The following is a 121,896-nucleotide window of genomic DNA, read 5'->3' on the forward strand; positions in this document are numbered from 1 at the left end:
ACTGGTTTCACCGCGTATCAAGTAAAACAAATCAAAGACAACTTCACATTTATGTATTTAATTATTCTCACAGGTTTTAGAATCTCGTCGACAAAAACAACAGTCCCTTGCTATCATGTACTTTCTTACACGTGTATCGATATACAACAAAATTGCGTAATGCAAGCTTTCGGTTCTTCTGAAAATGGTCTAAGGGAGATAAATCGTTCAGTGTTCCGTTAAAGAAGAGTGTTGATCAACACAAAAAAGTAATGCATAAATTCGGTTGTATGGTCTATATTCCATTTACTTATTTTTCATATAAAAGAAGAAATATTCTCAAAACTCACTTATTTCGACTGCAAGAACAAACTTGAAGACCTAATAATGTTTCCTACCTGAAATATTCTCAGCATGTTTTTTTATATTTTAATGTTTTTCTAATTTCATGGTGTTTGTTTTTGTAATAATATTATTATATGTTTTTTTTTTATCTTATAGGTGTTGTCTAATGCTGTAAAGCGCTTAGAGCTTCTAAAGATTAGACGCTATACAAAGGCCTCATTATTATTATTATTATTATTATATCGAATGCTTGATAATTCAACAAAATTATTTACGTCTTGAACAACACAATACACATGGTTAGAAAGATTATCCGCCCCTCCGAAGATTATCAGTCCCATTTTATATACAACGAGAACACCTAGAAAATGAATGCAAAGGAACCGCGGAGATTTTAGTGATTTTCACGGCAAGGTATGCTTCTTTATGGTACATAGTTTGAAATTCACATTACTTTCTTATTTCATCACTGATACTTTGATGCTGAAGATAAAATTATCATTTTATTAGCAAGAGATCCTAAACAGCATAAGTGTAATTTACGTTGTTGTTGTTGTTGTTTATATTTTGTTTTGCTTTTCTTAAATGAAATAAAACATTGATTTTTTATATTTAACTAAATTTGCTATTGATAAACGCTATGACTATTTAGAGACCAGCTATTCAGTCTTCAGGCAGGCGCACTGCAGTTTCTTTCCAACCAAGAAAGCATTGTGATGGGTAGCTCTTTCTGTCTAAAGCAAAATGAAAGCAAGAGTATACTTTTGAGGCATTTTGGAAGCTGGGGGTATTTTTTATTTTATTTCTTCTACAAAACTCCAGCTCACTTAAAAAATTAAACCACCCCTGACTACTTTTGTTTGAGTGATACAGTACAAAAGGTTAATATATTAAATTTCACAAACATTGAAAAATACACTGCTGCTATCTTTTCTCCAAATATTTGGTAGGGGCGGTGAATCTGAGTCAACATTTTACATGCAGGGATAAATAATACATATTTTCATGAAGATATCCTAAATTGATCATTTAAAAAAAAATAAACTTAATGCACAATAGAAACTGGATTAAATTTCATTAAATAGTTTAAGATTTTAATTTATAATTGGAGCTGCACAAGGTATGTATTATTATTTACATTATATCAGTATTGCAGCCATCTACAACCTTTGACCTGCGATTTATAGCCCGAGGGCACGGTAATCCCCCCCCCCATTTCATTGATCTAAGGGTTAAACAGACCACTGACAATTTCTACAAAACTTTAGTATAAAAACAGAGAGTATAAGCGAGGTACGGATGGGGAGCAGATATGTCATCCTTAAGAACGATACTTGGCATGGAATATCCAGGAAAACTCATCAGAGTGACAGTACCTGGCGTACCAAGGAACTCTACTTGGCATGGAATATCCAGGAATACTCATCAGAGTGACAGTACCTGGCGTACCCTGGAACTCTTCTTGGCATGGAATATCCAGGAAAACTCATCAGAGTGACAGTACCTGGCGTACCCTGGAACTCTCCTCCATAAAGTAAATGTTGTCCGCATATCCTGGAAAACTCCTCCTCAGAACTACAGTAACTAAAATACATAGTTTATTCATATATAATTTATTGCATAATTGAAATTTTTATGTCGTATTTGCCAATGTAATCCATTTCAGACATTATCAATCAGCAGGGCCCGAATCAGGTCAAGTGTGTGAGGGTTTTTCCATAATTTCAAAAAGGGCATGTCTTTCCTCGAAAGGGGACCAAAGAAAACGTATGTGTGTCTATTTGCTCAAAGTGTATATAACACCCAATGAACGTGCACATGAATAAAACGATGGTAACATTTCAAGTGTGTGTGTGTGTGTGTGTGTGTGAACGTTTTTTTTCTGATCAAGCCTGGGCTTCCAGATCTCCACCCCCACCACCACCACAAACCTCCCGGTCTGGTCCTGAATCTCTCTCCCCCCCCCCCAAGATCTGTCCCTGAATCTGTCTGCTGATAATTTATCGATATGCTATAGCTTAGGAACGATATCCACAAGAAAAAGTAAATACAAGAATATCTGTGTCATTCTTATATGTACAAATCTGTCCAAGGCAGTTGTAAATGCGTTGTTCACGCGTTTTCGCAACTCAGACGTAGATTCTGAATGTACACGTCTAAATTGCAATTACATGTATATCAGCTGACCATTTGAACAATTTGAAACTAATCACCTTCTGATATCAATCGTATAACAATGGTTAGAATATCGATCCAAATATTCGTTTGTAAACAAAAAATTAATTTTGTAAAAGTTAAAAATGTCCGTATCACTTTTCATAAAATGTGTATTGCGGGCAAAAGTCTATTATTTCCAAAGGATAAACTAGATATATTGGTAACTCTGCTAATGCTCGACGCTTAGAGGGGTTGGTGGTGGATAAAAAAATGAAGCCAACGGATATGCGAAAATAAAAATTTATGTACATAAGTAATATATGGGAATTCTGGAATTTAAATTATAGGAATTTAACATTGTCACGTTTGCTCAGCCTCAGTTAGTATGTCGTGTATAAACTAAAGTATTATTACAAGCCATGATTTGATATCTAAACTTTGCAGCAGTCTAGAGTTAATCTCTTACGCAAGGTTACCTTGACCAGAGAGACGACCCGGCATCTTGAATACGCACAGCCGTTAGATCGTTTGACTTCCCACCTATGTGTTACAGCTTAGTCCTAAGATCAGAGGAACCCGCGAGGGAAACGGGGGCGTGTTCTAAATCTGTCCACAGGGAGAAAGACATTGTCCGCTAAGTTAGATTGGATCGGATCAAAACGACACCAAATCGGAATTGAGATAGAGTGCGTGATAACAAGTTCGATCCAAATTATGACTTGCAAGCGAAAATTTAGTCTCGCCAAGGAAGATTGCTGAGCAATATAGGGTTACTCCGAGGAAGACATTCGTAAATTGGCGGTAAAACTTAGATATGAGATTGTAAGGAAAGACAAAGCTTCGTAAAGGTCGATGTTTGCAGAATATTACGGCATTGCAATTTTAATTATATGTAGTATGTAGTACGTAGAATTACCTTTGCAGTGATATATTTACATGTTTATTTGAGAAGTAAGCTTGAGTATTATGAAGAGAATTATGTAGATTGTTAGTTTGTGCTCAGAATTAATTTTGTAATTTGCTATCTGGTTACTTCGTAGTAAACTGGTGCATTTATTCATGTGATATGTTAGAATTTACCCATTCTTGAATTGTGAATTTGGAAAATGGTTGAAGCGTGTAAGATTAGTTAATATGGATGTATGGATATATCAGAGTATTGATCTTTGAATCTTTGTGTACTTTGTATGAGTTGTAATGTAAAGAAATCCGTCTGATTGGTTTGATATTGTTTAGTTTAATGTGATTAGGAATATGTACTGAGGTGACGCATTTTATTGATGTATGTATGAGAAGTAATTGATATCGTGCTTTTATTACTACGTTTTTTTTTACCATATAAGAACATATGAGTATTTCGATGCGAGTGAATGCGTGAACGAGGAAATTTAATAGCCGTTATCTGATAATAGGCTGGGCGTAGTGTGAGATGACAGGGCTAAGGAAAAGGAGTCGAGGAAGAGAAAGTGGAGAGGGAGGAGGAATATAGAGAAGTCGACGAGGAGAAGGAATTTGGAAAAAGTCGAGAGGAAGAGAAGAAATTGGAGCAATAGAAGAGAAGAATATAATACAAAGACAGATGGAAATCTATCTCACATTACTTTTCAAGTGATGCAATAGGTTATCACAGGGTCGAGCGGAAGGAGAGTATTTGGAAAATTTGAAGCACTCGAATATTGAATTGTTATTCGTTGAATTTCACTTTTTTGTATATTCTGTCATTTAACCGTCGTCATTGCTGACTGGGGGCTCGGAGCTTTACATCTATTTTTCACTAATTTAACTTCCAACCAAAATCGAGCCTGGGTGGGACTTCTATAATAATTTAAAAAGAATATAGGGAGCACCCCACCCCAACCATAACACACCTACCACGTTGGTTGCATAACAACCCGTCACACCACAAACATTAAAGATATATTTTGGTGTTTGGAACATCACTGACATCTAAAATGAAGCCACAGATATGCGAAAATCACAGTTTCTTTACATAAGTAATATATGTGAATTCTGGAATTTAAAATATAGGAATTTAACATTAAAGCTATATTTTTGGGGTTTGATCCTCACTGACCTCTAACGTTAAATGTAATTTGAAGAAAAAAAAAACGTCATTAGGTTTAACATTAGGGATCTCTATGTCCTCTAACGTGAAGTGTAATACTAAAAATGACCTTATCTTTCACATCAGGGATCTCGATGTCCTCTGACAGAAAATTTGATATTGAAACGACGTTTACTACCCAATGTACCAAAACCCAGCCGACACACATACTATTCCATCAACAGTTCTAGGACAATTCGGAGCTAGTGACCAATGAATTCAGAGGTGGAAAAGATGAATAAAAATACCATGTGAATTGACAAGACTCACATATAAAATATTTTAATGAATTTATTTATTTGTAGAAAATGAGTAAAGAACAAATTTTGAGCTAAGTTACACAACACATGGCTCGCTCAATGCATACACTATTCAAATAATGAAACATAATGTAATAATTCGTTGTTTAACCTAATGTTTGTGAACAAAATTCTTTTTTAAAATATCGCAAACAATCTCGATAATTCAACTAGATTTAAAATTTACATTATCGTTTAAAAAAGTGATATTTGTAAACTGTGCGAAGTCAGATAATGACGCAGGTAAGTTAAGCCAAGCAAGTAATGAATGGAATTATAACTACCATACTTCGATACAATGCAATAAAGACGGCGATCAAAATCTCAATATTTCTTCTTTCACCGTGAAGGAACTTCGCCCACAAGTTCCGGTTCAACGTCCATCCTGTTCTTAACCAGCAATGGAAGAGTCGGATGGGCTATTTTCACGGATGGACTATTTTCACGGATTTTGCAATTGCCATCCTTTAATGTTCTAGTTCGTGCAGGGTTATTTTTGACCGCTTCAAAGCATTCCGATATCTCCGCTGAAAATAATGCACCGCCTCTTCCACGTTGCATGTGTCAAATGAAGTGTCGAAGTAACAAAGCAAAAAGAGTAAACTTCGGAAATTGTTGCAGATCGATCAGTTTATTATATATATACGTACCATGTCTTCGTTAGGTACATAAGCCAGTGCTATAAGCATACGGATGTGCAAAATCCATGTAATTCTTGTAGTTGCCCACAAACACAAGCTCCTGGACGTTTCGCAAAATGCATTGACCAATTTGCCAAATAGCAGCCATGACTCTCTACATTGAAAGCGTTCTTAAAATCATTAATTGCTTTTCTTTCAAAGTCTATAAAATTACGTCAGGATTAAATCTTATTTGGAGTTCCATTACGTTAAGTAGCGGTGTTGTATGCGTAGCTTATGTTAGACAGTAGAACATGTTATGTTGACTCCATTATGCAGTTCACGTATTGTGTATAGCCGTGTCGGCGGGTGGGGGGTCTAACTCAGATGTACAGTCAGCAAACCAAATTCTACTTCCCGCTTAGAAATTAAGATCCTCATCATCAGCGAATTGATGTAATATTTTCCGCGGAACGTAGGAAATTGAACCGGTCAATGTTTTTCGAACTTCAGGGGGAAAGTTATTGTTCTCAGTTGAAGGAAGCTGAAGGTATCTCCCGATGTTGTATTTAAAAGATTATGGTAATATCGCCTGTGCGATTTAAGACAAATTCACACGTACTCGCTGAACGTTAACCCGAGAATCTTTACCTAATTCTTCCGCTCGTCGTTTGATTGATGTGATGTGCAAAGATACTTCTGGCCAATCTCCCCTGAAGATGCAGCATGCATGTGATCAGAAGGCACCTTGAACATTTCTCCATGGTCAGTGTGGCAACGGCCTTTGCAGAAACGATTGTTACACCGCCATATTTCTTTCTTCTCTGTAATTTCGTCATATGGCAAGGATAACCTTCAAAACTTAACAGTCTTTCCCTTTTCTGAATCAAGAAATTCAAGAGAAATTATGTCGAATATTTTGTTCTTGATTTACAGATTTTAATGATGCAAAGCTTATATGTTGTCCCTTTGAGAAACCAGTGTAGCGAATAATAAGTAACCATTTAAAAACATATATAAAGGTGAATTGTTTCATTGGGCACGTGTTAAATGTTGTTACGACGTAGTGACGGCCGATGGAAAAGGTTTAACCTGGGAATATAGCTATCGCGCGTACATAAAAGAAGTCTTTTTTATAATAAAAAAAAATATATATTTTTTTCAGAAGGTACGTAATTTTATCAGCATGTACAATCCTGGTTTTGACTGTTGCGGCATTGCACATGGTATTTCATATGCTTGCTGAAAGAATGCAGCTGAGCATCAAAGGGATTATTTTTGTACTGAGTAGACGTTAAGACATACCCTAATTGTATGAGTTATGCCGGTATTACATAGCAATTACTATTATTTAGTGATATTTTCTGGAGTAGGGAAATGTTTTAAAAAATGTAATATCACTGGCAACACACACACACACACACACACACACACACACACAGAGTCATATGTTGTCGCGTAACTCAACACACAGACGTTTCTAAAAATGTTTTTAAAATGTAATATAACTGGTAACAGTCACACACACACACACAGTCATATGTTATCGTGTAATTCAACCCTTGAACGTTTCTAAAAATATTAATTCATTTCATTGAGTTTTGCATGCAAATTGTCCCCTCTCTGAATTGTCCATTCTCCGAAATGTTCCTCTCACGAAATGTCCGTCTCCGAATTGAATTGTCCATTCTCCTACATGTCCGGCTCCGAATTGCCTCTTCTCTAAATTCTGCGCTCCTGTTTGTTTGCATCCCAATTGTCTGGACACCACCATCAACACATTTGCAGTGTCATGACCCAATTATTAGGAAAAAATATAAAGTGGAAGATATGAACAGAAAAGTGTTAAAAGGAATCTTTAATTTACATTAGTTGCAATGAGTGATGCAGAAAGAAGAGAGAAGAACACGTAAAATGGAAAAGCATCCACTCCAAGAAGTTAAAGTTCCTTGGAGAGGATATCCGCACAGTTTTATACTTGGATGCCTGCTTCATAAAATCATCTATTATAAAAAGAAGTAGAAGTCACCAATAGTCCTTAAAAACAGCTACATCTCCTTCTCATAGTTCACTGTTGGTGTAGTGTGGAGAACGTGTTTAAAAAATCGTCCCCAATTGAATATCTATTCCATGAGAATTCACGCAGAACTTTATTTTAGTACTGAAAACCTCGTCGAAACGATTTCAGCTGTTTTCAACTATCATTGTGGCAAAGCGATTCTACGAGAATTTTCGATACCAGAACGAATTCAACTAAAAACTGACTTTGATGTTTGTGTATTCTGCTATCATTGAGCATAACGTCGTAGGAAACAAATCTGCACAGTTGCAGAGTCATTCCCTTCAAAGTAGATTATGCAATAACTACTTGATGATGTTTTTCAATCGATGAGGACCATATAAATGGAGAACTTGGACTAAATATTGTATTCTCGTAATGAAAAGTCACAGTGAAGCTATATTTTTGGGAACAAAATTCCCTAGCGAACTGTAAAATATGGATCCCGTATACCAAAGAGTCACTCAACGAGGACATAGATTAGGAGAATGTTAAAATCAGTTTTTCGTGCGGCAGTACCCACATTGAAACCCATGGTCACTCACATATTGCTTACTTTACAAGATGCAGCTTTGACGCATGAAAAAGGATTTATCCAAATGTGTTCGTCGACAAAGTCCTAAAGAATCTTTCATAAAAACAGGAAAAATATGTTGCATCAGACTAAAAAGCTCTCCTAGAGCACCGAGAAATCTCTATGACTTCGTTTATATTTCTGGACATGGCAGAACTTCAACTTCCACGCCACAGCAAGGACTAGGGAAAAATGGACGTCGAAAACCCTTCAGACTTCATAGATACGTTCAGAAAAAAAGACAAGACAAGAAGAAAATCATACAGAGAGTTTGATGTTTTATATTACTAACTCAAAATGATGCACATGGACTCTAGCGAATGTTCCCTTACCGAGATTACGTAGAAAATGTCTTTAACGTACGGAAAAGAAGCCAAGAACACATTTTGGATTCAAAAGTTCAACGGCACATAGTTGACTGCGGATATCAATATCGATGATAAAACAATGTTAGATTTAACGACCGCCGAAAGAACATCAAACAAGAACCTAGTTTAGAATGATGGATCGTTTACATTTTGGACAATACAAGTATTTGTTGAATGAATTCACGCCTGAGACTGAAATGAAGATGTACCGTGTACTCTTTTATGACTATTGCTAACAAGTACGAAATGAATATCAAAGAAGCCGGTTTTTATGAGCGCCATGAAGATGTCATACCACAGTCTTCACTCTAGCAGCAGAGAGGGCGAACAGACCATAGAATTCCGACAAACAAATAAAACAAACAAAATAAAGTCATCTGTAGAAAGGTCCAGATTTTTACAAATAAACGTTTAATTGAGATGATTTTATTTTTGTTGAAACCAACCCCATCAATAAAACCCTAGTTCGAAAAGGTAGCTGAAAAATGAAGTACTCTACGTGTTTATTTATTTTTTTGTTTAATTACTTGACGACCAACATTGGTAGGCGCCCTCTCTGCTGATATTAATTAAAACATTGTTATATTAAAAATAATGGTACATCCAGAATCTCATACTGCAAGAATAGCACGAGAACGATTAGAAGCAATTAAAAAATTTCTTCCTGTGCGAGATTCATTTAGAAAAAATCTACAAGCGCAGCGAGAAGCACGAGTTGAATACGAAGAGGACACTAAAAAAACTGTTTAAGCCCGTCACTGCAGCTACTGAGAAAGTTACAACAGTCATCAAAGAGGATCTTCTTCCAGTATCAAAACAAACAGCAGAACAAACCGAAAAAATAGCAAGAAGAACTAAACAGACAAAAAAGATTTTACGAGATCTTCCACCTGGCATAGCTAGGGAAATAGCTGCGGCTCAACCTCCACCTGTCGGCGAAGAAATACTTGAAGAAATTGGAAAACTTCGTGCTGAAGTCGCCGACGTGCACAAAGAACATACACCTGAACCCGAACTAGTAGAAGTAAACGCAGAATTGATTGCAAAATTCAAAGAAGGAGTTGTTGAAGAAATTAGAAATACTAAAAAAAGAACAATTACCCGAGGTAATATTAAATAGTATATTTAATAAATCTAGTATTTTTAAACCTCGTCATAAAAAGGTAAGTGATGATAATACTATTAGATATATATATCGCGTATATCACAACAAAAAACAAGCTAGAGGTCAAAAATATGAAATTATTGATGAAGAAGTAAAAAGACTTTATAAAGAGAGACTGAAACAACTAGAACAAGAACAACTCACCCAGTATCAACTTCCTCCACCTCTGCAACAAACAGAACAACAACAATCTTCTCCACCTCTGCGACAAATAGAACAAAAACAGTCTTCTTCGTCGAAACTTAAAGAAAAGTATCTTAAAAAAGCGAAAAGATCCTTATCTACTAAAGACACAGAAACAACAGAAGAAGGAGCTACTGGCAGTGGTTTCGGAGGTAATTTTGTTTGTCCTGATAACATCATTAATGATGTGTCACAGTTAGAAGTTCTCATAGGAGGAAAACGTGCCGGAAATAATTCACCAGAAATAATTAATGAAGCATCTGATATTTGTCGGCGATTATTTCAAGGTGGTATCATGGATATCGGCGTTTACCGAGAACTTATCGATGAACTTGTTGATGACTAGTTGTTAGATAAATAGCAAATTAAATAAGATGATCATACATGATAATCATCGTAAACCCGTGCAGGTCAGAGCGGTAAACTCACGATTACCAATCTACAGGGCTACTTACGGAGATGGACTTGGTGATGTTATTCAGGGATTATTTACAAGGATAGCTCCAAAAGCAGTACCTGTTGCAAAACAATTATCGATGAAAGCTATCGATATTGTTCGTGATAAAGCTCCTAGTGCAATTGTCAATGTTGCTGGTAAGGCGTTCTCGGCGATCAAAGAAAGACTAGCACCATTATTGCGACGAAAACAACAACCACCAGTGAAACTGGCAAGTACTGAGGTGATGCCAGCAGACGTAAGTAAAATAATAAATCAGGCTGCAAATCAAAAACTAGCGGCAATATATGAAGAAGCAGAAAAAAATATAACAGCAAATTTAATAGCAGGAAGCAGTCTTCGTCGACGATGATTTAGATCATCATTTGGAAAAATGGTAATTATAATAAAAATGTTCAAGCGCGAATCAGACCCAGCATTTGATATGGAGGCACCTGTCCTTAAGTATGAATCTGTACGTGATTATCAGTTTTATTCTTTTGACGCAAGACAACCAAATCAGCGGGGGAGAATCGAATTACAGGATCATGATACAAGTAGATATTTCTTGCCCGCTGAGGCGTTTATTGAAGTAGAAGGTAGACTTGTAACGAATGTTGTAGCTAATACGCCATATGCTGCTAATTTGCGTGTTGGTTTTGTCAACAACGGGATTATGGCGTTGTTTGATAGCGCCACATACATGATTGATGGAACAAATATTGAATCAGTTCAGAAGGATGTTGATGTTGCTACAACAATAATTGGTCTAGCGAGATATTCTGACGACTTTACAAGATCAGCCGGTCCAACAATGATGTTTGCTAAGGATATTACCAACAACGCTGATCATATTCAGTATACTAAATTACTGACACCACGAAATACTGCAGTTGATCCACAAACAGCTGATTTTGAACACGCAGACAGACCAGGTGCTGATTTTGATATTATAAAAAGTGTTAATGTGACATATAACTTAGGGTTTGCAACACGCCGAGCAGCGTTGTCAGGAAATGATAGAAATTTTTCATGTGCAATTCCACTGTCTCACATCTTTGGATTTTGCAGAAATGTTAGAAAGGTCATCTTTGGAGCTAAACACACAATTGTGCTCGTAAGAAAAGGCGATGATAATGATGCAATCTGGCGAGGTGCTGGTGTTGCTGATGGTAAAGTAAATATAGCAAAACTTTCATTGTGGATGCCAGTAATGACTCCATCTATTACTGAAGAACAAAAATTAATTTCTTTTATGGATCAAGGCGGTAAATCATTGCTATCATGGTTAACAGTAACCACACATGCTATTCAAAGTAATGTTAATGGTTTATTTACGTGGCATATAGCGTCACAACAAGGTGTTTCTGCACCACGACATATTTTTATTGCGCTGCAAGATAATGCTCGGACGAATGATCAAGAACATTCACATATGATATTTGACAATCTTGGAGTTAATGAAGTTTCCTTACGGATAAATGGACATCAAGAGCCAGCTGAAGATATCTTGTTAAATTTTGATCAAAATCACGTAGCGCGTGCATATCATCGTTTAATGTCATTCATGGGACGTGATCAAAATATAGATACTGGTTTGCAAATATCACAATTAGATTTTACAGGTCTATATCCTATTTATTATTTTTCACTAGAACATCTTGATTTATCCAAACAATCTGTCGTTGATATACACTTTCGAGCTCGTGTTACTAACCCTCCTCCTGATATAGCTGGTCCACCTCTTATTCGCGGCACCTACAGAGCAATCGCGGTCATACTTAGCGATAAAGCTATGTTACTTGAAGACGGTAGTGGTCGAATGAGAGTCGTTGATGCACCAGTGGAAAATATTTAATCGTGTTATTTAGAAAAATATATTTTATATAAAAATGTCGTATGGTCATGTTAATGTTACTCTGACTCCTGGTCAGGTAAAAAAGCTTCAATCAAAAACCGCCAACAAATGTCGAACTAAAATATCACTAAAACGAGGTCAGATTAGTGGTGGTCCAAACAAATTATCGTTGACAAATAATCAGATTAAACATTTCAATAAAGCCCTGGAATCAAAAACTGGAGTTCAATTTCATCTTTCTCCGAGCGCCATCAAAGACATGGTTAAAACCGGTGGTATATTTCCACTTCTTGCGGCTATTCCAGCGTTAATAGCTGCTGCTGCTCCAGCCGTAGCAAAAGCAGCCGCATTAGGAGCTGTTGGAACAGCTGCTGGAATGGCTCTAAAGAAAGCAACTGGAAATGGATACAAAAAAAGGGACGCGGTCTAAGATTACCAGGATCTCGTTGGGGAAGAGGTCTGAGGCTTCCACGTTAGATGTTTCAGCATCAAATTTTGATTTACTGGATGCTGCTAAAAATTTAAAAATAAAAAACTTTAGAGGTGTTTTTATGCGAGATCAATTGCCGGACCGACCAAACAAACTTGAAACAGGTATTATTAATCTAGACTCGAATTCAGGACCCGGTACTCATTGGGTATCATACGCGGTTGATCCACGTGGAATTGTTTATTTTGATTCATACGGGTTAGCTCCACCCGTTGAATTTATCAAGTATGTAGCACCACTCCACCCAAGAACCTCTGGTTCAAAAGTTTGGTATTCAACACTACCCACACAAACAATGACAGATCCGCCAATATGTGGCCGTGAAGTAATTAATGTACTTAACGCTATATCAAAATCATCCAAACCACCACATAAAGTCGTGCATGATTATACAAGCAACCGATTCGTTTCGCGTAAAGCGTTTTAAACAACAGGTCTTATTATAATGGTTGATATTTATGGAAGAAGATCCTCACGCGTTAAGAGAACATCCGGCGATGTTGATCTGTCGAAGTATGCAACTAAAGATGAACTCGCTGATATCATGAACCTGGCTGGAGTTGATCCAGATGAGGTTGTTATTTTTCAAGATCGATATGGTAAACTAAAAACGAGCAATATCAGATGGAATGATATAGTTCGACGAGTACTCGGTGCAGTTACAGATAATATTCCTGTGTTTACTGACGGCGGTAGAATCAAAGATTCAAGTATATCGTTTAAAACTATCAGAGATGAAATTGCAAGAAGCGTTGCTAATCGTGTGAGAAACACCGGCGACACAATGACAGGTGAACTCAGCATGAACGGAAATAAAACAGTAGTTTTAAGAGATCCAACATCCGACGAAGATGCAGCAACAAAAAAATACGTCGACATCGTAGATGGTAAACTATCCACGCTGCGGGACGAGTATGATGTTCATGTAAACGCTTTTACAAGACTTCGAAGAAACTTTCAAAAAACCGATGAATCTGTCATCGGCATGAAACTTTCTGATATCAAGACCAACATTTACATGATCGAACAAACACAGCAAAACATCGTAGCGGGGATTCCTGAGATCGTTAACAAAACCAGTTTGATTAAAATTCCAGCTGGAATTACTCCCGGACATATCACAAACATCGTATATACTGTATCATCTGGATTTGCAACATGGTCGCAGCAAAATAAAACTATCAAATATACCGCAACAGTCACTGGCGTGTACAGGTTGTCTGTGTTCAGTGCTGCGTGATTTGAGATATTTACAACGTTTCCATGGCGTCATTCAACGGATAGGTTTTCCGGGGTTGTATCTGTTATATTAAATAGCGGAACTGAAGAAATATTTATTCTGGAAGCAGCTGATAAGAAATTAACCGCAACATCTTACTGGTGGTGTTTGGAATTTGTAGCTGAAACACCTCAATTGGTTACTGCATAAAAATATATGGACGGTGCACAATACAGATACAATCAAGCGCGTGAATCACAGGCGGCGCTAAAAGATCAAGTCGAACAATATACAGTAAAAGTAAAAAAATATCGACGACGATTAGTTATCGTTGATGTGCTTGTTTATTCAGTATCTGCTGTTGTTGCTGGAACTGGCGTTATATTATCAGCGGTGACAATGAAGGCACCAGTAGCCGTAACTATTTGTATTTCAGCAGCAACAACTATTGCAGGTGTGCTTAATATCATCGCAAAAAAATATGTACTTGCACGAACGAAAAATTATCCGATTACATAATAAAATTACACACAGCGACGGTAGCATACTCGAAATTATCCTCGTTGTTATCAGCGAGTCTCAGTGATGGAATTATATCTGATTTCGAGTTTTCAATGATGACTAAAATATATCATGAAGGTATCGGTATTAAAGATACAAGTATTAATAATGACAGAATTACTCCAGCAGATCGTGACTAACACAACTCCGCCAAAGATAACGATGATCTCGGTAAGTTCATCTGATCCTGAATTCAGTATTAATTCTCCTACTGCAATTCCAGTAAAAGAAATAGCGTTAGCTCAATTACGGGTATATTACAGCTGGCAAAATATCAGATCAAAATCATTTAATGGTACACCAGCAAATAATTTGCTTGTATTTGCTAACAAGAACAAACCAGATGGTACTCCTGACTGGATAGATGTTGGAATACCCACTGGTAGTGATGAGATTGAAGATATCAATAAGGAATTTCAGCGTAGAATAAAATCAATAACCGGAAAAGAAGCAAAAATATCAATTAACGTTCATGAACCGACGCTGTCCTCAACGGTTGAAATACATTCTCCTGATTATGTCGTTGATATTTATCAATCCACGATAAGATCCGTACTAGGTTGGCCGGATGTTCCCACGGTGTATGAAGGACCACCAGAACCAACTCGGGATGATTTTACATCGTCGAAAAGTTTTCATCATAATATTAAAATGAATTATACAAGTTTCTGGTGGAACATAGAAAAACGTGTATGGGATAAACGGGATCAATTTCGTGTCAATAATATTAGTGAGTACTATTGGCTCTTACACAACGTTGATGGTGGTAATTCATTTTATGTCATTAGTATCATAAATTTAGACCATAAAGAACAACTAGACAATTTACGTGATAGTTTTCGAGAATATTTGTCCGATTTGACATCTACGCGTGAAGAAATTATTAAACGAGTAGAAATTTTAAATAATATAGCTGATACTATTGAATATTTTCATAATAGAATCATAAACCTGGTTTTTGAATCATCAGGCAATCATAGAAGATTTTTCGCAACCATGTACAAAATATCCGAAGCTGACATTGTAACGTTTAAGTTTCCTGATTATAATCCGGATAAATTAAGAAAATCCGTCAATGATGTCATTGATGAGTTTTATCCTAAAATACTCGACGCATGGAGAAAACTAGCACCACTAGCAACTGTTCTCAGACATAATAATGATCCACATGGCGGCGGTAGACACGTTTCTCCGGGAATCGTTAATATAACAAGCACGATCGTGGTCAATCTGGTTTGTGATGTAGTCGATGGCAGCTATCAAATAGATCTCGGAAAATCAAATCAGGCTCAACAAGGATATATTTTATATACATTTACACCACAAGTTTCCCCTAGAAGTTTAATCGTGCAAGAACCAACTAATCCTGTGTATCTGCGGTGTCACAATAATATGTTAACACGAATAAATTTTAAGCTCACAGACCACCTTAATCGCTTAACTGACATACGTGGAGAAGAGCTTGTGATAAATCTATATGTGAAATCATAAATCTTCGATTTTAAAGATACAGTAAATATTATATAATGTACCAACACGTGAATGTTTTTATACACGACAAAGAAGTACTTGAAAACGCCATCAGAACAGCGTTTTCACAAAATACAGAACAATTTAACGTTAATTTAGTTATTGATAAATACGGAAACGAGGATTTCTTATTAACACAAGAACAGTTAGATGAGCTCCGTCAAAAACATATTATCGAGATCATTTGTAGCAGAGATCAGATTCTAAATTATGCACACTCCTGTATTAAAGTCAATCAACTTAAAAAAAATAATATTCCAGAATAAATAAAATAAGGAGTGGATTAAAGAATATTTTATTTTATTTTATTTTATTTTATCAGAAATATTTTATTTTATTTTATTTTATTCTATTTTATGAGAAATATTTTATTTTATTTTATTTTATTTTATCAGAAATATTTTATTGTTTCTGAATTTCAGTGAAAAATCAACAAATTTCGTGTTTTTTGAGGGGTATTTTACCCATTTTGGGTGATTTTGTCTATTAGATCGTCGGGTAAAGTTGCCTGATTCTCTAATTGATTTTAATTGAATAAAATATCAAAACCAGTAAAAACCAGTAAATCAGTAAAAAATTACATATTTTTTGAGATAATTTTACTGATATTTGAGCTAATTTTACTGATTTTTTGTAATTTTTACTGGTTTTGATATTTTATTCAATTAAAATCAATTAGAGAATCAAGCAACTTTACCCGACGATCTAATAGATAATTCAGAAAATAAAATAAATAATAAATCTGAGTACCAACTAACTCATCAAAATTGCAAATTTGATCATTTCACATAATTCTGAGTACCAACTAACCCATCAATTTCAGAAATAAATAATAATTCAGAATAAATATGATAATTCAGAATAAATCTGAGTACCAACTAACCCATCAAATTCAGAAAAAAATAATAATAATTCAGAAAAAATAAATAATAATTCAGAAAAAATAATAATAATTCAGAAAAAATAAATAATAATTCAGAATAAATCTGTGTATCAACTAACCCATCAAAATTATAAATTTGATCATTATATATAAATCTGAGTACCAACTAACCCATCAGAATTATAAATTTGATCATTTTATATAAATCTGAGTACCAACTAACCCATCAGAATTATAAATTTGATCATTTTATATAAATCTGAGTACCAACTAACCCATCAAAATTATGAATTTGATCATTTCACATAATTCTGAGTACCAACTAACCCATCAATTTCAGAAATAAATAATAATTCAGAATAAATATGATAATTCAGAAATAAATAATAATTCAGAATAATTCTGACTACAACTAACCCATCAAAATTATGAATGTGATCATTTCACATAATTCTGACTACCAACTAACCCATCAAAATTATGAATTTGATCATTTCACATAATTCTGAGTATCAACTAACCTATCAGAATTATAAATTTGATCAGTTTATATAAATATTAGTACCAACTAACCCATCAAAATTATGAATGTGATCATTTCACATAATTCTGAGTACCAACTAACCCATCAAATTCAGAATAAATAAATAATAATTCAGAATAAATAAAATAATTCAGAAAAAATAAAATAAATAATAATTTTGAGTACCAACTAACCCATCAAAATTACAAAATTGATCGGTTTGTATGATTCTGAGTACCAACTAACCCATCAAAATTACAAAATTGATTGATTTGCATGATTCTGAGTACCAACTAACCCATCAAATTCAGAATAAATAAATAATAATTCAGAATAAATAAAATAATTCAGAAAAAATAAATAAATAATAATTCTGAGTGTTAACTAGCCTATCAAAATTAGGAAATTGATCATTTTACATAAATTTGAGTACCAACTAACCCATCAAAATTACGAAATTGATCATTTCACATAATTCTGAGTATCAACTAACCCATCAAAATTACGAAATTGATCATTTTACATAAATTTGAGTACCAACTAACCCCATCAAAATTACGAAATTGGTTGATTTACATAAATCTGAGTACCAACTAACCCATCAATTTCGGAATAAATATAACTCAGAATAAATAAATAATAGCTCACAATAAATAAATAATAATTCAGAATAAATATAATAAATAATAAATCTGAGTACCAACTAACCCATCAAAATTACGAAATTGATCGGTTTGTATGATTCTGAGTACCAACTAACCCATCAAAATTATGAATTTGATCGGTTTGTATGATTCGGAGTACCAACTAACTCATCAAAATTATGAATTTGATCGGTTTGTATGATTCTGAGTACCAACTAACCCATCAAAATTACGAAATTGAACATTTCACATAAATCTGTGTACCAATTAACCCATCAATTTCAGAAAAAATAAAATATTTCAGAAAAATAAAATATTTCAGAAAAAATATAATCTCAGAATAATATTTCTGATCAAAGATCTACACGTGGTCAGCGTTGACAGGGACCCCAGTTACCGAAACTTTCATTTTCATTTTCACCAGAATTATTACTTTGGATCGTTTCACCAGTAACGAGGTTACTCGCTAACATAATTTTTCTTAATAGTCTTATGCGAGTACTAATTGTTTTCTTTTCCTCGTACTCGTGGGATAACAGCGACCTAATTCTTTCTACTGCGACAGAAAGAGGAACAAATTCATTTACTTGATCATCGCTCACCATAGCTAGTGATTGAAACATAGCTGCCTGAATCCGCTTTATGAACTTATATTGAGATGATAGAACGTACTTATTTTCATTCTTAAGCTCTTCTAACGTTTCAAAATCAGATATTATTTTTTCAGGATTTAGTTCATCAAATATATTAATTGCCATCGCATTCTATTAAGTTTAGAGGACACACACAACATATATTTACAACCCAGAACTCGTAGCTTGCCACCGCATTCTACCAAAGTTCAACGGGCACAAGAAATCCCATAACTCCTAGTCTGCCACCGCACACTAGCAAGCTCAAGGATACATATAAAGACAGTACAACCTCATAACTCCTAGTCTGCCACCGCACACTAGCAAGTTTAGAGGCAAAACACAACATTAAACCTCATAAATCCTAGTCTGCCACCGCACACTAGCAAGTTAGAGGCAAAACACAACATTAAACCTCATAACTCCTAGTCTGCCATCGCAGCCTAGCAAATTAGAGGCGTCCCCATAATTCCTAGTCTGCCACCGCACACTAGCAAGTTTAGGGGCAAAACACAGCGTATGAGGCCAGTATATATAGTGGAGAAACCTGGAAAAACCCATGATTGGGGGATTTTTCTTGGGTTTTCCCTGCAACGGATCTACTATTACACAATGAACACGGTCAAGGGGAAGTAACTCAGTTACATGAATATGCTCAACGGAGTTATCCCCCCTTCAGGTAAGTAGTAATTTCTGACCAAAAATATAATTCAATGTGGTGATGATAATTATTGATATCGGAAGGTGATTCTCTGTTTATATTTTTTCGAGAAAGCGGTTTTATATATATTTTCTGCTACTTTTTGTACTGAATGCGGGTGAATATCAAAATATTTCGCAGCAGAACATATCGAACGAAATATAATTACTTCACCAGTTTCTGTGTTTGTTGCCTTGATCACCCTTCTAGAAACTGTCTTACATCTTCCAGTGTTACCACGTGTATTATTCTCACTCTGTGAGACAGCTTGTAAATTGGATAAGGAGTTGTTCTGAGGATCTCCGTCAACATGATCAATAACAAGATCATCTTTGATCACTCCGAAGAAACACTCGTACGTAAATCGATGACAAAGATATCTTTTATTTCCAACAGTAAATCTAAGATAGCCAGTATTATCAATAGTACCAACCGGTCTCTTCAAGATGCAATTTCTAATCATGCCATTACGATCTGATTCGTAATTCTTAATGACAGGATGTGGGACAAATTTATTTTGCTCCATTTATACAATAATATTATTTGTTTAAATCATTGTTTGTCTGAAATCTTGATATATAATCCTCCACGGATTTTATAGCGTTTTCACCATTATTATTTTTTTTGTCATAATATCTTTTAAGTTCTCTGAACCGTTTTCCACCACACTTTCCACATAATTCTGTTTTTTCTTGCACTCCAACACCACACCGCAGATACGGTATTGGTCCTAGACTTCCTCATCGTATACTTTGTAAGTGCATCCAACAAAATTCACCTCTACAAGATTTGTTGCATCGATTTACTGAACCGATCATCAACCATCTGCATTGAGACATTGTATATATAATATTTTTTATTTAAATATTTGTTTTAATTATATGAACGAGTTTGAGAAATTATCCCAAACTAGGCCTGTTAAATATAAATTCAACCTCGACAGATTATCTCCAGACTTACCAGTACAAGATCTGGTTGATCCGAAAAATAAAAGTCTGCTCTCGAAAATTCACGACGCCAAGAAAGAATTTTACACGGATGGTACATCTCATACATGGTCAACGTTCAAGATTATACGCAATACTGTCAAGGACGCCACAATGAATGACAAGCGAGCGGAAACTATCATTAACTACATCACTGAATACGAGGGCAATCAAAAATATTTCTTCAAAGTAAAATTTATTGTATTAACAGAAACAGGTAGTTGGATTATCCGTGACAAATATGATCCTGTCCTTGGTAATAATAAAATTGCTATATTAAGCAAAAATTCCAGACCGGGTCTATTGACGGGTATTGATAAACCGTATTATGAGCGAGCGTATCCTGTAACAGCAGTTATTTATGGAATCTATGAGATAAATAAAAAACTCAACGTTGATAAACTGGCACCAATGAAATTTTCAAAAATAAATTGTGTAGCCGAACGAGTAATAGAACACTTTACAAACGCGATGCGTGGAAATGGATTAACTGATTTAAGACGTAAAAAAATAAACTCGTGGGCTGATTCAGTTAAGGATACCGGTGCTACAATAAAAGATATTGCTGAGTTAGGAAAAATATTAAAATTTGCAATAGCAGTATCAACAATAACGGGAGGAGTACTGTACGAATCTAAATATAAATCGAAAGGAGCTTCAATAAATATTATTGATCATAACGCGCATGCATGGACCAGGGCAGTAACAATATTTCCACGTGATCGAACTATTAGATTTTACCCCCCAGATATGGGGGAGGATATGTTTGATTTTATTAACGAAATAAGTAAAAATGATCCTGTATCAGTATGGTTATTTAAAAGTAATGAAGAAGGTGGATTTGGTCAGTTTGTTAGACCAAATGGTGAAATATATCGAGCAGAATCCCTACATGACGAGATGAAAAATCTCGCGGAAAAGTTTTTCGCGGAAAATACTGACAAATTACTAACTAATTGTTTTACCGTTCCATCTGTTGCGGCTCGTTTCGCTAGAGAATGAAATTCATGGAAACCAACACGATTTGATTTACTTGAAGATGTACGCGCAAGTTGCGTCGAATACGGACACGGCGGATTGTGGAATACCAAGTATAATTACAATCATGTTATTTCGGTTGATATGGTTGCATGTTATCCAGGAAGTTTTCTAGGATACGGAGATTGTTCTGTATACTTTAAAAGATTTGGTCACCCTACAAACGAGATGACGCGAGTGGCAATTAATGGACCATTACCTGATTTTGATCTGACTGGATTCGCCTGTATTGAATCATTCGAGTTTAACGAAAATCTTCACAAGATTTGTTATGTTTGGTTTGACAGACATTTTTGTGAAAAACGCTGGGCTCCTATAGTTTTATTACGATATATGCTAGATTGTGCGATACTGACATCGTTAATGGTTAGTGAGGCAATTATATCATATCACGCGCAGACCGAAGTTTGGTTGCCCATGCCAGATTATATCAATCTCGATGAAGTTATTAGCGAGTTTAAGGAAAAATGTCCTGATGTTTCCGAAGATGATATTATCAAAGAAGCTCCTAAAATTCTCGAGATTAAACTTAAAACCGCAAAAGATCTCGGTAGAAAAATTATAGGTAAATTTACTCAAGGTGGTGCATATGATCATAAAATACATCACGCACGGTTAATTTTAGATGATGCCGATCACGATTTTATAATCGCTGATACAACAGCGAGAAATATATTTGTAAATCGAGAAAGTGTTTATTTATCCGACGGAACAAAATTGGGCACGATCGTTAGTTACATAAATGATATCTCTCCACAGTATACTCATCTAAGATCTTCCATGTTGGCTTATGTTTCTATAAATTTATTATCGATGATTAATAGATTTCCTGAGACCGCAGTCAGAGTCGCAACAGATTCGTTTTATATTTCAAGTAAATATTTAGAATCTGTTATGAAATTCACAAGTAATGATGAACGATGGGGTTCGTGGAGAATAAAAAAAGAAATATGACACAATTACACGAATCAGCAGATGTTCCAATGAGAGATTTTTATCGTAAGTGTAATAAAATATCAGAAATGTCGAAAGCGCCATCATTGAGTGATCCAATAACTAGATATAAGACAGTATATCTCAATGGACCTGGTGGATGCGGCAAAACGACTCGAGCAATTAATGTTTTTAGAAATTTAGATATGATCGTGCTGACACCCACACATAGACTTGCACGCGAGATGAAACAACGGCAAGTACAATCTTGCACGTATCATAGTTTCTTTCGGTGGCGCGGGGATACATGGACTCCTGAACGAATGGGAGAAAAATACATACCTAAAATAATTATTTGGGACGAGATATGCACGGTGTCATTGGATACATTAAAAACGTTTCTTGATTGGTTGTTGACGAAAAATACCGCTATAATAATGTGTTGCGATCATGGTCAACCGCCGCCTTTTGTTGGACCATCTCCACATGATTGGTTAAAAAATTTCGTCAATTATTGCGAAGAAATAGATGATGATCATAGATCTCTCGATGCAAATTTAAAGGAATTTAAAAAATTAATGAGATTACAATCAAACAAAATTCAGTGTGAAATAATACGTGGAGTAATCTCAGAGACCTCAATGAGTGATTTTTTAAATTTATGGAGACCCACCGATCTGATAGTAGCAAGTAGAAAAATAATCAGAGACGCTTTACACCAACAGTTATTTCAACTACATAAAGAAAAATATTCAGAATTACCCGTACCGTTATGTTATAGACCATCAGATACATGAAAACAGAATATTAATGTTGATATTCCAGGGCAGACTGAAAAACAGAATCTCGTATTAAATGATATTGTCGCCGTTGATATCAGTGTAGTCGAAGATGCATTACGCGCTGACAAATTTCCATGGGTATTGGGATACGCTATGACGATCCACTCGTCTCAGGGATTAACTATTTCTGACACACGAATTTGGATTGTAGACGATCGCATCGAGTGGTCAAATTTAGTCTATTTAGCGGTATCGAGGGTCAGAAAAATATCTCAATTACGTAGAATTATAATTCCTGAAATCGTTGATAAATTTAACATCATCGATGATGATATAATAAGAAAAAAATTAATCGCATACAAGCAATCTGATAAAAAAATAAACGCGATTTTGATCTTGATGTTGAATTTATTATTGAGTTAAAACAGCAGCAGAATAATCATTGCGCAAGTTGCAATTGTATAATGTTATGGCGGTATTCGAGTAATGATTCAAGGCAATTTACCGTAGATAGAAAAGATAATAGTCGCGGTCATACACGAGAAAATACCATGTTGACCTGTCTTGAGTGTAATCGACGTCGGGGTGCTGGCACTAGTGCTAGTTAAGTGATCGCGGTGGTAATTGTGTATCCTCGGGGATTATTTGTAGTTGTTCACGTGTAAATCCACGTTGAGGAGCAGCCGAATCTAATCTGTAGATTGCAGGTCTACCTGAGGATCTTGTCACGGTGGATATTTTGTGTGTGGTAACACTCCAAATAGGATCAGTCGCTCTCGCTTTACCACCTTCAAGTTCACCAGGCTCATATAAATATCTAACTGTAACATCACCCAATATTTTTTGTTTTTCAACATCTTTTCGTTGTGTTGGTATATATTTTTTTGTAATTGCATTAATGGGTTTCATGTTGGTTGTTCGTGTCATTTCATTATTTAATGCAGCTATCACGCTAGATAATCTTGCAATCCATTCGCGAGATCTTTTATCTTGAATAAATTCCTTCGCGTATTGATATCCAAATAACCGCTCAGCGAGTGTTCGATTAAATCGCTCAACAATTGCCTGATCACGATGAATTGCAGTATGACCTCGTCGTATTTTGGTATTATGTTGTTTCATCAACGATGATACTGGACCAAGAAATTCCTTACCAGGATCAACCTGTAATAAGTGTGGCCATCATAATGGTCCTCGTTGATAAATTCGTTCAAACGCATCAGCTACTTCAGATGATGTTTTCGTTGATAGAGGTTCTGCTTCTTTATATCTACTTGCAACATCAACTACGGTTAACGCGTATTTGTATGTTTTTCTGCGTACAGTATCATGCGGTAAAAACAGAATATCTGCTTGATGAACTTCATTAGGAACACTAACATCGAAATACGCGTACAGAATTCGTTTCGGTGGTGGTAGATAAATTTGCCATATTGCTTTTTTAAGTAACCACGTTTTAGCAGTAGAATGTTTAACCGCTGCTGCATCAGCAAGTTTACTAATTGCTGCTCTGCCTCTCCAGTATCATCTTGGTGAATAATAAATTAATTCCATTATATATTACCAGACCCTAATACGAGTTTACTTTTCATCGCGGATCTTACTAACCAATTAGCTAATTTTTCTTTGATATTTTTATTTTTTATAGAATCTAACGCGTGAATTAATTTCACATCTGCAATATGTCTATCTTGTAGATTTTTACTTTTATAAGCTACATCATGAGCGTGACAAGCTCGATCAATAGCGTTTATTGGTTCCTCGCCTGGTTTTGATCTTGATTATCGAGTCTGATATCAAGTCTGGTACCAGGACCGCAATAATTATATCCTGGTAAATGTTTTTCTCCGCTGTATTTAGCCCATGGAGTACCTGGAAACTTTGACATCAAATTAGCAATATCACCACCGCGCCTATTAGGTAAAAACGAAAAACTTTTTCTACCGCACACAGAACATTTTCCACCATACGCTATTTTTTTATTTTTTGTTGTAACCGTAGCTAAATCAGTAGTTGGAGTTTTAGATCTACAGCGTAAGCAATATAAATTCATGATATAATATATAAGGATATAATTGATTTCTCGGCGACAAGAAAACGAGAACCTGTTAAGCATCATCCTGCGCTACCTAATTCCATCAGAATGATTATCATAGGACCATCTGGATCGGGTAAGACGCAGTTATTACTTAATTTAATAATGAGATGGTTGAAATGGGATAAATTATATTTAGTAGCACCATCCGCTGATGATCAACGATGTTATGATGTACTTAAAGATTTCAATGAAAACGCAAAATTACTGGATGAAGGTAATGATGTTATAGAGTTTATAACCGATATTGATGAAGCACCGTCCGTAGATGTTTTAGACGGATATATTAATAATTTAGTTGTATACGACGATGTGATGCTAGATAAATAATCAAATCCAGCCAGAATATTTTCTCGCGGTAGACATAAAAATACAGATGTGATCTATGTTACTCAACGATATACACAAATTCCGAAGGTGATTATAGACAACTGCAACATTTTAGTTGTGTTTAATGGTGTAGACACACACACGCTGCGAAATATTCATCAAACTTGGTGTGGTGGTGACATGGATATAATTAAATTCAGAAATTTCTTCTCACGAGCGCAAGCTACTCCGCATGGATTTATAACAATAAATTTACATGATCCAAGAACAAGATATCGTGTGGGTCTTGATAAAATCTTTTAATTAATAGCAGCAGAGAGGGCGCCTACCAATGTTGGTCGTCAAGTAATTAAACAAAAAAATAAATAAACACGTAGAGTACTTCATTTTTCAGCTACCTTTTCGAACTAGGGTTTTATTGATGGGATTTGTTTCAACAAAAATAAAATCATCTCAATGAAACGTTTATTTGTAAAAATCTGGACCTTTCTACAGATGATTTTATTTTGTTTGTTTTATCTGTTTGGTATGGTCTGTTCGCACTCTCTGCTGCTACTCTTCATAGCTGATGTTTCAGTTAGTGTGGCTAATTAAGCACAAATTGTTGATTTAGTAGAAGAAAAAACGATGCTGTCTTGTTTGTTTTTGTTTGTGTTTGTTCTTATACAAAACATGAACATACTTTGTCACATTCTTTCTGTCGATATATTTTACATTTGTAATGTGTCATTTCACGCTTACGGACCGAATCTGATACAAGGGGCAATAAAATATGTTCCTTCAATGACACCGGTATCAGGAGCCAGAACCCCTCACTCCAGTGATTCAGGACTGAGAAAGGGAGGCTAAACATCTTCACTATCTCTGTCAGGTATCCAGGAATCCCTGGGGATGGGGATCAGTGGCGTAGGAGGCAAGGCTAAATGTGAAACCCCATCTGGGAAGCGCGGTCATTAATGGAGAATGGTGACTGAAAGAGATACCCAAATCTCAAAATCATTGCTACGCTTTCTGTTTTATGTATGTGTGATTATATATATTTATATGTATAATTGTATATATTTATATGTATAAGTGTATATGTTTATATGTATAATTGTATATGTTTACGACCCAACTAAACTCAAAAGCCCTCTCTTATGTTTATGGGCATAGTTTCTACTATGCACTTTCTACACTTGCATTGTTTGTATGTGATAGTGTGCGCATATCTATCCCCTTCTTTTAAGACTATGAGTCCCACTTGTGAGACATTTTTCTTGTCAGTTTGTAAGAATAAACACCTAAGCACTGGTCACTACATACATCGTGTTAGACCGCTCCGGTGGCCTAGTGGTTAGAGCGTCCGCCTCGGATGCGGGAGGTCGTGGGTTCGATCCCCGGCCGAGTCATACCAAAGACTTACAAAAATGGTACTAAGAGCTGCCTCGCTTGGTGCTCAGCATTAAGAGGTTAGTGTTAGAACTGGTCGACCCGGTGTCAGGATAATGTGACTGGGTGGGGCATCATGCCACATGTCTGCGACATGATGCCCCAGTGCTAGACATCACTGCAAGTGCCATACTGCAGACATCGTAGCGATATAACTGAAAAATTGTTAAAGCTACGTTAAAAATCCAAATCACACTCTCTCACACACACACACATACATCGTGCTGGATAACATTTTGTGGAGTTTAGTATATTAATCAAAAAGTGAGTGCTTGTTGTTGTTGTAGGGTTTAGCGCCATTTTTCAGCACACGATAGGCTATACATGGCGCCAGTAATAATGGTGGAGGAAGAACCCGGAAAATCCCCGGAAAGAACCTACGCGACAGAGGTGAGTGGCAGTGATCCGTAACGGAGAGCGCTTTAGACCACTCGGCCCCCCCCCCCCAAAGGTGAGTGCTAAATAGTAATATGCTATTACATATATATTATGTGTGGTAATTTTTCATGACTGTAGATTTAAAGGGTCAATTACTAAATAACATATTAAATAGCTAATTGTTGCATGTATGTACTGTAAGATGAGTGCTTTATTGGAAGCAAAGTGAGATGCACTTTTATAGAAGTAAACATGTTGAATTCAGTTCAGGTCATGGGATTCTCCCTCAGTAAAATCCAGATGACCTAATTTCTGGTTGGATAGCTGCTAAAGTACTTGAACTTGTTGAAAGTTAGAGTGATTCCGAACGTTTAGTTAGCATCATTCTGCTTTCTGTATTACGTTTGAAATTTTGATATAAGGGATGATTTACTGAAAGTTACCGATTTTTAGCATGAACGTCAGTCGTAGAAGAGGCATATTTGTGATCATATGAATGGATTTATTTATTTATTTATTTATTTCAATTATTCATTGGAATTACAAAGTACTCATACTTTTCGGACTTATTAGCTGTATTGAGTTACTGTGGATTTATTTGTAGACATTTTGGAATGTAATTGTGATACATCAAGAGTATTGGCACATCAGCACACTAGACTGAACTTAATTTGGATTACCACTGGAACTCATTTGGCTTACTAGATGTTGTTGGACTTGCAGTAGAACTTTGAGGACTATTTTTTTCTTCACTTTCTAGTTTAGGGAAATAATTTATATTGTGAATTTTACAAAACTTGTTGGTTTTCACGCTTTTTTGTTACTTAGTTTACGACAATATAGTCGTAACAAATAAAATAATAAATGTTTATTTGTAATACAAGCCACTGGCCCATACTATATATCATTACATCATGCAGTACAAAAATATGTCATAGTGCGCAACAAAAGAACACAGTATCTATTGGATGTGATCTGCATGAAAGTAATCATTTTTTCGAATTGGGTGAGATACAAGTATATACTACAAAGTAATCACACAAGCGATTTTAAGGTGAACCCTAAAACCCGGGTGGAACAAATTTTGTGATATTGATCTAGTCTTATGTAGTTGATAAAACAATTTCTCTAATATTTAATGCTTTTGTGTTAAACGTTGCAAAATTAGTCATCAGAATTTTACTAGTATCATTTTGTATAAAAGTACAATTTTTTTTATCAATTTAGATTTTTATATATAAAGTTGGATAAATATTTTCTTGGTATTTCTCCACACGGCGAATAGGCAGTAATAAAATGGAATTCATTTTCAAAATCAACGTGACATATTTGACACAATCTTTCCTCATAATAAATACTTTCATGTCTTCCCGTGTTACCCCTGATTGGCATGTTCCCCACTGTAACCGTACTTATTACATAACAAAAATCGCTATCTCCCAACACTTCTAGGTATCTTTGACAAGAAAATTCTACTCCCGATCACCTATAGAAACGCAGTCTTTCCATCGACTTAATCTCATCCTGCAGCTTTTGTCTAAAATACCTTCACATCTCTTTCTGAACAATCTAAGAAATATATTTTTATCATTTACGCCCTGAGCACACCAAACATTGACAAATCCAAATGTAAATAGAAGCTTTTTAACATTTTTAACCTAGCAATCACAATTCCACACACACACACACACACACACACACACACACCATCTTAACTGTAAATTGTAATATTTAGCTTTGTTTAGGGTATCTGTCTTCTGGTATTTTTAAATTTCTTTGCCAATATTTCAAAATATGTTAATATTATTCACTGCATACTAATTCTTCCTAAGTCGTTATATACGAATGCATTTGGACTAGACTTACACTTGCCAAGAATAGATTTACAAAATGACAAATTAGCTTTTTCAATATCATTGGCATAATAAAACCCCAAACTTCAATATCATTGGCATTGTAAAATCTCTGAACCTCAGCCCCATAGTTATGGATGGGAGCTATCTTCAAGTCAAACAGACGAAGCAATCTAGTTACGGGTAATTTGCCAAATTTCGAAAGACTTTGTTTCAATATACGCATAGCCTTTAACAACTGCAAGGATAGAGCTTTGTGGCACATATACCAAGAATTTTTAAAAGAAAATATGCATCCTAAATACTTATAATATGATTCAATCTTTACCTCTGTATTGCCATAGTACCATCTATCGTAACTTCGGAGATAGCCACCTCTGCGTAATACAAACACTTGTTTTATCCATGTTTACTTTTTTATTTCCACTTTAGGCAACATGTATGCAGCCTGTTGAGCATAATTTGCAACTGGTGGGCAGTATCAGCAAAGACAATTAAATCGTCTGCATACAACAGCAGAAATAGTTCTAAGGTTTCACCGGCACTCCCCTGGTTCATCAGGTAAAAAGGGTTTCGAATCAAGGGATTTGTGTTCAAATCTCTCTCTCTCTCTCTCTCTCTCTCTCTCTCTCTCTATATATATATATATATATATATATATATATATATATATATATATATATATATATATATATATAGTTATAGTTACAAGCCAGGGGTCTTTACTTGACCGAGCGGTGTCAAACCCTTGCGCGATTCCCGCAAGAAGTCAAAAGTTTACCCCAAATTTCCAACTTAGAAAATCCGACGTGTCCATTCTATACATAAATTTTACTCTAAATAAATGCAAGACCACAAATCTCACAACTTGCCAAATATACATCAACAGCACGTCTGTATGGTTTCTCTTCATCGACTTTCCGTACCGCCAGCAGTTTACGCCTTGGAACTATACAACTATACCCTAAAATCAGAGAGTTATTTTAACTACGCCACCTTAGGCCAGTCAATCCATGGTTTCAAGGCACCTTTCGCTAGTACAGCTGCATTACATTTGCCACCATGGCGACATAAGCGATATCTGCTGAGTGCCTTCTTATTGATTCCTTTGCGTAATTTACCGGTTTCCTACCGTAGATAATGCCACTTCAGTCACAACACCAATGTACACCACTATCAATTTAATAGGGACTATGGTATTCCAGGGACATTCATTCGGTTTTGACCTGAATTCACTACACTACTAGTGAACCATGGCATCATGGAAACTCACTAACACTTCAATCCGTGACATTTGCTCCTAGTAACTGGCTAAATATTTCGGGCTAAGGAATATTTCCATTGCACCGAATTCCAATAATCAGACAATTAATTACAAAAATCTAAGAATTCCTTTAAACGGGGCGCTATAACCAAATGCGCATACTCCAAATTTATAACTATACCATGTCTTTAAGTCGAATACCTAAAACATTTATAATGACAGAAATGGCCAAAGGATATTTTTCACACTTTTTCAATTCCAAAGCCAATCAACTCGCAATCCTGCCGCATTTGCCTAACGCCCACAATTACGACCCCGACAATATGCGCACCGACCGGGAAAGCTCTCTACGCTTAGTACCGCTCTCACGCCCTTCGACTTTCAGGAAGAAATGTTAAAGTATTGTCGCTCCGACGTGGACATTTTACGGTCTTCCTGTGGAAAATGTCGAGAACTGTTAATGGAGCACGGAAGGATAGGTTCTTTGAAGGAAGCCTACACCATCGTCAAAAGTTATTGAAATGGGTCCCAACAACATTTCTTCTCGAAACGTCTGTGACATCGTCTTCAATTGGTGGTAATCCATGCGAACCTAATATTCCACCATGTCGTTCGGAAAGTTAACAGCTAAACAGCGTAATCTATGATCGACTGTTGTCAGTGTTGTCGAACGTCATGGTTTTTATTATATATGAAGAGGTTCTATCTTTGGAGCAGACCACTTGATTCCGCCGTGCCAGACCCCTTGATTTCGTCGTGCTAGACCCCTTGATTCCGTCGTGCCAGACCGCTTGATTCCATGGTGCCAGACCACCTGATTCCGTCGTGCCAGATCCCTTGACTCCATGGTGCCATGTACGAACTGTTTGCGTGAGAAGGTAATGCAGTTCTCAGGCGTTCATTCTTAGACCACATAGTTCACATGTAAAGATATGCGATTATTTTACCAATTTCCTCTGTTTTTACTTGACTAAAATGGTCGACTTGACGTCCGTAACATTGCTATCGTCAGTTACGTGATTATATTGGCAATGAGCTTAGCAAAACGTTTCACAAAGGCCTTTTCTTGTTTCCAACTATTTCAAACTATTGATGTCAGTGGTATTGTCGAATTCTGCAAACAATATCACTTTCATGTTGCTTGAGCAAACTTAATTGTCCCGATTTTATAGGGAGTAAATATCCTTCATCACTGCCTTGATCGAGCGGTAAATCGAATCGAGGGGAAAACGTGCCTAGTTCATACAATTTATACGGTTTGAATCTAATTCCTAGTGGTACATCGACGTTACGATTTGAATTGAATTCATAATTGTACATCCACGTTAGTGTTTGAATTGAATTCCTAATGACACATCCACGTTACGGTTTGAATTGAATTTCTGATGGCACATCGACGATCAGATTCAACGGACACTACAGTAACATGATGTACTGATCATGTAACTTTTTTCAGCTTGAACATAAATGGTCAGTATAACAAACACACACACGCACACACACACGCACATCTATATACAAATGTAAATAAAAAAATATAGAAATGAACAAGCTAAACATGCATCAAAGTTAACAAAAACAGATATCAATTAAAAACTTTTTTGAATGTCTTTATTTTACAAATGAATAAATGTTCCAACTACTAAACAACAAAACGAAACAAGCCAAAACAAAGAAACTTAATACTCTACAAGAATTTAAATACCTTTTTTCTCTTTAACTTTTTTCCCAGATAGTCATGATATTTTTTATATTTGTTATTTTATATAGTGCTTTGGTTTAAACGGTGAACCACAGCACATAAATTTTAGAAATTTCCAGTCAGTTTCGATTCCCGAAAAATGACATAGAGACAATGAACACACACACACACACACACACACACACACACACACACACACACACACAATACAACATAAGACAATGAACACACACAATACAACAGAAGACAGTGAATACACACACAATACAACAGAAGCCAATGAACACACACAGAACAGAAGCCAATGAACACACACACACACACACACACAATACAAAAGAAGACAATGAACACACACAATACAACAGAAGACAGTGAACACACACACAATACAAAAGAAGACAATGAACACACACACACAACAGAAGCCAATGAACACACACACAATACAAGAGAAGACAATGAACATACACAGAATACAACAAAAGACAGTGAACACACACAGTACAACAGAAGACAATGAACACACACACAGTACAACAGAAGACAGTGAACACACACAGTATAACAGTAGACAATGAACACACACACAATACAACAGAATACAGTGAACACACACACAATACAACAGAAGCACATGAAGTTATATATTATATCAAATCAGGGTTTCTTTAGCAATGCCATTTGTCTCGTATACAGATTAATTAGTGGTAGCGTGCATTCATGATACAGTAAGAACACTGTTTACAACGAATTCCATTTTATTCGGAGTTAAAAATTTTGCGGTTTTGCAAACCTAAAAGTGTCAGTATTTAATTTCTAGGATAATCTGATGATGGAGAAATGGGTCTTCATGAGTCGACCATTAAACGCTGAATCTTGAAATTCGTAATTAGTAGCAACATGGTAGTCAACGAAATCTGGTACCCTACGAATTAGAGTGAATTCATAGCTGTAAAACACAAAGAAAAAATGAGAGCTGTAAGATCCACTCACGAATTCACATTTTACGGACTCAATGAAAATTGTTAGACCAGTCTTACAGAAATAGGAAGAAAAAGTTGGCAACATTTTTTTCTCCTTTTAAATCCATGTATCGTCATAGAAAGTTTGAACTTTTGAAGCGAATTTTTGAAGCTGCGTTAATTTAAGAGAAAGCGCAGAGTAAACGCCAAGATACAACTGATTGTGACAGGAAGTGCTCCGTTGACATGTGTTCTCGACATATGGCCTCTTATTGGTTCACTGGTAACTTTAGCTGTCTTCTTTAACTCACGTGTAGCATCAGTCCAAAACGGGAAGGCAATTTTCGTGTATACCGTGTCGGTCGATGAGGATGAAAATGACGAAGCGGTCTTGCCCAAGTTTGTGTCGGGTTCAGGCCGTGTTGCTGCTATCGGACCTAAAATGTTAACATTTCGCGTGGCTGAGAACGGTTTGGTTGAATATTCCACCGATGAGCTTAGATACATTGTTACCACATCACTCTTTGATGAAGAGCTATGGATTGATACATTTGTTGTTGTTGTTGCTACTACTAGTTCTGTTTTTGTTGATAGTGGCGATGACTGAGAGGATGTCGCTCTGGAAGTTGTTGAAGAAAGTGTTGTCACTGTGTTTGATGATGACGATGATACTTTCGACAATGTTACGTTGTACAATCCAGATTCATTGCCATATCCAGTTGTGAACTTGTCAGTATATTCACCAGACAGTGTATATGGTTTTGTTGGCAATGTTGTTGATGAGCTTGTTCTCGATGAGGATATTGGTGAGCTTGTTGGTGGCAACGCTATTGGTGATCTTGTTGATAGAAAGGTTGTTGATAATCTTGTAAGCAAGATTGTTGCCAAGCTTCTTGGTAGCAAAGTTGTTGCTGATCTTGTGGGGAAGCCTGTCAAAGTAAGCTCAGACGATATTTTCAAAGTAGATTTATTAATATCAATGACTGCTCTGGTTTCTTCTGTCACATCCTTGGCTGCATTGATGAAATTTGTCGTTGACTCTGTGTTGTAGATGCTTGTCCAGTTTTTAGTTAAACAGGTTCCAGAACAAATGGCATTTGACGATTGGTTTTCGAACGTTTCACTATGTTTAGCGATTGTCGTCGTTGTTGTTGTTGTTGTTGTCATTTTTTCTAGTTTAGATGATGCTAAAGGTGTGTTTGACATGTTCACGGTGGCAAGTAAAGTACCGCTCCTAGGTTCTGTACTTGTGGTGTTATAGTCCGTATGAAGTCCGCCTGTAGTTGCGCCTTCCTTGGGTGCATTTCCATGCAAAGCCGAGCCCGTTGTTGAATTGATTACAGACAATGAGAGGCTTGTACGTGTAACCGAATGGCAAGGAGAGCATTCTCCCAACACAGAATTCATCCCACCGTTGATCTGGCTCAGATATACGAGGTTGCCATCAGCATATGTGCAATAATTAACATCCTCTAAAGAGGAAAGGTGTAGTGTTTCCATTATCCAGTAAAGGGTGCAGTCACATGGGAAACGGTTGTGTGCAAATGTTGAGTAGTTCGAGGCCAATGCTACTTGGATCAGCGAACTGCATCCAAGGGACTCAAATTTGTTCCAGGATAGTTCAAACCAAGAAACTCCCTGGAACGATGCAAACGAATTATCCTCCATGGTTTTTATTTCAGCGAGTGAAATTTCAAATTTTGAGATATTTTGGAAATCGCAAAATGCATTATCGAAAATTGATTCTATCTTTGTACTGCTGATTCTAAAATCTGAAATGTTCAGAAAGTTGACGAAGGCATTTTGATCAATTATCCCAATATTTGACTCCAAAAATGAGAACGACCTTATGTTCTTAAGATTTTTGAATGAACCTTCTTTAATTCGACTTATGTTCACATTTTGAAATACGATCGACTCAAAATTTTGAAGGTTTATGAAGGCCTTTCCTTCGATAGTTCCTATTTTACTGCTATGGAAATGAATTGATCTCTGAGATGAATGGAATTGTTCTTGACCAACATTCGAAAATATTCCTTCAGGTATGATGCTTATGCTGGAACCCCAGAACGTGATTTTTTCCGTGGACGAGGGGAAATTCTTGTCGAAATCAGTCGTTCCATAGCAGGAGACTGACGTTGCGACGCAGATGCATTTCTTAGGGCAGGAGGATGAAGCCGATGCCGTCATTAAAATAACAAGGGCTGTTGGTAGAAAGAGTGATGTCATCGTGATTGAAGACTGAACTGTATCGAAAATACCTGCGAACAAACAAATCATTTCATATTCTAAATGGTTATTTGATACACATGTCTTTGTGTCACTCTGTCCTTCCTGATATAATTCGATATTTATCATGGTTGTGCCGTTTCATACTTGAAGCCAAATTTTAATTAGTAAAATGTTTAACCATTTGAAAAATGATGACATTTCAAATTACATTAAAAATGGATTCGTAAAGTTGTGACTGTTGACTCGAGCACGCACATGATAGATTAATAGTCATCAAAAGTTGTTATAAGGAAAAGATGTTTAAAATCTTAAGTATAAATTATTTGTACAGCAGCTAATGACAAAATAACAAAAGTTACACGCTGAAACATAAACACACTAACGACTCATTATAGTAAGTACTTTCTGTAATTAGCAAAAAGATAAAACGAAAATTGAAGATACTCAACAAATTATAACTAACCAATGACGTCTAATTTAAAATCTTACCTTCTTAAGATAACATTACATAGGCAGAGGCTATTTCTTTTTTCCCGGGATAAATTTTCTGACTGCATGCATAAAGAAAAATTATCACGTTCTGAAAGCAGAGACTACAAACTTGTCAGGTAATTCCTTAGTACCTGGTTTCGTTATCCCTATATTTAAAGATAAAGCTCAAAAAAATACCGAGGTTTGTGTCAGTTACACGTGATTCTGGTGACGCAAATCTTTCTTTTACATACACACTAGCGCATGCGCGTGCGTTTGTTAAACCTGCCGACTGAAGACCTCAATTGAACTTTCGCTCATAATTGTTCACCTGTACAAAATTATGATCAGAATTCAAACGAGACGCGGATACCTGTTGTTTCCTTTTTGTATCTTAAAATCTAGTTTGTTTTTTAACCGCGTTTGGAAGGCTTTAGAGTTCACAGAGAGAGAGAGAGAGAGAGAGCATATATATTTGGTAGTTCAATCAGGTACGAAGTACGGGAAATATGGCTACAAACAAGACACTTGCTTCTACACCGCGTGATTTGCCAAATAACTGATTAACTTAGTGCAATAATGATCAAGTTATTGGTATCATTCACAGAAACAATCGGGCGTTCCTTGCAAACTTTGTCCCCATCTTATCAATTGTTTTGAAAACACACATTTACTACCTGGCTTCAGAAAAACAGAATCGAGTAAACCAAATAATGGAATGTCCCATGGAGTGTTTTGCAATTTAGTTGAATTTTACTCTCGTTAAGAAAACAACTGTGTAAGTAAGTCAGACACCATGATCTTGTACATTATCAAACATGAAGAACATTTATTGATCAGTAGGAATTTGACGCGGAAATTATGTCAGCTGTAAATTGTTAAAGTGCCTGACGATCCTACCACCACCACCACCTCTCTATCTCTCTCTGATTTTCTATTCTAAAAAAAACGTGTTCATTGTGCAGTGCTTTCAATTTTTCTCAGAAGGAACCAGGAAAAAGTAATTGCTTTTTATTACTTATTTATTAAATCGCAAGTAATATTTTTACCGGCATTCCAAGCGCGCGCGTGTGTGTGTGTGTGTGTGTGTGTGTGTGTGACAAAGAGAAACTGATTTTGAGTACTTTTACCGCATTTCGCAAATTAAGTTTTAAATATAAAAGATAGTTTAAAGAGTTCATTTGAAAAGGCAGATTTGGCATTATAATTTTGTACTCAAAAACTTTTTTCATCAGAAAATTAATGCAAATATTACTTCATTGAAAACCAGTGTTTTTCCAACACATGTCCCAGCATAGTCCTATATTATTATTAAAAATGTTCGATCCTAGGACAGACTGGGCTAAGAACAGATCCTAGGACAGACTGGGAGTAGGAACAGTTGCATGATGATCCTAGGACAGGGGGTAAGAACAGAAGCAGGACGATCCTAGGACAGGGGGTAAGAATAGATGCAGGACGATCCTAGGACAGGGGGTAAGAAGAGACGCATGACGACCCTAGGACAGGGGGTAAGAAGAGACGCAGAACGATCCTAGGACAGGGGATAAGAAGAAACGCAGGACGATCCTAGCACAGGGGGTAAGAACACACGCAGGACGATCCTAGGACAAGGGGTAAGAACAGAAGCAGGACGATCCTAGGACAGGGACTAAAAACAGACGCAGGACGATCCTAGGACATGGAGTAAGAACAGACGCAGGATGATCATATGACAATGGGTAAGAACAGACGCAGGACCATCCTAGGACAGGGGGTAAGAACATACGCAAGACGATCCTAGGACAGGGGGTAAAAACAGACTCACCACGAACCTAAGACAGGGACTAAGAACAGACGCAGGACGATCCTAGGACAATGGGTAAGAACAAACGCAGGACCATCCTAGGACATGGGTTAAGAACAGACGCAGGACGATCATAGGACAAGGGGTAAGAACAGACGCAGGACGATCCTAGGACAGGGAGTAAGAACAGACGCGAAAAGATCCTAGGACGGGGGTAAGAACAGACGCAGGACCATCCTAGGACAAGAGGTAAGAACATACGCAGGACGATCCTAGGACAAGGGGTAAGAACAGACGCAGGACGATCTTAGGACAAGGGGTAAGAACAGACGTAGGACGATCCCAGGACAAAGGGTAAGAACGGATGCAGGAGCCAATTGTGGATGCATATCTGAATTTTTCTTTTCATGTTCAGGTGTTGTCAATGGTTTGTAAGTTATAATCTGGGGCTACAACTTGATTCTTCCGAAATCATTACCGTGGTGCCTCATTTTAACTCTCTCACCCACCCTCATCTCTATAGGATAATTTGTTGACATGCTGGTCTAGTGTCTGTGAAGTTATTTTAAACATACGCATCATCCCCACTCCTCGTCTACCAGCCCGACCCATTGGGGGCATTATTAACCTGTTGTGAATGTAACCAGGCCTCCCAATTTATATTGCAAGATTTATTATCTCTGTATTGAGTCTGCTACGACTCTATGGTAACAAATTAAGTAACAGAGAAAAGCAAAACCAACATGTTTTGTAAAACTTTTTAAACAATTATTTATCAAAGTTATAAATGAATATGTGAGGGGAACTTACAGTATTATGAGTGAATAGAAACTAATCTTTATAAGTCTACTATTAATAATTGTCAACATATACGTAAGCATTTATTTATAGATCTTATGCAATACTGTCCTTTTAACAGATTCAGGTCCCTAAGGCAAAACTAACTAAATATATTCTGTACAGTTTACATCCATTAATAAAATTAATAAAATTTAGATAGAATCATGTACCAAGAGTTACAAAATGTATAGATGTTCATAACAAGTCATCTTTGAGAGGGGAGGGGGGATTACATATTCTCATATTCCTATATGTGTTTTTTTGGTGTGTTTTCCAGAGTGGAACACTGGTTCAAAATAACCTCATCCTTCCTGACACGTGACCTTATTCGTGGACTATTTTAACCGTCTACATGCCAATAAAGCAGCTACCAGGTCAGTATTGATACTTATGGACGATTTGTGGATCTAATGTCGCCTGTTTATTAATGTGTAATTATGTTTCATACAAATCTGTTCGGAACATCTTACAATTTAGACACCGGTATTTGGTAACAGCGGTATGTACCCACGAAATTCAAAATGACCAAAGGACATGGGGTTGTGTTATTCCACGTGACTTTACTAGTCGTCAAACATATCCAGTAAAGGACCCGTCAACCGACGGTTGCTCAAGAGACGCAATAAACATCGGTAAGCGTCTAAAATATACACCGATGTGTTTTGCGGACAGAACTGTCTGCAAACAATTCCTCTATTATATATTCCGGCTGACAGTAATCAAACGGTCTTTGCATGCAGTTGCTTATTTTACCAACGTCTTTCGGGGAGCAGTTGGAGCTTGGTTATGTAAGATTGACGTCACAGAAGTCAGAGTTTGACATATCAGAAAAAGCTTCAGTGATACAGGAAGTACATCATATTTGTCCTAATATGGCGGATAGGACTGAGTTTAAATATAGGAATGATTTCACGGCTTTCCATTAATATGGGGGGGGGGGGAGGCTTCATGTAAATTTTCAAGTGACAGAGAGTAACATAGCTCATAGACTAATCCTTTAATGACGCTTGACTTCGATGCTTTATTTTTGTGTTAATTACATGATTTAACATTAATGTATACGAAATCATAAATATTTAATTAAAAGATAATTAACAAATGTTTCTAGTAATAAGACTCTGATCACAGGAGATACACAAGACTAGAACAGAAAGTTTGCTGAGGAATTTTTCTCTTAAAATAACATTCAGTTTCACAGCTGGCTTGAAATCTTTCGAGCAAAATTAGAAAATTATTTTGAAAATAAATTAAAAAAACAACTACATTTGAGTTGAAAATGAGTTCAACTGTCAAAAAATCAACGGTGACATTTCCTCTGTAGCTGGCTTAGACAAAATCTCGAGATCGGACTCAACATTAAACGTTTATAATAATAATAATAATAATAATAATAATAATAAAAGCTTTGATTTTCTAGCATGGCAAATATGGTAGGATTGCTAGTTTGATTTTGTTCACTTTATTTCGAACTGGGAAAAACATCACCTGAGGTCTACGAAATGTTGCATCTAGCCTTACAGTCAATTAGCAAATAATGAAAACATAATCGATTAAAACCGTGTGAAGTTGTTAATGTTTCGTCTTGTGCGGTGTAGGCAACCCACATACTAAAATTGGTTTTTGACTATGAGTTCTCTGCTTTTTTTTCTTTTTGTCCCTGTTCTTGCTATCGTTCGTTCTGCCTCGTACAGCATACTTATAATCTATGTCATCGTCGTCTTTTGCCTTTCTCATAATAACCTCCATCGGAATTTGTTCAAAATGACGCGTGTCCTCGACCAGTTCGATAGGCTTTCTTTCCGTCGCTTCATCTGGGTTTTTTTCTGTGCTTTTATCTCGGCTTCTCTCTATAGCCTCCTTAATAAAAAATGATGCATCGTCTTTCACATCGTCTTTCACATCTTCTTTCACGTTTTCAAGTTCATGAAACTGCTCCTCATCAAAATTTACATTCGATTTATCTTCTTTTCGTAAATGCCTGTTCGGAATACCTCTACGCTTTTTCTTTTCTTTGTGAAGAACCATTTTTTCTCTTGAGCCTCGCTTTGACATTTCTGCTTCCACTCGACCATCAGTACGATAGTGTGAGGCAAGTTCGAAAGCCCCGTCATTCTGGTACAAAGGAGCAATCCGTCGACGCCAAGGTTCCGAGTGCTTTGAATTCTCATCAGGAGAATATTTCCATTTTCCCGGACTCTGACTCTCTCCGCTTGCATCATCCCTGTCACGCAGTTTTTCCGCGCGTTCTTCGGTCAGCTTTTCAGTTTCTACCGACTTGTTTAGGTCTTCATAATATTCGTAATCCGGTAATAGAGACCGTTCCCGGGCAGGAGATTTGGCTTTGAACTTTAAGTCACATTCGACCTCGTTATCAGAATCGTCGCTGCTGTTAGAAATGTATTCCCTATTCTTACGTACCCTTTCTTGCGCGTCACATCGGTTGGTATTCAAACAGGAATCTTCGTCCCCACTGCTGTCTGAGTCAAAGTGATGAGCAGTCTTGTTGGGGGACCTATGCTTACTTGTACTAGTATTCATCTCTATCGTTCGTTTACGTTGTGCATGGATGGCGGCCATCGACTCGTTTCTGAGCTTCTCCACGTGCTGTAACTGCTTCTCTCTTTCTTCCACACGTTCAAGCTCAGAGATCTTCTTTTGCAAAAGTTGCAACTTAACACTTGAAGGAGGATTATAAGGAGGTGTTTTGGGAGTTTTATTCACACATTTATCACTCCGGTTTTCTTTCTTAGGAGTCAATGATGTACTCGAGGCGTCAGATGCAGGTCCATCAGCTTTCTTTTCTCTTTCATTGAGAACTCCAGACAACTTCAGTTTATCAGCACCTTCTTCACAAGACGTTCTTGGTGTGCCTTTATTACATTGTTTGTTATCTTTCAAATCCTTTCTTTGATTGGTATTATTGTCCACTTTGTTTGCGTTAACATCGTTTCCTTTGGTTTCTTTCTCCACTAACGTCCCCTTTCGTGGAATTGGGTCACTCTCTGTAGATGCAGTCTGCTTGTTGTACGAACTGTTGAGATCGGAATTGGCTGATTCCATGTTTCGCGTACTTTCTGTCGGACCAGACTGCGTGTTTTGTGTAATTTTTTTCGTAGCTGGTTTATCTGTCGCAGTAGTGTTTTCCATGTTTGTGGTCTTGTTAGACTGCTGGGTTGGTAGATTTTCTTTCGGCGTTGGTAAATTTATGTCATTTGCAGGCATGCAGAGTGGTACCATGTTCCTTTCTGAGTCATTCGGTGTGTTTTTCTCTGCAGTTTTCTTGTTCTTCTCTGGGGTTTTCATTTGTAACGTTTCGCTGTGCATGTTTACCAGATTGTTTAAAGCTGCTGGTTGGGTTCTTTTTATCAAACTTTGATTATCAGAAACATTCACACGCCCATCTTTTGCATTGTTCTTACTGGATTTGGAATCGTGTGCTGATTTGGGACCCTTAGCTTCTTTTTTCTTTTCATTTTGAAGTTCCTTTATAGCGCATGTATCTGATGCCAGTTGTTCCTTTGGTTGTGGACTTTCCCGAACCCGTGGATATCCCATTTCATATTCGGAGCTGACACAAATTTCAGTATCGCTATTAGGGAACGACACCTTTACACAGGCATCCGCATAGTCTTGCAGGAGTCTGTTCAAGATTTGTAGCATCTGTGCAAAGGACAATTTTCCCACGCCGGGACAAATCCTGATAAACGATTGTTCGTCCCTGATAATGAGTTCAGGCTCTGCAAATGATTCTTCGAACCGAAAGTTGTCCAGATTTGCTCTAGTGGCGCCATGGATATTGCTGAATACACAATGGTCGTGGGCCCTCCTTGATTCGCAGTCACCTTCCCCGGAAGATAATGACTTGTAGCCTTTCTCAATGGCATCATGGGAGTGGTCTGCACTTGCCAAAATGGGGTTAGTAATATTCCTATTTTCCTCCTCTTTTTGGATCTGTGAATCCGAGCCATGACTGTGAAACAAGAGCCTCACCTAGATAAAAATAAAAAGACCTGTGTGACACCCTGTGTCAGGTTATATCAGAACCTGTGTGACACCCTGTGTCAGGTTATATCAGAACATGTGTGACACCCTGTGTCAGGTTATATCAGAACCTGTGTGACACCATGTGTCAGGTTATATCAGAACCTGTGTGACACCCTGTGTCAGGTTATGTCAGAACATGTGTGACACCCTGTGTCAGGTTATATCAGAACATGTGTGACACCATGTGTCAGGTTACCAACGTGTCTTCAAATTTTAGTTACGAGCTAAGACATTTTATTGACGAATTTTCAGTCATGTTTAAATATTATCCGTATTAAAAGAAGAAGAAAAATTCTCAGCTTGAGCGTGTACTAAATCTTAATATGAAATTACGATCTCCACAAAAAAAAGATTACAATATTTAAATTCATTTAGGTCACAAGAGACGTTGTTAAATATTGGGTTATTCTAGGAAAAAATGTAGCAAATATGATGAAATGCAATAGAACATTTCAACCCCTGACGACGAAGCATTCCACTTAAATAACAAGCACATTAAGTTAACACGATTTAATTCGCCGTGCAGCTTAACATTCGACCCAATCGTGACTGAATATATCTCGAGGGAAAAGCAAACAACAAATACTTAATTGCTAATGGGTCAGATGAACACAGAACTGTATGCCAAGGTCCCAAGGATCCTACATTTTGATGTTGTGTTAGATTCATTATGACCAGGAAGCAGGTGCTCCTACCATAATGGAGAACACTGTCAAATAATGACAATACTTACATGGCCAACAAAGACGAGCCATGGGGGTGGACTTCATTTCTTCTGCAAGGTACCAAAGGACTAACATAACAAGGAAGAGTATGACTGAATTAGAGTAGTTTATAGTGATGTCTCCCACCCAGTCGCATTATCCTGACACCGGGCCGATCAGTCCTAATACTAACCTCTTAATGCTGAGCACCTGGCGAGGCAGCTGTTAATGCCATTTTATAAGTCTTTGGTATGACTTGGCTGGGGTTCATACCCGCGACCTTCCGCATCAGAAGCGGACGCTCTATGTACTTGGCCACCGGAGCAGTTTTCATAAAATGTAAACGGAGCTATTAGTGATAGAGGTAAAAATTATGATTTCAAAGTTTTATAACTATTTCATGAGTGAGATTTTACTGTTGGTAGTGATGGGTATTTTCTTTTTAACCTGGTAACATGAAAAGGTAAATATTTACGACGAGTTTTAACTGTGATAAAACCCTACAATCAATACTGGTGTAATCAATAACACTGTTCCAAAGGCTGATAAACAGTTTGTAGCAGTGAGATCAGAATCTGATAAAAAAAAGATAAAAGACTTGGCCTTGTGAGGTTTAACGCCATTTTTCAGTACATTATAGGCTAAACATGGCGGCCATTATATTTGGTGGAGAAAAAATCCGGGCAGAACGACCAATCCACGAAAAGATACTGATAAGCTTTCTCGCATACACAAGATGAGACTCGAACTGAAGCGGATATAGGTGAGATGTGTGAGGGATCTGTGAACGCCAGCCAGGGGCCTTCGACCACTCAGTCTCCCGGACATCAAAATCGCACCACCCACCCACCCACCCACCCAATACTGACCACCTGCTTGAATAAAACACGAATGAGGTTTTGTATTTATTACATGCCCAAAATTTTGATGCATTCTAACTATTTTTTTAGATTAACACTGTGAATGAAATTCAAAATAAATTGGGATTTCGGTCCGCACAAGAATTACAGTGAAAAGAACTAAATAGTTCCAATCTGGTTGTATGATAAAACAAATACAGTTTGAAAATCGAAAGCCAAAGGACGTGTCATAAAACTTGGATCATAGCAATTTGGAAAAGAACATTGGCAGATTAAAAATGGTAACAAAGTAGAAGACAAACAGCGGAAAAAGTATCCAGAGGAGAAGGACATTTATGATGGATAAATTGCAAGGACATTGATGATGGTCCAATTGCAAGACATTGATGACGATTTTACTGCAATGGTCCTATTGCAAGGGCATCGATGATGGTCTTATTGCAAGGGCATTAATGATGGTCCTATTGCTAATACATTGATTATGGTCCTATTTCAATGGTCCTATTGCAAGGACATTGGTGATGATCCTATTACATGGACATTTATGATGGTCCTATTGCAAGGACATTTATGATGGTCATATTGCAAGGACATTGGTGATGGTCCTATTGCATGGACATTGGTGATGGTCCTATTGCAAGGACATTGATGATGGTCCTATTGCAAGGACATTGATGATGGTTCTATTGCAAGGACATTGGTGATGGTCCTATTGCAAGGACATTTATGATAGTCGTATTACAAGGACATTTATGATGGTCGTATTACAAGGACATTTATGATGGTCCTATTGCATGGACATTGATGATGGTCCTATTGCAAGGACATTTATGATAGTCGTATTACAAGGACATTTATGATGGTCGTATTGCAAAGACATTGGTGATGATCCTATTACATGGACATTTATGATGGTCATATTTCTATGGTCCTATTGCAAGAACATTGGTGATGGTCCTATTGCAAGGACATTGGTGATGATCCTATTACAAGGACATTGATGATGGTCCTATTGCAAGGACATTGGTGATGGTTCTATTGCAAGGACATTTATGATAGTCGTATTGCAAGGGCATTTATGATGGTCCTATTGCAAGGACATTTATGATGTTCGTATTGCAAAGACATTAGTGATGATCCTATTACATGGACATTTATGATGGTCATATTTCTATGGTCCTATTGCAAGAACATTGGCGATAGTCCTATTGCATGGACATTGGTGATGATCCTATTGCAAGGACATTGATGATGGTCCTACTGCAAGGACATTTATGATAGTCGTATTGCAAGGACATTTATGATGGTCGTATTGCAATGACATTGGTGATGATCCTATTACATGGACATTTATGATGGTCATATTTCTATGGTCATATTGCAAGAACATTTATGATGGTCATATTTATATGGTCTTATTGCAAGAACATTGGTGATGGTCCTATTGCATGGACATTTATGATGGTCATATTGCAAGGACATTAGTAATGATCCTATTACATGGACATTTATGATAGTCATATTTCTATGGTCCTATTGCAAGGACATTGGTGATGGTCCTATTGTATGGACATTGGTGATGATCCTATTACATGGAAATTTATGATGGTCCTATTGCAAGGACATTGGTGATGGTCCTATTGCTAAGGACATGGACATTGGTGATGGTCCTATTGCTAAGGACATTTATGATAGTCGTATTGCAAGGGCATTTATGATGGTCCTATTGCAAGGACATTTATGATGTTCGTATTGCAAGGATATTGGTGATGATCCTATTACATGGACATTTATGATGGTCATATTTCTATGGTCCTATTGCAAGAACATTGGTGATGGTCCTATTGCATGGACTTTGGTGATGGTCCTATTGCAAGGACATTGATGATGGTCCTATTGCAAGGACATTTATATTGGTCCTATTGCAAGGACATAGGTGATGGTCCTATTGCAAGGACATTGGTGATGGTCCTATTGCAAGGACATTGGTGATGGTCCTATTGCATGGACATTGGTGATGATCCTATTACATGGACATTTATGATGGTCCTATTGCAAGGACATTGGTGGTGGTCATATTGCAAGGACATTTATGATGTTCGTATTGCAAGGGCATTGGTGATGATCCTATTGCAATGACATTTATGATGGTCATATTGCAAGGACATTGATGACGATCCTATTGCATTGACATTGGTGATGATCCTATTACATGGACATTTATGATGGTCCTATTCCAAGGACATTTATGATGGTCCTATTGCAAGAACATTGGTGATGGTCCTATTGCAAGGACATTTATGATGGTCCTATTGCAAGGACATTTATGAAGGTCGTATTGCAAGAACATTGGTGATGGTCCTATTGCATGGACATTAGTGATGGTCCTATTGCAAGGACATTTATGAAGGTCGTATTGCAAGGGCATTTATGATGGTCCTATTGCAAAGACATTGGTGATGGTCCTATTACATGGACGTTTATGATGGTCCTATTGCAAGGACATTGGTGATGGTCCTATTGCAAGGACATTGGTGATGATCATATTACATGGACATTTATGATGGTCCTATTGCAAGGACATTGGTGATGACCATATTACATGGACCTTTATAATGACCCTATTGCAAGGACATTGGTGATGGTCCTATTGCAAGGACATTTATGATGGTCCTATTACATGGATATTTATGATGGTCCTATTGCAAGGACATTGGTGATGGTCCTATTTCAAGGACATTTATGATGGTCTATTACAAGGGCATTGATTATGATCCTATTATATGGACATTTATGATGGTCCTATTGCAAAGACGTTGATTATATTTTGATATATTTAACCGACGAGTAAATAATTATGTTCCAAAGGTGTATATATATATATATATATATATATATATATATATATATATATATATATATATATATATATATATATGAGGAGCCAAATAACGTGAAACATTTCTATTTAAAGGTACATATAATACAATTCCCATAAATTACATTATTGATCTAATAATTATGGAACACATAATGTACATGACATGTACTTTACTACAGACCTTACAATTAATAAATGCTGGAGTTTAATCAACTTAATAAATAATAAAAATGTAAAAATCTTTACAAAAGTAAGCGGATTCTTGCTTATATAAGAATTACGAATTTGTAAGATTTTTTTAAAACAAGAACTAAAACCAACAGAAAACATTAAAAAAAAATTTCATCATCAAAATTTAACAGACGTTGGTGCTCACATATAAAAATGTTAAACAAAATACCTATTTTAATAGCTCCATTGCAAAATAATTGTTTTCTCTACGTTATATCACTTACTGCATATTAAGTAATGTAATTTATTTTATAACTTGTAAAGAATGTAACACTTTATCACCTTTTCATATAAAAATTGTGGGAAATTTTAGTCGTCCTCTATTAGTTCAATATATTTTAATAAAAATAACGAATCTTTATTTGATTGTTATTTGATACCAGTCGATAATGTGCATGGAGCGTTGAATAACTGATTAAAGAAATGGCTACGGAATGTTAAGTAAAGAACATTGATTTCACGGATTCACTTTTCATCAGAGACTCATGTATCTTTCTGATCTCTTTATGCACATGAGATTGTTATGATAATGCATATATTTTGTGACGTTATTTTAATGACGTAACTGTTTATAAATATATAGACGTCATCCATTTCTTTCTTTCGCGTACTCATCATGGTCTTTATTTATGACGTTATTTTAATGACGTAATTGTTTATAAATATATAGACGTACTCCATTTCTTTCTTTCGCGTACTCATCGTGGTCTTCATAAAGATGGACAAAGAAAGTATTGCACTGATTGTCAAACGAATAATTGACAATATTTATAAAACTAATTTTAATTTAGTCCATCAATGAAACAACTTTGCCTCCTGACGATGCTCCTCATCAACCAGTTACATCACCACTTAGTCGTACAAGAGACAAATTAACAATTTAGATAGCCATACTTATTTTAATGTTATAAATGGTTTGATCCTGAGCTCGAAACCATTTCTTCATGTTCTATCCCAAGTCTCAGTATCATATGCTTCTATTAGCTTAGATTTACTGCTTTTGGGGGAAGGGTGATGTAAATGAAAGATATAAAATTTTACATCAAGTTGTTGTTGTTATTGTTGTTTTAGGGTTTAACGCCATTTTTCAGCACACGATAGGCTATACATGGCGGCCTGTATTAATGGTGGAGGAAGAACCCAAGAAAATCCCTGAAAGAACCACCGACCCACGAGAAGCTACTGGCAAGCTTTCTCACATACCCACATAGGCTGAATCCGAGACTCGAACCCACGCAGACAGAGGTGAGAAGGCAGTGATCCGTAACGGAGAGCGCTTTAGACCACTCGGCGACTCGGGGCCCCCATCATGTTTGGAAATATATAACCGCGAACGGACGATTTCAATAACGTACTCAAATCGTGATCATTGTCATTTTCTCTCTCTCTCTCTCTCTCTCTCTCTCTCTCTCTCTCTCTCTCTCTCTCTCTCTCCACTCACTGTTCATTATTATGTTGTTATGTTGCCTATGCTATACTACTTGTATCACGTAGGGGAGGGCTAATTTTAGAACTTGTGCCCAGTCCGACTTTGACAATAAAATAAATACAAATTTAACTATTTATTATCATATAGAATTTAGAAAAGCCAAATTATCTTTAAGTGTCAATATACAAATTGACAACAATTATTTATAATCCTGATTTGCCATCTTAAGTGGTCATAAACTAAAAGAGATCACAGGATAGCCTGTTGTCAATCGTCCTTCCGTCCTCCATCTTTTCGATATCACAAGTTTATTATTGCTACTTCTCCTAAACTACACGAAGGATTGCTGATGAAACTTTATATCTAGTCTCAAATCAAAATGGTGCCGCTCGGTGAATTAACTTATATAGCAAAGCAGTGGTGTGATAAATTAGGAACTTTCGAAGGTTTTTAAGTAGTATAATCTAAATCTTGATTTCCATTGATATCGCCGAAAATGAAAGTCTGAATTAATCGAATGCATAAAACCCAACAAAAAAAAAAACACCCCCCCCCCAATAAAATAAAGAAAATTCTAGATTAAAAACTTATGACTCTGTTGTTATATCAGTACCAGGTTCACTTTGTTCTTGACAAATATCATTTTGATTATGAAATGTAAACATGCCTATGGTAGTTAATTAATTAATTAATTAATCAATCATTTAGTTAATTTATCCGAGAAAGTACGAAAATAACTCTTAATCGCTGATTTAAATTTATGTAGAAAATGACTTTACACAATAACTTGAGAAATGTATTAAATAATACAGACAGTGAGTGAAATTCATTCTAAAAAGATTCGTTGATAAATCCTTTGAATCAATGTTGTAGATCTAAACAGAGGTAAGGATTGTTTAGTCAAATTTGTCTAATTCAAATTGATACCTAGTGCAATTAAATTGTCAGATGTTGCTTTAAAGCCGTTTTTTATTTTTGCAACTAGAAAATGTCAGTGTGTGTGTGTGTGTGTGAGAGAGAGAGAGAGAGAGAGAGAGAGAGATGTTGCAAAGAAAAATCCTGTCAATCTTCAACGGACCCATGTAAAATGGCAAAATATGATGACGTTAACGTGCGCGAGAGTGTGTATATGTATATACACACTCGTATATGTATATGTAAAATGTAATATGTATATGTAAAATGGCAAAATATGATGACGTTAACGTGCGCGAGAGTGTGTATATGTATATACACACTCGCGCGCGCGTTAACGTCATCATATTTTGCCATTTTAAATGGATCCGTGAAATAATAATAATAATAATAATGAGGATTTTGTACAGCGCCTAATCTTTAGAAGCTCTAAACGCTTTACAGGGTTAGTCAACACATATAAGATTTAAAAAAAACAACATATAATGATATGATTACACAAACAAACACCATGAAATTAGAAAACATTTAAAAAAAAACCGTGCTATGACACTTGAGAGCGACTGAAATAGTTAATTTTATCAACGACCAAAATGTTGACATATTTTTCTTGACAGAAACTTGGCTAAAAACATCAGGCGATGAGCCAAGTGTGCGGATCTAACACCCACTGGTTATTCCATCAAGTCGTTCCCCCGTAATTCTCGCGGAGGTGGAATTGCTGTCATCACAAAGAACTCCATGATAAAACGTCTTAACTACACCACAACATTCAATTTCGACCACACATCGTTTGAACTAGTCCAAACCACACTCACACTGGAGCAAAGGTCAGTCCATTTTGTCTGCCTATACCGCCCTCCTCCTTGTAGAAAAAACAAGCTGGCTGACTCTCTTTTTTGGAGCAGTTTCCGAATCTCCTGGACTATGGAAATTCGATAGGTGGCAACCTGATTATTCTTGGAAATTTCAGCTTTCACTTTGACTGTCCCGGAAACTCAAATACATCAAAACTCATAGATTCAATTAATGTTTTCAACCTCAAACAGTCAGTTAACCAACCCACCCATAAACATGGTCACATTTTAGACTGGATTCTTCATAGACCTGATGATAACATTCTACGGTCCTCCCTGGTATCCCATGACCTTGCATCAGATCACCTCTGCATTATATGCCATCTTGACGTATCAGTCCCTAACCCTCCACCTTTATCTGATACTAAGAGAAACCTCCGTATGATAAATAGAACCAAATTAATGCACGACATCCAAGCTAACCTAACAACTTGCTTACCTCCTACCGCGGAACAACTCGATAACTGTCTGCGTTCATTACTTGACAAACATGGCCCAGCTACCAAGTGCAGAGTATCAATTAAAAAGTGTTCTCCATGGTATAGCAGTGTTAGGGACCAGCTTCGCACTGTTAAAGAGACCGTCGTAAAGCTGAGAGGCTCTGGCTTTCCACCAGACTCACTATTCATAAGCAAATCTATGAAGTCGCTAAGAAGAATGTCACAAATATAGTCCATGCAGCGAAATCAGCCTACTACACTACTAAGATCATGGAATGTTCTAGCTGCAAAGAGCTCTTCGAGATTACTAACAAGCTAATGTCAAGGAACAAATCAACACCACTTCCATCTACCTTCTCTCCAGTCGACCTTCCGGACATGTTTGCAAATTTCTTCCGTGACAAAGTACAAACCATTAGAGATAAGCCTGACACCACAATTTCAATTGACTCGTCGTCACCAGACAGTTGGGATACAGAATTTGAGCGGTAACCATTAGCAGCATTTGAACCTGTCTCTGTGGATTTCGTACGTACAATCGTGATGAAGAGTGTACCAAAGTCATGTGAACTTGATCCAATTCCAACATCACTGCTGCTTGAGTGCTTAGATCCAGTATTGCCTTCACCAACTGATGTTATTAATACCTCTTTCTCATTTGGGGAATTTCCATCATTTTCAAAACTGCCATTGCAAAGCCTCTGCTGAAGAAACCAACACTAGACCATAACGATTTAAAGAACTACCGCCCAGTTTCTAATCTTCCATTCATTTCAAAAATCTTAGAAAAGGTTGTTCTATTCCAGCTTGTATCTCATCTAAATTCAAACAGTCTTTTCAGGAATGTACAATCTGCATATCGCCCTTGCCACAGTACTAAAACTACTCTTCTAAAAGTAGTTAATTACATTCTCTCTGCGTTGGATAGCGGAAAGATTACAGTCCTCACTCTCCTTGATTTGTCTGCAGCATTTGACACAATAGACCATGATATATTAGTTCACCGTCTCCAGCATGTATTTGGCATTCATGATACAGCCTTACTGTGGTTCAAGTCCTACTTGGTCAACAGGACACAGATTGTATCTGCAAATGGAATACACTCCAGCCCAGTTGATCTATGTTGTGGTGTTTCATAGGGATCTGTTCTTGGACCTGTTCTCTTCATTCTGTACACTCAGCCGCTCTCAAGTGTCATAGATCATCATCCAGTGTCTCACCAATTGTACGCTGATGACACCCAAATATACAAATCTAGCCACCCAACTGAAATTGATGCTACCATCCAAGGTGTAGAGAGGTGCATTTCTTGGATGGTAGCTGGTGCATGTTTGTCGAGCAATGAACGCGAGAGTTACGGAGAAACGACTTGATGGAGTAACCAGTGGGTGTTAGATCCGCACACTTGGGCTCATCGCCTGATGTTTTGAGACATGTTTCTGTCAGGAAAAAGACGTCAATATTCTGGTCGTTGATAAAATTAACTCTTTCTGTGCGCTTTTCCGGCGGTCCTACTGATTGGGCATTGAATAATGGAATACGCAGAGGTATCTCTTGGATAGTTGACACAAAGGTATCTCTTGGATAGTTGACACAAAGGTATCTCTTGGATAGTTGACACAAACTATCAGCACTATAAAACGGAACAGCTGCTTATATATATATATATATATATATATATATATATATATATATATATATATATATATATATATATATATATATATATATATATATATATATATATATATATATATATATATATTTGTGTGTATGTGTGTGATACCAATGAAATAAGATACACCATGCCAGGGAAGAAGGTCAGCCTCATCAAAGGCTTGAGCCGAAATTGCTGCATATTGGATTTGCGTATTTTGTCCCCGTACAGTTCAAGGTCACCGGCCATACTCTAACACTTTTTCTTTTTACATCAGATTTGTATTACATGATTAAAAAGTTGTTATACTCGCACAAAAAGAATAACAAATATTATCAAGTTATAGAAAACACAATTTAATTACTCGAAATAGAAGCATACAACGCTGTTACTTCCCCTTAGTTTTGATTTCTTACCTACACAGGACGCCAACCAGAAATGACGTACATTTATCCCCACAAGACGAAGTACGTGCTTCTTGTTATCGATAAATAAAACAAAATAAACTATGGATATGGAACATTTAGATGAAACTATTGAAAAATAGTTTACTGTTTGGCCTTTTATCGATGTGCACTAGATTGTACCGCTTTCAAAACTATTCATTATTTCAATTTATTTTCTAAATTCCCGTTCATACACGTAAAAAGGAATCAATACTGGCTTCCCTATGTAGGCCGGCTTTGTAAAAAAAAGAAAAAAAAAAAAAAAAGAAATCGGCCTACTTAAAACAATCCAAAGGAACCGAAGTTGGCTCGCTTATGTCAGATGACTTTATTAAATAAATTGGCACACTTAGAAGAGTCCAAAGTCAGTTTCCAGGGTTGAATTTCATTGTAATAAAATAGCCTTTTGTATTTGATATCATATAGGTAAGTTTAAGCCGTGAATTTCTTGCTGGCTGTCAGATGTGTTTATTCATCACCCGGGCTTCTATTTGTTTTCCATATGAAATCATAATCGATACAAACGGGCATTGATGTTTACTGGGTAAATAGTATACACAGCAATAACTTGCTTTACTAAACTCATGCTAGCGAAACGATTAGCATTTGCACTCGCAGTTTAAGTATTTCAAATAATGATTTTTGTTTGCGAGATATCGTATAGTTAACCTGGACAAAATACAATCTTGGTCATTGTGTCTTAAAGCAGTCTGGTGATATTCCTGTTTATTTGGCAATTTTATCTGACATAAACGATACAAACTACAGCAAGGATGCATACGCCAGCCGGCATCCGCTACACATACGGAGTTCGTGGGTATAATTATTCTTTAATAAATTTCGCATGATGAAAAAAGAAGGAATAAATGATAACAATGCAAGGTTAGTTTCTTTCATTATATTTTCAAATAAGTGATTTGTTTATCTATTTTACTGTACCATGCAGTGGGGGGGCAAAAATTCAACACAGAATTATTTCGTTTCCTAAGTCTTGGGACATATACCTTGATGAAAAAGGTTTCATCATAAGTTCTGGGACAGGAAAAAAAATTATTGTATCGTTCCCGATCTACGGTAAATAAGGTGTACACCTCTAAATGATAAGCATCCCAGAGTAATACCTCATATTTCGGTTTTAAAAAATCCTGTTGAGTTCCTATTGGTTATAATAATGCTAAACAAAGAGTTTGATCAAATTCTATACGTTGCACGTTCAAAAAGCATTTATTTTTAATATTAATATTTTACATCTGCAGTAACATTACTGTACTGTAATCCTTTATTTGATATATTTTACTTACACTTTTTCTATCCTTCTTTTCATATGCACCACTGAGCTTTCTACGGGATTTATGAGGTCCAGACTTCTTGTGTGACGGAAGGGAATTTATTCTTATATCTGACAGTCTCTGGGAAAATTATAGGTACTGCTGTCGTTAAAAAATTAAATTTCATTTGTACACCAATGTGTTTCATCAACGAAGGAGGGCGTAAAAAAAAACAACTGTCCTAATAAAAAAAGGGCCGTGTGCACAAGCGGGATGTTGCTGTTGTCATAAAAGGTATAACTTTCCCATCCCTCACCCTATTCGATCCCACAGCTTAAATCCATTTATATTTTTCTGGTAAACAGGGTTTTTAGGAAAAAGAAAGAACCCTTTTGTCTCATCATCACTCTTTTGGTTACATCCGTATGCAACACAGTGCACCATACTTGCTATGCAAAAACACGATCATAAGATACATAACTTAGACGTTTACGTGGGGAAATTAAACACTTGAATGACCTGTAAGTCATATCCGTTTTTGGCAGCAGGCGGAAATTACCGATTGTTTACAGAGATTGGCGAATATGTTTTTCATTTAAAAAGCGGATTGTTTTAGTCAAATTAAACATTTTTATGATGTGCATACATAACAAATGCGTTTTTTATGACTATAAAAATATCAGATGTTTGTACAATAGATGTGGCCAGTGACCTTAAAGGACGATTATTCACCCTGCGAGACATTTTTAAGGTGGAGTTTTCATTACCAAGCGGAGCTGCTTTGAGCAAAATATTTGCAGTTTGGCTTCTTCTTGAAATTCGAGTGTTACCTGTTTGATATTAGTTGCATGCGATTCAGAAGCGCTGCTGCCCTCTGTGCCACAGTCTTCTTTCTTGTTTTGGAGTTTGTGTGTGTCGCTCCCGCAAGAGTCCGCTTGGTGATGGTCACTTGCGGTAGGACTTACCCCAAACTCTAATCGTCTCAATGCTATAGGAGACCTTTTCGTGTTTCTAGCACGCCTTCTTCTGTTCGGTGTTGGTGTAGAAGGAGTTGACTCATCGCCAGAATATGTATTAACGCTTAAGGAGTCCCCAGTCTCTTTCCTCCTCAAACTGGATTTTAGTCTTGGAGACCCGTTCGATGGAATATTAAATACATAAGAATTTTCTTCGTCATCATCAACATCGCAACCACGAAAACAACATCGCAACATACATTGTATTCTTTTCTCTATGGAAAGTTCATCACTTAATTCACAATTTCTATTTTTATAGACGTTTGGAGTCCCAAACAAGTTCAAACTAGAATCTCCATCATATTTCTCTGGCTTTACAAATCGACGATCCATTCCGAGAAAAAGAAGAAGCCTGTCCCTTATCACCGCCAGACACCCTCTTATCGAAGATGCAAGATTTCCCAATCTCGTCCTGATTCGAATGTAAAGTCGGTCTCGCATTTTTGAGGATATACATTTTTCCTTTGTTGACGCCATCGTTTTGACACGAACCTTTTTGTATTTTCGCAAGTTTTCATCATGAAAGCTTGAAAGACCTTGCAAATCCCCAAATCAGCCCAATGTGCATCATATTTTGATGTCGCGTTTTTGACGTCAGCGAAAAACTATGACGTCATACTAAATTGTGTCATCATTTGGCGCCATTTTGTAAGGTCATTCACCAACGTTAACGTTGCTCTCATCCTTTGTCGTCTTTTTAGCTCATTTCCCAGAGCTAAATCATGGAAAAGCACCATTGTCCTTCCCCATTTTGTTCTCGTGATACGGATTCTGGTAACACGATTATCCGACAGCTTAAAACTGGCATCATAGCCAGTAGTTACTGATTCTGTTTTGCATACTAATTATTAAAACGTTGTTAATTATCGTTTTGCATATATGTTATACGCAGAGTGTACAGTTCAACGATCTAATTAATCTGATGGTACAAATATTTATCTATAAAACATTCCTATGCTTAGCGGATATATTGTTATCTTCCCGGTAAATGGTTGCTCATAGCGATGTCATGAAACTATAAATGTGTTCAGGGAACACATTTGCTATCATCCTTTGTCGTCTCTTTTGCTCATTTTCAAGAGCTAAAGCAAGGAAGAGCACCATTGCCTCAGTCACATCGACCAAACGTGAAACTTAACTCGATAGAATGACGGATGGACGGATAATGTAGACTTAAATAATCTGATTTCTCTACAATTCTTAGCTAGACAGGTGAAACGAGGTTCCTTTTTTGTCTACCCCGTCTTTAATTTAGGTAGAAAAAAAAAACATTTTGAGCTGAATACAGAAGCTCAAACACTGGGCCTAAACTAAAAATGTAGACGGACGGACTGATCGACACGGACTACAATAAAATCGCACTGTATTGTTTTTTCTAACGAGGGCTCACAGCAAAATATAAATGTTTATGCATGGTTGGTAATTTTCAATTTTAATTTGAAATTTAAAATTTTAATTTTGAATTATTAACAGGCCTACAATTAAATCCCTTTAATATCGGCACAAAATCTACATGAATTAAGATTTAACAAGCACTAGGACGAGAATCGCTAGGAAGTCAAGACAACTGAAGAAAGAAGAAAAGATAGAAAGTACATGGACTTGGGATGTCTTGGCATAAAAACATGATAAATGAAATGCAGTTGAAAGTTCTATTTAAGCACACTACCCTGTCTACGAAATTTCTCACAGCCAATACAGCAACACCAAAACCAAGAAACCGTTCTGGTGGGTTAGAGCGTCCGCCCTGGATGCGGGAGGTCGGGGGTTCGAACCCGGCCGAGTCATACCAAAGACTTACAATAATGGTACTAACAGTTTCCTCGCTCGGCGCTCAGCATTGAGAGGTTAGTGTCAGGACTGCTTGGCGTTGTGTCAGGATAATGTGACTGGGTGGGACATCATGCTACATGTCTGCGGCATGATGCCCAAGTGCTAGACATCACTATAAACTATCACACTGCGGACATCGTAGCGATATGACTGAAACATTGTTAAAGCTACGTTAAAATCTAAACCACTCACTCATTCACCCAAAACCAAGATTCCAACTATAATCCTACTCTTACTAACTCTGGCGATAATGATGGCGAGGTTGATGATTCCCTCATGTGAGTTTAACGTCAGTGTTATATTTAGTTTTTCTTCATCTCCTAACATGTTACATGAATTTTAAATGATAGTTTCACCACACTCGTATGAGTATATTAAAAGCCTGTAAACATATATCCCTCTCTCTCTCTCTCTCTCTCTCTCTCTCTCAATGACCCATACTGTTATGACCCGATCGGTAATATAAATGTTCAAAGTCCACCTCAGCAGAAAACAAAGAATGCCTTTTTTTTTTAAAAAAATATATTTTTCCTCTACTTTAAACATATTCTCTTGTGTTTGTACTTTTTGTCTGTCTGTCTGTCTGTCAGTGTGTGTTTTATTTTATACATATATACCTCAGCTGCTTTGTGGACTACAAAAATCCCATGTTCATGTACACTTCGGCAAAATGGTTGTATCGGCATTATGAAATCAACTGGCTGCAAAACAGGACATATTTTGTTAAACTTGTACTTCTTTTCATAAAGTAGGGACATTCAAGTTATTCTTACACTATATGCTAGTGTTTCTTGGTGGGGGAGGGGGGACGGTAAATCTAATGTTAGACATTTTTCTCTTAACATTGCAGTGCCAAAATAGGACCACTCGTACATAAAACAACGGCATAAAAAAGCAACTAAACTAAAGATTTTATATAATTCAAGAAATGTAACCTATGAACAAAAATGGTTATACAATTTTTGGAGGGACAAGATTTTTTAAAAATATGATGTAAAAAAGTAACACTTCACATAATGATTGTGACCATAGCCAAATTTACTTAGAGGTATTTTGAAGCCGGAACAAATACTATTATAATTTCAATCGATATCATTTTATAAGAAACTAAAGTGTGTGTGTGTGTTTTGAGAAATAGAAAAAGACAGATATACTTTTGGGGGATGCGGATGTTTTTTTTTAGCAATTGTTAAACTTAATCAACATTACCATCCTTTTATGTTATAAATTATTATTATTATTATTGTTATTATTATTATTATTTGTAGTAGTAGTAGTATTTCTTTATGAGAGAGAGAGAGAGAGAGAGAGAGAGAGAGAGAGAGAGAGTTTTTAAATATATCAAAGTCCTAAGTTCTCTTTTATGGTATATATTTTTCTTATAATAATTCAAGAACAAAGATCACATTTTAAAAACTCACAACGATAGGAAAAATCCATCATTTGTAAAATATCACAAGATTTAATTACATCCATACAATATAATCCTTTTTAGATCTAAAGTTGTCGAATCACATTTAAATAACTCCTTGCATAATTTGATCAATGTCAACTCATCGAAAATCGTATGATATAGTTCTACTTATTTGTTGCAAATCGTATATAGTTGTACTTTTTTTTTGCAAATCGCATATGGTTGTACTTTTAATGTTGCAAACAGACTAAAGGTCAATCAGAAAAACATAATTTACGGCGTGAAGCCGATTAGAATCCGAGATGGTAAATATGTTTGTTAACCAATGAAATCACGAGTGAAGAAGTATTTTGCTATAGATTCAAGACAGGCGGTGTGGCGGAAATGCATTTGGTGTTGTATTTACTATTGCAGTGCGGACTGATTATAGTGAGTTTGCAATCATGTTGGGAATTCGTGTACTGTAAATTTTATTGCCCCGCGAAATATTGAACTGTAACCTTGGTTCGCGTTTTCAAACTCACATTTGTTGTCATTCATTTTGACTTACTGTATATAGTGTCAAGTTTTTTTTCTCTCTCTTCAAACTAATGAATTTGAGGGCTTGTATGAATTTAAGATTGTGTGTTTTGGAAAATGATAAATAACGGACAGAAAATTTTAATGTGACACAAAGTCTGTGTAAGTTTCAAAACTAATGTCACGTATCTTTTATTACAGACATTTCTACTTTGGCAAATTTTAAGTAATATCACATGTTTAGGTACAGAGAGTGATATACTTTGGATCATACTTAGAGTACCACGATCAGAGCACACCTCCCCGCTGTTCTGTACCCTACACTGGCTATCCATTCGATCCAGAATCAAAAACAAAATTTGTTCTCTGTGCTACATTTCACTGACGGACTCAGTCCAACATACCTATCCGACCTCACCCATGTGTACACACCAGCAAGACACTTACGCTCCTCTTCTGACAATCGTATACTCATTATTCCCACTATGAAAACAAAGTCATATGGACAGCGTTCTTTTACATACCAGGGCCCAGCAAAGTGGAATGAATTGTAAACTGAACTTAGATACAATGATCCCATTCAAGATTGCTCTCAAAACTGTTATTTCGACTGCAAGAACAAACTTAAAGACCTAATAATGTTACCTAACTTAAATATTCTCAGTATGTTTTTTTCTATTTTCTAACGTCAGTGTGTTTGTGTTTGTAATCATATAATTATATGTTTTTTATCTTATAGGTGTTGTTTAATGTTGTAAAGCGCTTAGAGCTTCTAAAGATTAGGCGCTATATAAAGTCCTCATTATTATTATTATTATTATTGTACTTATAATATATATATATATATATATATATATATATATATATATATATATATATATATATATATATATATATATATATATCGAGCGAGAGAGAGAGAGAGAAAGAGAGATAGAACTAACGAAGTTAAATAATATTTCAATCAATAATCAAGATGAAAAGATCACACTATTCTAGCGAGAAACCAGAAGAAGCCATGTGACGACGACGACGTACGGTGTCATCTCATACGCTATGTCTTAGCACAGGTACATGCTAGTGATTCTGAACTTACCCGGTAGGTGAACATTAATATGCACGTACTACTTTCTCTGCCACAGGGTAAAGATCCATGAAAAAAGAAAGTCGTTCAATAGCTCCTTAAATTTATATTCACATTATCGAGACACAAAACGTAACTTGAAATTTTTTTCGAACCATTGCTTACAAGTACATAATACAATTGAAAGAGTTCAAGCCTGAAGTGCCATAAGAGAAAGCAGCAGTTTTTATTTTAGATTTGAGGGGTTCATTGTTAGAGATATTGAAATGACAATACCAAGATAAAGACGACGATTGTTTGAGTCTCTCCATCAAACACGACAGTTTGGAGTCAGCCTACGTTTCGGATCGAGTTTAACAGAATTAAAACCTTCCAAGGTCATCGAGGAAATTCAACAGGTTCAACAATCGAATGCCCGTTTAACATGATCAATGGAAAAGCCACTCTTTACAAGACACAAGTTTCACATCACGCAGAAATGTGCTTAGCCCGTGCCATCTTCGTGGTCAAACCGAATGCCGGGAAGAATGTGACAGCAGAATGGAAAAAGGCATAGAATGAACATTAGACGATTGGCCAGACCCAAGCAACGAAGAGAAGCAGAACTCCTTTTGCAGCAAACAAGCAGTTCCCAAGAGAACGTGTGGCATTCCTGAAATGATTGTCTTGCTTCCTCAGTATACGTTGAAATTATACCCTCAAGTCGTTCGTGTGTCGAGGACCCGATTTCAACGTCGGAAAATGCATTCATGTGTATCATCAATAATATTTCAATATCATTTCCTGTGTCACACAATTTCTTAGATGCAATTAATTTTGCGAGGAATGTGACCAAGAATGTACTACTTGCAACCAACACGTTCATTTTGGAGAGAGATGCCGTGAGTGTTTAGCCTACAAACCATGCATTCCTGAAAGAAAAGAACTAATTCATTGCTCTTCTTGCAAAGGAATCTTTGTCGCTGACCTTGTTGCAAAACAACATCATATAAAACAAGTTAACCAGCAGAAAAGTACTTTCGCTTTATTGAGGTTGTGCACTACTTGTGGATATCTTGTTCGAACATAACCGAACGGAACAGGTTTGTCCAGGAAATAAAAGATGCCGTTTTGGACCAAATCTTAGACTTTGAACATCAATGTTGCATCCAAAAATATGAAAATGAGCTGGAGGAAGATTGAAAGGTAGCCCAGCATAAGAAGAAAAAGAAACAAATGGAGTTTTGACTTTGTACGTGAGCGACTGGCATCCACACCCCTAAATATTTGCAAAACTCGTGATTGTGAGATGTGTATACAAAAACCTGCATTTTTTCACTGTCCCAATTGTATTATGATTCCAGAAGGACGTGTAAAAATCTTTCGAGGACCCCACTCTTGCCGACTTTGCGGAATGGATCTTGGACATTACTTTATGGAAAACCACAGGTACCCGGCGGTGACTAAAATATTTCCTTATATTTTTATATGGACAACAATTAGTGGCTCCTACCTGCGGCTTTCATACCGTACACTACCGATGACACTTACAGCGAAGAGGACATTCAGCGTTACAGGGACTGTCATCGATATGCTGCAGTTACGGCTCATGCTTTCTCCTGATACGAAGGAGAATTTCTTTTGAAATATTATTCAGAACAAGGTACAGAATATCAAACAATCACCATGAAAGGAACCATCATGAATGTGGGACAATACAATTTAAAGGTTCGATGAGCCTTTTGGCTCTGCCGTCGAGTAGGATGCCTCAAACGTTTGGAATTATAGAAATGGCCAAACATTATCCGCACGTTTTCCATACCGAAGTCAACCAATACATTGTGCTCCCGCATTTGCCTGACATTCGCTATTACGACCACGTTTTCCTTACCGAAGTCAATCAATACATTGTGCTCCCGCATTTGCCTGACATTCGCTATTACGACCTCGATGCACAAAGAAGACCGAGAAGCTTCTTCGCTTGGTACTAAATTCGTTCTTCGAAACCGTTTGACTTTCAAGAAGACACGTTAACTTATTGCCGACCTAATGTGCAAATTTTACGCCGTTTATTAAATAAGAAAGTAGGTTATACAACCCATGTTAATTTCCATAATATTGTCATTTTTTTTCTCAGTGTTTTAAAATCTCTGCTTACAGGATAAAACTACAAGGGGAGAGTTGATCGCCCATATCTACACCCTCTTCTGATACCATACCAATTGGAGACTTGACCATTACCACAGTGGCAGTGCAAGGGTTCTTTAATTTACTCGTTTTAATTATTTTAAAAAAACTTCTAAGTTCTTTATTTTTCCACAGTTTATGGTTTGCATCTATCCACCAACTGAGACACTTCTCATAAAATCTTGCTCATCAATGGAGTTCGCAAGACATACAGGTTGGTTATACAATCTTCTTTGTTTGCCGCTGTTTCCATTCTCAGGGTTACTTACTTCTTGCTCACTGTATATTTCCTGCTCAGAGTGAAGTTTGGTAATTGACTCCATAAACCATTTGTTCAGACACGGTAATTTGAACACAGTATGAGCCTAACACTGTGTATAAGCCAAGGTCTGTTGCTTGTCGGTATTGTTACATGATGATGGTGGTAAATAAAGAATGACCACCAATTTCCTGTTTGTTTATAGGAAGAATATGACATGTTGACAAATGTGTATGTGTATGTGTGTATATATATATATATATATATATATATATATATATATATATATATATATATATATATATATATATATATATATATATATATATATATATATATACACATATATATATATGTGTGTGTGTGTGTGTGTGTGTATACTCTTAATACCATAATTCCATATATTATCCAGAATATACACTCTCTGTACTTGTGGAACTTGCTTGTTTTGGGGGAATTGTCATGGTGTTTTACAACAAAGCAACACAAGTCGATTATTTGAACTGAGGCAATCAGAGCAAAGTGCACTGCCACTGACACACCTGGGTAGCCAACATAGGCTGACCTAACAGTTGCATGTCATCCTATACCCTTTTGGTTTGATTCTAGCACACTAACCAATGAGCCACTGCAGCTCTCTGTGGAACTTGTACATGAAAGTCAATTCAACATGTGACAGCAATCCTCAGAGTATACTGTATTGCATGCTAATTGCCTTCAGCTTTTATCAAATTTTATTTGGACTGGATGCCTGCTATAAAGTTGTCATATTTTTTAATGTAAATTACCATGTCCTTGTTGCACATTCTGATGACATCAAATATCACAGGAATTTCAATATTTTCCATGGAGTGCAAGAGGTTGGTGTGATTCAACCTGGCACACTGATGAGGACATTTATAGCTGTGCTTTAAAATTCTTTCATAATCTATAGACACATTTCAGAGCTGCACCAACAAAACATCTTATGGCAATAGGAAATATGGATAAATCCGAATACGGGATATGAACAAACCCCAAGAGGGGATATGAACAAACCCCAAGAGGGAATATGGACAAACCACAATAGGTGATATGGACAAACCCAAAAAAGGAACAAAAACAGCTGATCTACATTGCTGAATTTGTTAGAAAGCGCTTGTGTGATAAATAAAATTCAGGAGTCTTATTTTCAAAGTTTAATTTGTTTCTGTGCAAAATTGATTTGATGTCCCTGAAGCAAAAAGCCATTTAACTAAGCTAGAACCTCATCTTTCACATAAACTGGAAAATGACAGAAAACAAACAAGAGCTTATTTCTTATGGAATTTAATTTCTACTTGATCACGCAAAAAGATAAATGTTTAGGGATATCATAACATACATAGATTTACATAACACAATAACATTTTACACTACAACATTATTGTCCTAGACTTCCCAGGATATGAAATAACCTCACTCTTGTCAAATAGGAAGACAAATTGAACCACAGTGTATCTCATAGTAATTATGCCAGGTCTCTTGTAAAAAATTGCACCCAGTGTGCAAAAGAAGAGCAACATCAAGGGGAATAACTCTTTCAACATAACACAAAAAAATACACGTGAAAACTGTATCAAATTTCATTAATCAATGATCAAGTCTTTAGCAAACTGATATTCAGTTTAGGAATATTTCAAAGCCATTATCTCCGTAATATACTGAAGCCAAAGTTTATACCCCCTTCATTTAGTTCTTGTTTTGCACTGACAATGAATGTATAAAAGCTATGAAATTTACAATGTTTATAAATACATAATAAAAACCACTCTCTCTTTCTCTCTCTCTCTCTCTCTATGTTGATGTGGGTGTGTGTGCTTAAATCATGATTTCAAAAGGTACCCAACATAATTATTACCAATTATACTGTAGCTACAGGTCTGAAAATCTGAGATTCTTGAAAGGCTATGATTGTGATTAAGATAATGCCAATTCCCAACGTAAAACTGAAACAAATGTTTCAAATGTTTCAGCTAAAACTGGACAAAATTTCAAAACTAGTTCATTCTATGAGGTAACATTAGGACTAGCATACACATGGGCATTTACTGAAATATAGGCCCAATAAAACTGGACAATGCACAAGTGAAAATAAAAAAGTCCACAGTATTTAATTTTAATGTACCTGAGCTATAATAATTGCTAAACAGCATAATGCAGAGCTAACTAATCCCATCCACAAACATGGACAACTGGAATATTCAGCTGGGCTAATGAGAATTTATAATGTGTTCACTGGGTTTTGGTTACTACCCCATCATATCGCATACATGTCCTGCCACTTTAAAAACAATGGGTCTTTTGGAACTTAACCAATCATAAAGAGAGGGGTCAAGCCCCAAATTTAAACCTTCTTGATCAGTGCCAGATAGTTCCAGAGGAGTGAAAAGGCTGGACATTTTGGGTCTTTTGGTGCAAGCAATAGTTGTTTTTTTTTTCAAACATAGCACGTACCTATATAGGTGACTAGTGTTTGTGTCTCTCTCCCCCACCCATGCTTTTTTTGTACAAGATAATTTTATTTCATACCAATTTGAAAAAGTTACACGTGAAGTTTTGGACTGATTCACAAGACCATCAATTAATCTCTCGCAGATTTCACAACAATAAGGTACGGGTGAATAGTATGAATATAAATGACCTATTTACTCCTACCAGCACTCAAAGTAACTACTGAAAGCATGATGAGGGCATCAAACGCATTGCCAGTTCACTCAGTGACTGACAATACTCTGTTGAGTAAATCTGAGCAGCACTTGCTCACACAGTTCTCCAGAGCTGCTGGCCTGAAGCTCATGGTTCCATATAACAATGAAAAAAGTACAGCAATATATTCTGAACTTTAAAACTTTTGTGGGAAGATACCAAATTTGCAAATGCAGCAGCATTAAGTTGGTTGTGTTGAAATTGGCTTAAAATTGAAATGGTAGGATCTTACGACCTTCATTAGTTGGAAAATTTATTTGAGAATGATGTGATGTGTTGTCATGTTTGTTTCGATTCTGTTAAGTGGTTCTTGACAAAATGTAGTTGAAAGATTTTTCTATTTGTAATAACAGTGGCAACATTTTATAGCAGACTGGCATCGTGTTTATAAATTTTAAATGTCCTCATGCAAGAATGATTTCTGCGAAATTTGGTCAAACTGTTTAGCAGAATTTGAGATGTTTGATGGTCTTTCTGTTTTTTAATCGCAGGTACATTTAATGGCTGATTAGCACCGTTATGTTAAAACTTTTCACATTTTTCATGCTGGAATGATTTCTGTCAAAATTGTCTGAATTCTGTTTAGCATTTTCTGACAAGTATTGTTTAAAGATAGTTCTACTTTCAGATTTGGTTGCCAATTTTGAAAGTGGATTGGCATTATTTGTAAAAACTTGAAAGGCCATCATGCCAGAAAGCTTACTACCAAGCTGGGCTGAAACTGGTGCAGCGTTGTTGTTTTTTTTAGATGATGCAACTGTTGATAGAAGAACACACACAAGATAAAAAGCCAAAGCTCAGACGGCCTTATGGTTTGGTAAGCTAAGAAATTTTGTTCTGTTAAAAAACCCCAAGGTAAATCATAGCATCAAGTGTCAGTATTTTCCATCTACCTCAGATCACTGTACAAAGTGTATCAAGGCAGTATGTGTCCAGCCCTGTAATGAATAATTCAGTTTAAGTCGTGTATTTCATTGAAAACCCAGAAGATACTAATTTAAGAGTTGAGAACTTTGATGTCTTTCATTTGTAGAATACAACCCCACACCGTTTTCTCCTTGAGATTTGCAACTCAAAATTTACAACAGATTTTTGGTTTGGATTTTGGCATTTTATGGCAAATCTACTTGTTATATCATGATGAGGTAAGCAGAGTAAATTCCCTTGCCCCATAAAACATGTCGGGAGGTTGACATCATTACAATACTCAGTGATAAAGATCCAAGTGGTGTACTTGCAGGTGGTTTACATCATTACAATACTCTGAAAAGAAATCAATGTGGTGTACATTCAGGAGGTTTACATAATTACAATACAGTTAAAAAAGGTTCAGAAAATAACTGCAAAAAACACAACTTGTATTTCATAGGAGGGAAAATACAATTTACATTTAATATAAACTGAATAAGTATACCATACAGTGAGATTTCATCTTTCAGTTTCTTGGAAAACTCTACAGGACATCCAACTTTTATGTGGTTCGCTAATCTCGACATCGACAGGCCTATAATTACCTAACAAGGCCAAGTTCTGCATGTCGAGCCAATGATCAATGCACTGCTGTAAAATTTATGACCTTGACCCAAAAGTCACAAGTTTGAATATGTTGCATAAATGAAATGGTGACCCAAAAGTCACAAGTTTGAATATGTTGCATAAATGAAATGGTCAAAATACATTGTGGGCTTTGGGAAACAGAAGCAAATGAAAACTCAAGTGAAACCTTAATGCTAATTTTGTATGAAAACTCCTCAAGTGAAACCTTAATGCTAATTTGGTATGAAAACTCCTCAAGTGAAACCTTAATGCTAATTTAGTATGAAAGGAACCCAATTAAGAGAGGCAAGAACACATTATCGCAGAATGAATTATTTTTGCTTTATCCCATTCATGAAGAAAGCACATCAAGGCATTTTCAAAATACAAGCAAATGTAAATACTAAAATGCAAATTGTTCTGGACAGTATACCATGACCCCTAGGTCAAAAGGGCATGTTGCTTAATGAACTGTATTCACTTAATGAAGATTCAGCTCCAAGTATGAAGAAAATCCATCAAGCATTTGGGGTAATATCATCAACAAAAGAAACAACTGTAACAAAAAGATTAGCACCATTTTTCTCTTCAACTGTGACTTTCACCTCCAAGTCAAAAGAGGAACCAAACATAATGTATAGTATAAACTGTCTGTTTCATAAGGTTTCATACCAAATACTGTACAGTATAAACTGTCAGTTTCATGATGATCCATGCCAAGTACAATGCTGTACAGTATAAACTAAGTTTCATAATGACTCATGCCAGGTACAATGATGTACAGTATAAACCATCTCAGTTTCATAATGACTCATGCTAGGTACAATGACGTACAATATAATCCAAGTTTCATAATGATCCATGCCAAGCACAATGATGAACAGTATAAACCATCTCCATTTCATAATGATTCATGCCAAGTAGTGTTATACAGTATAAACCATCTCAGTTTCATAATGATTCATGCCAGGTATAATGCTGTACAGTATAATTTGTCAGTTTCATAACAATTCATGCTAAACAGTGTTGTACAGCATAAATCATCTCAGTTTCATAATGATTCATGCCAAGCAATGTTGTACAGTATAAACCATCTCATTTTCATAATGATCCATGACAAGTATAATGAGAATCTATTAAAGGGTAGGAATTATTTGCAAACAATTCATGCTACGTACAGTGTAAACCATCTCATTTTCATAATGGTTCATGTCAAGTACAATGTTGTACTGTATAAACCAGCACAGTTTCATAATGATCCATGGCATGTACAATGATGCAAAGTATAAACCATCTGTTTCATAATGATTCATGATAAGTACAATGTTGTACAGTATAAATTGTCTTTTTTAAATAATGATTCATGGCAAGTACAATGTTGTACAGTACAAACCATCTCAGTTTCATCATGATCCGTGCAAAGTACAATGTTGTACAGTATATTTTGTCTTTTTTTGATAATCATTCATGGCAAGTACAATGTTGTACAGTACAAACCATCTCAGTTTCATAATGATTCATGTAAAGTGTAATGTTGTACGGTATAAACCATATCATTCATAATGATCCATGCAAAGTACAATGTTATACAGCATAAACCATCTCAGTTTCATAATGATCCATGCCAAGTATAATAATAATCTATTAAAGGGGAGGAATTATTTGCAAATGAAAATCTTTAACAAAACTGTAACAAACCATTATTGCTCCTGCTGCTGACAGAGAAAGTGACAGCTATATGTCTCATCTGCCACTAACGTACGCTCAGCAACATAAGAATACTTGAAGATGTTGACAGTAAATAAAAAACATTGACAAAAGTAGTAGTAAAAGAAAGCTGACAAATTTAAATATTGTTAATTGGTAATAGAATTATTGTCAATTCCCTTCCTATGAGTACTATTTGTCAACGTGAGGCTATGAGACGTCCTGGGAAACGTTGTTATGACTTGGTCATGATTTTCAGATACTGCAAGGCATTGTGGGCAGCCTGAGCATGGGATTCATCGACAGTGGGGCCAGTTCCATGACAGACAGCTATTGGCATGGTGGACAGCTGAACCAAACACTGGTGTTGTCCTACAGAAGAGGAAACAATTTCCATGAATTAATCTCATATTGGTAATTTTAAAAAAGTGCTGTTCCCGTTGCAAAATAAAAAATGACAGAACAAAATATGATCTTTAAACTTACGATTTTTTTTTACTTGTTCTCAAAAATGTTTGGTATGCAAAATGCAGGATTCCACCCAAAAGCTTGCACAAAATACAAGTACAGTTTATTTAAAGCTATCATTCAATGATAAACTTTGATCTGGTCTGGGGGCTACAGTTAATGGAAAATAAACAGTGACAGTTTAAAAATACTGTTACAATTAACAGTACAGTTTATTTTCCAAGGTGATCCACATGCACTTTGTTTGCAGCAATGATGGCACTGAAAAAGTCTGCTTACTGTTCAGCTGCCAAATTCATTTAAATTATTTTAGCTTTGTTTCCCTGAAACTATGACAAGACTTTAACGATGTCTTATGCAGGTAGTGTAAAGATTATGACTAAATTATATGAAACAAATTGCAACAAAATGTGGAAATGCCAAATGTCCATGGTGTATATACCTTATGTGCAAATAGAGGAATCCAGAATGCTCAATACTTAGAGTGCAAAACTCAAGATCACCTCCTCACCCCCCCCCCCATATTCCATGCTTTTCCCCATGTCTTTTAAAGAAAGAAATTCATGCAATGATGGGAATTAAAATTTAAAAAATTCTGAAAGTTTTAAGACAGTAGGATATAAAAACTGCAGACTTTGAAGTAAAGTTCAAAACATTTCACACAAAAGAAGTTTCCAAAATATACAGTAAGCGACTGATGTAACAGTCTCCACTATACCTGATGCACTGAGATCTTGAATGACTGTATGTGAAGATTTAGGGACATTTGATCATTGGCTTGTTTGATCATAAACCATTGATCAGAGTACTGTCTGATATTGGGATTGTTTGATCATAGGATGATTGATCATAAACCATTCACTAGAGTACTGTTTGATCACAGGATGATTGATCATAAACCATTGATCAGAGTACTGTTTGATCTCAGGACTGTTTGATCATAGGATGACTGTTCATAAACCATTGATAAGAATACTGTTTGATCTTGAACTGTTTGATCATAGTTCTCATGGATTATTTGATTATGTATGAAAATAGATTAAAAAACGAAAAAATAATTAATAAGCCAAAGTTAGTACATGAAAACCACAGGTTTACATTTCTACAGTTAGAGTTATAAATTTGTGACTTCAAAGCCTAATAGAAATTCATGTCACTTTTGCTTATTCATTCAAATAAGCAACTGTTTACAATGGTGCAAAACAACCCACCACCCCAACATAGTATTAATTATCGGAGAAATAAGTCAGATTTTTCGCCATGATGTACCAGTAGATCTACCTTGTCAGTTGACTGAAACTAAAAATTCACTCACTTAGAACACAAAGCCTTTCAGTAGGTCTACCTCGCCAGTCAATTAAAATTAAAAATTCACTCACCAGGGCTGTGAACAACATTTATGAAAAAAGGAGGAAAATTGTATGTCGGGGGTCGAGCGGACTGCATAGGCCCCCTTGCAGATCCAAGGCAACATTCTGGTAGGGGACTAGGTTGGCAACACCTCCTGAAATTTATTGATTCAAAACCCTTAAAACTAACCCAGAATCGCATAACTCAGCATTTGCTAGCCTATCACACACTGAAATAATATGTTGGAATGTGACAGTTGCTGCCTCAGTGTCAGAGGTACTGGTAATAGTAACATCTCCCAATGGTTCGGGTTCATTACTGAACTGTTTAAACAACATTTCAATACTGTAATGCGAGCACTTCTGTGACAAATGTTTCGTTGAATATCTGATGTGATATTCAAGAGTAACTGAGCTACAATGGCTGTTAATATATTTTCTTTGTACACAAATTGCATAATGCCTGTTTCAGTAAGTCATACTCAATAAAATGTCGCCTAGTTTGATATCAGTTTGTCTAAACCTGTCTTCAATTCTTCAAAACATTTGAAGGTAAAATTTATTCTTCACATCTTGGCCAATTTCCTTCACTCTAAATTCCTCATTTTTTATTAAAATACTCATTTTTTTAAATGCATTTTAAATCGTGAAAATTTATTCAGTCCAATCATTTTGGCTTCTTTTTTCTCTCACAAAGATGAATGCAAAATGTTTGATCAGTAGAATGTTACAAAACAAGCTTGGTGATTGGTTAACAATTATAATCTGATAATTTGGTCTTTTTCGGTCAGGCAATAAGCTGTCTAAATTACCAACAAATGATTATATCATTATCATCTTTGTGGATCGACAGCCTATCCCCCCAATTTCTCCTCAAATGACCCTGGGAATAAATAAATCCTTGGATAATTTACAGCCCTGACTCACTCAGTATACAAAGCCATTCAACAGATCTACCTTGTCAGCCTGTCAATCAAATAAAATTAAAAATTTATTTATTATAGGTTTCACTCCAGCACTATGAGTAAAATGTTATAAATAATCATTCACTTGGTTTTTTTTTTGGCCACGCAATAAGCTGTCTAAATGAGGGATTGTAGCCAGTTATCTTCCCTTTAACCCAATAGGTGGCAGCATGGAACAAAACGGTCCAAAATTATATCCGGTATACTTCCTGCTTAACAAACAAGTTATACAAAAATATAGCATCTTCACTTCGCTTTGCAAAATGTCTCATTCATTTGCATCATGGATGTTATTGGCCGAGAGAGAGAGAGGAGTTTACAAGATGAGAAGCCAAGTTATCTATGCCAAAAAAGGAGTTAATCAATAGGTTCAGCAAAACTAGGCACAATCGGTGATATTGTTGTCAAACATGGAAAATAACATTTTCTTGTTTCTGCATAAAAAGGAAATACCTCTCTGTGATCATGTATCACATTTATTCACCAAAACAATGCAATGTTATAAAAACTTTTTATTAAGGTTTAAATACAAAACTGTTCGACTGATCAATAACAGATTGTTCTGGAGAATGATAAAGTCCAAGGATAACCAAATATTGGGAACAGGTTTTTCTCTGGCTCCACCTATTGGAAAGATAACCGGCCATGACTGCTCATTACCAACAAATGATTATGTCATTAATTTCTCTGAGGATCGATGGCCTATCACCCCAATTTCTCCTCAAATGACCCTGGGGATAAATAAATCTGAGGTTAATTCACAGCCCTGACTCAAGCAGTATACAAAGCCATTCAGATCTGCCTTGTAAGCTTGTCAATCAAATAAAATTAAAAATTCACTCAGTGATTTTGTCAGTTGCTTATAGTTTAAAATAACCCCATTATATAATTTTTATAAAATAATTTTATTACAGGTTTCACTCATGTATTATGAGTAAAATGTTAGAAATAAATAAGCATCCAGTTTAAAAATGAATTGGTGGATAATTTTCTCAATTTCTCTAACAATTAAAATTTCCATATTTTGTAAACTGAAAATGTGTTCAATTCCATGAAGTATGATCAAACATCCTATGATGATATAGTCCCTTGATCAATCATCTTATGTTCACATGTACTGACAACATATGTGAACACCAATGACAATGCAGAAATCAGGATGGGCAACTCCATAAATCCTGATTGTTACCCCACAAAACCAGTATCACTACCCACAGCACAAAACTTTGTAATGACTGCTTGTAAGCAGTAGTGATAATGCAGAAATATGCATGTATAAATCCATAAATCCTGATCCTATCCTCAAAATCTGCATCCTACCTGAAATACAAAGGTCCAGAACATCTATGTATGTAATTCAGACATCCTGAACCTAATTCCAAAACATTATCTTACCTGAAGCACTGAGCTCCGGAATATCAGTATATGTGACCTCAAACCTCTGGACCTCCGCTATTTCCTGTAACATCTGGCAATAGTTTGTGGATGGAAGGTTCAGTTGTTTGTCTTGAAGGTTCTTTATTTGTTTATTAGCGTTCTTAACCATCTTCTGGTAGAATCTCTGTGCAGGAGAAAAATGAAACTTTTGGGAAAAGATAGGAAAAAGACACAAACATGCTTTTAACATAAAATAATGTTTATCAATGGTTCTGTAGAACGTGATTTGTCATGTGTAAACCACCCAATGATGCAAACACCATTACTTGCAAATTCTTAAACATACAATTGCTGATGCTGTTAGGAAAGCGATAGTGTTCATACTTTTGGGGACAGCAATACTGCTGATGCTACTGAGGAAGCGGGCCCCATAAAAATAAAAAATAAAAAAACAGAAACAGGTATTGGCCATTCTTTTACAGGATAGATTTCACTACCACTAAGTCTGCTAAAAAGGTTGAAGCACAAGGCCAACTTTGAACTGTAGCTTAAGCATGTTTACTTTTGACTGAATGATAATGGCACATCAACACATTAAAGTTCATATTGTACTTATGTAACTAGAGTAACATGCCTTATCCTGAGAGGCAACATAGTGGCAGACCTAGCCTTGTTTGGGCTGGATTCAAAGCCACATCCTTCTTGCCACAAGGCAGCACCCTAAGCACTAAGCAAATGACGTATTTATTCAGTGATTATTCCCCATGACTGAGTTATTTGCTGATTAGTATTTATACCACAGCAACACAGAAAAGGTTATTTTTTAATAAGGCAATTAGAGTAAAACACCTTCTGTGGAAAGAAACACAGGTTGCTGACCTGACCTGGTCTGGGAAGGATTTTGCAAGCACGCCTTTCTGGTTGCCAACTGTGATTCAGCTCAATTAACATTAAAGTAACAATTCTTCATCATCATGTTATGGTGGAATCAAATGATGGAGATTTTATTTAGTCTATAATGAAAAACAAGTAATTTGTATTCCTTCAATATAAATATACTTTACAATGAAGGTAGCTGATACTTCATTCTTTCCTGGTTCTCTAAGAACTAATATGATAATGCTAAAATAGTAACCATGGAAACCAGTCTTATAAATACTTAAAGTAAGTCCTAATATTACTATTTTTAAAATTTTCTATGTAAAAGATAAATCAATCTGGGGAGCAATCCAAAACTTTTTAATTTAAGTATTTTTGGATGCAAGGCTCATTCAACACTCTGGAAGGAAATTTATCTAACCTGAATCTCTTTAGTCTGTTTAGGATTTGCTACAGGGATCTTCTTTGTGCCCTCCTTCAGAGCTGTATAGGATGCTTTAGGTTCTAGATTCTGGAAAAATTTAAGCAGAAACTATATATATCCTCTGAATTTCACAATATTAGTCCAGTCTAGAAATGCATTAGACTATTGTCCTTGACAGTTATACTTGATAAACAACTGCAGTGAAATCAATTTACTGTCAGAGAGACAACTAGCTCATCTGTACACTGGTGTGTGTCTCGTGATTTTTTAGAGGGTTGGAGTTGGGGAGTAACACCTTTTTTCAAGACATGATAGGTTTTACATGGTAACCAGTATAAATGGTGGAGGAAGAAGCCAGAAAAACTAATTCATAGGAAGCTAATGGTAAGTTTTCGCACACACCCACACTGCCCAAGCCAGAGTTGTTGTTGTTGTCATAAGGCTTAACTCCATTTTTCAGCACAAGATAGGCTATACATGGTGGCCAGCTTAATAGGTGGAAGAACCTGGGAAAACCCCAGAAAGAACCACAGACCCACGAGAAGCTACTGGCAAGCTTTCTCACATACCCACACTGGCCAAGCCCAAGACTCAAACCCCCACAGACAGAGGTGAGATGGCAGTGATCGATATTGGAGAGTGCTTTAGACCACTCGAGGCCCCCCTGAAAAAAGCCAGAGACACAAACCCATGGAGACACAGGTGAAATGGCAGTGATTGGTGAAGGTGAGTGCTTTAGACCACTTAGCCACCTGGGTCCCCCATGTTTGTGTGTGTGTGATTTGCTTTTTTAACATAGCGTTAACAATTTTTCAGTCATATCGCTACAATGTCTGCAGTGTGACAATTTATAGTGATGTCTAGCACTGGGGCATTATGCCATAGACATGTAGCATCATGTCCCACCTAGTCATGTTATCCTGACATCAGGCTGACCAGTCCTAACACTAACCTCTTAATGTTGAGCTCCTAGCAAAACAGCTGTTAATACCATTTTTATAAGCCTTTGGTATGACTCGGCTGGGGTTCAAACCCATGACCTTGCGCATCTGAGACAGATGCTTTAACCATTAGGCCACCAATTTACAGCTGATGTTTGAATCAAATGTAACAATGTGGGTGGGCATTTTTTTTTTACAAATAAAGAATAAACATATAAAGATAGATATAAAGACCATGCAGGCAATTTTCATTTTGTATTATGAATTGATTTCTTTGTACCATTATAAAATAACATGTTTGCAATATACACTTATGTAAACAATGGTAATTACGAAGCAATAATATATTATTAGGGAACAAAGAAAAATAATCAAGTTCTAATTAAATTCATAGCCTTAATATGTAAAAGGCATTTGGCTTGAAAAGAGCACAGGCACTGCTTGAGAGACAGAAGTCCAAAAGATTTAATAAAGTGTCAAATTACTAATTAATTCTGCATGACTAATAATGTCTCTACAACTCTGAAGATGGTAACAAATTTTTTCAGAAAAACAAGGTTGGAAGATGAACTAAATATGCATGCATTAGCCTACAAACACCTGACATGAGTTACTTCCCTTTGTTCACTTAATGATAAGACAATGGTAAATACCATAATACCAATCAACACACTTATATTTTCAATAGATTTTGTAATAAAAAAGAATGAAAATAAAACATAACAAAGAAATGTGAACTCCTATTTCCCTCAACATTCCGAAACTTTCACAAACCTTTGAACAAAAAGACATTTTCATGAACTTTCATGAACATGAAACGGCCACCTGAAATTTCACAAACTTTCATGGTCTGTGCAAACCCAGGCATATGCATACATGCATCACAGCAAAGAAAACAAATCATATCAATCCACACGTCTGTACATCTGTGAGTGTCTGTGTATCAATGTTCATCATACCAGTGGTATAGAATCATCATAACAAATCATGTCAATCCACATGTATGTATATCTGTGTGTGAGTGTCTGTGTATTACTGTTCATTAATACCAGTGGTATAGAATTATCATAACAAATCATGTCAATCCACATGTCTGTACATCTGTGTGTGTGTGTATGTGTATCAATGTTCATCATACCAGTGGTATAGAATCATCATAAAAAATCATGTCAATCCACATGTCTGTACATCTGTGTGTGAGTGTCTGTGTATCACTGTTCATCATACCAGTGGTATAGAATCATTATAAAAAATCATGTCAATCCACATGTCTGTACATCTGTGTGTGTGTGTATGTGTATCAATGTTCATCATACCAGTGGTACAGAATCATCAAAACAAATCATGTCAATCCACATGTCTGTACATCTGTGTGTGAGTGTCTGTGTATCAATGTTCATCATACCAGTGGTATAGAATCATTATAAAAAATCATGTCAATCCACATGTCTGTACATCTGTGTGTGAGTGTCTGTGTATCAATGTTCATCATACCAGTGGTATAGAATCATTATAAAAAATCATGTCAATCCACATGTCTGTACATCTGTGTGTGTGTGTGTATGTGTATCAATGTTCATCATACCAGTGGTATAGAATCATCATAACAAATCATGTCAATCCACATGTCTGGACATCTGTGTGTGAGTGTCTGTGTATCACTGTTCATCATACCAGTGGTACAGAATCATTATAAAAAATCATGTCAATCCACATGTCTGTACATCTGTGTGTGAGTGTCTGTGTATCCATGTTCATCATACCAGTGGTATAGAATCATTATCAAAAATCATGTCAATCCACATGTCTGCACATCTGTGTGTGAGTGTCTGTGTATCAATGTTCATCATACCAGTGGTATAGAATCATCATAAAAAATCATGTCAATCCACATGGCTGTACATCTGTGTGTGAGTGTCTGTGTATCACTGTTCATTAATACCAGTGGTATAGAATCATCATAACAAATCATGTCAATCCACATGTCTGTACATCTGTGTGTGAGTGTCTGTGTATCAATGTTCATCATACCAGTGGTATAGAATCATTATAAAAAATCATGTCAATCCACATGTCTGTACATCTGTGTGTGAGTGTCTGTGTATCATTGTTCATCATACCAGTGGTATAGAATCATTATAAAAAATCATGTCAATCCACATGTCTGTACATCTGTGTGTGAGTGTCTGTGTATCACTGTTCATCATACCAGTGGTATAGAATCATTATAAAAAATCATGTCAATCCACATGTCTGTACATCTGTGTGTGAGTGTCTGTGTATCAATGTTCATCATACCAGTGGTATAGAATCATCATAACAAATCATGTCAATCCACATGGCTGTACATCTGTGTGTGTGTGTATGTGTATCAATGTTCATCATACCAGTGGTATAGAATCATTATAAAAAATCATGTCAATCCACATGTCTGTACATCTGTGTGTGAGTGTCCGTGTATCAATGTTCATCATACCAGTGGTATATAATCATCAAAACAAATCATGTCAATCCACATGGCTGTACATCTGTGTGTGTGTGTATGTGTATCACTGTTCATCATACCAGTGGTATAGAATCATTATAAAAAATCATGTCAATCCACACGTCTGTACATCTGTGTGTGTGTGTATGTGTATCAATGTTCATCATACCAGTGGTATAGAATCATTATAAAAAATCATGTCAATCCACATGTCTGTACATCTGTGTGTGAGTGTCTGTGTATCACTGTTCATCATGCCAGTGGTATAGAATCATTATAAAAAATCATGTCAATCCACATGTCTGTACATCTGTGTGTGAGTGTCTGTGTATCAATGTTCATCATACCAGTGGTATAGAATCATCATAACAAATCATGTCAATCCACATGTCTGTACATCTGTGTGTGTGTGTATGTGTATCAATGTTCATCATACCAGTGGTATAGAATCATCATCGTCCGATTCCTCAATGACCACATTGTTTCCACTTTCCTCCATCAACCCTCTTAAATGCTGCAGCATGTTGTTGGCCGCATTACGCTTTGCTGTTTTCTTTGAGCGTCCAGTACCTGATATTAAACAGTTCAAGTTCTTACTATTTCTTTTTTATCCCTCCACAATGCAGGCCTAACAAGAAATTTCACAAGAATGCCAAACGGCAGGTTATTTTATTGTATAGTTTGCTATTTTTGGGAAATTTCTGTGATTTATTGGTCTAAGATAACCTGCAAAAAATCCCATCCATTTGCTAAAATTAATGCTCAAAATTGATTTTATTCTGTGAAAATGTTTTTGTTTTAAAAATATGGTGGAAAAGATTCCATTTTGTTCCAAAGGAACATCCTGTTCTCAGTGTCTACTGTACAACTGATGAAAAAGTTTCTTGTAAATTGTATTTAAATTATTTCATTCTTCCCTTGACACCTGCCTTTGAAAACGGGACATGACATTAAATAATATCCTCCGCCTCGTCAAAATGATCCTCAATAGGCCAGGTTAATAGTCCAATATACATGTTGAGCATCACAGGAAAATACCCAATGACTTTAAAGTTTTGCTCCAGAAACAAAAGTATGAATGAATGAAGGACATATAGATGGATGGAGAAAAACTTTTATAAACATTTAAATGGTGTGTGTGAGTGTGTGTCTGTCTATATGTGATTTGGATTTTTAATGTAGCTTTAAAAAAATTTCAGTCATATCACTACGATGTCTGCAGTGTGACAGTTTATAGTGATGTCTAGCACTGGGGCATCATGTCATAGACATGTAGCATGATGCCCAGTCATGTTATCCTGACACCAGGCTGACCAGTCCTAACACTAACCTCGTCATGCTGAGCGCCAAGCAAGGCAGCTGTTAGCACCATTTTTGAAAGTCTTTGGTACGACTCGACCAGGAATCAAACCCATGACCTCTCGCATTTGAGGCGGACGCTCTGTCCACTAGGCCACTTGAGTGGTCAACATTTAAATGGAAGAATTCCTTTTAAAAGCATTTAAATGGAAGAATTTCTAACGGAAAAAATCTTGACCACTAGTTTAATAGACGTACTGTTCATCAAGATATCTTAAACAATTGTGGAGCTTTGCTCTGGAAATAAAAGCGTGAATGATGAATGGATGGACAATTGGACAAAAACATTAAATTGAAGAATTGTAAATAGCAAAGGCACATCTACACTTGCAATCTAAAAAGTGTACCAAATTTCTGAGAAATATCTTTAATGGATTTTATTCTTCTTCACTGTTACCCCCAAAACAAAAGATAACTGGATGGACTGAAGAGCAGTCAAAATAAATAAATATACCATTTACATGGAAACATAATTAACAGATTAAAACATTAATTTCACCTGACAAGACATTTTTAATTGGTGTTCATTTCTTTCAAAGTTGCCATCTGTTAACATTCACCAAAATGTTTCACTGATTTGTTGTTTTAAGATATAATTCACAATAATTGTCTACAATAAAACAATATATTGTGGTCTCATTTACCAATTCAAGATTTTCTTAACATGCAACACTAGGGGCCAATTTTTCAAAATATTTTCTTTTTAAAAAACATTGGATCCACACTAGGTACCATATTATAAGTGGGTCTGCAATTTATCAAGACACGAGTTATTGAGGGAGTGGTGTACTTGGCTGTATTCAATTATTCCATGCATAATGTGATTCCATGTTTTTTTTTACAACACGATACAGTTAAAGTAGTTTAAGAGATCCCTTTCCAGCTTCTAGAAAAGAACATGAATTTTAGAAGTGTCAAGGTCAGGGTCAGCAGTGAATTGAATCCCCAGCTATCATTGGTTGAAATAATATGCATGCATATTTGTTACTATTTTTGTGTATATGATTGTCTTCTCATGCAGCAATATGGCCATTTCAATATATGCTCCATGTGGACACTGAATTGCAAATCCAGGTGTTTTAACTTCATTTGGTCTCTTATGGCTGTCATGTCATTATTCTGGTAAATACAAACAACTGTTACTTGTTAAGACTGCCTATTAAGATGTGTCCAAATATTGACTTAGGTCATTCTGATAACAGACATGATTTTTGTCCTCCATGAATAAAAGCTGTAAAAAATGTGCAGGGGGGAAGGATGTTTGAGTCTGTGGATCAAGGGGCAGTGAATTGTACACTCATACAGGGGTGGGGGGGTGTTTGAGTTTGGGGGTCAATGGGCAGTGAATTGTACACTCATACAGGGGTGGGGGTGTTTGAGTTTGGGGGTCATGGGCAGTGAATTGTACACTAATACGGGGGGAGGGGTGTTTGAGTTTTGGGGGTCAAGGGGCAGTGAATGTGGGCGGGATGTGTGTGTTGGAGTTTAGGGGTCAAGGGGCAGTGAATTGTACACTCATATGGGGGGAGGGGTGTTTTAATTTGTGGGTCAAAGGGCAGTGAATTTACACTCATACAGGGGGGAGGGGTGTTTGAGTTTGGGGGTCAAGGGGCAGTGTATGTGGGCGGGGTGGGGGTGGGGGTGTTTGAGTTTGGGGGTCAAGGGGCAGTGAATTGTACACTCATGGACCTTATTGGACCACAGTGTTCACTGTCACATCTACTTACTACATGTGCATGTCAATGTTCAGTCACAATAATTTGTCAATTTGGCAGCAAATAATATATTACACTTTCCTCTTCTCTGAAAAAAATCAAAAATAAAACACCCAAATACATGAACTATATACAAATAATCACTTCAACCCATTTGTCTCTTCCTCCAATGGACACAACCAGTCTTGCTCTTTCTGCATCCTTGACAAATATTTCTTTTGCTTTCCTTCTGTCACTACTAACGTTTTAGGCTCAGTGTTTGATATTTTTCTCTTTTTTTTTCTGAAAGAGGGTTTCTCTTCTTTTCAAGCACCTCCTTGTAATTTGTGTGACATTCAATTTCACTGTATCCAACTTCTTTTGGAGGTGCTGGCTGCTGCTCTAAACTGCAATTAGTGCAATTCAGATCTTTTATGTAAAGAAAATGAAATGCCAGTCCTCTGACATTCAGTTTCTTACAAATTGTGCAATTCATTTTCTACTAACTTTCCACTTGAGCCATTCCCATTTCCACACATTTTTTCAAACCTTTATCCAAATGTTTTGTGTCCTGTTCTCTCTCAAAACCTTGAGATGCAATGTTTTGCAAGAATGCTTCTTTCTTTCCATCAGTTTCCATTACAATGGATGAACAGAAACTTCTGATCAATCAGAATACTCATTACAATAGTCGTATTTTAAAGAATATATTGAATGAATACTTCACAAGGATCACTGCAGAATGGGACTGGACAGACATTTCTTCACTAATCGGATCAGATATAAAAAATGGATTACACAGAGAAGAAAACCAGATTTTTCTTTAAAATGGACAAAAATCATGTCTGTGGTAAATACAAACAACTGTAAGGGCCCCAAGTGGTCTAAAGCTCTCAGAAAAATGGATCACTGCCATCTCACATCTGTCTGCATGGTTTCAAGTCTCGGGCTCAGTCAATGTGGGTAATAAAGCTAGCCAGTAGCTTCCTGTGAATTGGTGGTTCTTTCTGAGGTTTTCACAGGGTTTTCCTCCACCAGTTATACTGGCTGCCATGAATAGCCTATCTTGTTCAGAAAAATGGAATTAAACCCATAATAACAACACCACCAAACGACCATTATTTGTAAGACTGACTATGATGATAAGGGTCCAAATATCAACTTGGGTCAAATCAGCCAAGTTGCATTCTGACTATAGATTACAATTAATAGTTCTGTCACTAAGTTTTAGATTTTTATGTTCCCAAGTTTATGACATACAGGGGTCTTTTAATTGTTACTTTTATTGTTGACATTGTTTTTATACTCATAGATTTCTCACTGAATATTGAGTGCATCACCACAATCTCTCGCACATAAATTTACCTGGAATACACAATTTTAAATTTGTGTGAAATATTCAGGGTAATGGGTTATGTTGTGGGCTGAATGACATTTCTCAACGAAAGTGATATATGGTGGCCAGTGGAAGAACCTGGGAAAAACCACTGCATAAAACTAACAAATGGTAAGCTAATGGCACCTTTCTCACATACCCACGTTGACCTAGCCAGACACTCTGACCTACTCGGATAGAGGTGAGTTGGTATCAATCAGTAAAGGTAAGCGCTTTTGACCACTCAGCCTCATGTGTACTGGGTTATTGATAACCCTGCAAAAATAAATGCAAAATGTGGTCAGCAATTCCCTCACACACACACACACACACACACGCACACACATATATATATGTGTGATTATCCCACATTCCATGATGGAAAATGGTCTATAGTAATAAAAAAAAATTCAGTCATATCGCTACGATGTCTGCAGTGTGACAGTTGATAGTGATGTCTAGCACTGGGGCATCATGCCGCAGACATGTAGCATAATGGTCCCACCCAGTCACATTTCTAACTCGTTAGAAAATAGTCAAAAAGGGTAATAACTCTAAGGAAAACCTGAGGAGCACTCTAATTTGTTGATACGTGCATATTCAGATGAAGACCATAAGTATAAAAACTGTCTACATGTCTTACAGTTACAATGCACGAGCCACAAGATGAAAAGGGCAATCAAACAGAAATTATGAAAAATGAGCCATTAAAAAATAAGACTAGACTTTTCACAAGATTCTGTCTATACAAAATGTATGGCATCCATTCAACCAGTAAAAAAAGCAAAATCATCTGTTGGGATACACATCTTCAGATGATGACTGTAAAATTTCTCAAACTTCAATCTAATGAAATTATGTTTGCAAGATTTAGCTACTAGTTACAGTAACTTGAAACAAACAGTTATTTGTCAATATGCAATGCTTTAGATGATCCTATATGTACTAAGTTTCACAGCGATTTATCAAAAACTATGTAGCATTAATAAGATTTTTTCATACAGATTCAAATGCAAGACATCAAGATAATAACTGCAAAATGATTTGCTGACGTTCAAATCTTCCAATGATGCCCTTTTTATGTACCAAGTTTCATGGCAATTCTTTGAAATCTGTGATCCAAGTGACATTCAAAAGATTTTGTCACACACCACATTCTGCTTCAAGAAAAATGGCATTATCTCTTACATAAATTGTGGGAGCAAAGAAATTTGTTGATACACACATCTTCAGATGATGACAATGTTTACCAAGTTTCATGGTAATCCATCAAAAAATTGTATGATGGACAGAAGACAGACAGAATGACAAATAGAATTCATATATACCCTTATCTGTACAAAGGTATATAAAACTGAATTTCATGGAATTAAAATTAACTAGTTTTTATAATTCTGATTACGAACCCTTTTCTGCAAGTTTTCCTAGCTTGACAGTGCAAATAAATTCCTTAGCATGTGGTGGTCCCTGTTCGTTGGTGAATTCATATATTGGTGGCTTCATAAGCTTCTTTTGGGTGAATTCTTGTAACTCCCCGACTGGGTTCCCAGCACCCTCTTCTGACACTACAGGGGTTCTGAAATAAAACAGTCCCTCATTACAACGTGGTTTATGCAAACCATAAAAGGTGTACAGCACTACCTTGCAGCCAGCAGTTAATTCTAACAATAGCCAACATCAATGACACTGTTAACAGTATTTGAGACTATTCAGTGTATTAACCAGTATTATCTTGTTAATTAGTATCAATTAGTATTTACTATTAATTAAATAATAGGTCATGACACAAGCATACAGCAATATTATTCCAAATTCAAGCTGACTGCATCGTATGATTACAAGACAGAGGGCTACAAAAATGTAAATACAGGATCTTAACATCAATCGCATATCTTCATCTCGCGATCATGACAATAACGGAACTAAATTTACTCACCCAACCTCTACCTCCATGATCAACAATTGTCTCAGTAAAGAAAAAACTTAAGAACCCTTCTGAAAATAGTACAAGTACAATGACTTGTCTGATGATTATGTTTTCAGTTTCATAGCAATCCAATGAATACTGAAAAAGTTTTTGCATTCACAAAATTCTGCAATATTCTGCATCCAACTCCATGTTAAAAATGGCACTAAATTCTTTAATGCTCAAGTTGACCTCATCATTAACCTGATTACCTGTCAACCTGTGAATGCATTTTCAAAACATGTACTGAAACTGTTGGGGTGGAATAAAAATGGATTAAAGACATTACATTGTTTATTAAAGTTTATTAAATATATATATATATATGTGTGTGAATGATCACTTTCTTGGCAAGTCATTACACAACCAATATTGTTCCCTGACCCTCTAACAGTACTTGGGACTAAACATTTATTATTTCAAACTGTTCGTGGCCTCATCCTGAAAGTATATACACTTGGATGACTGACAAGTGGACTTACCGGGTTATATTTTTACTCCCAAATGGTCCACAGGAGCTGCAGTATCTCATTGTCCGATCAAAACTTGATTTTAAAGTATGGCCTCTTGAGTGTAGCCAATCAGGTACAAGATCACTTTTATAACACACATGGATGTTGTTCGTAATTAAAAAATCGTTACACATGCTAAAATGATACAATCCAAAAATACAATCTCTAGAGTGTACACAGATTCAGTCAGCATGAAACAATACCTCATTAACATGCATGGACATTGCTGATGATTGCCCACTGAAATCAACATCTGATCTGAAATATCACCCTTAAAGTGTTCCCAAAGTCAGCCAATCAGAACTAGAATGTTCACAAGTCAATCAGATTGTTAATATGTGAAGATGTTACACAATCAAACTCATCCAAGATCTTGATAATATAAGCTCCAATACCAAATACGATCAGAAATATAGACTCTGGAGTGTTCCCAAGAACAAACAATCCGATCTAAAGTGTTCACCAGCTAAACCAATCAGAAGCAAGATAACACTAAACCAATCAGAAGCAAGATAACACTAAACCAATCAGAAGCAAGATAACATCATTTATATCTGTGGATGTTGCCCATAATCGAACTCGTCTGAGCTCTTGATCAAACAAGCTTCAAAAGTGATCAAAACCTGATCCAGACATGATTTTGGTCTTCCACAGAAAAATCTGAAAATTTGAAAGAGGGTTTTGGGGTTCTCCCCAACAGGGTCTTGAGAGGCAGCAGCCCCGACCAAAGGCCCCTGGCCAAAAATGTATTTTACAATCATATTCTTCAGCTACTGGTGCAATCTAATGATCATATTATATAACAAAATAATCATTTGAGAAACTAACAAACTTACCAAAAAATTTCAACTTGACTTGAATAATTTCACAATATTTATTGTCACATGAATTTGTTCTCCAATACTATTGGTGCTTTGGTTATTTCATGTGCATGTCAGTGTTCACATCGTAATTAAGTCAAAATAATTTGGAAATTTTTGCTGCCAACATATTATACTTTTCTCTTTTCATAACAAATCTGTAAAAATAAACACCCAAGTACATCAACTACATACAAATAATCCCATACATTCACTTGTCTTTTTCTCCACTGGACACAACCTGCTGAGATGCCAACTGAGCTCCTTTTGTGGCTTCGTTAAAGATTTCTTTAGCCTTCCTTTTTGTCACCACTGACCTTTTTGGCTCACTGTGCAATTGTTTCTTTTCCTTCTCAACAAGAGCCTTTTTCCTTTTTTCTTTTTCAAGCTCCTGTTTGTAATGGTGACAGCATATTCTGTTCTCATGCAAGAAATCTTTTTTCTTACAGTAATTAACTTCACTTTTTCCAGATGCCTTTAGGCCATATTTTATCTTTATGAAATGAGTTGTAGGTTTCAATGTTTATCCTTCCTGATTTAGAATAAAAAATATCATTCATAACGCTGAACGAGGATTCAACTTGTGGGCAATGAAAACAACTCAGTCAAGACATGACCATCATAGATAAACATGCGTATCTGGAAAAAATATCACCACTCTCCCAACAGTGATCTATGCGTTGTCCCTTTTTAAACTCTGGAAGGGAATTAGTTTGGAATCTTCTAACTTCCAAATCATATTTGTCCTACTCATCCTCAGTTAAAACATTTGAGTTGGCAATCTCTGAAGGTATGTGAGAGACAAGAAGTGGCCGCTGGCGTCTGGATGGATTGCAGCAACAGTCTTCAGAACTTGTTGTTGATAGGTAACTTGTCTTGCAGAGTCTTGCCACAGGAACTTGTCTTGCAGAGTCTTGCCACAGGAACTTGTCTTGCAGAGTCTTGCCACAGGAACTTGTCTTGCAGAGTCTTGCCATAGGCAACAAACATGCTTCTTCAACCTGCAAATATTAACATGTGGTAAAATAAAAACATAAATGTAATATATCTGATCTTGTATAAAGTATAGACAGCGTTGAAACAAAACTTTACTTGTATGACAAAATTGTATAAAATTAAAAAATTATATAACAGTGCTGTGTTGTACAAGTTTTTGTTTGTTCTCCCTTGTTCCGGTATGTGTATTTTTATAGTGTGATCATATTTCATGGTGTAATTGTTTCTGATGGGTGGGTGTGATTGTTACTTTTCAGTAGTGACAAAAATGTAGGAACAATTCTCACTTTTCTGGACAATGGCACTGTGTTGCAATAAAAATGTACCTGTTTTAGAAAACTCTTCACAATATGGTCCTTTCTGGCAGAATTCTGTACAATCTTTTGAGCTTTAGCACCAATAAACATGAATTCAGGTTTCAAGAGCTTCTCAGAAGATTTGATATCCAGGTTCTTGAGCTTTGTTGCACTAGTTATAACTTCTGGTTTCACATAGCATCCAATAAAGTCCTTAAATAGTTTCACCTGTTGAATAAAATAATTAAATGAAATATAGTTATCTTCAATTATTCCTATTTAAAATGTATGGTGTTATAATCTGAACTTTAAAAATACCCAAAATGTTTCATCTACACATAATGTAACTAAAATTTGCAGTACTACTTGTGCCCCTATTACATAAAAGATGATTAGGAGGGGCAGAAATATACAGTTATTAAACAAATGATAGGATGAGAAGCATGATAATTTACATCACTAATAGTAGCATGCTGAAACAACTATAAAAATAAATCAAAACATGCTTACAAACATTTTCAAATGCTGTTAGAATACAAAGAAACACAAACACATGCAAATTAATCATAAAACTGAACAGAAAGTGTAATATCCCAATTAGGATATTTCTGCATCTCTTACTTTACTTACATGCAACATTAATGATCAAAAACTAATTGTGGGAAAAAACGAAACAAAATAGAACAAACATGAAATGAAAAAGACTAGTACCTTTCTTATTTTAGTAATTCTCTCCTTGGAAGTTTCTGATACTCCATGCCTCTGGTATATCTCTACAATGGCAGGAAGGAACTTCACTCCTTCTGAATTTAACTTGGATATCCATGGAAAATAAAATACTGTCAGCACATCAAACAATCTCAGTGTATCCCAAGTGACATCATACACAGATGGCCATCTGTGACAGACATATTCCTGAGGCATGGTATATTTCACAGAGAGGATAACACAAATCTCCTCAAATAACCTCACAGATCAGGTGATGACTTCAAGTCACTGAACAGGTCATTGTACAACTGTTCAATAAACCAAAGAAAGGGTTTACGGAATGATTTGGCAGCATTATGAACATGATGACATCAATCTCCATCCACATCCAATAAATGGGGCACTTTCTCACTCCTTGTTCTCGTTTCCAATCCAGATTTTGAGCCATGCATAACATTACACGAGTCCATAAGAACAGACATAAGATTTGTCCATGGAATGTCATTCTTTTTTAATAAATTTGTCAGTGCCAGATACAGCGTCTCAGTGTTCACTTTGGTGACGGACAATGAAGCAAAGTGTTGAACAACAACTTGTCTCTGGATTGAAGAAAAATAACAAGAATTGTGAGAATTTTCTGTAAGTCTGAACTGGTACTTTCATCCATATTTAAAGAAAAGTTGGTGGATTTCGTTACTGTAATCAGTTTCTTGAACGTTTTCCCAACACCAAATCTAAGTTTGTATGATGCAGTTGTCCGACTCACACTTATCCCATCCAGTGCTTTTTTATCATAGGCCAAAGTTTTTGTAAGATCAATCAGACCAGGAGCAACTGAAAATGGTAATGAATTCTCTGCGGTAAAAGCAAGAATCATTGCTTCTGCATTTGTGATTCTGTTAGACAGAAGTGTTATTGTTAGTGGTGCTGGTTCCTGAATCTTAGCAGCCAATTTAAACATTGGATGAATGCCATATGGTACTTGGTCCAACTCTGATGTTCCAGTACTGCTCTTTCTGAAAGCCACTGAGGAAAAAGAAATGCATTCAAATGACTGACTTTCGTCCTTTATTCAAGTCGATTAGTAATGATAATAATACTTTATTCAAGTCGATTAGTAATGATAATAATACTTTATTCAAGTCGATTAGTAATGATAATAATACTTTATTCAAGTCAATTAGTAATGATGATAATACTTTATTCAAGTCGATTAGTAATGATAATAATACTTTATTCAAGTCAATTAGTAATGATGATAATACTTTATTCAAGTCGATTAGTAATGATAATAATACTTTATTCAAGTCAATTAGTAATGATGATAATACTTTATTCAAGTTGATTAGTAATGATAATAATACTTTATTCAAGTCAATTAGTAATGATGATAATACTTTATTCAAGTCGATTAGTAATGATGATAATACTTTATTCAAGTCGATTAGTAATGATAATAATACTTTATTCAAGTCGATTAGTAATGATAATAATACTTTATTCAAGTCGATTAGTAATGATAATAATACTTTATTCAAGTCGATTAGTAATGATAATAATACTTTATTCAAGTCGATTAATAATGACAATAATACTTTATTCAAGTCGATTAGTAATGATAATAATACTTTATTCAAGTCGATTAGTAATGACAATAATACTTTAATTAATCTCAATCAGCCGGTGAGCTGAAGGCATGTATTAAAAAAATGTTAGCACAGACAGTAAATTATATTTCTATTTTGGCATAGAAAGATCTTGCATTTGTGGATTAAAAGCTGAAAGGGATGTACACAATTTATATAATTATGCGGATATTTCATATTAAACACTGTATGTAAAACTATTGTGAACATTTCATTCTCGTGTGTTTGGATAATTAGCCGATTTTTAAAACAAGAATGCAATGATCTGACATATACTATGAAATACAGAGACTGGATAATACATATTCTGATAATCTGGTGGCATAATATTTTGAACTTTGTACAAGAGGCCTGATTCCATACACTTAAACTACCCATAAAAGGTTATCATTAAACTTGTTCAAAAAACTTTCCATTGTGTACTGCACATTATCATCTTAAAGACTTACAGAGAGATTCATTAACAGGCAGTCCATTTATTTTAAAGGACAAAATGAGCATTGTCCAAAGAACATAAAAGCATAAAATAACAATAATATAACCTTCAGATTTGTGTTCAACTTCAGCAAGAAACACAAATGCGAGCTCTGTACGCACTCAAAACCATTAACTACTGTACATAATATATAAGGTCTGCTTCAAAATTACTTAATACATATGTAAAATTAATAAAGGCACTCAGAGAATTTACCCTTGCACAATATTTCTTAAAGAAAATAAATATATATATATCTAAAATGATGCAGTGTTCCTCGTCCATTCATACAAATCTGGCTACCATAGTGGAAAGCCTCCAACTAGCTTCTATAAACATGACCTGATTTCCCTGCAAAAAAGATATATAAAAGAAATATTTACCACCAAGACTGTAGTTGTGCTTCTGAGCTTCAATTTTTCCGTATGCAGCTTCTTTTGTAGGTGCTGTTCCAAACTTTTCCAACCGTGATTACAATAATTAAATCTTTCTTGCAGAGGTCACAAAATGCCAGTCCTCAAGCACTCAGTTTTCTTATAAACTGACCAACTTAAATTTCTGTCAACTTTTTGCTCCAACCATTCCCATTTCTGTACATTTTTTTAAAACCTTTATTTAAACTTCTTGTGTCATGGTATCTCTCAACAACTCAGCATGCTTCTTCTTTCCACTGCCATCAGTTTCCATTACATGAAGATTCATTGGTTGAATTTAAACTTTTGACCAATCAGAATATTCTTTAGAGATTCGTGGGTTAACTAATATATATGGAACGAATATGTTACAAGTGTCGTTGCAGAATGGGACCAGACAGACCATTTTTTTTAAAAACCGGATGGGAGAGGATTAAAAAAACATACCAAGAAAAATCTGATTCAAGGCAGGGGATACGCAGAATTCCACTTTAAAACGGAGAAAAACCATGTATGCTGATCATAAATACGACCTCCTGAACGTTCACAAACTTGGTCAATCATATGTAATATGCCATCATCAACACGTGTGGATGTTCCTCCTAGATGAACACATCTGAGATCTCAATTTCATGACTGAACACATCTGAGATCTCAATTTCATGACTGAACACATCTGAGATCTCAATTTCATGACTGAACACATCTGAGATCTCAATTTCATAACTGAACACATCTGAGATCTCAATTTTATAACTGAACACATCTGAGATCTTAATCTAATAAGCATAACATACTAAATCTGATCAGAAATAAATGTCTAAAGCATTAACAGGTGTTGACACAAGGATGGACACCAGACAGGTGTTGACACAAGGATGGACACAAGACAAGTGACCCAAAATCTGCAAGATAAAATGCACTCACAAGATTCCGTTTAACAATGCATTCAGCTGGAGATGAATAAATATGTGCATCTTCAGGAGATAACACACAAAGTTTAATGGGAATCAAATGAAGCAGAATAACTGCATCAATAAGATTCTATCATGCACTACACAAAGTCATGAAGTTAGGAAATCTTATAAAAAAAATAGCAAAAGCTGTGTGGTTTCTTCATATGCATATCTTCAAAAGATCAAAACCAGTTGTATTTGCATTTAGTTAGAAGACCAATATGGCAATAACTCTTAACAAAAATAGATAAGTAAATTTCATTTAATCATCAGATGATGATAACTATAATATTTACCCAAATTTCATTTATTTAAACTGACACCATTCACATAACCATAACATTTACCCAAATTTCATTTATTTAAACTGATACCATTCACATAACGATAACATTTACCCAAATTTCATGGCCATCTATTATTTAAACTGATACCAATCACATAACAATAACATTTACCCAAATTTCATTTATTTAAATGGATACCATTCACATAACTATAACATTTACCCAAATTTCATTCATTTAAACGGATACCATTCACATAACTATAACATTTACCCAAATTTCATGGCCATCTATTATTTAAACTGATACCATTCACATAACTATAACATTTACCCAAATTTCATTTATTTAAACGGATACCATTCACATAACTATAACATTTACCCAAATTTCATGACAATCTATTATTTAAACTGATACCATTCACATAACCATAACATTTACCCAAATTTCATGACAATCTATTATTTAAATTGATACCATTCAAATAACCATAACATTTACCCAAATTTCATGGCAATCTATTATTTAAACTGATACCATTCACATAACTATAACATTTACCAAAATTTCATGGCCATCTATTATTTAAACTGATACCATTCACATAACCATAACATTTACCCAAATTTCATTTATTTAAACGGATACCATTCACATAACTATAACATTTACCCAAATTTCATGGCAATCTATTATTTAAACTGATACCATTCACATAACTATAACATTTACCCAAATTTCATTTATTTAAACGGATACCATTCACATAACTATAACATTTACCCAAATTTCATGGCAATCTATTATTTAAACTGATACCATTCACATAACTATAACATTTACCCAAATTTCATGGCAATCTATTATTTAAACTGATACCATTCACATAACCATAACATTTACCCAAATTTCATTTATTTAAACGGATACCATTCACATAACTATAACATTTACCCAAATTTCATGACAATCTATTATTTAAACTGATACCATTCACATAACCATAACATTTACCCAAATTTCATGACAATCTATTATTTAAACTGATACCATTCACATAACTATAACATTTACCCAAATTTCATGACAATCTATTATTTAAACTGATACCATTCACATAACTATAACATTTACCCAAATTTCATGGCAATCTATTATTTAAACTGATACCATTCACATAACTATAACATTTACCCAAATTTCATGGCCATCTATTATTTAAACTGATACCATTCACATAACTATAACATTTACCCAAATTTCATGACAATCTATTATTTAAACTGATACCATTCACATAACTATAACATTTACCCAAATTTCATGGCCATCTATTATTTAAACTGATACCATTCACATAACTATAACATTTACCCAAATTTCATTTATTTAAACTGATACCATTCACATAACCATAACATTTACCCAAATTTCATGGCAATCTATTATTTAAACTGATACCATTCACATAACTATAACATTTACCCAAATTTCATGGCCATCTATTATTTAAACTGATACCATTCACATAACCGTAACATTTACCCAAATTTCATGGCAATCTATTATTTAAACTGATACCATTCACATAACTATAACATTTACCCAAATTTCATTTATTTAAACTGATACCATTCAAATAACCATAACATTTACCCAAATTTCATGACAATCTATTATTTAAACTGATACCATTCAAATAACTATAACATTTACCCAAATTTCATTTATTTAAATGGATACCATTCACATAACTATAACATTTACCCAAATTTCATTCATTTAAACGGATACCATTCACATAACCATAACATTTACCCAAATTTCATGACAATCTATTATTTAAACTGATACCATTCAAATAACCATAACATTTACCCAAATTTCATTTATTTAAATGGATACCATTCACATAACTATAACATTTACCCAAATTTCATTTATTTAAACTGATACCATTCAAATAACCATAACATTTACCCAAATTTCATGACAATCTATTATTTAAACTGATACCATTCAAATAACTATAACATTTACCCAAATTTCATGACAATCTATTATTTAAACTGATACCATTCACATAACCATAACATTTACCCAAATTTCATTTATTTAAATGGATACCATTCACATAACTATAACATTTACCCAAATTTCATTTATTTAAACTGATACCATTCACATAACCATAACATTTACCCAAATTTCATTTATTTAAATGGATACCATTCACATAACTATAACATTTACCCAAATTTCATTTATTTAAACGGATACCATTCACATAACCATAACATTTACCCAAATTTCATGACAATCTATTATTTAAACTGATACCATTCACATAACCATAACATTTACCCAAATTTCATTTATTTAAATGGATACCATTCACATAACTATAACATTTACCCAAATTTCATTTATTTAAACTGATACCATTCACATAACAATAACATTTACCCAAATTTCATTTATTTAAATGGATACCATTCACATAACTATAACATTTACCCAAATTTCATTTATTTAAACGGATACCATTCACATAACCATAACATTTACCCAAATTTCATGACAATCTATTATTTAAACTGATACCATTCACATAACTATAACATTTACCCAAATTTCATTTATTTAAATGGATACCATTCACATAACTATAACATTTACCCAAATTTCATTTATTTAATTTGACACCATTCACATAACCATAACATTTACCCAAATTTCATGGCCATCTATTATTTAAACTGATACCATTCACATGACTATAACATTTACCCAAATTTCAGTTATTTAAACGGATACCATTCACATAACCATAACATTTACCCAAATTTCATGACAATCTATTATTTAAACTGATACCATTCACATAACTATAACATTTACCCAAATTTCATTTATTTAAATGGATACCATTCACATAACTATAACATTTACCCAAATTTCATTTATTTAATTTGACACCATTCACATAACCATAACATTTACCCAAATTTCATGGCCATCTATTATTTAAACTGATACCATTCACATGACTATAACATTTACCCAAATTTCAGTTATTTAAACGGATACCATTCACATAACCATAACATTTACCCAAATTTCATGACTATCTATTATTTAAACTGATACCATTCAAATAACCATAACATTTACCCAAATTTCATTTATTTAAATGGATACCATTCACATAACTATAACATTTACCCAAATTTCATTCATTTAAACGGATACCATTCACATAACTATAACATTTACCCAAATTTCAGTCATTTAAACGGATACCATTCACATAACCATAACATTTACCCAAATTTCATGGCCATCTATTATTTAAACTGATACCATTCACATAACAATAACATTTACCCAAATTTCATTTATTTAAAAGGATACCATTCACATAACTATAACATTTACCCAAATTTCATTTATTTAAACGGATACCATTCACATAACGATAACATTTACCCAAATTTCATGGCCATCTATTATTTAAACTGATACCATTCACATAACAATAACATTTACCCAAATTTCATTTATTTAAAAGGATACCATTCACATAACTATAACATTTACCCAAATTTCATTTATTTAAATGGATACCATTCACATAACCATAACATTTACCCAAATTTCATTTATTTAAATGGATACCATTCACATAACAATAACATTTACCCAAATTTCATGGCAATCTATTATTTAAACTGATACCATTCACATAACAATAACATTTACCCGGGGCCCCGAGTGGCCGAGTGGTCTAAAGCGCTCTTCGTTACGGATCACTGCCATCTCACCTCTGTCTGCGGCGGTTCGAGTCTAAGATTCAGCCAATGTGGGCATGTGAGAAAGCCTGGCAGTAGCTTCTCGTGGGTCGGTGGTTCTTTCCGGGGTTTTCCGGGTTCTTCCTCCACCATTAATACTGGCCGCCATGTATAGCCTATCGTGCTGAAAAATGGCGTTAAACCCCACAACAACAACAACAACAACAACAACATTTACCCAAATTTCATTTATTTAAATGGACACCATTCACATAACTATAACATTTACCCAAATTTCATTTATTTAAATGGATACCATTCACATAACTATAACATTTACCCAAATTTCATTTATTTAAACGGATACCATTCACATAACCATAACATTTACCCAAATTTCATGGCCATCTATTATTTAAACTGATACCATTCACATAACCATAACATTTACCCAAATTTCATTTATTTAAATTGATACCATTCACATAACCATAACATTTACCCAAATTTCATGACAATCTATTATTTAAACTGATACCATTCACAGAACAATAACATTTACCCAAATTTCATTTATTTAAATTGATACCATTCAAATAACCATAACATTTACCCAAATTTCATGGCCATCTATTATTTAAACTGATACCATTCACATAACTATAACATTTACCCAAATTTCATTTATTTAAACTGATACCATTCAAATAACCATAACATTTACCCAAATTTCATGGCAATCTATTATTTAAACTGATACCATTCAAATAACCATAACATTTACCCAAATTTCATTTATTTAAATTGATACCATTCACATAACCATAACATTTACCCAAATTTCATGGCCATCTATTATTTAAACTGATACCATTCACATAACAATAACATTTACCCAAATTTCATTTATTTAAACGGATACCATTCACATAACTATAACATTTACCCAAATTTCATTTATTTAATTTGACACCATTCACATAACCATAACATTTACCCAAATTTCATGGCCATCTATTATTTAAACGGATACCATTCACATAACCATAACATTTACCCAAATTTCATGGCAATCTATTATTTAAATTGATACCATTCACAGAACCGTAACATTTACCCAAATTTCATGGCAATCTATTATTTAAATTGATACCATTCACAGAACCGTAACATTTACCCAAATTTCATTTATTTAAACTGATACCATTCACATAACCATAACATTTACCCAAATTTCATGACAATCAATTATTTAAACTGATACCATTCAAATAACCATAACATTTACCCAAATTTCATGGCCATCTATTATTTAAACTGATACCATTCACATAACCATAACATTTACCCAAATTTCATTTATTTAAACTGATACCATTCACATAACCATAACATTTACCCAAATTTCATGACAATCTATTATTTAAACTGATACCATTCAAATAACCATAACATTTACCCAAATTTCATGGCCATCTATTATTTAAACTGATACCATTCACATAACAATAACATTTACCCAAATTTCATGGCCATCTATTATTTAAACTGATACCATTCACATAACCATAACATTTACCCAAATTTCATGGCCATCTATTATTTAAACTGATACCATTCACATAACCATAACATTTACCCAAATTTCATGGCCATCTATTATTTAAACTGATACCATTCACATAACCATAACATTTACCCAAATTTCATGGCCATCTATTATTTAAACTGATACCATTCACATAACCATAACATTTACCCAAATTTCATGACAATCTATTATTTAAACTGATACCATTCACATAACCATAACATTTACCCAAATTTCATTTATTTAAATGGATACCATTCACATAACCATAACATTTACCCAAATTTCATGGCCATCTATTATTTAAACTGTTACCATTCACATAACCATAACATTTACCCAAATTTCATGACAATCTATTATTTAAACTGATACCATTCACATAACTATAACATTTACCCAAATTTCATTTATTTAAACTGATACCATTCACATAACCATAACATTTACCCAAATTTCATGACAATCTATTATTTAAACTGATACCATTCACATAACCATAACATTTACCCAAATTTCATTTATTTAAACTGATACCATTCACATAACTATAACATTTACCCAAATTTCATTTATTTAAACTGATACCATTCACATAACCATAACATTTACCCAAATTTCATGACAATCTATTATTTAAATTGATACCATTCACATAACTATAACATTTACCCAAATTTCATGGCAATCTATTATTTAAACTGATACCATTCACATAACAATAACATTTACCCAAATTTCATTTATTTAAATGGATACCATTCACATAACCATAACATTTACCCAAATTTCATGACAATCTATTATTTAAACTGATACCAATCACAGAACCGTAACATTTACCCAAATTTCATTTATTTAAATTGATACCATTCACATAACTATAACATTTACCCAAATTTCATTTATTTAAATTGATACCATTCACATAACCATAACATTTACCCAAATTTCATGGCCATCTATTATTTAAACGGATACCATTCACATAACAATAACATTTACCCAAATTTCATTTATTTAAACGGATACCATTCACATAACAATAACATTTACCCAAATTTCATGACAATCTATTATTTAAACTGATACCATTCATATAACCATAACATTTACCCAAATTTCATTTATTTAAATGGATACCATTCACATAACCATAACATTTACCCAAATTTCATGGCCATCTATTATTTAAACTGATACCATTCACATAACCATAACATTTACCCAAATTTCATGACAATCTATTATTTAAACTGATACCATTCACATAACCATAACATTTACCCAAATTTCATTTATTTAAATGGATACCATTCACATAACCATAACATTTACCCAAATTTCATGGCCATCTATTATTTAAACTGATACCATTCACATAACCATAACATTTACCCAAATTTCATGACAATCTATTATTTAAACTGATACCATTCACATAACCATAACATTTACCCAAATTTCATTTATTTAAATGGATACCATTCACATAACAATAACATTTACCCAAATTTCATGGCCATCTATTATTTAAACTGATACCATTCACATAACCATAACATTTACCCAAATTTCATGGCCATCTATTATTTAAACTGATACCATTCAAATAACCATAACATTTACCCAAATTTCAAGGCAATCTATTATTTAAACTGATACCATTCACATAACAATAACATTTACCCAAATTTCATTTATTTAAATGGATACCATTCACATAACCATAACATTTACCCAAATTTCATGGCCATCTATTATTTAAACTGATACCATTCACATAACCATAACATTTACCCAAATTTCATGACAATCTATTATTTAAACTGATACCATTCACAGAACCGTAACATTTACCCAAATTTCATTTATTTAAATTGATACCATTCACATAACCATAACATTTACCCAAATTTCATTCATTTAAACTGATACCATTCAAATAACTATAACATTTACCCAAATTTCATGGCCATCTATTATTTAAACGGATACCATTCACATAACAATAACATTTACCCAAATTTCATTTATTTAAACGGATACCATTCACATAACAATAACATTTACCCAAATTTCATGGCCATCTATTATTTAAACTGATACCATTCACATAACAATAACATTTACCCAAATTTCATTTATTTAAACGGATACCATTCACATAACGATAACATTTACCCAAATTTCATTTATTTAAACTGATACCATTCACATAACTATAACATTTACCCAAATTTCATTTATTTAAATGGATACCATTCACATAACAATAACATTTACCCAAATTTCATGACAATCTATTATTTAAACTGATACCATTCACATAACAATAACATTTACCCAAATTTCATTTATTTAAACGGATACCATTCACATAACGATAACATTTACCCAAATTTCATTTATTTAAACTGATACCATTCACATAACTATAACATTTACCCAAATTTCATTTATTTAAACTGATACCATTCACATAACTATAACATTTACCCAAATTTCATTTATTTAAATGGATACCATTCACATAACGATAACATTTACCCAAATTTCATTTATTTAATTTGACACCATTCACATAACGATAACATTTACCCAAATTTCATGGCCATCTATTATTTAAACTGATACCATTCACATAACAATAACATTTACCCAAATTTCATTTATTTAAACTGATACCATTCACATAACCATAACATTTACCCAAATTTCATTATTTTAAACTGACACCATTGACAAGATTTTGTTGGCTTAAGTCAAAATAAACAAAACAGTTTTCTGACATGTTCATCTTCAGGCGATGATCATCATATTCACCAAATTTCACAGCAAGCCATCAAGCACTGTATGCATTCACAAGATTATGTGCTGGAGAGATGGATGTGCTGGCCAGACGGCTGGATGAGGATTCCCATATTTCCTTGCCTCAATATAAAAGGGGCCAATATAAATAAAGAACTAAGAAAGGATTATCAAAACTTAAATCCATTTCATGCTTTCTCACATATCCCTTATTTTGCTGTCTTCCCTTGATAACCTTGATTCATGGCGATTTCTTTCTAAGGAGTTTTCAGTGATTTGTCAAGGACCTTTAAAAGTATTCAAAGTTGTTTTTCTCCACAAAATAAATTAAGCCTTTTTCCATAAGTTACTAAGTGTTATTTATGTGGTGGTGAACTACAAATTTTTACCAAAGGCAGTAAAAGATGAAATAAAGGACAAGATCAACATTTTAGTTGTATGTAGTGGATGTCACCATCAATTTCAATTACACCATCTTAGGAAGTGACATATGTGCCTATTGGACACATTTATTACAGTGGCCCCCCTCTTATACAGCCACCACTTCTGCACTGGGAAAGTGGCCTTATAAGACAGGTGGCCTTTCCAGAGGGGGACTAAATTTTTGTGAGAAGTGTATGTAATGTATGTAGTAAGAAAGCTACATACTTCAAAGCATTTAAAATCTTCATTTAAAGGTAACATTGATTATTAAAAGTTTCTTCTATACTTAAGACTTATTTCAACTGAATACATTAATAGTTGTGGCCCTGAGTGGTCAAGTGGTCTAAAGCGCTCTCCATTACGGAACACTGCCATTTCACCTCTGTCCGTGATGGTTTGAGTCTCAGAATCGGCCAATGTGGGTATGTGAGAAGGCTTGCCAGTAGCTTCTCGAGGGTCAGTGGTTCTTTCCGGGGATTTCCCAGGTCCTTCCTCCACCATTAATACTGGCCGCCATGTATAGCCTATCGTGTGCTGAAACAGACAGCGCTTTAGACCACTCGGCCACTCGGGGCCCCCATATAAGATTTAATTATGCAGATGAAACTTTTGTGCAGTGGATGATGTGCCTTCTTTGTAAATTAAGTAATAAATGTGTTGTGACGTGATTTTTCAGTCTTTGTCTAGTACTCTGTTTCGTTCAAGGATATTACGTCCAGTTGTAATCATCAAAGAGAAGAACTCAACAGATGTGTGAAGCCCAGAACTCTATTATAACATTATTGAGCCCATTTCCCTTAAACATGGCTTTTACAGGCAATGATATAATATTAATCTTACTGTTACATGTACTTTAGTCAACACTTCTTTCAGTAACGGAAACTTGACAATGGGAGACATGAATTGGCGATAATTTTACTACTTACCTTACATCACGACATGAATTAATTATTGGTTCTAGATACATTTGAAGAAAAAGTGCAGAGAACATTTTACATTTCTGTACTGATATGCTGGCCAACAGTCGCATTAGAGGTGGTGGCCATTCTTGAGGGGCACTTTTGAATACAAATTCGTTGTTGCCAAGGGATTCTGGATGTAAGAAGCAGGTAACCGCTTTTTTTTTTTTGTGGGGGGGGCGCGTTCATGAGGGGGACTACTGTACTAGTATAAACAGTGTCTGAGAAATGAAAACCCATCACAGAGAGTAAAATATGGGCTGTAATGACCTACTACAGTAAAACGTGTCTTGAAAGACCACTGCTATGTGAGACCACCTGTCTTGTGAGACCACATTCTCAGTGCACAAATTTATTGATTATATAGGATTGTGACCTGTTATGAGAGACCACCTGTCTTGAGAGACCATAATTTTTTGGCAAAAGAGGTGGTCTTTCAAGACAGGTTCTACTGTACTAAAATAAATGAGTATTACTCATCAAGAGACATTCCTCTTCAACACATTTCATAATTCCATGTAGTACAAAACTTATTGCTTCATGGGCTTAGGATGGAAACCTAATGCAAGCCAGTAAACTGTAAAGTGAAGTGTAATTTTTGTATACAGGTGTTGTACTAATACAGTTCCAAACAATCAATAATCATCAAGTTTAATGATTCAAGCATGATCAGTTAAAACACAATAATAACAAAAACTTAGTTTGTGAAGTGTAAAATATAGGTCACAGTGACATACATTTAGGACATGTGTGTGGTACTCAAGATACATCTACTCAGTTTCCTGATTCCAGGTACAACACAGTATTTACAAAGAATGCAAAAGTATGGGTATAGCACAGTATGTACACAGAATGCAAAAGTATGGGTACAACACAGTATATAAACAGAATGCAAAAACTGGGTACAACACAGTATCTACACTGGAAGCAAAAATCTTGTGTGTTCTTCAGCTGATGCAAAACCTTAAATTAATCCAGGCAAATGTGAATGTTGGTCACAGTGACATTCTTTGCTTGTAAGGGTGAGGTATTAACAAAGATGCATATGATCAAGAGGTTTCCTGATTCTAGCATGAACAGTGCAAGAGAAATAAATTCAGATCTCAAAACTGATCACAAGTCTGTGAAAAGTGAAATATGAGTCACAGTGATCGATATTTGTGATACACATGAAGAACTCACCAAGATGCATCTTCTCACCAAGTTTCATAATTATACATATGATGCAAAATATCAATCTGGTCACATGTTAAATGAAATAAAACTTAACCTAAGCCACATAAATGTGAAATGTAGGTCACAATGACCTTTTTTTTAGCTATTAAGGTGTTGTACTAATAATGGTACATATAATCATCTAGTTTGATGACTGGCAGTGATTGAAAAATAAACCTATCACACAAAATTTAACCAAAGTCAGTGAAGCATGAAATATGGGTCATGACAGTGACCACCATTTGTGATGAGGTCACACCAAGTTTCCATGTTTAACTGTATGTACACAGTTTTGAAAAAAAGAAACAAACCAGACAATGCAAACACTGTTGCCTAGGACCTAGGAAAAGCAACAGATGCAGTAAGGTGATACATATGTTTTTATATAGTGGACACTGCCAACTACTGTAGTAAGACATACAATACCTGTCCTCTATGAATCTGAGGCGTGCTAATGGTAATTTTAACATAAACCACTCCAAACTTGCTAGGTACAGATAAGAATCTTTTCTATTTCTTGTCAATACTAACTCTGCTGAAGCATCCCCTGCAGCTTCCTGCTGACCATTGGGCAGGCCGAGAATTTGGTTCAATGCAGACTGTGCAGCCATGTGCTTCGCCTTCTTCTTGCTGGAGCCTACAGGGACAGCAAGAAAAATTGAAGTTTCAGATATGGTAACAAACATAGAATTTGTATTTATAGAACTGGACTTGAATGGCCCACAGTAATTTATACACCTATTCTTAATGTAAGTATCTACACATGATCAGTGTGACCAACTACAACAGTTTTTATGTACAAATCAGTTAAAACATCACTTGACAATTTTCAATCAAGTTATGAAATAACCTAAGGTAAATGTTTGTTTGGTTTTTTTATTTCATTTTATTCGTTTAACACCATTATTTCAGCATACAATAGCATTGAGTCTATTTAGTCAGCGGTAGTTGTAGAAAAACAAAAAATAATTGATTGTTTTGTGATTCACCCCTGGCTAATGGCAAAACGCACGTTCACCATAGTTCACGATGTCAATTACATCCAAAGTTTTGTTACCATATCATGCCATGTGAATAACAGTAGTTCTTGACATAGTTCTTAATGTCATTTAATTCCATACCAACTTCCCAAGCTCTGTCACCATATGCAAAATGAATAACAGTAGTTCTTGACATAGTTCTCAGTGTCAGTTAATTACATAACTTCCCAAGCTCTGTCACCATATGCAAAATGAATAACAATAGTTCTTGACAAAGTTCTCAAAGTCAGTTAATTATATCTAAGTTTATTGCTCAGCTTGACAGAAATGGCCCAATTGGTACAACATATGTTCTGAATTCCTGTGGACGATCATAGTGTAAGATCTTCAACTTCTCATTTGAAGTGTGTAATTTAGACCTTTAATATTAGTGTTGCAAATATATGATGGCATCTGTACACTGCCCCCACTCTGATGCCTTCACAGAAATGTCAGGAAAAGAAATATTTGCATATGACTGAAGAAAATTGCAATCACTTAAAACTGATTAAGTAATTGATCTAAAGGTAGGTGATGGTTTTCCAACTGCGCAAGGTATCAGACTGGGATTTAATTCAAGACCTCCAATTACTATCTTGCAGTGAGAACGATGTCTTTAGACTTGACACTAGCATCAGGAAACGATGCAGCAATGCAAGCATAGCAAGTGACATATTACTGCTATTAAAGTGACTTTTGACTGGTCGATGCCAAAATTGATAGTTTTCTTTATTACCCAATGGGAAAGCCATCCACAATGATTATTCAATAAACTTGCCTCTAGAACAAACATTATTCTGCAAAACCCACTTCTGACCAAGTCACAATGATCACGATATGTCTTTTTGTGAAATTCAATACAGTAGTCCCCCTCTTGAACGGCCCCCTGACCAGTGGCCACCCGCTCCTTACGGCCAGAATCCGTTGGCACCGACGAGTTTGTGTTCAAAAGTACCCCTCGCGAAAGGCCACCCGCCTAACGCGACCAGCGGCCAGCATATTAGTGCAAAATTATAAAATTTACCCCTCACAAGCGGCCGCATTTTATTTGAATATGTATCCAGAACCAGTATTGTATTCATGACGTATGTTAAGTAATCCGATTTCTGTTTCCCGATGTCAGGTTTTCGTTACTGAAAGAAGTGTTCAGTAAAGTATATTTACCACTAAGGTTAATAATATATCATTTACGCCTCACGAGAAGCCAAATTTATTCCATAAAAACCGAGAAGGACTCAAATTTTAATCCATACAAAAGGGTACGTACATGTAATCCAATTAGCCTTACTGCTGTGTTATCATAAGATGTCCGGTTTAGTCACTGTGATAATTGTTAAGATTACAATTATCGAACAGTAGTAACAGCTGAGAAGTGGCAGTATCGATGTACAATACCCAAGTCAGCACGAAAATGGTTTAATAGCCTTAATGGCTTCCCTTAGTAAGATATTGAGCTTGTTCACTTTGGTAATCAGTGGCTATTACTGCTGACAATAATTGTCAAAATTACGAATCCTTGCGGCCGTGAGATCAAATCTGCATGATGTTAATGGTACATATCGAAGCCGTTTTGGCTTCTCTCACTTAGTGTAAAGAAATGTATAAAAACAATAGGGTACCAGACTGCGACTAACGAATCACGTGACAAGATCACTTCCTTTAAAAACACTGCAATTTGTTTAGATGCATACAAAATTGTTTTATCAGTATTGTAGTTCGCAACATGAATAACATACTGCAAAAAGATCAATATGTCATCGAGAAAAATAAAAATTCTCAGTTTAGAGGAGAACGTGAAAGTTATTCAACCGGGGGGGGGGGGATGTCGCAGAAAAATAACGTCAGGAAGACTCAGATAAACAATATCGTAAAAGATAATGAAACAATTCTGCAGAAGTGGAAAGGTGAAATGGACAGAGAACGGAAGATTGTTTGAGCCAGGAGACGTTTGTATGCTGATTTGAAAGACAAGAAAAAGCAAAAATTTTGTCAGTTGAATTGGAATATGACGACTTTACTGCAAGTAACGGAAGGTTGCACAGATTTCAAGTGCGACACAATATCAAGAGTTCTGTCATTAGTGCCGAATCAGCTGATGTTAATAATGAAGTTGTCGAAGATTGGAACAAAAGACTAAACGAAATATGCAGGGGATATGACAGCAAGGATATTTTTAATGTGACGAGACTGGTTTTTTTTTTAAGAGTGATACCAGCAAAGTGACAGATGATGTGAACTGTAACATAATTATAAAGACAGTTTTAAAACTATCAATGGTTATTCATAGCATTGTTTTGCAAATGATGACAAAGTTTGTTTTACATTTATTTCACATCATTCATGTGATTTTTTAATTAAAATATTAAATATTTAAAATTAAATGCACTTGTGACTTTTTTCATATGTATTTACTACTCACATTTGTCATCCCCCTCTAGAAAGGCCACCCGCATTATAAGGCCACTTTCCTGCTGCATTAGGGGTGGCCTTATAAGAGGGGGACTACTGTAATCCTCTTATACACCTCAAGTGCAAGCCCTACACAAACTCTGGCAAAGGTCTATTGTCTAGAATTAATATCATTGTGCAAAAATAAAAATTCTTTCTTTACCCACTGACACTGACTAATAATAGACTCTAAAATCAATGGGCTTCTTTCTGACTCAACTTGTAACCCACTCACCTGATTGTTATTTAAACAAGTCGATTAAGAGTCAAATGCACTGATCTACCACTACTTCACTCACAGAATAGCACGGAGCCAAATGTATATAAAAAAAACTTGAACAATAAGCTTAATCTATGGACTGGATGGATATTTTCGGATATGCACCTGTATGCTAAAGTGACTGGTATAACAAGATTCCACAAAAGGTACTTGGAAATAATACACACTCGCACTCTTATGGGGCATACAGATTTTCAGGAATCCAACCATGATCATTTCTTCCTTTTAAGTTCTGTGTTTTCAAATTTTCTGCTGTGATGGATGTAAGATTTTCACTTAAAACCAGTAGATATCATTAAAAGTCTTTGAGTGAAAACCCCATTCATTATGACCATCCAATCAAGGGAAGTAATTACAAGACAGCCATTCAATATGACCATCCATTCAAGGGAGGTAATTACATGACAGCTATATTGGATGTACAACTGGCAACGTTTTCATTTAGGACCAACTAAGTGTCATGAGAATTCTATGGTGAAAAATTCCATACTGAAAATAATCATCACATTTGGAAGAAATCAAGACAACAGTATTTTCAAGGTGGCCACCAAAGTGAGGGTCACCATTTTCATTTTGGACCAACTAGATACCATAGAATTCTTCTGATGAAAACCCAATGAGTAACAATAATATCAATATGGGAATCATGCAGTACCATCTTAATGTATAAAAAGTCTTATCTTGAAAATCCAATTTTAATATGATTTTCCAATTTTGTTGAGTAACAATAAAAGGATTTGTAAGATGGCTGCCATGATAGCCATAATGGATACAAGACTGGCACTATTTCCACTTAGGACCAACTAGACATCATAAAAATGTTTTCTTGTGAAAGTACAATGTTGATATGACAAGCCATCTAGTAAAAATAGTAATATTTTCCAGATGCGCAATGTGGTTGCCATATTGGAGGTCACAGCTGCACCAATGTCATTTACAACCAAGCAGACATCATATGAAATTTCCTACCTTATATAACCATCATTGACAGTAGTTTAGGAGAAGTAGCAATAATAAGCTTGTGTCAATGGATTGATGGATACCAGATGAAAAACCATCCCATAACCTTTTCTCATAAATGATGAATGGAGCTAAAAGCAACAGAGCAGGACAATTACAAAAGCACAATGATGTTGCACGCTAGCTTGTCTTTTACCTTTTCCCGAGGCTATGATGTCTCCAACAGTGACTCTCATGATGAATGTAGGCTCATGAACAGCACCTTCATTAGCAATAAGATCATACTGTGGAGTTATCCCCCTTTTTGTACACAGTTCCTGCAAGAAGCTGATTGGTGTTTTACCAGGAGGTATAGACATCTGTAAATAAAAAACAAGACAAAGTTACATGAACAAATAATTCCAGAGAAATGTTCACAATACTGGCCATTCATTTGCTTCAACCCACTTCATTCCATAAGACTTTCAATGCTGTGTTTGATCAAGCAGCATCTTTTAATATCATACCTTTTTAAGAGTTTCAAATTCTAAATGCTACATAACCCATATCAAAGAAACAATATTCCCTCGACTACACGAGCCTGAAAAAGACTCAATGTATGTTAGTGTCTATGTGGAGCAACTGTATGTCTTCACAACTGATTCTTTCTACACTACATAGGACCGTATCATATTGTACGAGAGACGTATTATGACAGGTCTGTTGTCAGAACAGGTCATAGGAGTAATCTGAGGTTACTTTTGTCACTGTCTGGTTGTTTTCCTTCAGGTTATTACTTTTTTTTAAACAGTAACTAGTGTCAGGATAGAAAGGAGGCAACTTAATGTGGCACAGAGGAGAAATACTGGATCAAAGTCTAACATGTGATATAGTTTGCTTTCAGCTGATTATATGGATACCAAGAAAGTGGTTAGAGATTTCAACTCAAGATCCAATAATTACTGAAGCATAGAAAACTGAATTACATGCACTACTTATTCGGCTACATTTAGAAATAAACACAATAATGAAAGCTAAGGTTGCTCGTTTGATGAACTCTTATACACAAGTACATCACTGGGTCTTTCTGCCTCTGAATTCAGTCATTGTAAATACCAGTACATTTTCCCAACATTCAGCAGCTATTCGAAGTCTTTGAACTTTCCGCCAAGATACTGGGCCATATTCTACCGATGTACTCACAAGGACATCATGTACATCTGGGCGTCTTTCAGCCACTGAATTTTCTCATTGTAAATATCAGCACATCTAAAATGATCAATTGATCAACACATTTTCCCACTCAGCAGGTGGTTGAATCAGGACTGGCAAGCCCTTGAATTCGGCCATCCAGCAATTAAGTGCATACACGGGACTCCTGCATAAGTGATTTTCTGAATCCCAGATAAAAACATTGCATCCAAATATGCGTGATTAAGTGTTTCTAAGACCTCAGCACTACATTAAGGCCAGCTTTGGAGGACTAAATAAATGATCATTTCCAAATGTGGCAGCAACATAAGTAATTTTACAACGTTGAGACTTTTTTTCCCTAAGTATTTAAACAGAATGATCATTGTGACAAGGGTAATCAGTTTTCTTTTAAGTTTCAGCAAAAACTTCTTTTTACACTAAAACAACAGGAATCAGTCAACATTTGGTCGATTGTAGCATTTATTGTTCCTGCCTTCAAAGGTTAGTCAACTGTAACTCATCCTGGTAGCACGAATACATTAGTGAATCATTACAGTACTTAGGACAGATGTCAGCATAAGCGGATTATGATGTAACAATGCACTGTTAAGATGGTTTGTCAATATGAACAAAGAATTTGTTTATGTAACAACAGATAGATTCCAGTGAATTTTATATCAAGTTTGTGGCTTCACATTTAGTGGTTAGAGCATCCAACTCAGATGTGGTACGTCACAGGTTCAAACCCCCACCAAGTCATTCCAAAGGCTTATAAAAATGGCACTAGCAGCTGCCTTATTTGGCATTTGATATGACTGAAAAACTGTCATAGCTATGTTAAATATCCAAATCTCACACACTCCTTTCATGATGCCTCTGAACGTCTCCGCTCCAAATCCAAGATGTAAGTTTAAACAGTAAACTGTCGCAACAAAAAAAAGCTTGCCAGATGATACAGTTAATAACAAAGAAAATTCCAATTTGTGACATTGGCAAAGCCCAGCACTATCCCTGAATAAACACTGTACATGATTTTTTTTATATCACACGTTGTTTTTCATACTTTTCGGAAATATAAACAAATATTTCATGCAAGAGAAAAATACAAGTACAGTAGTCCCCTCTTGAATGGCCCCCCTGACCAGCTGCCACCCGCTCCTTATGGCCAGAATCTGTTAGCACTGACGAGTTTGTGTTCAGAAGTACCCCTCATGAAAGGCCACCTGGCTAACACGACCAGCATATTAGTGCAATAATATAAAATTTACCCCTCACAAGTGGTCACATTTTATTTTAATATGTATCCAGAACCAGTATTTTATTCATAACGTGTGTTAAGTAATCCGATTTCTGTTTCCCAATGTCAGGTTTTCGTTACTGAAAGAAGTGTTGACTAAAGTACATGTACCACTAAGGTTAATATTATATCATTTACGCCTCACGAGAAGCCAGATTTATTCCATAAAGCAGAGAAAGACTCAAAATTTTAATCCAGACAAGAAGTGGTTTTTAGTTACCATCCACATACCATAGTCAGTCTAAATAAATTAATTAATTACTAGCGAGCATCCGAGAAGTCAGAACTGATGGGGAGGTTAACACAGCTTAAAACTTCAGTATGGAATATGGCCCGACAACATTGGTCTCCACTGTCAGATATAAAAAAGGCAGAGACCTACTTGTTGGTCTATCATCTATGAATAGCACGAACCAACAAGGGATGCAACTCCTAATGCACTTAAAAAACAGCCTCACTTTCATGTCCACATTGACTAACCTCTCAGGGGGTTCTATTACACCGTTTCTTACATTTATTTTCAGCTGGCTGTTTAAAATTAACATCCAATATAAACTCTTGATACAAGAAATTTGTAGTGCAGTCACATTATGTTCTGAAAACATGCTAGAATCAAGGATTTTGATTGTTTTGAGCATTTGAGAAACTTGATTTCCATAGTACTAGCTTCTACACTGCTCTAATTTCAGCATAGCTTTGATGCTCAATCATTTAACAATATAAACCTTCAAGAATTTTATGTGTAATTATCGTAAAGTGTTTAAACTTACTTTGATTTCAATTGAGGAGTCGTGTGTGTGCAAGCCAGAATTTGATACTTCAAAGATGGCAGCCACCCGAGACATTTGGCATTTTGGACAGACTTTTATGTTTCAGCATCAAATAACATTTGATTGGTTGAATATTCCAGGAAGAATGAAAGGTTAAACAAGTCTTTTCAGTGGTTTCTGTTGATAATTACTCACTTTTTTTTTCTTCTACTGGAGTGTAGACTACGGTTTAGTGTCGAGTGTAGGCTGCAACCTAAAATAGTAAATATTCTTTTATGATGAATTAAATATCTCAGTGAACAAATTGGGTCAAGAAAAAAAGAAGGCAGCTTGCCTTTTCCATGTAATGTTAAGTACTAATGTTGTGAAGTTTTAAAAAATGGAAGTTCAGATATTTTTGTCAAAATGTTCTCATTCTCTGAATAAAGGCCCTGTAAATTAAAAATGTTCCTTCATAAGAAGTCTATGTGAAGCAACATTTCTCTCTATATTAAAATTTTACGTCTCTAGCTTATTTGCCATAAGAGCTAACCAAAAAAAACATTCAAACTTGCAATAATTATAATATATTAAAAAAACTAGAGAATCTATTTGAGGTTCAAATTTTAAAAAGCTAAGTAATCTTTATGAATGTGCCAAATTTGGTTTTGATATCTCTAGAACAACAAAAAACACTTTTTGGCACAAAAATAATATGTTCTTACACACAATTAAGTCGACGTTTGAAACAAATTCATAAAAAATACAATTTCTGACATATATTCATTGAATAAACTTTATGCTGATTTCAAATAGCATTACATGTGTGCAAATTTTGATTGTTATCTTTCAAATAAAAAAAAATGATCGATTCACGCCACTATGAATTCTAATCCTACATGTAAAACACAGCACATATTGATTTTCTTTACGTGTTATGTCTTATTATCCAAATAACGGCCTTGTATAGCGTGTTCCAATGTCGTTGACATCAGAATGACTAATCAAAGTTTCAGAACATCTCACACACTTGGCAGCCTATATCAACACTCTTCCACAAATTTATGTGCAATTAATATGCTTACTGTTGTCTTTATCCTGGCAGAATGAAAATATGATACTAGCAAATGAACGCATTTTCACGTTCCGTTGACATACATTTGAATTTGTTACAATGCAACAGTAGTCGATGCATGCTTGAAGTTCAAGCAGGTACATGATGGGGATAAGTTTCTTGAAAATAAATTGAACTGTTGTTTACAGTTCCAATAGGCATAATATATTTTTATTCGTTTCGTTATAGAATAATATTTCAACTTAACCCGATTTCGGCATTCCTTGCTCTCATTGCATTCCAGCCAACTTAAATGTAGGCAAACAAAACTTGAAAATAGGTCCATTTCTTTTGTGAGAATTTGAATTTATTAGAGAAATACGTCAGAGTAAGTACAGTCTGACTAAAACATTATGACTTTACTTTGTAGAAAAGCGTCGTTATTTTAGTTGTCAGTTGTTTGAAATATTCCTGAAAATTTGACTTTCGTAACGATGTTAGTCGACATCAAAACACGCCACACAGCGCCGTTAGTTAGGCTGTAAGACCTTGACGCCCACAACATAACTATCAGCGTCAGGTCTTACATGTAGAACTACTATGAATCCCACCCCAACCCCATATTATTTACAACATTTGTCATATGCCTCTTTCTGTTTTTCTTTTTTGATCTCTCTCTCTCTCTCTCTCTCTTTATCATAGGTTTATAATGTTAGACGTGGACCCTAGCATGTATGAGAGATATCAGGCTCTACGTATTACATTATATGACCATCGTACTCAGTCTTCCAAATCAAACAAAGGTTTCAGCATGCGACTGTGCCGGTTCTTGCATTCATGTGAAATTCGTATAAATTGAGGCTAAAATCACTGGTCACACGTGCAAAAGTTGCGAATAATTCTTACAAAGTTATAAATGCATTTAAATAATACTCAAAATTAATTTAAACCTTTGTGGTTGTTATCTTTTTAGGCGAATTCAACTTTTCTACATAAACCGGAAGAACAAATGCGCACGTGCGAATTGGATATCGTAAAGCGTTCTTTACCATTTTTCGCCGGTCAAAATTACTTTATAACAAATCAAGATGAGTTAGAGAGAAGAATTAAATGAAATATTTGTTTTAGCAAAATAGGAAAATAATATTTTGCCAACAAGAACAATAACGGAAAATGTCGCAAATTTATGTCGGTGCAAATTATATTTGATCTACCTTATTTGTTTCCCGGAAAGTTAATACGATGACGAAGTGCAGCCACTGATAATGGATACTGGAAATTACACCGCAAATAAATAATTTAAAAGGTTTTCCAGTTTTGTATTCTAATCATTTATGATTGATCCTGATTTCTTAACAAACTAGTCTGGTAGAAACTATTTTATAGAAAAGCGTGACTTTTGTTTCAGCACGAATATAAAACTGCAACGTTTCAAATATGGGGTCGTCCATTAATTATGTCAACAAAATGGGGGGAGGGGGTTTGAAGAAGTTTGACAATTGTGGACATGGGGGAGGGGGGAATTCAAGATAAATTGACGTCAACAATGTTATTTTTTTACAATAAATTTAATAAATCAAAAAATAGGAAATTAGTCGGTGCGTTGGTATGGCACACGCTCGCCCGTCAACAGCCCACCAGTTTAATCCTAAACCGGTTGAGCTCTTGCCAAGGAAGTCGTAGTCTTGCATCATCATATTTGCTTCACAAGTCATGTTGAAGAAGCATGTTCAACAGCACCGACAACGCGATCTTGGGCCTAGGCAATTACCACCTGCTCCTCAACCGCAAAGAATTCATCCAATACGAGTGGCTGCCAAAAGACAGAGAGAGCTGAAGGCAATTATGGAGAGATGTTAAGCGCAGAATGGTTAGATGAAGATGATGTTGACATGTCGGGTGTATCGGTTCCACAAGAAATTAATGAATCAGCCACTATGCCCATTATAACAATTGAGGAACATTTGGCTTCCCCATGGGAAGATGATAGAAGCTAGAATATAAACTCTCGATTTTTTCATGAATTCAGAGTTTTTATAGTCAATTTGAAATCTGTTAAACAAGTAAAAAAGAGGAATTAAAATTTATTTGTAGACCGTTTAATTTCCATAATTCTATTTTTAGCATAAAAGCCAGCCGTATAAAATATTGTTAGTTGGGGGGGGGGGGTAAATTTTATTGGGGGGGGGGGCCACTGAAAGTTTGACAGTTGTTGACAAGGGGGGAGGGGATTAAAAATTGCCTAAAAATTGTTGACATAATTTATGGACGTCCCCTATGTCATATGCACATTTTATTTTTATGGTTTAATGAGTTTAATCAAGTTGAAACTTTCAGTCTACTCCAGTAATTCTACTTGTATTTGTCTATTCTGACTTTCGTTGTCTTTTCTTTATATACATATATCGATTTGTACGACTCTCTGGTTTTAAAATAATTAACAAGAATGAGCAAAACCAACAAGTTTTGTATACTTGACAAAAAGAACTCATTTCCCTAAAATACAAATTCAAAGAATTATTGAAAAAAAAAAATACCTTAAAGTATGGTGAATTAAATCCTAAAGTCCGAAATGTTCTATCAATTCCAATAGTTTGTGGTAATCCGAATGAGTTCCAAAGGTATCCCAAATGACAGTCTGCATTGCAATGATTTATCAACATTACAAAAGAATCAATCTGTTATAATAATAATAAAAATGAGGACATTGTATAGCGCCTAATCTTTAAAAGCTCTAAGCGCTTTACAACATTGGACAACACTTATAAGATCAGAAACATAATAATATTATTACAAAAACAAACAACATGAAATTAGAAAAACATTAAAAAAATAAAAAACATGCTGAGAATATTTCAGGTAGAAAACATTATTAGGTCTTTAAGTTTGTTCTTGCAGTCGAAATAAGTGAGTTTTGAGAGCCATCTTGAATGTGATCACTGTGTCTTTGTGTCTAAGTTCAGTGGGCAATTCATTCCACGTTGCTGGGCCCTGGTATGCAAAAGAACGCTGTCCATATGACTTTGTTTTCATAGTGGGAATAATGAGTATACGATTGTCAGAAGCGGAGCTAAGTATCTTGCTGGTGTGTACACATGGGTGAGGTCAGATAGGTATGTTGGACTAGAGTCCGACAGTGAAATGTAGCACAGATTTTGTGTTTGATTCTGGATCGAATGGATAGCCAGTGTAGGGTACAGAGCAGCGGGGAGGTGTGCTCTGATCGTGGTACTCTAAGTATGATCCGAGCAGCTGTGTTTTGAACTTTTTGAAGTTTCTGGAGTAGATATTGAGATGAATCAGACAGAACTGAGGTACAATAGTCCAGTCTTGAAAGTACTAATGAACACACAAGTGTTTTAGTGGCATCAACTGAAAGATATTTGCGAATGGAGCTGATGCGTCTCAGCTCAAGATATGCAGCCTTGCATATGTTCATGACATGTTGGTGCAATGTGAGAGTACTGTCCAGAGTAACACCTAGGTTTCGTACTGATTGTGTGAATTTAATGTTGGCATTGCTGATATTTATTGTTTGAGGTAAAGGATGTGAATGAGAAAGTCTTCGTGTTGTGATCAGAATGGCCTCAGTTTTATCATCATTCATCTGCAGCTTGTTACAAGTCATCCATGATTTCACATCAGAAATGCACCTCTCTACACCTTGGATGGTAGCATCAATTTCAGTTGGGTGGCTAGATTTGTATATTTGGGTGTCATCAGCGTACAATTGGTGAGACACTGGATGATGATCTATGACACTTGAGAGCGACTGAGTGTACAGAATGAAGAGAACAGGTCCAAGAACAGATCCCTATGAAACACCACAACATAGATCAACTGGGCTGGAGTGTATTCCATTTGCAGATACAATCTGTGTCCTGTTGACCAAGTAGGACTTGAACCACAGTAAGGCTGTATCATGAATGCCAAATACATGCTGGAGACGGTGAAGTAATATATCATGGTCTATTGTGTCAAATGCTGCAGAGAAATCAAGGAGGGTGAGGACTGTAATCTTTCCGCTATCCAACGCAGAGAGAATGTCATTAACTACTTTTAGAAGAGTAGTTTCAGTACTGTGGCAAGGGCGATATGCAGATTATACATTGCTAAAAAGACTATTTGAATTTAGATGAGATACAAGCTGGGATAGAACAACCTTTTCTAAGATTTTTGAAATGAATGGAAGATTAGAAACTGGGCGGTAGTTCTTTAAATCGTTATGGTCTAGTGTTGGTTTCTTCAGTAGAGGCTTTACAATGGCAGTTTTGAAAAATGATGGGAATTCCCCAGATGAGAGAGAGGTATTAATAACACCAGTTAGTGAAGGCAATACTGGATCTAAGCACTCAAGCAGCAGTGATGTTGGAATTGGATCAAGTTCACATGACTTTGGTGCACTCTTCGTCACGATTGTACGTACGAAATCCAAAGAGACAGGTTCAAATGCTGCTAATGGTTGCCGCTCAAATTCTGTATCCCAACTGTATGGTGACGACGAGTCAATTGACATTGTGGTGTCAAGCTTATCTCTAATGGTTTGTATTTTGTCACGAAAAAAATGGGCAAACATGTCAGGAAGGTCGACTGGAGAGAAGGTAGATGGAAGTGGTGTTGATTTGTTCCTTGACATTAGCTTGTTAGTAATCTCGAAGAGCTCTTTGTAGCTGGAACTTTCCATGATCTTAGTAGTGTAGTGGGCTGATTTCGCTGCATGGACTATATTTGTGACATTCTTCTTAGCGACTTCATAGATTTGCTTATGAATAGTGAGTCTGGTGGAAAGCCAGAGCCTCTCAGCTTTACGGCGGTCTCTTTTAGCAGTGCGAAGCTGGTCCCTAACACTGCTATACCATGGAGAACACTTTTTAATTGATACTCTGCACTTGGTAGCTGGGACATGTTTGTCAAGTAATGAACGCAGACAGTTATCGAGTTGTTCTGCGGTAGGAGGTAAGCAAGTTGTTAGGTTAGCTTGGATGTCGTGCATTAGTTTGGTTCTATTTATCATACGGAGGTTTCTCTTAGTAGCAGATAAAGGTGGAGGGTTAGGGACTGATACGTCAAGATGGCATATAATGCAGAGGTGATCTGATACAAGGTCATGGGATACCAGGGAGGACCGTAGAATGTTATCATCAGGTCTATGAAGAATCCAGTCTAAAATGTGACCATGTTTATGGGTGGGTTGGTTAACTGACTGTTTGAGGTTGAAAACATTAATGGAATCTACGAGTTTTGATGTATTTGAGTTTCCGGACAGACAAAGTGAAAGTTGAAATCTCCAAGAATAACCAGATTGCCACCTATCGAATTTCCATAGTCCAGGAGATTCGGAAACTGCTCCAAGAAGAGAGAGTCAGCCAGCATGTTTTTTCTACTAGGAGGAGGGCGGTATAGGCAGAAAAAATGGATTGACCTTTGCTTTGCTCCAGTGTGAGTGTGGCTTGGACTAGTTCAAACGCTGTGTGGTCGAAATTGAATGTTGTGATATAGTTAAGATGTTTTATCATGGAGTTCTTTGTGATGACAGCAATTCCACCTCCGCGAGAATTACGTGGTAACGACTTGATGGAGTAACCAGTGGGTGTTAGATCCGCACACTTGGGCTCATCGCCTGATGTTTTTAGCCATGTTTTTGTCACGAAAAAAATGTCAACATTTTGGTCGTTGATAAAATTAACTATTTCTGTGCGCTTTTCCGGTGGTCCTACTGACTGGGCATTGAATAATGCAATACGCAGAGGTATTTTTTGGATAGGTGACACAAAGGTTGACGAATTAATTGGGATTTGAATTAGGTTATCTAAATTAACGGTCGAAATTTTTTTAAATGGTTGTGCCGAAATAAGGGAGATAACTGTAATTATTCTTCCTGTTCTACGCCGGCCAGCTTTGAAACAATGTTTCTTTTTTCGCTTCTGTTTACATTTAGGTAATGATGAATGTAGTCACAGTTCGTTTAGTCTAGAGCACAATGTAGTGTGGAGAGCCGAGGAGTGAACATTTAAGGCAATTAATGAGGGTCCATCGTAGCATAAATGGGTTGGCTGGCGAGTATCACGTGATGGCGGTTTGTTCAAAAACAGTAGAGCAATACAGCTGAGAAAAAGTCAAATTATTCTCGTTTCCAAAACAAGGAGATGAAGAAACACATACGAATTTAACAGCCAATACATAATGAACACAATAACGAAGATGAAAACAGGCAACAAGCACAAATATCATGAAAACGGCACTAAAAATACGGAACAGCTGCTTCAAGCCGGTTAAGCAATAGCGGCCATCTTGTCTTCTATAATTCCAAAATATCTTTATATGAGTTCACAGTAATCCAGTCACATCTATAAATCTAACTAGTCTTTAAATTGGTTCACAGCAATTCCGTACAACTAGTATATGTATAAATAGTCTTTAAATGACCGCTATAATTCCAACTTATAACTAAATTTAATAAATTAATCAATTCTCTCAGCATAACTCTTAATAGTCTTTAAATAAATGTTAGATTACTGTAATTCCAATAAATGATTAAAATGGTTACATAAATAAAGAAAACCTCTCAATATAACTCTTCCAAGACTGACAGTACTACTAAGAATGACTAATTTTAAGATATAATTATTTTATATAGAATTCTAATACGCATTAGAGAGAATGCAATACGAGGCTTGAATGAATCATCGTAATGTTTCAAAAGTACTTTATCAATAAACGAATCATCTGTTCCATCTTATCCGTCAGAACTCATGTCCTGGAGTTACGTCACGTGATGTTTACATGAGCCATAAGCATCTCAACCACGGAACTTTATGAATGAATCGACGTACTTGATACATGACTCATCTTACAGTACAAACTTACTATTCATAAGAAGTTTAGTATTTCAAATATTGTCCACTAAACCTTACAAACTCTAATTATCAATGTTAATATATATATATATATATATATATATATATATATATATATATATATATATATATATATATATATATATATATATATATATATAGTCTCGGTGTACATAACGGTATTTCGAGTGAATAGATCATATTGGAAATCCCATTGACCCTAGGGTACCCCTTTATATTACTAATAGATCATATTGGAATTTGAAATAGCACGATTTTTTTTTAAAACCCTGGATATTAAGGTCTTGCATAATTGAAAAATACCTTAATTGTTGGCACCCAATAAATATTTAAATAAAGATGCATTATATTGAATTCAACGGCTTTCGCATATGATATAGAACGTTTTTACGATCTTAAGTGTCTTTAGATTTTTTTATATACAAATTTGGATTTGATAAAAGAGATTAACAAAGTGTTAATTTGTTGATTTTAAGTGTAAAATAAACACCACAATGTTTCAGAAATGATACAATCTATAGTGTGTGTGTGTGTGTGTGTGTGTGTGTGTGTGTATATATATATATATATATATATATATATATATATATATATATATATATATATATATAACTGACGACGAACAGTGCAAAACTAGTCTCTAGCTAGCCTATGCATTTTCGACTCTCAATGAGTATTTTACAAAGGCAGATACAAAACATAGACAAGACAAACATATAAAACACAAAAACCGTTATGTTTGTAAAACTTTACATGGTTATTTCCACTGGAATTAAATCTTTAAATGTATTATGTTCAACTAGTTTATTTCAACTTGTTGCAGATGCTGGAAGATATTTTTGTTGACCTAGAAATCGATTAATCATAACGACATCTGTTCTTTTATGTAAATTTATGTAAGGACAAATTATATCCCAGATATTTCATGGTTATAGTAGTAATTATAGGCTATTAATAATAATAATAATGAGGAATTTGTATAGCGTCTAATCTTTAGAAGCTCTAAGCGCTTTACAACATTAGACATCACCTATAAGATAAAAAAAACACATAATGATATGAGTACAAAAACAAACACCATGAAATTAGAAAACATAAAAAACATGCTGAGGATATTTAAGGTAGGAAACATTATTAGGTCTTTAAGTTTGTTCTTGCAGTCGAAATAAGTGAGTTTTTAGAGCCCTCTTGAATGGGATCACTGTGTCTTGGTGTCTAAGTTCAGTGGGCAATTCATTCCACGTTGCTGGGCCCTGGTATGCAAAAGAACGCTGTCCACATGACTTTGTTTTCATAGTGGGAAAAATGAGCACACGATTGTCAGACGCGGAGCGTAAGTATCTTGCTGGTGTGTACACATGGGTGAGGTCGGATAGGTATGTTGGACTAGAGTCAGACAGTGAAATGTAGCTCAGAGAACAAATTTTGTGTTTGATTCTGGATCGAATGGATAGCCAGTTTAGGGTAAAAAGCAGCGGGGAAGTGTACTCTGATCATGGCACTCTAAGTATGATTCGAGCAGCTGAGTTTTGAACTTTTTGAAGTTTCTGGAGCAGATATTGAGATCAACCAGACATAATTAAATTACAATAGTCCAGTCTTGAAAGTACTAATGAACACACAGGTGTTTTAGTGGCATCAACTGAAAGATATTTGAGAACTGAGCAGATGCGTCTCAGCTCAAGATATGCAGCCTTGCATATGTTCATGACATGTTGGTGCAGTGTGAGAGTACTGTCCAAAGTAACACCTAGGTTTCGTACTGATTGTGTGAATTTAATGTTGGCGTTGCTGATATTTATTGTTTGAGGTAAAGGGTGTGAATGAGAAAGTCTTTGTGTTGTGATCAGAATGGCCTCGGTTTTATCATCATTCATCTGCAGCTTGTTACAAGTCATCCATGATTTCACATCATAAATGCACCTCTCTACACATTGGATGGTGGCATCAACTTCAGTTGGGTGGCTAAGATTTGTATATTTGTGTGTCATCAACGTACAGTTGGTGAGATACTGGATGATGATCTATGATACTTGAGAGCGGCTGAGTGTATAGAATGAAGAGAACAGGTCCAGGAACAGACCCCTGTGGAACACCACAACATAGATCGACTGTGCTGGAGTGTATTCCATTTGCAGATACGCTTTGTGTCCTGTTGACCAAGTAGGACTTGAACCACAGTAAGGCTGTATCATGAATGCCAAATACATGCTGGAGACGGTGAAGTAATAAATCATGGTCTATTGTGTCAAATGCTGCAGAGAAATCAAGGAGGGTGAGGACCGTAATCTTTCCGCTATCCAACGCAGAGAGAATGTCATTAACTACTTTTAGAAGAGCAGTTTTAGTACTGTGGCAAGGGCGATATGCAGATTGTACATTGTTGAAAAGACTGTTTGAATTCATATGAGATACAAGCTGGGAGAAAACAACAGTAGTGCAAGGGGTAGGATTAGCGACAATGGGAATTAGCATTACAGAGACCCTTGGGTCCGATTAGCGACAAGGGAAATTTAACATGGAGAAAAATCGTGGGTCCGATTAGCGACAAGGGAAATTAACATGGAGAAAAAAAATATCGTGGGTCTGTCTAGCGACAAGGGAAATTTAACATGGAGAAAAAAAAAATCGTGGGTCCGATTAGCGACAAGGGAAATTAACATGGAGAAAAAATCTTGGGTCTGATTAGCGTCAAGGGAAATTAACATGGGATTTTTTTTTTTTAAAAAAAAGGGTAGGCAATTATAAAGGCTATCTCTTTTCGAGATATATGGCTGGCCCTGAAAAGGGCCTTTGGGTTTTCTTCTTCTTCTTCTAATTTCTTCTTTTTCTCCACCAAGTTCTTATTTTATCTCGTACACTCTTTTTCTTCTTTTTCTCTCCTCCTCTTCTTTCTTCTCTTCCTCCTCCTCTTCTTTCTTCCTCTTCTCATTTTCTTCTTCTTTTTCAATTTTTTCGTTCCATTTTGTGACGATCGTCGATAAATACCTATGTATCTATAATCAGCTGAAATTCCTATGAAATCCCACTATCTATTTATAGCTCCAACTTGTGGGTTTTTCCTTTGGAAAATCCCACTATCTTTTTATAGCCTCAGCTTGAGTGACGTTCCTGTTTATGAATTCTAGTATATATGTATAGCTACAAAATGTGGAAATCCCCAAGTCGATATTTATAGTCTCGAAATTTCCAGCGTCAGTGACGTCACTGTACTGAACACTAGGGATAAATATCAACAGTGTTGCAAGTGGCTGACCTGAATGCACGCTACTGCAGGTAGGTAGGTAGAGTGTATCTGATAGGGATAAAGTGAGTTTTATACGGACAAACAGAGACCAATACACACACCCACACAACGTACGCGCGCAGACACACACACACACACACACACACATACACACATACACACACACACACATACAGAGGGAAGAGGAAAAAACAAACCCCAAATATACTATCAACACAGAAGGGAGATGATACAAACCCCAAATAAACTATCCACACAAACGTACGCGAACGCATACAAACCCCAAATATACTATCAACACAGAAGGGAGATGATACAAACCCCAAATAAACTATCCACACAAACGTACGCGAACGCATACAAACTCCAAATATACTATCAACACAGAGTGAAGAAGTAAAAGTTTTTTGAAAGCACCTAAGCCCTCACCTGCAATGACCAACTCTGCCAAACACCTACACCCCACCCCATCCCCACTCCCAACACTACAAAACCCATTTAACCCGTTATTTTATGGCATCAGTGTGTGATTTAGGAAACATCAAGACACAAAATAATGGAGGAATAGACTGACTATTGTTTACCGACTTGCATGCCTAAAGAGCGTGCGTGAAGGAAAACATCCTTCCATTTCAATTCTAACTAAAACATGATCCAGAGGGATAGAGATAGGTGAAAGGGCACAATTTCATAAAGTGTGAGTAGAAAACAAAACACGCCATCCTTATTATACAATGTCAAGACCAAGAGACACTTACGTGTTCTTTCTGGTCTATTCTCTTTTAGAAGGTAGTATGAAATTTCACATCAGGGCCAACGCATCGGCTCACATTGTCAATTTTTCCATTTCCATGTCTTTACTGGCACAAGTTCTTCATTATCTTCAATTTCTTCTTCTTCTGAATCCCTCTTCTCTGTTTCGTCTTGTTTTTGTTTATTCTCTTTTCTCGTAGGGCACTCTGAATTCCAGTGTCCTTTCTCCTGACAACGATATTCGGTATCTTGACTTTTGTCTCTCTTTCTTAGACGAAGCAGGTATTCTGGAGACAAATACCCATTTACCTTTGCAGATATAGCAAACTTCATTAGCACTTACACACTTTCGTATGACTCTCATCAAATCAACGACCAAAAGAGTAAGTTTTGTTGCCACTTTCGC

At 35.6% G+C, this 121,896-nt stretch overlaps 3 protein-coding genes and 1 pseudogene across 6 annotated transcripts; all 4 read right to left on the reverse strand.

Annotated features, from left to right (window-relative positions):
- Nucleotides 1-32,293: 32,293 nt before the first annotated feature.
- Nucleotides 32,294-35,315, reverse strand: LOC149781052 (uncharacterized). The gene has a single exon (XM_089936456.1). The coding sequence runs from the start codon at nucleotides 35,313-35,315 to the stop codon at nucleotides 33,264-33,266; it is 2,052 nt and encodes a 683-aa protein (XP_089792582.1). The 3' UTR covers nucleotides 32,294-33,263.
- Nucleotides 35,316-39,813: 4,498 nt separating this feature from the next.
- Nucleotides 39,814-55,715, reverse strand: LOC149781053 (uncharacterized). Its single transcript, XM_089938187.1, has 2 exons — nucleotides 54,978-55,715; nucleotides 39,814-42,405 (listed from the first exon to the last, which is right to left on the reverse strand). The coding sequence occupies exons 1-2, from the start codon at nucleotides 55,638-55,640 to the stop codon at nucleotides 39,985-39,987; spliced, it is 3,084 nt and encodes a 1,027-aa protein (XP_089794313.1). The 5' UTR covers nucleotides 55,641-55,715; the 3' UTR covers nucleotides 39,814-39,984.
- An 8,015-nt stretch (nucleotides 55,716-63,730) lies between these two features.
- On the reverse strand, nucleotides 63,731-111,645 carry LOC149781054 (interferon-inducible double-stranded RNA-dependent protein kinase activator A homolog). 4 transcript variants are annotated; one of them, XM_089938189.1, is made up of 9 exons: nucleotides 111,563-111,645; nucleotides 109,775-109,832; nucleotides 106,536-106,698; nucleotides 102,164-102,269; nucleotides 83,131-83,300; nucleotides 77,733-77,866; nucleotides 73,868-73,957; nucleotides 72,586-72,751; nucleotides 63,731-68,780 (listed from the first exon to the last, which is right to left on the reverse strand). In XM_089938189.1, the coding sequence occupies exons 3-9, from the start codon at nucleotides 106,696-106,698 to the stop codon at nucleotides 68,644-68,646; spliced, it is 966 nt and encodes a 321-aa protein (XP_089794315.1). In that variant the 5' UTR covers nucleotides 109,775-109,832; nucleotides 111,563-111,645; the 3' UTR covers nucleotides 63,731-68,643. The 4 variants fall into 4 exon arrangements, with proteins under 4 accessions (XP_089794315.1, XP_089794316.1, XP_089794314.1 ...); XM_089938190.1 differs by lacking the exon at nucleotides 109,775-109,832 and having other exon boundaries at nucleotides 111,563-111,626; XM_089938188.1 differs by lacking the exons at nucleotides 109,775-109,832; nucleotides 111,563-111,645 and adding an exon at nucleotides 109,580-109,718.
- On the reverse strand, nucleotides 84,088-101,627 carry LOC149781055 (uncharacterized; annotated as a pseudogene).
- Nucleotides 111,646-121,896: the final 10,251 nt, after the last annotated feature.

This window comes from Sinohyriopsis cumingii, chromosome 16 (genome assembly GCF_028554795.1).
Source record: "Sinohyriopsis cumingii isolate HCF-2022 chromosome 16, ASM2855479v2, whole genome shotgun sequence".
In the NCBI taxonomy this organism is placed as follows: Eukaryota; Metazoa; Mollusca; class Bivalvia; order Unionida; family Unionidae; genus Sinohyriopsis; species Sinohyriopsis cumingii.

What these genes read in the sequence shown, in the direction of transcription:
- LOC149781052 (XM_089936456.1), bottom strand. Translation starts at nt 35,315, where the DNA reads ATGACATCACTCTTTCTACCAACAGCCCTTGTTATTTTAATGACGGCA.
- LOC149781053 (XM_089938187.1), bottom strand. Translation starts at nt 55,640, where the DNA reads ATGGCGTCAACAAAGGAAAAATGTATATCCTCAAAAATGCGAGACCGA. An exon ending in ATGCAACTAATATCAAACAG is followed by an intron (nt 42,406 to 54,977) that starts GTAACACTCGAA and finishes ATTTTTATCTAG; the next exon opens with GTGAGGCTCTTGTTTCACAG.
- LOC149781054 (XM_089938188.1), bottom strand. Translation starts at nt 109,654, where the DNA reads ATGTCTCGGGTGGCTGCCATCTTTGAAGTATCAAATTCTGGCTTGCAC. An exon ending in CATCATAGCCTCGGGAAAAG is followed by an intron (nt 102,270 to 106,535) that starts GTAAAAGACAAG and finishes CTGTCCCTGTAG; the next exon opens with GCTCCAGCAAGAAGAAGGCG. An exon ending in AGGAAAACTTGCAGAAAAGG is followed by an intron (nt 77,867 to 83,130) that starts GTTCGTAATCAG and finishes GTTTAATATCAG; the next exon opens with GTACTGGACGCTCAAAGAAA.